This window comes from Quercus robur, chromosome 5 (genome assembly GCF_932294415.1).
Source record: "Quercus robur chromosome 5, dhQueRobu3.1, whole genome shotgun sequence".
NCBI lineage: Eukaryota > Viridiplantae > Streptophyta > Magnoliopsida > Fagales > Fagaceae > Quercus > Quercus robur.
The window spans coordinates 52,949,112-53,093,290 of record NC_065538.1 but is presented as its reverse complement, the minus strand read 5'-3'; the positions used below and the strand labels follow the sequence as shown (position 1 = coordinate 53,093,290).

General features: G+C 36.3%; 1 protein-coding gene and 2 long non-coding RNA genes across 7 annotated transcripts; 1 reads left to right on the top strand and 2 right to left on the bottom strand.

The window, feature by feature from the left end:
* Positions 1–35,816: 35,816 nt before the first annotated feature.
* On the bottom strand, positions 35,817–43,310 carry LOC126726325 (uncharacterized). The gene is made up of 2 exons (XR_007655798.1): positions 41,793–43,310; positions 35,817–41,597 (listed from the first exon to the last, which is right to left on the bottom strand). It is a non-coding gene; the product is annotated as an uncharacterized LOC126726325 (long non-coding RNA).
* Positions 43,311–48,788: 5,478 nt separating this feature from the next.
* Positions 48,789–120,430, bottom strand: LOC126726322 (uncharacterized). 5 transcript variants are annotated; one of them, XR_007655796.1, is made up of 6 exons: positions 53,209–53,382; positions 52,938–53,030; positions 52,806–52,842; positions 52,616–52,709; positions 51,301–51,465; positions 48,789–49,166 (listed from the first exon to the last, which is right to left on the bottom strand). XR_007655796.1 is itself a non-coding variant. In XM_050431558.1 (6 exons), coding segments are annotated over exons 1-6 (363 nt in total). In that variant the 5' UTR covers positions 119,977–120,417; the 3' UTR covers positions 52,191–52,445. The 5 variants fall into 5 exon arrangements, 4 of the variants coding, with proteins under 4 accessions (XP_050287516.1, XP_050287513.1, XP_050287515.1 ...); XM_050431558.1 differs by lacking the exons at positions 48,789–49,166; positions 51,301–51,465; positions 52,616–52,709; ... (1 more) ...; positions 52,938–53,030; positions 53,209–53,382 and adding exons at positions 52,191–52,446; positions 119,121–119,181; positions 119,306–119,399; ... (1 more) ...; positions 119,629–119,721; positions 119,900–120,417; XM_050431559.1 differs by lacking the exon at positions 51,301–51,465 and having other exon boundaries at positions 48,790–49,191.
* LOC126726324 (uncharacterized) lies at positions 75,589–76,416 on the top strand. Its single transcript, XR_007655797.1, has 2 exons — positions 75,589–75,683; positions 76,095–76,416. It is a non-coding gene; the product is annotated as an uncharacterized LOC126726324 (long non-coding RNA).
* Positions 120,431–144,179: the final 23,749 nt, after the last annotated feature.

Sequence of the window (144,179 nt, the reverse complement as noted above, 5' to 3'; positions counted from 1 at the left end):
GAAATAGAGAAATCCAAATCTCAACGTTTTTCTGACCAAAAATGCGATTCAAGTTATTGCTGATGATAATGACGTTTTTTGAGCATTTTTTCTTTTCTTTTTTTGAATTTTTCATGGATCATATCTCCGGAATTTTTTTCAAAAGAGCAGATAAGATGCCATAAAGAAAAACATTTTTTTATTATTTTCTTTAAAAAAATGAAATAAAATGAAATCCAATCAAAAATCACACTTGATTAATTTTAAATTAATTCTTGTGAGAACTAATCAAAATTAAGTGTTTAGAATAGGACGCGATCAGGCCCATCGTGTAGGCAAGCCATGATCATTGAAAATTGTTTGTATGATAACTTTTGATCAGGTGGTCCGATCAAAACCCATGACATACCATTATGATCATTAGAACATCAAGATTTGTTTTGTATCACAAATCTGAAGATCTACCGGTTGGTTAAATACAAGTTGTAAAATGGGGTGTCTACAGTTGTACATACAGTTGGAGCCGCGTGCAGAAGTTAGTATCGAGGAAATCCAAAAAACAACCACAGGTTTACAGGTTACAGTTCCGGATGCTCAATATGAGTATTCTACACATGTAGAGCATGATGATGTTCATGCCGATGATGATGATGATAAGGATGATGATGACGATGACAATGACGATGATGACGACGACTATGTTGATGAGACTACTGCCATTAACGGTGAAGATTTTGTCAATAGAGATGAGTTTGAAGACAAGATTGAACAAGGGGACTTTGGGGATTTTGAGAGGGACTTTGGGGACTTTGAGAGGGACATTGATGACGATGAGACATTGGACGGTAGTGAACCTAATGTAGACAATGTTATTAGTGTTCAAAACATTACGGACACAATCCCTGCCTACGCACCTCCTGCCTTGTCATTTTCTGCAAATACTTGGGAAAATATCGTTTGTGTCTACTTGGAGAGAGTGGATGAATTTGTGCAAAGGGTTGACTTTTGCCAATAAAGTGGAGGTGCAACGCGTATTAACAATTTATGCTCTCAAGGAAAACAAACATTTTATGATCAATAGGTCGACGAAGAAAAAACTTTGTGCAAAATGCTTGGATGAGTCATGCAAGTGGTATGTCTACGTAGTCAAGAAGCCCAATCTCCACGGACTATGGATGGTCACCGTGTATGTAGGTCCTCACACGTGTATACCAATTGGGGTGCAAAATAATGGTAGAATGATGACTTGTAATTTTATTGCATCAGACATCCTTAAGAAGTTATGTAAGGATCAAACTACCCCAATTAAGCATCTCATATCTATGATAGAGTCGAAATATTAGGGCCATAAGTCTTCTTACTACAAGGTATGGGATGCGAAACAAAAGGCGATTGGGAAGATGTTTGGGAATTGGGAAGAGTCTTACCAAAGGTTGTAAAAGTTGCTAATGGCATATATTGATTAGGATTCGACTACCCAGGTGTTCTATCGTACCACACCCACCGGTGAAGATGACACCATATTTTTGCATTATGTGTTTTGGTCTTTCGGTCCAAGCATTGATGGATTCAAATATTGCAAGCTGGTTATCAGTATTGATGGGACCCATCTGTATGGTAAATATCAGGGAAGTTGTTGGTCGCAATGGCAACCGATGCTAACAACAAGGTATTCCCTCTCGCCTTTGCTATTGTGGATTGTGAGTCAGGGTCCAGTTGGAGGTGGTTTTTACAATGTCTCATAGATACGATTGGCCACATGATACCTGACGAAGGTATTTACATAATTTCTTACTGACATCTCGGTATCAAAAGCGTCATTGCAAACTGGCCTAGAAGGGATGATGGAAGAACACGGGTATTTCATAGCTATTGCCTTCGACATGTTACTAGCAACTTTAACACACATTTTCAAAATTCAACTCTAAAGTCAATGGCGTTAAATGCGGGATATGCTACTCAGGTAGTTAAATTTGATACCATAATGGAGTCCAACTAAGAACTTATTAATCTACTGAAATACTCAACTAAGAACTAAAAGTTTTATTAGAATACTATATGTAATAGAATAACATTTTTAATTGGATGTCAGTCAGATCAAACCAAATTTGCTAAAAAAATAAATCAATTGATTCTATGTTCGTACATGTACTGAAGAAAAAACAAAGCAAGCAATAAAATCTAATTAGAACACATTACCGTTCTATGTAATTTAGCGCTGTTGTGGTCGACATACTTTTGAGTGACCGGATGGTACCAGCTGTAATAGGCATGATCACAGGGCATCTCATCAATCTGAGGAGGTGCATGGCAAAGTCGTTGTTGTCTCATATCCCATGTAAGGATATACGGTCCATGCCCTCCCTCTAATTTTTTTCCACCTTCCCATGCAAGTCTATTCTATGCAGTCTATCATTGTACACAACATGGTCAGGCCGCTCCTGCGCCAACCCAAACTGTCGAAGGACACGGTCTGGGTGGTGTGTCTCTACTATGCAAAAACACACGAGTGGCACCTTTGCCATCCACGTATCCCTCCTTGCAACACAAAAGGTAGGAAGGCGGCCTAAGTCTACCTCATATGGCTGCCACATAATCTACAATAGAAACAAAAAACAATTATCATAACATCTTAAAATGTGAAACAAGGGAGAATACATAGATAAAGGGAAAAACAAAAATTAAAACAGAAGATATGTTAAAGCAATGATTTTAACATATTCTTAAGGAAAATTATACATACTGATCCAATCTTTAGGCAAGAAAAAAACAAAGAAATGAAACATCAGTGAAGTCAATCAAATAAATATGATGAAACAAAGAATAACAATCTTTATTCAACATAACCAAACAGAATTTTTGTATATTATTACCTGGCCCGGCTGCATTCTAACTAATTGCTTGCGATAGTAGATCAACGCCATGCCGGATGGCCTACTCTTCGGGCTTGGCACCCGCACCCACCTACAATTACGAGCGAAAAACAAAAGATAAGATAATACCACTTAGTTACTAAGAAGAGTACATTGCATAACACACTAAATATCATGAAAATACTTACTTAAATGCAAGTGGAGCTTTTGGCCATGGGCCATAATCAGATCCAGGTGGGGGCTCTATCCTCGGGCATAAGAATGGCAACCTCGCCCATGCCCAATACTGGACCAATTGCAATGCCCCACCAATCTGTGATGCATCTTTATGGCTTGCCCGGCACAACTCTCTGTACAACCATGCCAGGCAACCACTACCCCAACTATACTATCGCAGATCACAAAGGTTCCTCAGGAACTCCAAAAACATTAGATGCACCCTATCTCCCAACTTGTCCATGAAAATTTTATCCCCTAGTAGCGCTAAAATATAGCACCAGGCATACTAATATATCTGAATCTCTATTGCATTATGAGGCAGTGGCTCTGCAATGCACTCAACGAGGCGGCTAATGAGAATTCTTTGCCCCACCAAAGTTTTGTTGTCATTCGTCGGAACTTCAAAACCAAGCAACTCCATGCATAGTTGCCTCCAATCCCCATCCTCCACAGCAATCGACCCAACCAAGACTTCATCGTCTATAGGAAGTCCCAAAATGACCTCCACATCTTCTAGGGTGATCGACATCTCACCATGTGGAAGATGGAATGTATGAGTCTCCGGCCGCCATCGCTCAACTAGGGCCGATATTAGGCAATGATCTATCTCTTTGGAAGAGGCCCTAAACAATCCTTCTAGCCCCACCAACTTGATAATGTCAATCACCTAATTATCTTGCATCATTATGTTTGCCATCTCCTTAGAGTGACCACAGCACGTAAGTGGGCCTGGGTCCCGCAAAATCGATAAAAAATATAGCGGTTGTTAGAACGTAAAAATTATAGATATACACCTTTGAAAGAACTTGCTAAAAGTCAAAGAGAACATAAAAATTAAAGCAGTTGTTACAACTAGATATTTCACCTTGCCATTCCAAATAATTTCTGATCGATGATTTGTTTGTTGCGTCAACAATGAAGTAATTTTTGGACCAAGGCGCACGATCTCTGGCTCCTCATCGATCTGAGGCTCCATACTGCAAAGAGTGCTACTGTGAGATCATACATAGTGGCAGACATACATTATTTGGTGTGAAAGTCATCACAAATCAAGCATTACCACAACACACAATGATTTCACATGAAGATACAAAAAATAGTTCACTGCATAAAAGATTTCAAATATTATAGCTGAACCACCTCTGATGCTCTAAATGAAATGATTTGATATTTGCATAAAAATTAAGAAATGTCTCCTCTCCTCAAAGTATAAAATGCAGTATTATAAAAAATGTGTGACATCAATGGCAAGAACTACAATACTTTCAAATCAAGCAAATCCCAAAGAGTTAAACAGAATCTTCCATGTGAGATAGTAAGAATAAATCTATATGCTAAAGCTGAGTACAGAACAAGGAAAACCCATGAAAGTAATGTCACTTTGAACCCAAGAAATTGTTGCAAACAACTTCAACTGTAAAAAAATCACAATTTTTTTTTTCTTTAAAATTTCCATAGAACAAAATAAGGTATCAACACTCAAAAGCCTCAATTTTTTTTAAAATTTTCTGTAATTATAACCCAAGAACAAAAGTAAGAGCACAAACAAAAGCACAAATTTCTCTAATTTTGAGCCCAATGAAGAAATTTGCATCATTTCTACGCAACCTATAAGTAAAGACATATTACACTGCCCCAAAGAGTTCTGCAACATTTGCAACCACCCCATAACAAAGATTTTACTAACATAAATCCCAGCAAGTAAACACATATCAAGCATTATTACCCAAAAACCAACAAAAAACAAAGACAAAAATAGAACATACCAACAACCCAAATCATACAACAAGTAACAAACCAAATCCGTCTAACTTAAACTTTACACTAACAAGAAAAACTAAAGCACTAACAAGGGAAATTATCAAACACAAACATTTGGGCTAAACCCAGATGGAATAATTATTTAAAAAGTTCAAATTTTTATAAGAAAAGCATACCTTCAAACTTGAAAAAATCTGAACTTCCATTGGTAGGGACAACAGGGATTTTGAAGGTATGGGTGAGGGGATCGTCTGAAGCGTTGAGGGTGAGGGTGATTTTTGTTGCACGTTGAGGGGTTGAGGGTGATTGATTTGGGTGTTTGAGTGAGAGTGTTTGAACTTTGAGAGACTGAGAGTGTTTAAGAGACTGAGAGACTAAGAGTGTTTGAGTGAGGCATATTAAGTGGCTGAGAGAGTATAGTGTGCAAATTCAAGTCTTATAAACTCGATTTCTACGTGGCTAAATTTTCTCCACGTGGAAAAATTGTCCACGTAAGGGTATTGACAAACATCACAAATTGAGTTTTAAAAGCTCGAGTTCTAATTGAATCTCGAGTTTTAAAAACTCGAGATGTTAGTTTCAAAAATTCTTTTTAGACCTGACAACTAACGAAAATGTAAGATATTTAATGCTAAATGAATGAAAAAAAAAAAAAAAAAAAAAATCAAGAAGGTAAGCAATAGATGGAAAGATCGGAGGATCCGTGGCTAGACCTGATCTTGAAGGATATAAACAAATACATTAATTGAAGCCAGGTGGAAACTAATTACTTAATTAATGCCATTATAAAACGCCGGTTGTCAGTAAAAGTACACAAAGTAATCACATCCCACTAACTCTTCATTTCATGCCTTTTTTAAGTTGGCTCCTATTTGCTTCTAATTGATGCTGATCAACAATTGTTTTAAAAAATAAAAATTCTATTTAATACTTTCTCCCTTCACGTGATTTCCAATTCCTCTTTTCTGATTAAAAAAATAAAATAAAATAACTCTTTTTTAACTTTCTTTTTCTATTACTCCTTTTCGTATTATTCCATAACTAAAATTTTTATGCTATAATTTTTGCTTCAATTATAATGAGTCAGTCGCTTTGAATGAACTCGTCATAATTTTGACTGTTTAAGTGCCTGTTTGGGTTGAGCTTATAAGTTCAACTTTTTCCTTTTATTCAAATCACGTGTGTAAAAATTGTTGTCTATTTTAATATAAGAACCTTTTTTTTTCTTCTTTTTTTAGCATTTTCCCTTACACAAACCACTTTTCCTAAGCACCGACCTCAGATTATGTATTCTAAACTATATTTTATTAAAATATCATGTGTTTATTACAATATATTTTAATGTCTTTTTTTTTTCTCTCTCTCTCCCATATTCTCCCTTCCCCTCCACCAAATAACATCAGCAAATTAAATAACGTCAACAAATAAATCCAACTAGAACAACCAAATCAACAATGTGCATTTGATAAGCAGGCCCAACCATGTCCAATTCTTTACAATCTCCAATATTAACCCCATTTGTTTAGCTAACAAAACAATAATCAATCAAAAGTGGGGTTACTGAAATTAAAAATTAGACTTAGAGTTGTACAAATCTATCAATGCTGCCTAGTAGGGATACAAAGTTGAGGAGAACAACACCTTGAGAAGAAGATCAGTGCCACCCAATAGATACACAAACCCAAAAGCAAAAACCAAACTGCTCATCAAAGATCTAGCCTAGTTGGCACTGCCAAAAAAAAATCAAACTAAGTTCCTAATCGAAGGACAATCTAACTGCTGTAATGGAGAAGATTAACCAACAAAGGAAGCTGAAGGAGACAAAGAAATGATGAGTAGCGAGAGAGAATGAGAAGTAAAAGGGAGAGAGAGAGTATCGATGTGAGGGAGAAAAAAAATGAGAAGTGAAAATTGGAGGGTCTCGTTTTTCAGCCCAATACCACATGGTGGGTGGGATCTTGGACCAACGAGCCCAATACAATGAATTTGTAGAGAGTGGGCTAAAAGGCTAGGCCTTGGTAAAGGGACAGTCGTTAGTCATGGTATTCATGATGATTGCACAGAGGTGAACTGAGCTTATCCAAGAAGACTTTCTCCTCGGCACGGCCTGGGTGGCTCCGGTTCTTGGACTTGGTCCCAGTCTCCTTTCTGGACTGCTTCCTCCTCCTTTTATACTAGCTTTTTCCCTCCTTCGAACGTCCACGCGTAGGTTCAGCTTTATAGGGCTGATACTTGTCCCATCAGCCCATACCCAAAGTGGTTGGGGGTGGTTGTAAAAGTTGAAAAGCATGGCTCTGTCAGGTGCAGAGTATTTAATTGCAGTAATAGCAGTCTTTCCCTTGTTCTTTATCGTTTTAGTACTTTTCCCGTTCGGCGAAATGACCCGGAATTCCATCACTAGGACCGAGTTGCTCCCTTTGCCCTCGGCTACATTTATGGCCAAGGAGGGTTCTTCCCATGGCTGAGGAGGATCCTTCCCATGGCCTAGGGGTGGGCCTTCCTTGGATCGGGCCTTGGGCCCAGCGCAGACATTGACATGGGCTTCCCGGTTTTATACCCCCCCACAAAAATAATATAGAAAATATGAAAATTAATTAAGAAAATAATATGATACAAAGCTACACTAGTTGTGTAAGAGCATTCACAGTAAGTGTACACAAAATTCGTAAATGATAAATCAAACGATCACGAAATAGTATAACAAATTATCAATTTATATTAATTTCTATATATGTGAGTACAATCATCTGTATGACTCTTTATAATGAAAAAATACAGTAAAACTCCTCTGATTTGATCTCTAAGAAATTTTACGATCTGAAGGGCTATGAAGCTTGATATTGAATAGTACTTTGATGTCTCCAAGTTGGATGTGTGATTGAATGTATTTGAGTTTTGATTTGAAGTTAAGGGCCGTTGGCTTGATCTCGAACTAAATTGAAGAAAAATCCCTATTTTGATTTGAAGAAGTAGAAATGAGCCTTGATTTTGAGGGAGCAAGGTTGCTCTTTTGGACTTAGAGATGACTCTCTATTTTGGCAAAGTGTCAGTAGGGTTATTCTCTCCAAGTTTCCATCTCCCTTTTCTCATATGACAAGCATCTATTTATAGGCAACTCAATAGCATTTGATTTAGAATTTTCTCTCAGCATTTATTGAGAGTTAATTATGAATTTAATTTGGTCTTTCATTTAATAAGAACTTTCTATATGAGTCTTTTCTTTTGACGTTGCCACATGGATTTCTTCATTTGATGTTGTCACGTAGCTTGATTTCATTTGCTAATCATCCACATCATCAACTAGAGATTAATTTGATCACAAATATTTGATCATGAACAATCGGACGGTTATGAATACATCATAAAATTTTGATGTCTACAAATACCCCCACTTCAAGATTCGGCTTCATGTATGATTGTGATGCATGAGACGAGGATTGAAGTCCAACATCTTCTTGATTGATTTTTCTTTTTTTTACTTTTTTATTTATTTATAAGTGAGCTTTGATTTGTTAATTTGCAAGATAGGTTTGTCCTAAATGGCAATACAGCTTACGTTGTTCCTTTCTTTCAAATTTAGACCATCAAGCTTTGGGCCTGCGTGTGTGGGACTTTCTCTTTTTTTTTTCCTTTTTTTTTTTTCATACATAGCCGTGGCTTGCTCATCTCATCTGCTTCCTTGGCGTGCATGACTTTTAGCACTCTTTATGCAAAAAAGGTAGCCTAGCACATCACATTGGGGTACAACATCAATGATCAAAATTAACCCTCCTGCTTGGCTTGACCACGCAAAGTTGACCTCAGATACTACTGAGATAAATTTGATTCTCAAAACCTTGATGAGCAATCCAATGCTTACTTCCCTTTGGTATAAGACTCTGAAAATTTATTTTCCTATTAACCGGTGATTTGTTTCCTTAGCTGATCCAGTGATTTAATTTCTCACCCTCCTAACCTTTCCTTTTACACCCTGATTGATTGTAATCAAATTTTGCTTTCCTTTACTTGCTACCTACCTTATAGGTATTGACTGATATTTCCCGCACTCCCCCCTTTCACTCTAGTCTAGGGTTTCTTATCTTCAGCCGCTAGTTGTTCTCTAATACAGGTTTTCTTTTTCTTTTTACAGGGATAGAGAAGTTCCCGCAGCGGTGCAAGCTCTAATGGATCTTCTCATCTTAGCATGGATTGCTTCTCTCCCATACATCAGCACTAAAGTCCAGAACGGGTCATGGTGTTCAGCTCTTCGTCTTAGTATCCAACAGATTCAAGCATCGGTGGTCCTCTTGCCATCTCTGAACTACAAGTGCGTAGCTTTGTTCCCTCATCCATCGTCTCCACCTCGTAGCTGTTGGTGCTGGAGCATATAGATAGCTGCAGCTCGGACTCAAAACACCAATTGTCATTTCTTGTTGACGCTAACGTAGTGACATCTCCGCTTCAGCGCTAGGATCCCAAGCAAGTCGCGGTGTCCAGCTCTTCTTTTTTAGCGTCCAACCAATTTGAGCATGCGATACTCTCTGAACTATAGGAAGCTTCGTCCTTGTGCCCATCTCACTACTTTCGTCTTGCAACTACCGGCATGTAAGCCTCGGCAACGTAGATATCTCACTGCTTTCGTCTTGTGACTATCTGCGTAGACAGCCTCTTTGCTTTTGTCTTGACTATCAGCGTAGCCACGCACATCATCTTGCAACAACCCCCCAGCGTGTAAGCTTCGTCGTTGTACTATTCTCATCTCAGCTTCTTGTGGGCTAGAAAATCAAGATTACTCTGCTGTCTCATCTTATCTAAAGAATTCTATCTACTCCCGGCAACATGCGACATTTGGTGTTGCCATTGTTAGAGATATATTAGCCCATTAGTATAGGCCCAAGCCTAATTCTACTTTGTGTGCAAGCCAAGTCTCCTACTTGTACTAGAAGTCTATTAGTCTAGGGTTTAGTCTACTATATATACACATGTTATGATTCATTGTAACACAGGATTTGTACTACACTCTAATATATTATTGATATAGCCCTTTAGGGTTTCCTCCGTGGATGTAGGCCGTTAGGCTGAACCACGTAATCCTCGTGTGTTATTGTGTTTTATACTTTATGCTTTCGCTTCCGCATCCATACTAGCATATTCAACATGATGTATCAATGCTAATATTTAACAGCCATATCTACTCCACCGGTGCTTTGAGATCCCACCAAATTTTGAACCATGAATGGTCTTCTCATGGCGGTGGCATAATTGAAGTCGCTTTAATTCTCCATTGCGTCAATGTCCAGAACGAGTCTTTGTGTTACAATCATCTCGTCTTAGCGTCCAAAGGATTCGAGCATCGGCGGTCCTTTCACTGTCTCTAAACAACGGGTGCATAAGCTTCATTTGTGTATCCTTCTCACTTCCTTTGTTTTGGGGCTATCAGTGTGTGAGTCTCGTCCTTGTATTCATCTCACTACCTTCATCTTGCGACTATCTGGTGTGTAAGCCCCGTCTGCGTAGTCATCTTCGCCTCGCAACTGTGGGTAATCCTCTCCAAGCTCTAACGTACTGAAGTCGCATGTTTCCATGTTGATTCTTTGTATTTGCAAAGTTAAAGGAGGAGTTGTGCTGTCCTGGAAGCTCCAAAAGCAGTCGGCTTGTGTTGATCTGCATGCACCCAAGGTGGACACTCTACAAACAAGCACCGGATTTCTTGTTCATTTGCTTCTACATTGTTCCACTGCTGTGGCCTTTATCCATGGGCGGCGCCATGTATAGTTCATGGGGTTCAAATGAACCCTGAGCTAACAATCTTTTATATATATATATATATATATGTTATTTTTTTATTTGCCCTCCCAAATAAAAATTTGAACACTCTGACTCTAAATTTTTTTAAAACCCACTTGAAATAAGTTTAATTATGATCATCTTAACAATATTTTGATTTTTTAAATACAAAAAATCACCTAACAACAATCCAATTTTATATAAAATCTAAGAGAAATAGTAGCCCCAACAATAAAGTAAATTTTTTTTTCATCTAAAATTGTTTTAAAAAGCCCATTTAGAATTAATAAATTTGAAATAAACTAATGGAAAATTCATAGTTTACATTGTAAACTCATTGTAATATTTCCATTGTTTCTAAACAAATGTGTACAATATTGTATAGTTTTTGCAAATGTGTATAGTATAATTATCATTATCTATAATATAAATCTTACATTGATAGTACAATGTAAATATATAATCGTCATAAACTAATAAATAAAAGTATTTTAAGCAGTAATAATTAAAATTCACTTAACAACAACAATTAACATGTTCATTATATTAAAAAAATATATATATGTCAAATAAACTTATAGTTTATTTTTTATTCTATTACTAGTATGTACTATAAACAAATTTGTAATAAGAAATCCATTTAGACCATAAAATTCATATTTTACCTATAATGTATCTTCTTACTAACCCTCTTAGAAAAAAAATCCTGGAACCATCACTGCCTTTATCACCAATGAATCACCAATGATGCATGTGATAACCTAGGAGCATTGAACACATAGCCCAAAGCCTTCCACACGGACACATGGCTTCCAAATTTACTAATCCAAAGCCACATCTAATAACTAGAAGTTAAGAATGCATGGCTTTTACATTTAGATGGTGGGCACGTGTATAGTTAGATGTGAAAAGTCATTTGGAACTAGTCAACATGCTTGACTGTGAACGCTCGCCTTGACTTGGATCGCAACCTCTACAAGCTTGATTATTTTCAAGTGGTTGCGATCAAGTACATTCCAACATGGCTATCTTTTTCAACTCATCAAAAGACTCTTAAGAAGCAAATCCCTCGCTCTCTTGAGTTCTATGGACCAACCTGCGGAGAAGAGAGTCGTTCGGCTAGCTTGCTCCTTCAACATCACTGGCATGGCCAATGGCTGATCTGAAACTAGACTTTGGCTGTGCACTTGCCCTTGGTATACTCATGTAGTGATTTGATTTGAATTTTTTAAATGTATTTGTGATTGAACTTGATAAAGAATACTAAGTTGCCTACGAACCCGAAAAGGGATCAAGTCATTACGTAGTTCAAAGTTTTTTTTTTTTTTTTGTCTTTTAACTTTTGCTTAAATTGCCTTTTATTTTTTTCAAGGTTTTCATCTTAGCCGACTTCATTTTTTTTTTTCTTCTAAATTTCACGAACACCTTTAAGGGCAATGGAAAGACGTCAAGTACTTTTCAAATGTCGAGGTGGGCAGTCTAGTCTCTTACCAAGGAGCACTTCATGTTTTCAAATTTAGTGACACTTTGCCTTTACGGGACTAACCATTTACCCATTTTTGTCAACTATTTGGTAGGTACCATTGTTGTAAACTTCTTGGACAACATATGGACCACCCCATTTCGATGTAGACTTCTTGGACAACATATTGAATGGTCGTCGTGTTGCAAGTGCCAAATCTCCTACTTGAGAAGGATATGGACGAGCTCTTTTGTTGAATGCTTTCGAAATTTGATCTCGGGGCTTTTCGTCGCATGCTTTCAACTCTTCAATTCTCAAGCCATCAGTCATCACCTTGAAGTAACTTTTGGGGAAAAAGTCATGAAAGGTGATTGGAGAGTTGCTCATTTGTTGCAACAATTTGTTGTCATGAACTTCTTTGCTTGGATTCCTTATCACCTTTTCATGAGGCCCTCTAGAATTGCTCTTTCAATATTGCTTTTCTACATGGATTATTTATGACTTTGAGTTGCATTTCTTCCTAGATTTCTTTCGAGTTACAAGAGCCCAACTCTCGTCTTCATTCATCGGCTTGCCTTTTATTTTAACTTCACTCAATGTGCCTGAGCATGGGATATGAAATGGTTCAATTGTTCCACATTGAATATGCTTGTTAGATGCCCCCAATGTTGAAGCTAAAGGTGACCATGTCTTTGGTGGAGTTTGTGACTTTATTAGAGCTAGGGATGTAGTGGTGAACACAGTATAGTTCGACTCAACCATTTCATCCAAGTCTAAGAGGATTTTACCCTCCTTTGCAAGCCTTATGATGATATCTTTTAGAACAAAACATTTCTCCACTGGGTGACCTACAACTTGATGGTATTTGCAGTACTTTGGATCATTGGTATGGTGCGTCCCATTTCCTCAGGTTGTTTGCATTCGGTAGCTTAATTATCTTCTTTTCAAGGAGGTCATTAAGCATTCCTAAAACATCAAACTCTGGAAAAGGATATGTCTTTTCTTCCATCTCTTATAGGGTGGGTCAACGCCTTTCCTTTTCTTGTGGTAGACTTGTGTTCTTCTTGTAATGAATAGGCTCTGTGGTGATGGCGAGAGACTCCTCAATAGTAGACTTGGAGGACTTGACTCCTCTCTTTGTATCTTTATCAACAGGTAGGCCTTTTTCTCCATGTCTAGACAAGCTAAGCTCCATGTCATGTGCCCGAGTAGCAAGTTCTTCAAAGGTGCGAGGCTTGATCCCCTAGAGGATGTAAAGTAGTCCCCAATGCATACCTTCGATGCACATTGCCACCCCAGATGCTTCTGAAAGATGATCTTTCCAATCAAGGCTTAAGAAACACCAACGATTAATGTAGTCGACGACAAGTTCATCCTTCTATTGCCTCAAATTTGTTAGTTCCATCGTACTCACTATGTGACAAGTACTATGATAGCGATTCAAAAACTCTCTTTCCATTTGCTCCCAACTGTCAATGGACTCGGGCTCAAGATCAGTGTACCAATCGAAGGCATTCCCTCGAAGGGAGTGGACAAACTATTTCACAAGGAAATCTCCTTTTGTGCCAGCATTGTTACAAGTTTCGACGAAATGGGCAATGTGTTGTTTGGAATTTCCCTTCCAGTCAAACTATTGAAACTTAGAAGGTTGATAACCTACAAGCATTCGTAAGTTGTCAACCCTCTTTGTGTATGGCTTTGAGTACATAAGAGAACTTTGAGGTGCACCACTATATTGAGCTCGAATAGTATTGCTATCATGTTTTGCAATTGCTAGACTATTAAAGAAGCGATGAAGGTGGAGCTCCCTTGTTTGTTGTCTCCATTCCTTGGAGAAGATGTATGAGCCCCTTGCGACATATGATAATGAGTTTGAGATTGGCCATTACTAGACTCCCCTCGATTCTGAACCTCAATCTTGTTCATAAGGGTGGCGATTTGAAGGTCTTTCTCCTCCATGGTCTTGGTAAGTTTAGCGATGGCACATCCCAATTCAGCAATCTTTTCATCAATGGTAGCAGTCTCCGTCATTATGGCCAACATGAATATCGTATTAGATGAGCTTCCCGAGAAGATTGAAGAGGTAACCTTTTAAAGGGATGCTAGGGAAGGATCTGACTGCGAAGCAGTGCTTGACTTAGTTTTTAATGCAGAGTAGGAAGATTTGCCCCCTATCACTAAGTCCTCTAGAATGAATGTTGAATTTTCCCTCTCAAAGATGGTGTGCTTTCCTACCCCTAAAATGCTCCAGGAGATGAATGTCTTTGGTTGAGTTGAGGCACTGACGAGCTTGGTCATAGGAGCTTTCCCATCGGCTTCTTGTGAGGTGAAGAGTTCCATTGCCTTAGCGACCTGTAGAAGTATTGCTACTTATTGACCCTCCAACGCTCTTGGTAGCATTCTTGGGCATCTAAGACTTCTTCGAGGCCATTGATCTTGGCAAATTGGAGACTTGAAGATTTATAAGATGGAGAAAGAGATGAGAGGTAGAGAGGTCCCACCAAGCGTACCAGAAATTTGTACACAAAATTCGTAAATGATAAATCACATGGTCATGAAATAGTATAACAAATTATCAATTTATATTAATTTCTATATATGTGAGTACAATCCTCTGTATGACTCTTTACAATGAAAAAATACAATAAAACTCCTCCGATTCGATCTCCAAGAAACTTTACAATCTGAAGAGCTATGAAGCTTGATCTTGAATTGTACTTTGATGTCTCCAAGTTGGATGTGTGATTGGATGTATTTGAGTTTTGATTTGAAGTTGAGGGCCGTTGGCTTGATCTTGAACTAAATTGAAGGAAAATCCCTACTTTGATTTGAAGAAGTAGCAATAAGCCTTGATTTTGAGGGAGCAAGGGTGCTCTTTCGGACTTAGAGATGACTCTCTATTTTGGCAGAATGTTAGTAGGGTTTTTCTCTCTATGTTTTTGTCTCCCTTTTCTCATATGACAAGCCTCTATTATAGGCAACTCAATAGCATTTGATTTAGAATTTTCTCTCAACATTTATTGAGAGTTAATTATGAATTTAATTTGGTCTTCCATTTAATACGAACTTTCTATATGAGTATTTTCTTCTGACATTGCCACATGGATTTCTTCATTTGATGTTGTCACGTGGCTTAATTTCATTTGCTGATCATCCACATCATCAATTAATGATTATTTTGATTACAAATATTTGATCATGAACAATTAGACGGTTGTGAATACATCATAAAATTTTGATGTCTACAGTAAGGTTGCTAAAAAATATAGTTTTTAGCAAGTCAAAACACTACTTTATCTATTTTAACACCACACTTTATAATACACCCAACATCAAAGGTTTTATTTTTCTTACCACTTCATTAAAATTTAAATTTATTTATTATTTTTTAATTCTTTTTTATTCTTATGCGTCTCTTCCTCTCTCTTTCTATGTATCTCTCTTCTCCCAAACAAAAACAACCCACTGCAAAACTGCCAGCCACCACCAACCATCAGAAACCCTAATCCACCACCCGCCATTAGAAAACCCAAGCCACCACCACCATCAGAAAACCCAAGCCACCACCACTACTATTAGAAAACCCAATTCACCACCTAAGCCACCACCCACCATTAGAAAACCAAAGCCACCACCACTAGCGACTCTACATGCAAGCCAGGGTGGTGATCACAAGACCACCCTGACTTGCACCTAACTTGCAAAAAATTATATATATACACTTGCTAAAAAAATATTATATGCTAAACTTGTTAGGATTAGTGCCCTTAAATCCTATTGTACGATGCTATATATGATATTATGTATGACATTATGTATGACATCATGTATGACTTAATATTATGATTAATAAAGTTGTTTTATTATTATTTAAAATAATGATAACATGAATATTCGAATATTATCATATAGTTCATGAGATACATAGTATGTGATTTATGTGAAAAGTCACAGAAGATATAAGTCACAAGTTCTTTGTAAACTCAGAATTTTAATTCGTAGTCAGTGATAAAATTGGGTATTTCATCTGCGAAGACTATAACATATCAACTAAGATGATTTGTCTTGATCATGAAAGTGGGGACTTCTAATTGATATGTTGATATGTTTTAATAGTTAAGACATATTGAACTGGACCGCTGTGAGATTTATTATTCTCCTAACTACTGTCAAATGAATAATAAATCTCACAACTTCTATTTACATGAACTCTTAATCCTGAGAGAATAATGGACTTGATCATGAAGTGTAGGTTGTTTTGATATATCAAGAGTGAGATCTAAAGTCACGGTCAAAACCTCAGTATGTTGGACAGCCACATTTAGTGTTGATGGAACATATATTTTCAAGATGGAATTCATAGTCTCTTAACGGAGATATAAAATATTCTCTTGAGATAAATTTAATGAGTTTGGTTATTCAGAATATTAGGTCTAACTACTTTAGTAAAGAGTTATTAAAGTATATATTTATGAAATTGGATTTCATAAATATATAAGAAATAACTTGAATGATTAAACTGGGTACTCAAGGATTAAGATGTAGTAATCTACAAAGTGGCAACCTATATTCATGACTTTGTATTACTACGAATATTTTATGAAGGAGTTACATGTACAATAAAATCTTGAGATATAATTTATTAATAAGGCCTAGAGTGCAATTATATTTATATAATGGTATTAAATATAATTAATAGTAACTTTGGACTTGTCAAGAGTTAACAGAAAAGCTCAAGGCCCATTGGAGCTAGTGTCTTATTTGTTCCCTTTTGGTCCCACTCCAAGCCACATACTAAAGCGTAATTGGAAAGGCCCAAAAGGCTAGCCCAATTAGATAATCAGTTATAAGGAGAGAAACATACAGAATTTTGAGAGAGAATGAAATGGTTTATATGTGAGTGTTGGACACTCTCTAATTCTCTCTTGAATACATTAATATAAACTGATTGAGAGACCACACTTCTTGGGCATTAGTGAAATTGCAGTGAAGATTAAAAGTGTTCTCAAGTACTTCTAATCTTTGTTTTGAAATTCACCACACCAAGGTACACTCTTGTTCTTATATTCTGAAATTTACATAGTACATGTTATCGATTGTGAATGAAGTAAATCCATTAATTTTCCGCTGCATATGTATGCGATACAAACATGTATTATTCCATCAAATAGTATCAGAGCGATCTTCAATTTCGAATCTATATAACATATTTTGTGAGTTTTGGAATTAGAGATAATAGTTTCATGGTGTTAGAAGATTAAACATTTAATTTGCTGCATGGTCATTGAAATTATTGTTTGATAAAAACTGATATTGATGTTATGATGTTGTTTAAATTTGTTTTTAAGTATCTTAAATTGAACTTTATGGCTATAGCATCAATGGAATTCAGTTTTAATATCAATTTCTATCTATCATGTTCATATGATGATTGTTTGTTCATGAAAAACTATTGAAAACTGTCTTAGAAAAATTCTAGAAAATTCAAGTTTCACGAGATTCGATCGATCGAAAATTGCTTTCAATCGATCAAGTGAAACAATGATCAATCTGTCTTGGTTTGATTGACATTCGATTGCTAGTCGATCAATCGAATTTTCTTTTTCGATCGATCGAAAAGCGATCGAGTACCGATCAAGCCAGGCAGATTGTCAAGTTTGATTCGATTGCTAGTCGATTGATCGAATTTTCTTTTTCAATCGATTGAGAAGCGATCGAGAATCAATCAAACCAGGTAGATTGTTTTGTGACAATTTTTTAATTTTTCGGCCAATCGAGATACACATTCGATCGATCGAAAATTGGGAATTTAGAATTTTTCCTTAGTGTTTTCACATGTATAAAGAGCAAGGCTATGTGTAATTAGATTACGCATGTTTTATAATTAAAAACCTTTCTTTTAAAACATCTATTGGGAGAGAGATACAAGAATTGGATCTCACGGCCTCCATTGTCGATTCATAGTAGTATGGAATATATACTTTGTCTTTGCTTCGAGCTTAGCATACCATGTGGAGAGTATTTATTTCATGGTCCTACAAGATTGAATTTCCTGGTTTATAGTGGTTTGATCAAACACCTTGTCTTGACTTCGAGCTTTGCATTCCATGCAGAGGGTGTTTTGTATCATGGTACTACAAGATAAACCTGTTAAAGGGATGAAACACATGATTCTAGATAATGGTATACATTAGACTAAATATTATAGTATCCTCTATGCTAAGTTCTTACTATTATTATTTAGAGGCCAAATTTATAACGGAATATTATTAGTGTTTGATAAGAGTTATCATGATAACACTAATAATGAGAATAGTTCTTAATCAATCATAGTATTTAATGTTCACTCTATGCTAAGGAATATTAAATATGGGATTGAGTTGTCATTGCATATATTATATTATAGTTTTATTAAGGTTTTATACTATATGTTTATATGCTAAATTGATAATGTCCAGTTTACTTATAATATTCATGTTTATTGTTTTCAAATTTGATCATGCCATCATTTAGCCCACTTGTTACTATTCTTAATCAAAATACACTGACTGGGTCTAATTATGTTGACTGGAAAAGAAATTTGGACATTGTTCTTACAGCTAAAGAGCACAAATATGTGCTTACTCAACCATGTCCTAGCTTTCCATCATTAGATGCTCCTCTTGAGGAAAACAACGATATGATCGTTGGCAGAAATCTAATGAGATGGTCAAGTGCTATAGCCTAACATCTATCTCGAATGTTCTACAACATCAAACGCAAGATGTAGAACTAGTTTCGAACATTATGCTAAGTCTGAAGGAGATGTTTGGGGAACAAGGCCGTTTTGCAAGGCAAGAAACTATGAGGAAAATTTATAAAACCAAAATTACTAATGGCACTTCAATTAGGAAGCATTGTCTTAAGATGATCTCTAATCTGAATACACTAGAAGTTTTAGGTGCCGATATTAATGGGGAATCCCAAATGGATATGATACTCCAGTCACTACCAAAATCATTGAAGGAATTTAGACTTAATTATAATATGAACAAAAAGATTTATTCATTGTCTAAATTAGTGAATGAATTGGTAGCGGCAGTGAATGAATTGGTAGTGGCGGAAGGCATTCTTAGTACATCCAGTGTTGATGTTAATATGGCTGAAGCTTCTACTTCTCAACCTAAGTCGAAAGGCAAGGGTAAGAAGAAGAAGAAGGACTTCACCAAGCAAGGTGGTAAACAAATTGCCTTAGGGGTTGCCAACAAAGAAAAGAAAATCAAAGGAAAGTGTTTCCATTGTGGTAAGAAAGGACATTGGAAGAGGAATTGTCCAAAATTCAGAGCTACCAATTATAAGGATATGAAAAGTTAATTCCACGTACAAAATCCCACGGATTCCTGGTGTGTGAATTCAGGTTGTACTAATCATATCTGCAATTCTTTGCAGGGGTTCCAGGAGACCAAAAAACTGAATGAAAGGGAATTGTTTCTTACTTTGGCTGATGGGAGCAGGATTCCAGTTGTAGTTATTGGAATGTTTAATTTATGCTTTGAGTTTAGGGTTTTAATATTGGAAGATTGTTTGTATGTACCTAATGTTCGTAGGAATTTAATTTCTGCAACTTATTTAGGTAAACATGGATATTGTGTTATCCTTAAAGACAATGTTGTAATAAAGAAGGGTAAAATGTTTATCTGTTCTAACAATTTTGTAAATGATCTTTATATTTTAACTTCCAATAAGCATGAATTATATAATTCTGAATTAGATAATAATTCGCATGTGAAATCATTAAAAAGAGAGTTTCCTTCTACTAGTAATGCATATCTTTGGCATTTACGTTTAGGTCATATTAATTCAAACAGGATTCAAAGACTGATCAAAGATGGTCTCTTAGAACCATTGGACTTTGAGGGATTTCCAGTTTGTGAATCTTGTTTGGAGGGTAAAATGACCAAACGACATTTTAATGCAAAAGGTAGAAAAGCCCAAGATTTGCTAGAACTAGTACATTCAAATGTATGTGGTCCGATGTCAACCCAAGCAAGAGGTGGCTATAAGTATTTCATTACTTTCACTAATGATTACTCTAGATTTGGTTATGTGTACCTAATGAAACGGAAGTCCGAAGCCTTTAAAAAGTTCAAAGAGTTTAGGACTGAAGTTGAGAATCAATTAGGTAAACACATAAAAGCCATTCGATCTGATCATGGTAGCGAATACCTTCTTGGGGATTTTAAGGATTACTTAACTGAAAATGGGATTATATCCCAATTGACTGCACCTAGAACTCCAAAACAAAATGGTGTAGCAGAAAGAAGGAATAGCACTCTTTTAGATATGGTTAGGTCCATGTTGAGTTATTCGACTCTACCAATTTATTTTTGGAGATATGCCTTAAATACTACAACGTATCTTCTGAATTTAATACCTTCAAAGTCTATTCCTAAAACACTTGTAAAGTTGTGGAATGGGTGTAAGTCTAGTATGAGACATCTCTATATTTGGAGTTGTCCAACACGTGTTAAAAGGAAAGTCTGACAATTTACAATCTAAAACAGAAGTTGTTTTCTTTGTAGGGTATCCAAAAGGAACTGTTAGAGGTTTATTCTATAGTCATAAAAATAATAAAGTATTTGTTAGTACAAATGTTAAATTCTTGGAAAATGACTATATGAATGATTATACTCTTAGAAGTAGAGTTGTTTTGGCTGAAATGAATAAACCTGTAAATGAACAACCTATAGATAAAACTAGGGATGATGTGGTTGTATCGAATACACCACAAGATATTACTCATGAGATAACTAGTACACCGGAGCCTCGTCGTAGTGGGAGGATTGTTAGGCCACCTATAAGATTTATAGGTCTGGGAGAAACTTATGAAACTATCTCAGAAGAGGCTGAAACTGATCCTTACACTTATGAAGAGACAATGAATGATATAGATGCACATCATTGGGTCAAAGCTATGAAATTTGAATTAGATTCAATATATTCCAATCAAGTTTGGGATCTTGTAAAGGCACCTAATGGCATTAAACATGTTGGTTGCAAATGGGTTTACAAGAAGAAGAAAGGGATAGATGGAAAGGTTGAAACCTTTAAAGTAAGGCTAGTGGCGAAAGGGTATACACAAAAATAAGATATTGATTATAAAGAAACTTTTTCACCAGTAGCAATGCTTAAATCTATCAGAATTCTCTTATCCATTGCTGCTCATTATGATTATGAGATTTAGCAAATGGATGTCAAGATCTTGAAAAAGAAATCTATATGATGCAACCAGAAGATTTCATAGCAAAGAATCAAGAGCATATATGGTATGCAAGTTAAAAAGGTCCATTTATGGACTTAAGCAAGCATCTAGGTCATGGAACATCAGATTTGATCAAGCAATCAAGTCATTTGATTTTGAACAAAATCTTGATGAACCATGTGTGTACAAAAGACATCGAGATAAAGTAGTAATATTCCTAGTGCTTTATGTTGACTGTACGGCACCGAGATTCCAAAGCCCATACTGGCCTTGGGCCCAGACCCATCTAGGCCCCGGGCCCAAGCCCATACCGGCTTTGGGCGTAGGCCCAGCAGAAAGGTCCAGTTATCTTATGCCCCTCTTGAAACTGCCTTAGAGTAAAAACAAGTTTTGGGTATTGAGTTCCCAGAGTTGACCGGTTAAGCTTTCCCGGTCGAGCGTATGAGTCATGTCCGAGAAAATCATGAGATGCACGGAAAATTGAGTTGCCGAACATAATCGGTCAAAATGGAACCAAGTTCCAAGATCATAAATGCTGCACCGCCCTTTCACCTAAACACCCACTTTAACCAAATAATACTGGACCTTCAGTAGCACTAACGGTGACTGTAATCATGATCTCCCCACTAACCTTGGCTATAAATAGAAGAAAGTTGGGAGAAGAAGGGGTTCAGAAAATTTGAGAGAAAACAGTCAAGGAGAGGGTATCAACTGAGGCTTGCTTTGAGTCTCTCTGCCGAGAACGACCCGTTGTAGGAAATCCTCAAGCCCACTACAAATAAATTGTGAGCCCAAGTGATCTAAGGCCCAAAAGTCTTGCACCTGGTTCTTACAATTGGCGCCCACCGTGGGGCCCTCCTACGAAGCTGTGGTTCGAGTGAGACTCAAGCAAGGGAGATGTCAGAGGAGCGTTCAGGAGGGCATGTTCCGAGCAATTCCATAGGATCTTCTCGGGGATCGACGTGGAGGGAGAGAAGGCAGAAACGGCGGGAAGATAGGGAGCATCCAAGAGGAGAGGAAAGGTCCGGATTGGGAGAAGGATCGGCCCAGACACACCGGACGATTTCGGGCGTCTCAGCACATCGGCAATATGATGATAGAGACCGAGAGCTGGAGCGGTTACGCAGACTGGTAATAGACTTGGAGCTGGAGGCAAGGGGTCGGCGCCACGAAAGGAACCGCAACCCCCAACCAAGGAGAAACCGGTGCGAGGAGGGCTCCAGCCGATCTGTTACGCAACAATACCGAGACCGATCACGGTCTCAAGAGTCACATCGACACTCCCGGGAGACGCGTCGTAGACGGGACCATTCCCGGTCGCATGGAGATGATGACCAAGGGTCAGAGTCGCCAGAGGAGCGACGGCACCACAACGCCGCAATGGACGCCATGAGCAGAGCCTTGCGGATGGCAGCCCGGTCTCCATTCTCCGAAGAGATTGAACGGGCACCCATGCCGAGCAGATTCACGCGACCACCGTTCAATTCCTATGAGGGGAGGACAGACCCCGTGGAGCATGTCAGTCATTACATCCACATGATGTCTTTGCATGCGCACAACGATGCATTGATGTGTAAAGTATTCCCCTCTAGTCTCAGCTCTACCGCACTGAGATGGTTCAATGGATTGCGGAAAGGTTCTATACACAGCTTCGCCGAGCTGATTCAGGAATTCGGCAGCAGGTTTGTAACATGCAGCCGAGTGCAACAGCCGGTCGACGCATTGCTTTCCATGAAAATGAGGGTCGGGGAAACCCTTCGGAGTTATGCCAGCCGATACTGGGAACTCTACAACGAGATTGGTGGGGGAAACGAGAAAATTGCGGCAAGCACCTTCAGGATGGGGCTCCCCGAAGATTCTGAATTGCGGGAGTCGCTGACGAGAAGACCCCCGGAAGACATGAGGCAACTGATGAGACGCATAGAGGAGTACAAACGCCTGGAGGATGACCGGCTGCAAAGTAGGGGGAAAGCACCTTTTGCGGGGAGATCTCAGTAAAGCATTTTGCCGCCAAAGCCGAAAAGAGACTTCAGAATGCAGGAACCAGAGGTGCAAATCGAAGGGGTTAATGTGGTGTTTAAAGAGCCCGTGCACAAAATCTTGGAACGGATCAGGAACGAGCCATTCTTCAGATGGCCGAACAGAATGGGGGGCGACCCATCTCGGAGGAACCAAAACCTATACTGCACCTATCACAGAGACAAGGGGCACACCACCGAGCAGTGTAGGGTATTAAAAGACCATCTCGGACAGCTAGTGAGGGCAGGGCACCTGAAAGAGTTTGTAGCAGATTCCATTGACCGAGAGCCCTAGCAGGGCACCCAACCGAAAAGGAACCCCCTTCCACCACCCCTGGGGGTAATCAACGTCACCCATGCCGCACCAAGAAGAGCAGCAGCGGCAAAAAGGATAATGGCAGTGGCTTGCGCGGAGGAAGAATCATCCAAGAAGAAAAAGAAAGGTGGACGGCTGGCCATCTCGTTCGGGGAAGATGATTTGGAAGGGACAATCCAACCTCACGACGATGCTTTGGTGGTGACAGCCCGGATAGGCGGGGCTGACGTCATGTACCCAGACCTCTTCGAAGGGCTCGGGTTAAAGACCCAAGATTTGGCAAAGTATGACACGCCGTTGGTCTCATTTGACGGGAGAGTTGTGATTCCCGAGGGGCAAATCTCTCTCCCAGTGGACATGGAAGACAAGGGAGTTATAGTTACATTCATAGTAGTCCGATCATTCGCACCTTACACCGCAATCCTGGGGAGGCCATGGATTCACGCCATGGGGGCTGTTCCGTCCACCCTTCACGTGAAAGTAAAATTTCCTACCGAGTATGGAGTTGCAGAGGTAAGGGGGAATCAGCAGGTGGCGAAGCAATACCTTGTAGCCGCGGTCAGGTGGGAAAAGGAACAACTCGGTCAAGCTGAGCACGCCGAGAAAGAGACTGCATAGCAATTACAGAAACCCCGCGAAACTGGGGCAGACGTTGCCGAGGAGGTGCTGAAGGTAAGAATTCTTCCAGATGGTGACAGATATTTCCAGATAGGTACAAGCATGAATGACCGGGAAAGGGTAGAGATGTTGTTGTTCCTGTTGCAGAACATAGATGTCTTCGCATGGAACCCGTATGAAGTGCCCGACGTAGACCCCGAGTTCATTGTTCACAAACTCAACGTGGACCCATCATTTCCCCCGAAGAAGTAGAAACCGAGAAGAGCATCAAAGGAACACGTCGATGCAGTAAACCTGGAGGTCCAGCGACTGAAGGAAGCTGGGGTCATAAAAGAAATATTCTTCCCGAGATGGCTAGCAAACACTGTCGTGGTGAAGAAGAAGAGCGGTAAATGGAGAGTTTGTGTAGACTTCACAGATTTGAACAGAGCGTGCCCCAAGGACCCATTCCCGATGCCCAAGATTGATCAGCTAGTAGATGTCACGTACGGGCACCCGAGGATGAGCTTCCTTGACGCCTTCCAAGGCTACCACCAGATTGCCTTGGCGCCCGAGGACCGAGAAAAGACAGCATTTATATCCCCGAACGCAAACTATCACTACGAGGTCATGCCGTTTGGATTGAAGAATGCCGGGGCCACCTACCAACGTATGATGACAAGGATGTTCCGAGAAAAAATCGGATGCACGGTTGAAGTTTATATCGACGACATGGTGGTAAAAAGAAGAAGAGAGTCACGGCATACTGAAGACCTTCAGGGAGTATTCGAGATACTACGCCGGCACAAATTGTGCCTGAATGCCGAAAAGTGCACTTTCGAAGTGGGGGCTGGCAAGTTCCTGGGTTATCTGATCTCCACTCGGGGAATAGAGGCTAACCCCGACCAAATAGAAGCCGTCAATCGCCTCAAACCACCGAGCAATCCTAAGGAGGTGCAAGTGCTCACTGGGATGTTAGCCGCCCTGAACTGATTCATTTCCAAGTTTGCCGATCGCTGCCGACCGTTCTATCAACTTCTGAAGAAGTGGAAGGGGTTTCGTTGGGACGAAGGATGCGACGAGGCTTTCCGAGAGCTGAAGGAATACTTGGCAAAGGCGCCGAGGTTGACAGCACCCGAGCCCGGGGAGGATTTGTTTATGTACCTCTCGGTTACCGAACATGCCGTAAGTGTTGTATTGCTAAGGGACCAAGGGGTACAAATGCCAGTGTATTATGTAAGCAAAACCTTGGTAGACGCTGAAATAAGGTACTTGCCTCTGGAGAAGTTAGTTTTGGCCCTGGTGCACGCCACGAGGAAGTTGCCACACTACTTCCAGGCTCACACGGTGTTCGTTCTCACCGAGTATCCTTTACAGTCACTCTTAAAGAGATCGGACTTCACGGGCCGAATTGCCAAATGGGGGACTCGGTTGGGATCGTTTGACATCAGATACCGACCTAGGAGCTCGGTGAAGGGACAAGTCCTCGCAGATTTCATCGCAGAATTCACACCTAAGAACGATGGCAAAGTAATCTGTAGTGCGGAGATTTGCCCGTGGAGGGTATTTGTGGACGGCGCATCAAATGCTATGGGGGCCGGGGCTGGTATTGTCATAATCACCCCTAAGGGTATACGACTGGAACACTCCTTCAGATTGGGGTTCAAAGCCTCGAACAACGAAGCCGAATATGAAGCCCTACTGGCCGGGTTGAGGGCAGTATTGCATCTGGGCGCAAAGGACGTGGAGATCTACTCGGACTCTCGGCTGGTTGTTTATCAGATAACGGGGGACTTCGAGACTCGGGACCCCCGAATGAAAGCTTATCTAAATACGGCAAAGCAGATTATCGGTCAGTTTGGAACGGTAAAGATATCCCAGGTAGCCCGGTCACAAAACAAGCACGCTGACTCTCTTGCCACGTTAGCCTCATCGGCTACCGAGGACACGCCAAGGCTTATCACGATAGAACTTATAAGGGAGCCAAGCATCTGTGTGAAGAGTGTTCTCGACCAGGCCGGAGTAGAGGTTGCGCAGGTGGCGGTGGCCGGTCCATGTTGGATGAACCCGATCATAGACTTCCTTTCCGAAGATAAAGTTCCAGAAGATGAGGCCGAGGCCAACAAGATTCGACGAATGGCTCCCAGGTACTGGCTATCTTCGGACCGAAAGTTGTACCGGAGGTCCTTCGCGGGCCCTTACCTCTTGTGCCTGCATCTCGAAAGAGTCAAGGAGCTTCTGACCGAGCTGCATGAGGGAGTGTGCGGCGGGCATGCTGGGGGACAATCTTTAGCACACAGAGCAATGACACAGGGGTTTTGGTGGCCACAGATGCAGAAGGATGCCGCCGAATACGTTCGGAGTTGCGAACAATGTCAAAAGCACGCCCCAATGATCCATCAGCTGGCAGGACGTCTAAATCCTATCAACAGCCCGTGGCCATTTGCACAATGGGGGCTTGACATCCTCGGGCCATTCCCCCGAGCAACGGGGAACCGTTGTTTTGTATTGGTGGCTGTAGATTACTTCACAAAGTGGGCTGAAGCTGAAGCCTTGGCTAATATCCGGGATACTGACGTAAAAAAATTTGTATGGAAAAACATAGTTACAAGGTTTGGGGTGCCGAATTCGCTAGTGACAGACAATGGGTTACAGTTCGACAGCAACGCTTTTCGGACCTTTTGCAGCGAGCTCGGCATCAAGAACAAGTATTCAACCCCAGCATACCCACAAAGCAACGGCCAAGCTGAAGCAGTAAACAAGACTATTTTGAACGGGCTCAAGAGAAGGTTGGATGGAGCGAAAGGAAGATGGGCAGAAGAGCCACCCAGTGTTTTATGGGCCTACCGCACGACCCCCAGGAGATCCACGGGGGAAACCCCGTTTTCTCTGACATACGGAGCAGAAGTAGTGATACCGACCGAGGTGAGCTTATGCAGTGCACGGGTCGCCGGGTTTGACCCCGTACAGAACGCCGACCTGATGATGGAGCATTTGGATTGGCTAAAAGAATGCAGGGAGGCCGCGACCGTACGGCTTGCCGAGTATCAGCAGAAGCTGGCCCAAAGGTACAACCGAAATGTAAAGGCCAGGGAATTCCGTGCCGGGGAACTAGTGTTAAGAAGGGTAGTAGGGAACATGCGGGACATGGCCGCAGGGAAGCTTGCTCAGAGTTGGGAGGGACCATACAGAGTCACAGCCATCGCGGGTGCAGGGGCCTACTACTTGGAAGACCTTGACGAGAGGCCGCTCCCCCGACCATGGAACGCCAACAACTTGAAGAAATTCTACGCATAATCATCGGTGTAAGCCAGAACTTGTATTCCATTTAAATTAAGAGCACGATGAACTTTTTGTATATGCTGTTTTTGACTCCGTAACCGCACACCAAGAGAGTCGCCAATAAATCTCTAAGGACAGAAACCTGACCCTCGGCTCGATCAATATCGCCGAGCAGGTGGAAACCTTACGAATAAGTCTCTAAGGACAGAAACCTGACCCTCGGCTCGATCAATATCGCCGAGCAGGTGGAAACCTTACGAAGAAATCCTAAGGACAGAAACCTGACCCTCGGCTCGATCAAAATCGCCGAGCAGGTGGAAACCTTACAAACAAATCTCTAAGGACAGAAACCTGACTCTCGGCTCGATCAAAATCGCCGAGCAGGTGGAAACCTTACAAACAAATCTCTAAGGACAGAAACCTGACCCTCGGCTCGACCAAAATCGCCGAGCAGGTGGAAACCTTACAAACAAATCTATAAGGACAGAAACTTGATTCTCGGTTAAACTCAAATCTCCGAACAAGTGGAAACCTTACAAACAAATCTATAAGGACAGAAACTTGATTCTCGGTTAAACTCAAATCTCCGAATAAGTGGAAACCTTACAAACAAATCTATAAGGACAGAAACTTGATTCTCGGTTAAACTCAAATCTCCGAACAAGTGGAAACCTTACAAACGAATACTCTAAGGACGAAAACACGATTCTCGGTTAAACCAAAGCCTGATGAAAACCTAACCCTTTTACAAAAACTAAGTCCAATAGCGCTCTCAAATTACCCACAGCACCGCACAACAGGTTTTCGGGGGTACCATTCTATTAAGCGGCCATAGCACTGGCATGATTCAAGCAAAACACATAAATAGATATAAATTCATTCAACAAATTGAAACGGAAAAAGAAAGCGGACTACTAATTAAACAAATAAAGACAATTGTTTAGTCACCACACCCCGGTGACGTGGGCAAATAAAACCAATAAATTAAGGCAATTGTTCAGTCACCACATCCCGGTGACATAGGCAAATAAAACCAATAAAATAAAAATAAGCTAGTAAATAAAAGTAAAATCAGCTGGGGGGTTGGGTCGGTGGTGTCACTTCCTGCTGGAGGGTCAGGGGAAAAGGCGGGCCCTCACCGAGAAGCTCCTGCACAGTCGGGATACTGGTGGTTTCCATTTCCTCGGGCTCGGCGTGAGCATCGATTTGTTCAACCAGCTCCCTCATACTGGCCGTCTCCTCCTCGTCAATAGCAACCGGGGCATCTTGGGCGGCAGGCGCAGGGCTCGGGAATGGAATTTGGCCGGGGTCTCTCAGAGGCGAATCCTCGGGAACTCCCATTGCTTGGAGAGCGGCAAACCACCCGGCCTCAAAACCCATATTCCGAGCCCGAGCCACTACCGGCTCTGCGGAATTTTCGGCATCGGCAAAACCGACATCGTACCATTTCTGCTCCGCGGCCGCCAAGCCAACCCTGAGATCGGCAATCTCCTCGGCGTTGGAGGTATTAAGGCTGATGGCTTGGGCTAGCTTGACCTCCGTCTCACTCTGCTGAGTCAGGAGCTCCGCGTATCTCTTCTCGACCAATGCCCGGTTCTTCTCAGCAGCAGCAGCCTTTTTCTTAGCAGACTCAGCAGCCTTCAGCTTTTCCTTAGCCGTTTTCACCGCTGACTCCTGCACCTCCTTCGCGTTCTCGTTTTCCTTGGCAAGCTCCTGGGCCCTGGCAGCCACAATGTGAGCCATTTGAACGGCCTAGCAAGCGCAAAGGTTAGAAAGGAAGCAAAAGGAAATCTACATGAAGGAGTATATAGACAAAAGAATTACCGCAATGACGTGCCACTCTAACCGGCGCCCCACGGACTCCTCGGATCCCTCCTCAAAAGCGTGCACATCCTCGGGAAGTTGGAGAGCTTCAGCCAAAGTTTGGGCAATACGGCCGCCCTCGCCCTTATCCCACATCCGAACACAGGCGGTTGAGGGCAATGGCTTGCCGTCCAGAAGAAACTTTGGTTCCCACGCTGGAGCCACTTGGGAGGAGGACGCGCCCCCCGTGCCAGCTTCGGTTGGCGGCTCGCGGATAACAATTCCACCTGTTGGTCGGGGAGGAGTCCGGACAGCGGCATCTCCCGGTCCCGTGGAAGGTTGATCAGTAACTTTTTGTTTCTTTCGGGCGCGTCCGGCCTGCGAGGAGGGTGGGGGCTGAGACGCTTGACCTCGGCCCTGGGAAGGCGGGGGCTGATTGGGTTGCCGGGCACCGGGCACGAACCGTTCTATTGACATCACCTTCCTCGATACCATCCTTCCGCTAGGTCGGATAGCTTCAGCTAGCAGGGCAGCCGCTTCTATCACTTGTTGTTGAGGCACAGCGGCTGGATTCTCGGGAATGGACTGCTCTTGCGCTTGGTCTTCTTGCTGTATGGCTTCGTGGGCTATTTCCCTGAGGCGCCGGGATGCTTGTTCTGCGGATTCGTCTCGCAAAGGGGCTAGCTCGTCCGCGCAAGTAAACCGCGGACCAAATTCCCTCGCTTCCCCGGTTGTAAGCTTCGGCGGCAAAAAGTTTACGTACCGGACGTCTATATATGATAGTAGAGGGCTGTCTACTATCAGTGCCTGCTTGAAAGGCTGCCAAGTAGAATAAACCGGCTCCACTCCGAGGATCAAGTGTGAGGCCCGGAGTTGTCCGTCCCAATGCACGTATATCTCGGAGCGGAGGACGAAGTTTAAATCCTTGGCGTGGACGGCTCTGAGGTCCTGAACAAACACTTTGCCGTCTGTAAAAGAACAGGTGACGCATTAGCCTTTAACAATAAAAATTTTTTTTACTCCAATAAGAAGAAAAGAAGGGGCGGAGGAAAGCAATTATATGAAGGGGATGGTACGAACCCACTTCACGCCGTGTAAGGGGGCAAGGGATCTCCCCGGCAAACCAATTGCCGCACACCCTGACGAACTCCCCGGTGGAGTTCCTGTTCGAATCGGGTAGGCATGATATCAGCCGTACCCGAGCATCCCTTGTCTTTAGGTAATAATTGGTGGATTTGCTCCCACAGAGGCTTTACATTTGGTTAATATCATGGTGGTCTAACTGTAAGTTAAAGGTATGGTTCAACTTACTGACACAACTAACTACCCGGTAAAAATTGGGAGGAAGCTGGTCGGGGCACAGCCCATAGTAAGTGAGTGTGTTTATCAATAGGGGATCTACAGGGAACCTGACCCCACCTTCTAAAATGGACATCAAAGGAAAGAAGGCTGTACCCTGCCCTCGGTGGAGTTCCATATCACTCTCATGGCAGTAAGCCACGTCCACGTCATCGAGAATATTAAATTTACTCCTAAAGGTGGCCAAAGCAGCCGGGGATTCTAAAAGGTAAGAGTAACCCATCTCTAACGCCTAAAACCACAAAAGTGAACTCAAAGAAATAAAGCTGAAGGAACAGGAAGGGGAAGAAAAACTTACTTTGGGTTCTAAGGAGGAAAAGAACACTGGGCAAGCAAGCGCACAGAAATGTGGTCGGCAGAGAGTAAGCACTAAAGATCAGGGGCGAAGGGAAAATGGAATGGTGTTCAAAGGGGGATTATTTATAGAGCCAAAAAGAAATGGGGGAAGAAAAAACGCTTAATCAAGCAATAAATGGGCACAGTTTACGAGCGACCCAGTGAATGCCAAGCGTAACCGATTCGCGCGCCGCTTCGGTTCACGAACCGTCAGGCAATAATGACGACTGCGCCTGGCGCCGCGAAACGGCGCGTCTTTTGAGATGAATATTAATAAGAAGTGACAGTCAGAAGTCCCAGGCTAGAAGATTCCCGAGGTCAAAAGGCCCAGGCAGCTCCTTGATTTTTCTCGGCAACCGAGTATGAATCAAGGGGGGGCTATTGTACGGCACCGAGATTCCAAAGCCCATACTGGCCTTAGGCCTAGACCCATCTAGGCCCCGGGCCCAAGCCCATACCGGCTTTGGGCGCAGGCCCAACAGAAAGGTCCAGTTATCTTATGCCCCTCTTGAAACTGTCTTAGAGTAAAAACAAGTTTTGGGTATTGAGTTCCCAGAGTTGACCGGTTAAGCTTTCCCGGTCGAGCGTATGAGTCATGTCCGAGGAAATCATGAGATGCACGGGAAATTGAGTTGCCGAACATAATCGGTCAAAATGGAACCAAGTTCCAAGATCATAAATGTTGCACCGCCCTTTCACCTAAACACCCACTTTAACCAGATAATACTGGACCTTTAGTAGCACTAACGGTGACTGTAATCATGATCTCCCCACTAACCTTGGCTATAAATAGAAGAAAGTTGGGAGAAGAAGGAGTTTAGAAAATTTGAGAGAAAAAGTCAAGGAGAAGGTATCAACTGAGGCTTGCTTTGAGTCTCTCTGCCGAGAACGACCCGTTGTAAGAAATCCTCAAGCCCACTACAAATAAATTGTGAGCCCAAGTGATCTAAGGCCCAAAAGTCTTGCACCTGGTTCTTACATTGACGATATTCTACTTATTGGAAATGATGTAGGGATAATCAGTAAAGGTTTGGTTGTCAAGCCAATTTGATATGAAGTACTTAGGTGAGGCTAACTTTATTCTAGGGATCAAGCTTTGGCAAGATTGCAAGAATAAGATGTTAAGCTTGTCACAAGTTGGATATATAGACAAGGTTTTAGAACGGTTTAGCATGCAAAAATCCAAGAAATGATTGCTTCCTTTCAGACATGGATTCTTCTTTTTTATGACCAAAGGCCTAAGACTCTTGAGGAAGAAAATATGATGAGACAAGTTCCTTATACTTCTGCAGTGAGAAGTCTCATGTATGTCATGCTTTGTACTAGACCAGATATCTGTTATTTAGTTAGCATGGTCAACCGATATCAATCAAATCCAAAACCAAAATATTGGCAAGCTATAAAGCATATTCTCAAGTATCTACGAAGAACGAAAGATTATATGCTTGTTTACTGGTGTGAGGATTTGATTCTCATTAGTTTTATAGATTCAGATTTTCAATTAGATCTTGATTTCAGAAAGTGCACTTCAGGTTGTGTGTTTACCTTGGGAGGTGGAGCCATAAGTTGGAGGAGTGTTAAGCAATCTTATATTGCCAACTTCACCATGGAAGCTGAATATGTTGCTGCTTATGAAGCGGCAAAGGAAGCTGTTTTTGGCTCAAGAAATTCCTTTCTGATCTTGGTGTTGTGAGAATGGAGCAAGTTCCTATCACATTATTTAGTGACAATAGTGGAGCGGTTGCACAATCCAAAGATCCAAGGAATCACAAGAAAGGAAAGCACATTGAGAGAAAATACCACATCATTCAAGACAGTGTTGCTCGTGGAGATGTAATAGTAGCAAAGATTGAAAGTGTATATAATCTAGCAAATCCCTTTACCAAAGCCTTGCCTCAAAGGACTTTCGAGTAACATTTGGAAGGAATGGGAGTTAGATTAGTGCACAATAGTCTTTAGGACAAATGGGAGAATGTTAGGATTAGTGCCCTTAAATCCTATTGTATGATGCTATGTATGATATTATGTATAACATTATGTATGACTTAATATTGTTTTATTATTGTGTGATTAATATTATGTTGTTTTATTATTATTTAAAATAAAGATAACATGAATATTCGAACATTATCATATAGTTCATGAGATGCATAATATGTGATTTATGTGAAAAGTCACAGCAGATATAAGTCATAGGTTCTTTGTAAACTCAAAATTTTAATTCGTAGTCAGTGATGACCTTAGGCATTTCTTCTATGAAGACTATAACATATCAACTAATATGATTTGTCTTGATCATGGAAGTAGAGACTTCTAGTTAATATGTTGATATATTTTAAGAGTTAAGACATATTGAACTAGACCGCTGTAAGATTTATTATTCTCCTGACGACTGTCAAATGAATAATAAATCTCACGACTTCTAGTTTCATGAACTCTTAATCCTGAGAAAACAATGTACCTAATCATAAATTGTAAGTTGCTTTGATATATCAGAAGTGAGATCTAAAGTCATGGTCAAAACCTCAGTATGTTGGGCATCAACACTAAAATGGAACATATATTTTTAAAATGGAATTCATAGTCTCTTAACGAAGATATAAAATATTCCCTTGAGATAAGTTTAATGGGTTTGATTATTCAAAATGTTAAATCTAACTACTTAGTAAATAGTTACTAAAGTATATATATATATATTTATGAAATTGGATTTCATAAATATATAATGAATAACTTGAAGAATTAAACCGAGTACTCAAGAATTAAGATGTAGTAATCTACAAAATGGCAATCTACATTCATAATTTTGTATTAATACGAATATTTTATGAAGGGGTTGCATGTATAATAAAATCTTGGGATATAATTTATTAATAAGGCCTAGAGTGCAATTATATTTATATAGTGGTATTAAATATAATTAATGGTAACTTTGGACTTGTCAAAAGTTGATAGAAAAACCCAAGGCCCATTGAAGCTAGTGTCTTATTTGTTCCCTTTTGGTCTCACTTCAAGCCACATACTTAGCCCAATTGAAAATGTCTAAAAGGCTAGCCTAATTAGATAATCAGTTATAAGGAGAGAAACATACAAAATTTTAAGAGAGAATGAAATGGTTTGTATGTGAGTGTTGGACACTCTCTAATTCTCTCTTAAATACATTCATATAAACTGATTGAGAGACCACACTTCTTGGGCATTAGTGAAATTGCAGTGAAGATTAAAATTATTCTCAAGTACTTCTAATCTTTGTTTTGAAATTCACCACACCAAAGTACACTCTTGTTCTTGTATTCTGAAATTTACATTGTACATGTTATCGATTACGAATAAAATAGATCTGTTAATTTTCCGCTGCATATGTATGTGATACAAACATGTATTATTCCATCAAAACTAACCTATTGTGACCACTCTAATAAAAATGTTGAACACCCTGACTTAAGAATTACAAAAATTGGGTTCAACAAAAATAAGAGTAATATTACATTCACAACATTTTTACAATAATTTCACAACAAATTCAATATAATAAGCTGTTACTAATTCTAATTTGACCCAAATACCAATATTATTTTTTTACTCAGAAATAACAGTTTTTTGCATAAGATTTATTGTAAAAATGTTGTAGACATAACTTTATTCCAAAATTATCCCCCCCCCCCCCATCATAATCCTTAATCCCTTTTATAAATTTTTTTTTTTTAAAAACCTTAAATAAAAATAATAAATATTAGCCCAAATAACAACAAATATAAACCAAACAAAAATAAGACAAGACCAAACAATAACAAGTGAGCAAATTGTTCAACAAAAAACCTATTATAAAATAAAAAGATAAAAATCACTAATCATTTAAATTTGTAGATCGTTCAATTTATTTAATAAAATAATATATAATTTCATTTTTCCTTAAAAAATGGTACTGCGAAAAATACTGTGGTTGTGGGTTCTTTTTTATAATAATGACAATTATACTCTTTTTGACTTTGCAATCGCAACAATTTTGCTCTCTTTAGAGACTTGACTCGCAATTATAGCAAATATTCAAGTTATTACTTTATTAGATTTTGTATGATTGAAATTTCTTAGTGATCACCATAAAAGAAATTCCTAGAACCGCCACTGGCCACCACCCACTGTCAACCAATAACCAAACACACAATAAGAAGAGAGATTTTTGGCCATAGAAAAAGAATTTTTTAAAAAATAAAAATAAAAAAGAAGAAGAAGAAAGGGAAGAGAGAAACCGCTGCCCATAACCAATCTAGACCACTGAATCACCATCGACACTGTTGCCGATTTCAACCACCACCACTAGCTCATGCTGCATCGATCTCATCTATCCTAATCTCGCATTTCGCTAAGAGTTTTTGAGAGGGAGAGAAAAAAAGTTTTTTTAAAGAAAATAGGAGAGAGAAAGAACCTTTTTTTTTTTTTAAGTTTATAGCTACAATAACTTGCCATCTTTGGCAACTTACTGTAGCTCAATTGCTATTTTTTTTTAAGTATAGCATCTTTATTGTAGACTATATTTTAGTGTTTTAGTTGCTAAAATGGCATTATATCAATTATACCTCTCTTGTTGTCAATGCTCTAAATATAAACGGTTAATGTAATTAATTTGTACATTTACACAATTTGATTTTGACGTGAGTCAATTCTAGGTAAAGTTATGTAAATTTACATATTTTTCTATTATATACATGATGTGAGTGCTCATAGTTTTTATGTACAACTTTTTAAAATTTCAATTTTTTCTCAATTTTTAAAAGTAAAAGCATACTTTTACACACTTCCAGCCAAAAAAAAAATGAATAAATTGTTCTTAAACAAACACTTCGTACTTACAATCAATCACAAAATAATTGTTGGTAAAAATTGTAGAAATCACAGGAGTGCCGCCACTTTCATTGCTTTCATATATATTTTTTTTTTACTTTAAAAAAAAAAATTAAGATCAGTTCTATGATTTACTTCATCAACTTGTTTTTCTTCTGACATGCATCAGAGAATGCAACAGATCTTTTCAAAGCAAAAGTCCACAATATATTCAAACTTGAAATGGATTCAAAGGTTGAGGAATGGATGTCAATTCAAATAGAAACCATATCATAGTCTCATGGGGGCTCATTAGCATCAATCTCGACTTTTAGTCTCATATATTTCCTATTTGTACCAACATAACTCTTCTTAGCTGGTAATTCCCCAATTATAAACACATTTTCTTTACTCAACCATTTAAGGGGTAGATTGTGAACCTGCACCCAAAAAATACCTGTCGAGAAATCTATCTATGGACTATGGAACCATCTTGTTGGGATTGCAGGGCTTCAGAAGTAGAAGATGGCAATCGCGGCTCAGGTGATTCAAATTTGAACCATATCCAGTCACATCCATTACCGCCAGTATTTTTGTTGTCTTCTGAGCTATAGACAATCAGTTTTATTTTGTTCTTTTATCACTTTTTATTTATTACAGTTTGGTAGGCACTGCAAGGCACGTGGGGACTGCCCCTTGAATGAGAAAATTAGATAAAATTTTTATTAAATATGAAACTATGTACAAAAATAAATGTATGTTATACAATGCTAATCTCACTCATATAAGAATTTTAATTACACAACTTTAGAGTAGTTATTCAAATATGAATCTCTATTATATTATGATAGTTTTTAAAAACTTATTTGTTAAAGGCAATATCTACATGATAGTTTTTAAGAACTTATTTGTTAAAGGCAATATCTACTCAATAAAAACTTCTAAGAATGATTACATATATCATTTTCCAACAAGAAGCAATTGAGTTTTTTTTTTTTTTTTAATTTATATAAGCAATTGAGTTTTGCTAAGACATTATCACAATATTTTATGTTTTTGCTATGAATGTTGTCATATGCTATATTTGAAGCTCTTCATCAAATACTTGCAACCATCCATATCATCTTATATTTTATATGTCTAGCTACGATATTTAGCTTACTTAGTTTTAGTGAACACCCTTTTAAGCAAGAAAATAAATAAAAAAGAATAGAATATTAAAGGAATATTTGTCTTCAAAGTTTCCATTAGATAAGATTATAGATCTAGAACATTAAAACCTAGTAAATCAATGTTAGGTAACAAATAAAACACACCCTATATAATTATTCCAACTTCCCAAGCAAGGCTACCAAAATAAAACTCAAAATAAAAATAAAAATTGAAACAAAAAGCAAACACCCAATTTAGATATGTTGAAATAACACATATGAATTGGAATGATTAATGGCTTTAATGGTGATAAGGCCCCGGGTCTGGATGGTTTTTCCATGGCTTTCTTTTAGTCTTGATGGAGTTTTTTGAAGAATGAGATTATGGATGTGTTTTAGAATTTTCATAATCAAGCTATGTTTGAGAAGAGTCTTAATACTTCATTTCTTGCCCTTATTCCTAAAAAGGTTGATGTTATGGAGGTTAAGGATTTCCGGCCGATTAGTTTAGTTTGTGGGATTTATAAGATTATTTCAAAAGTGTTGTCTTATAGGTTTCAAAGGGTGGCACATGAACTTATTTTAGAATCACATAATGCATTTGTGAAAGGAAGACAGATTTTGGATTCCGTCTTAATTGTTGCTAAATGTATTGATAGTAGACTGAAGACAAAAATTCTAGGGGTGCTGTGTAAGTTGTGGAGAAGGCATATGATCATGTGAATTGGGGTTTTCTAATGTATATGCTCCAGTGCTGTGAGTTTTCAGAGAAGTGGAGGAAATGGATTATGAACTGCATTTCTACTGTTAAGTTTTCCATTCCGTTCTGTTTAATGGTATTCCTATGGATTTCTTTGGAAGCTCTAGGGGGATCCGGCAAAGGGATCCTCTTTATCTCTGTTGCTATTTGATGTTGTTATGAAGGCATTGAGCCATATGTTGGAGGAAGTTGGAGGTGGCTGCAATTGCTAGTCAGATTTCGAGATTCTGTGTACGCAGTACAACTGGTACTTCAATGATGGTGTTTCATCTGTTATTTGCAGATAACACCCTTATTTTTTATGCTGCTGATCCTAATCAATTAATTACTTTGAGGGAGATTCTGACTAGATTTAAGAAGGTTTCAGATTTAAGAATTAATAGTTGGAGACGTGCACAATCTAGATGATCTAATGGGGTTGTTGGGTTGTAGGCATTCTTTCCTTTGAAATATTTGGGTCTTTCTTTAGGTGCTAAATTCAAGGAGCTCTCAATATGAAATCTTATTTTAGAGAAGATGGAGCGGAGACTAGCAGGTTGGAGGAGGCTTTATTTGTCTAAAAGGGTAAGGTAACTTTTATTAAAAGTACTCTATCCTCCATACCTACTTATTTTCTTTCCATTCTTCCTATTCCTGGGAAGGTGGCTAATCGCATGAAGAAATTACAGAGAGATTTTCTTTGGAGTGTTATTAGTGGTGATTCTAAATTACACCTAGTGAAATTGGCTAAGGTTTGTAGGCTTGTGCAGATTGGGGGGCTAGGTATAAGACGGTTGAGAAGTTTTAACTCTACCTTGTTAGGCAAGTGGTTGAACATAAAAACAAATGCTTTATGGAGAAAGGTTATAGAGGCAAAATATGGAAATGTTTGCGATGGTTGGTGCACAAAAAAAGTGACAAGTGTGTGTGGTGTTAGCCTCTGGAGGTTTATTAGAAGTGGCTGGTTGAACTTTTCTAAACTTCTATGGTATGAGGTGGATGATGGTACTAGAGTGAAGTTTTGGAAGCATGTATGGTGTGGAGATTGTACCCTCAAAGAGGCTTTTCTAGAACTTTACTGTCTTAGTAGGGCAAGGGATGCTTTAGTGGCGGAGGTTATGGGGTGGTCTGGTAGAAAGATTCATTGGGATGTTTGATTTTTTCGTCCACCTCAAGATTGGGAGCAAGAATCTTTTGATCGTTTTATGGGCATTGTCTACTCTTCAACTATGAGGGGAGTTGGCCCTGACAAGGTTCTTTGGAAACCAGCTAGGAGTAGAAGCTTTGAGGTTAAAGGATTTTATCTTTCTTTCTACCCTCCTACTCTTACTTCTTTCCCTGGGAGAATGGTGTGGCATTTAAAGGTTTCTCCAAGGTTAGCTTTTTTCTCTTGGTCTGCTTCCTTAGAGAAGATTCTTACAATTGATAACCTTCACAAAAAGCGTATTATTGTTCTTGATTGGTGCTATATGTGTAAGAGGTGTGGGGAGTTAGTGAATCACCTTCTTCTTCATTGCCCCATAGCATTTGAGTTGTGGTCTTTGGTGTTTTGTTTGTTTGGAATTTACTGGGTTATACCACATAAGGTAATTGAGTTGTTTGAGTCTTGGCAAGGTAAGTTTGGACATCATCGCAATATCGGCGTTTAAAGACTCAAGCATTTGGAGACTCGTGCCACATTGCTTGATGTGGTGTATTTGAAGTGAGAGGAATGCTAGATGTTTTAAGGGATGTGAACAGTCCTTGCTAGAAATTAAGTCTTTTTTGTGCCATACTCTCCTTGTTTGGAGTGTGGTTTTATCGCAATTTACTTGTTTTTCCATTATTGTTTTACTTGATCATTGTATCATTGGTTCTTGATTTTTGCCCCCACAGTACATCCCCAATGTACTCGGGTTGGCTTTCTTTTTTTAATAAAATTTTTCGTTACCTATCCAAAAAAAGAAGAAATAACACAATGAAACTGAATTAACTAACACAATCACATAGTACTGAAGCTAAAATAACAATTGCAATAATCTGATATTTTTTAATTGAAAAAACCTATAAAATTATATCCAATCAAGCAAAAGAAGTAAAATCCATAACTTGGAGTGCAGGGTGCATGAAGATTTAGAGGAAAAAGTGTGAAGTTGTACATATTTACTTTTGTGAAAATCAAATCTGAGAGATTCTATATATACCATCATTGAAGCAACCAAAGTCCAAAATAGCTTCCATATATACAAAGGACCAAATTAGAATAATTTCATTCTATATGTTTGAGAAAGATTAGATATCCAAGAACTTCAAAATTCAGATCCTTAATCCTTTTTTTCTCATCTTTTTCTTAGTTCCTTTAAGAATAAAGGATAAGGAGTATAGGCATTTTAATTAGCTAGCAAATACAAATGGAAACAAAGAATTGAAATTACTCTGGTTGCTTTTATGTTGTCTGTTGTACACATTAGTCCATATTCTCAGAACTAATACCAGCTTTGAATTTTCCTTAAAATTACATCAGAACATCGATAAAGTGATAAAGAAAACATAAAAAGGGAACATTTTGTCATAGTAGTGACAATGAATATGGATTAAATGAGATATTGAGAAAATATATATCTTTGTCATTTAACAATCCATCAAATGCCAATTCATATAACAAGTCTTTCTAAAAGACAAGCAAGCAAAAAAACTTTAACTAATGATTCTTCATAACAACTAGGAGGCACAACAACTCTACAAGTTGTATTATTATGTATTATATTCGCTGAAGTGTAAATTAGTTGTATCTTGTTTTAACCATTGTGCATGAGTAACTCTAAATTTTCCTCATGGACAACTCTAGGAGTTCTGACCACGCAAAATCTTGCAAGTTCAAGGCAAATAAGGGTTTGTTGCTCTTTTCCACTCCATTTCATTGCATTTCTTTTTATTAATTAATGCTTGGGCCCTTATGTTCTGTTGGATTTGTCATTGAAACTCTGATAGTTTCTTTTGGTTGATAAGCTTTATGTTTCTAGTCTGGTAAAGCAGCATAGAGTTAGTTTGTTCTTTATTGTAAATGCAGTATGTTTAGAAGTGTACTAATTCCGTTTTCAAATTAATAAATTTAGGTATCTATCATTTATGAAAAACAAAAAAACAAAAAACAAAAAATGATAAGACTTGGCAATTGAATATGTTAAAAAATATTTGTGACTTCTAGCAGCCAAGATGTTGTACAGCACGGATGGAGACACGATCTCTAACAAAGGGAGCTTAAGCAAGAAGGCTAAAGTACTTAAAGAATTATTGGACAAAGAACCCATCAACACATTGTGGACAAGCTGTCATGAACTCAATGACAGCTGGCCAAACATGGCAAACCATAGCTAATGCCATGACAAGAAGCTAACCGAATCCAAACACATCAAAAACATTACCATGACCTAAATAATTAAGGAAATGAAAAATTATGCACAGAGAACAAAAATATAAAATAAATATACAAAAGCCCATTTTGGAATTTTCAAAAACATGTATATGCATAAGCACTTTTATAAATATTTTTTTTTTTATATAAAAAAACAAAACTTTAAATGCAAAAAATTCTTCCATCCCAAAACTATTTACTAACTCAATCACAATTCATTATTTTCACACATCATAAAATCCAAGAAAATCAAAAAAGAAAGAGAGGAAAAGAACCTTATGGACATTTGCTTTCATGTCCTCGAACCTCAAAAATCTGACCTCATTAGGATGTTGTTCTATTAAAAAGACAGGACAGGAAATTGGAAAAAGTTTATCGAGAGAACAGAATCAAATAGAAGGAATGAATGAATCAAAGTGGGAAAAAAAGTTACGAAGAGATTTACCTGCTGACTGCTGCTGTATGTGTGATCGATAGTAGCTGAATAGCAAAAATTAAAAGGTAATAACATGTACATGTCAAATATCAATTATATGGCATAATTTTTCTACTACTAATTGAATTGAAAAAAACCAAAGAATTTTTTTCCCCAAACAGATACATGACCTAAAAATAATTAAAGAACCCACATATAGAAAGGAAAAGAAGTTTTGAGGAAAGGTGGGGAATACCAACCTGAGCATTAATCGATGGTTAGAGTCGGAAATTTCTTCTCCTGGGCATGGATTTGTTTTCTTGAAGAACGATTTTTTTGCCATGAAAATCACTGCTTGATCTCAGTTCTTGTAATTTCTCCCCACTCAACTTCCACACGCAACAATGAATGAACAAAACAAAGTGTTTTGCTTCCCTCTCTGTCTTCCAAGGTTTTCTTTTCGGATAGAAATTTGTTTTGAGGAAGCAGATAGAGAGAAAAGAGAGAGAAGAGATACCGAGAGAGAAGAGATATAAAGTGTTTTGCTTCCCCCACTCTCTCTTCCCTTTCACCTCTCTCTCTTCATATAATTATTATCCTAAATCAAATGCACCATTCCTGTAGAAAACTTAACCAAACAAAATTACAGTAAAAAGAGCTCCCTCGCTCTTTTTATATAGTTACCTTTAGCTATCCAACACAAATTTGGTGCCTTGTTGGCTAGTCCAGCTTCAGGTGATAATTTACTGGGCCCATTGCTGAGGAGAAATCCATTAGCCTATAGTTAAATGCTTAATGCTATTTTATGATTCTACTCCCATTTTCATTTATAATCTATCAATTAAGTAAATTGCAGTACTTAATTCTCAGCAAGCAATTCACATGCGAGGCTGTCATTTTCCATATATACTCGTATACGAGCAACAGCCATACAGATTCCCAAGATTTGGGTTACAAACATGAAATCATGCCTATCTCATTCTGAAGCTCACAATTTCCCTGACTTGATTTAGATGAGAGCTGCTTCATGGAAAGAAGATTAGAAAGTTCTTCTTCCAATCTCTCTTGCCTTTATACATGTCACTAATCAAATGAAACTGCACTAATACTAATTGTTTACCAACAAACAACAACAAAAATATTTTCACAACAGTTCATAAATCACAATGCCGAAGCCCTCAAAGAGTGAATCATATTCAAATTTTTTAATATGTTCAAGGAAAACAACTTGATGTCAATCAATATAAAAATTGTTGAAAAATGCCTCCCAATGAAAAAGTTCAAATCTGTATATGAACCAAAATTAAGCTTTTTCTCTTCTTATGAAATCTTGAAAAATAATCAAAGTATACAAATCATCAAAGCTAAAATCCATACGACTATATGAGCCAAGAGAAATAACATACTCCACATTCAATAGTGGTCCATAAGCTTTACTTTAGCCATCTGAAGAATTCACTGATTTCCTATAAAACTAAAGAATTTTTAAGGAAAATAAGAACACAATGAAAGATGACTGATTCCAGAAGTTGCTAATGACATAGGAAAATCAGTTAATATTTAAGAACTGGGTATGTTATTCAAGAGTAATCCATCATAGTAAGACTGCAAAAGCACACTTACATTGGGGACATTTGAAATCTTTCACAAACAGAGGATCTGCCCTTCTTAATAGAAAACATTAGAACTATATGGGCATTATTCAAGGTCAATAGTCAATACTATCAATTCAAAAGAAGATCTTCGTGATAAAAAATAAAACTAGTGTCAGGTGATCAAGCCAAAGAAGCAAAGAAACTTATACAGGCTTCACATGCAGAACACACAAGATCATTGCTTTTTTGGCTTAAGTGTCAATCACCTCTACAATCCACTCCCCCCTCCCCCCCCCCCCCCCCCCCCAAATTAAAAAAAGGAAAACAATGTTGGGCTCTAAAGAAAAAAACATAATACAAAAAGCAGAGAAGAAGCTAGGACAATGAATCAGTACCATATATTAAACTTTTTGATGAGTTCAAACCTATCTTTCTTTGGAATAGAAGATAGCAGACTTACAAGCCATTTTCCTCCGGATAACTTTGAAACAAGTTGAAGTTAGGACCTCTAGTGAGATCAAAATTTCAAAAATAAAAATAAATTAGTATTAATACTTCATTTCACCTTATAGTAGTATAATAAATTGAAAGTAAACAGATAATTATATTAGCAAACAACAAATTATTTCACTATATTTACATGGTCTGACGAGTAGGTTGCTTGGCACTTTGCCATTGTAAAGCTATTTCTAAGGCAATTTGATGCAGGAGGCAGTGAGAAGACAGATTTCCTATATCTTATTTGATTTTATGTATCAAAGGCAATTTTGTAATTTCCTAATATTCTAGAATGGGCTGTGCTTATAGTCTATCACTCTATTGGGTCTTACTTTAGTTTTATTTTAAGCTTGGTTATTTAGTTTGGGTTTAGTAGTAAAGCCCAAGGAGTCCAAGTCCAAGTCTTATTAAGGTTTTAAGAAATCCTAGTTCAACTAGGATTAGGTATTTGTCTTCTATTTAAAGAGTTGTAGTACTTTTTATTGAGTTGATTATTAATGAATGTTTTCAAAATTTAAGAGCTATGCTCTCTTTTATAGTTTGTGTGATGCAACCGTCTCTGAGGTGTGATTTCTAGAATTTATCTTTTTTTCTTTAAATTTATTATTCACGGTTACTATTCACAGCACTGTTCACAGAAACCCAAATCTTGATTTTCACTTTTGTTTTCATTCCGAAACCCTATTAATCATTGTCCCCTTTGAAAACCCTATAATCCCTATTATTTTCTAGCCTATTCCCCACCAAAACCTAACCCTAATTCTTCAAAACCCAAGCTATACCAGATCTGCCCCTGGTATTCTAAATCAGATTTTTGTCGTTGTACCCCCTTGTCCTATGTCACAATTCTTAATTAAATTCTGGAAATTTTCTGGTTTTGGATAATTTGGTTTCCAGTGCCTCATATCTACTAGGTTTCTATGAGATGTATCTTTAAAGTACATTTGTTATTGAGTCCACTCAGAGTGTCCAACAGAGCAAGGTACAGAAGTATATATCTATCAAAGACTAATCAGATGAAAGGCTCAATTAGGACATAGGTCAATCAGTTATGTGGATCTTCTTTTTTATCCAGTTTCTATTCTCTTCAATTTTCCTGCTAACATAGTTTTATTATTGCATCAATTATATGCAAATTTCCTGATTTGGGATAATGCATTTCATCTTGATGATTGATATTGTGTTTTAATTTGGTGTTTGATACTTCAGATCAAAACTTGCGCTGACTTTTTCCTAAAAAATAATTAAAACAACTGTGTCTAGTTCTTTTACAATTATATTGCAATAACATTTTCTTTCTCTTGTGGGTTATGGTCCACTAGTCATCATTAGATACAGATGCGGATATGCTACTATAGCTCTTGTGTAAGCATATTAAACATAGCTTCAGATAAGACTAGAGTGTATCCTGATGATCCTCTGTGTGTCTCTTTTTGAATTAGTTATGGATTAGTCTCAAGTTTAATCATTTATGGAGTTGTCTTAGGATTTTTATGATACCATGTTTATGTTGTTGAAATTTGAAGGAAGCTGAGTTTGATTTAATATGCCTTCATTTATATATTTCTTGGATGTTCTTGATGGTTGTGGGTCTGGAGAGAGGGATGAAAAAGAACATTATCAAACTGCTGGGATTTCATAATGGTTTTTATTTACTAGCAAAGAAAATTATGAGATTTTAAATGTTTTGTCTACAAGATATTTAAAGATAAACAAAAAAGAAAAAGAATCGCAAATTGAGCGGGTTATAGGCTAGTTAAAAAGGACATCTGATTTAATTAATACTTCTACTGTCTCACTGTATACCAAAGAGAAAATATGGCATTAATGAGCTTAATTGTGTAAAAATGCATATTTCAAAATTTGAAGAGACATACAAACTCCACGCTTATAATGCTCAATGAAATTGGCCCTCAAACTACTCCCTGCATTCTGTTGCTAATATATAATAAGAAAACTCATTTATACCACAAGGAGATCACACCAAGCAAAAGACAGAATGCGAACATATCAAAAAGATGAAACTAAATTAAAGCATCCATGACGAGACATAAATATTACTTCCTTCAAGATTGAGTCTAGTACATTTCCACCTAGCAGGTTGCCAGTTAAAAAAGCAAACAAAAGCAACATCAAAAGTTTAGTATGACTTATCAATACTAGAATGCAAAAGCAATTGAACAAAACCAATCAGAAAACCTAAGCTTGCATTTGGCTGAACACTGAGATATAGTACAGTACCAGAAAGCAAGGCTAATTTTAAAAAATTGTGAACTGCGTGCATGCTTCTGCATAAGCATCTGCTTTCACTTTTCAGGCGTTCACGTCTATATAAATCAAGTCCTCCATGCTTTGAAAATTATATCACACTATGCTTGCTATGAAAGTTTTAATATGTAAGCAAATGCTGCCCATATTTTGATATACTTACAGGAATCTCAGGTGCTCAAGCTTATAATAGGCGGAGGTTCCCCAACCAATTTGTTAAAACTGACATCCCTATCATTATAACAAATCAACAACATAATCATTATCCATCCTTGGGAAATTTACTATCTGGTAAGTTAAAAAGTACTTTTTGTAATTTGAAAAGGTAAAATAATAAATTATAACTTATAAGGCATTAGGCATCATCCAGCTAGCATCAGTAGTAGTTCTTTTCTCAAAAGTAAGCATTGATATTTTCTTCTTTCAATATGCTATGCATCTATTACTCTGTTGCCATCCAGAAAATAGAAGCAAACTAGACAGCAATACTTATTTTTTATTTCATAAGTAACGAAAAATTTTATTAGGAAAAAAAAAAACAAACAAACAAACAAACTTGGTACAACAACGGTGTACCAGGAGAGAAGTACACTCAATTCAAAATACAATGATCAAACAAGTGTGAGAGAGAAAAACAAGGGGGGGGGGGGGGGGGGGGGGGAGAGAAAAACAACACTCCAATCCAACAAAGTACAAAGGAAGAAGGCTTTAATTTCTAGGATATTCCGTTCACATCCCTCATAACTTCTAGTATTCCTTTCTTGCCAAAGACACCAAAGAATGCAATTTGGCACAGCCTTCCAAAAAGCAATATTTCTATGCTTGCTGAAAGATCCCTGCCAAGCTGCAAACATATCAAGTGTCATTGGCATACCCAGTGGAGGCCAAATAAACAGAACACCATAGTCCACAGCTGCAAAGCTATAGGTCAATGAATGAGCAAGTGAATCATGGTCTCCCCACATTTTTTGCACTTGTAGCACCAATCCAAGATCACCATACCCCTCTTCCAAAGATTATCAATAGATAAGATCTTCCCTAGAGCAGCAGTCCAAGAGAAAAAGGCTACCAAATATCTACAGGAATGTACACAAGTGCACGTCCATATGTTATGAAATCATGACAATTATTTTTGATAAGTAAATCATGACAATTATGTCCATATGTTATGCAATTATGATAAGTATGTGTACGAGTGTCTACATATAAAAATGATGTTCCCAAAGAAAATCTTCAATTTCTGTAACACAGTTTCTTAAGGAGTGTGCAGCATATGTCTACATAGTGTATGAGTTGGAAGGCCTGATTGTTTCTTTGAAAAAATAGTTGCATTTAGTAAAACTGGGACAGAAGCTGGTGAGTTTTGATATGTGAGGCACCAATGACATCAATTTGGATGAAGTTTAATCAAATTTGTATAAATACCATCCAATGTGCCACAAATTTAAAAAATAAAAATGAAAAACTCTAAAGAGTAAAGATTAACCTATGGAGATGAAAACTGATCCCTTTAATTAAGGAACCACCTGCCACTTTGCCAGACCTCCTCTGCCCAAAAATTAGAGGTTTCCATAGCAAAGAGTGGTCTCTTGATCCTAATCGAGCATAGTGCAATGGGTGGTTTGAGATTCTTTTCATGTAATTTAAATCATTTGAAATTATTTTAGAATTCAAATTTATGAGTGAGAGGAAGATTTTCTATGATATTTATTCTTAGGAATGAGAGAACAGAATGGCTGCTAGCAAGCTTGGTGGACTAGGTAACAGCCTAAGCAGTTTGTGAGGACAATTAGGAAAAGCCAAAACAGTGTTTGTCACTCAAAAACATACAGGCAATTTCTTAAGAGTGTCAGAATACCGTGGACATGGTTGGAGAGGCTTTAGGATCAAATTGAGGAAGTTCCTTATGCTGAGCAGTATGCAACTAGAGGTTATCAATCTGTTAATGCCAACCAGAGCAACATCCAGCAAGCTTAATGATGTATGCCAAAATTCTGAAACGTGAGAGGCAAAGCTCCAGCCCTAGAAATGCAGAAGGAAAAATGGTGATAAAGGAACAAAAAAAAAAAAAAAAAAAAATCAAGGGAGAAGTAAATTCTCAGCCAAGATTCAGTCACGCCCATATGGGGTGCTAGATTTGAATTTGAATAGAAGACTATTCATCAATTTCCTTCTTAAACCCTCTTCTTTCATTTTGAAATGAGTGGATTAGAATTTACCACCAAAAAAAAAAAAAAAAACAACAACAACAACGACGACTAACACCAGTTTGACTTCTACTTAAATTATTCATGACATGGAAAAATCCAATCCAGTCATTTGAAAATGAATGGATAAGGTTTTAGAGTTACTCTAAGAACTTTAGAGGATCTTAATCCCTTCATTACCATCTATGAGAATGGAAGAGGCGAGTGTCGTGGGAGAAAAATAAAGGGACAAAATCCATTTTCATATTTATATGACAACCTTCAGAAATGTAGAGAAAGACAATGGATTAGCCCAATCCAAATCAAGGAACAAAATCCTCTTCATTTCATAGTGAAGATTTTATTTCGTTGGATCTTACAATGCATGAAGTGGCATGTCATATAAAATTTTAAATGACATAGCACTAGATATACCTTAAGATTTGTAATATTTAATTTGAACCATGAAACATTTCAAATAAAGAGGATCCCATTAATTCAAAAACCAAAAAATAAAATGATGTAGAATACTGTACACTATCAGATCTTGTAAATAATCTTAACTATGAAATGGACTCTCTCCATTTCACTGATTCTATTCTCACAGCCAAAAAGTATGAAATCCATAGTATCCCAAACCATCAAGTGAGGCAAGGTACTGCGGCTCCACATTGATTCCCCCCCCCCCCCTTTTTGAGCCTCTCTCTCTCTCTCTCTCTCTCTCTCTCTCTCTCTAAGAACATTATTACAACCCACCACAACCAATCCATGAACACTTGAGGCGAGAAGAGTGTTAAAGATACAACCACCCATAACTCAACAAGAAATCCAAAAGGAAAATTGGCATATTTGACGAATTTGAAAGAGTTGAATAACAACATAAACTTCCCTGATTTTCATGGCCAACCTGCAGCCACCTTGTGAGTTGTGCAAACAAATCCCATGACCATCACATGCAAGGCCGACAACACTACCCAATGCGTCATGTGCAACTCCGACATCCACTCAATGCACTGCCAAGAGCGTGTCCCTGTCACAGTGTTGTTAAAAGCGCTGAGCGCACTTAAGCGCAAAAGCCTCCTAGAGCCTAGGAGAAAAGCACAAGCGCACGCCTGATCAATGTGAAGTGCACATTTAAAAAATAATTTAATAAATTTGAAAAAAAAAATATTAATAGTCAATACAACAATCAAGTGTCAATTAATCATCTAAATTACAATAAAAATTTTTATATAATTTATATAACATTTATATAATTCTCTTGTGCTTTACAAAATATATGCAACCATGATATCCATGATTACAAAACATGGTTGAATCAAAAGAGAAGTATAGAACAAAAAAGGCAAAGGCTAAAAAGTACTAGAATGTTAAGTAATGTTATCTTTGCCTAACAAAATCAATGCAAATATGCAATGGAATCCTAATCTACATAACCATCATCCCCATTAAGCAAGGGACCATCATCATTGTCATCACAAGATTTATAGCCCTCATCATCTTCATCTCCATCATTAGGAGCATGTTGTGAACTAGAACTTGAACCTATTGCTTGACTTGTGTTTGTTTGTGTGGTTGTGGTCCAAAAGGTCTAAAATATCTAAAGAGGTAGGCTTAGGTGTACGGTAGCACACCACACTATTAGTTTTTATATATTAAATCAATGGCTTATATCAAACATATTTAGATCTAATGGCTAAAAATCAAATCAGGATTTTTTTTTTAAATATTTACAAAAAGCTTTAAAAAGCGCGCTTTGCACTTAATTAAAAAGCTCTAAAAAGTGCGCTTCAAGCAAGCTTTTAAAAGGGCACCTCACTTTAGAGGGAAAAAGCCCCAAGGCCTGTGCACTTAAGCGCGCTTTTAAAAATACCCCTGTCAAGCCCTACTTTGGCTCTGCCAAGTCCGTTAACAAATCCTCTATGTCCTCATCATTCTCGCTCACCAATTCTTGGTGGTCCCCACTGAACACAACTTGCACCTTCACAATAAATCTACTGATGCAACTTTGTGGCTTATCCTCCAACCAACGGTGACACAAGAGAGGGTGAAAGATGAGGAAGAGAAACGGGGAAGAGTAGGGGTTGAAAGAGTAATATTATTAAAACAATAAAAGAATAAGTAAAGGAATAAAATTTAATAGGATGGAGAAAAAAAAAATAGTTTGATGTAGATATATGTGAAAAATGTTATAGACAAAATAGAAAATATGGACTTTCAGCTCATATTTAGCTAAAACTATAAAGAGGCTAGGGTGAAGGCTTTTACAATTTTTATTTAATTTATTCATGTTTTCAGTTGTAGCAGAGGAAGATAAAGCAATTTTAACTTCTATAAAATGATGTAACGATGTACCAGAAGCCAAGAAAGCATGAATATCTATAAAGTCCGTCTTTACTATGTAACTGAAGAATTCAATAGTCAAAAAGAGTATACACATGCTTTCTCCCATACAATGTATTGACATAAATTTAATTATTATGCAGATAGAGATGGAACAAATAGTCATACAGATGCTATGCATAAAACAACATGCTTTAAAATTAAATCAGAAGAGCACAAGCAAATCTTAGACATATATTCTTTGAATTGATTATTTTATGTCCCCCTAAAGAGTAAATTTCTTTTAAATGCCAAATTTAGGCTCAAACACGATCTAAAAATAAACAATAAATGGAAAAAAGGGAACAAAAAAGTTTATTAAAAAAATACTGTATAACATGCCTTCTAAGAAATTGAAGCCACCATAGACAACAGTATACTAAACTCCAATGACTGGTGCTGGTCACAACAAGAAAACCCCTATCAAGACTTTGAGCTCATGCACTCAGGATTAATACAATGCTAATCCAGCTGACTCTCCCAATAGTAGATTAACAATTTCCACTTCTTCCAAGTAGTGCAATTGCAATTGCACCTTACCTATCACCTATGTACCCAAAAATAGTCTAAATTCCTTGCTTGAGGGATAACTATTAATTCAATAGCTTCATAACTGTTTCCAAAGCACCACCCAGAGAAAGGGAAAGAAATAAAGAAGGAAGGAAAACTTACAAAGGTCAAAATGTGTAAGTAAAACAAAGATTCACTTAACTCATATTTTACTTTCTACTAAGTTAATTAGAAGGACCAAATCTACCCTCAGTCAAACCTCTACAATACTAATCCTACACCTTACATGATTAAAATCGTAAGGGATGATAAATACAATAAATTCCAACCTTTCTATGTAGGAAGCCTCATGGTGCTAGAATTATATGGAATAAAACATTTTGAGACTTCTTGGGGAGAACCATCCATGGTCCAACTTGTAGGTCAGCCATCAAACTCCATTAACAACTTTTAGTAACAATCCTTGAAGGAACTTTTCTCTATGTACATAAACCCTGGCAAAATCACATCCTCTGAATTATCTTGTTAGCCTATATATTCATAATTGTGCAAAGAGTTTACCAACTGGAGAAAACTAAGGCTAGTTAATATCAATTCTTCTTTAGGGAAACACAAAAATAAAATGCGACCATAACTAAGCACCTATTGACTCAAATTACATAGCAAATGGGACTCTTGGCAGATTTTACATAACAAATGAAATAATGGAAATCATTACAATGTTGCGACTTAGATAATGGAAATCACTAATATGAAATGGAAGTAGAACTTCAAGCATGTAAAACTCTGAAGCAAGCAAAGAGAGGGTTTAGCAACTCCATAAGACAACATATAGTTCAACTCTATTGATAAACTATCACTTGTCCCAAAAGTTTACATTGCCCCTCATGTCTAGGCCCATACTTCGCCCAACAAGTGAGGCCGAATATGTAACTTAACTTCCAGAAATAGGGTGGATACAAGGTTCTAACTCAAGACCACTTGCAAGAAAATATGAAAATAAAATGCAACCATAACTAATTTACTCAAATTACATAGCATAGGTGCATGTTTATCACTAACTAGACAATGAAATAATAGAGAGCTTGTTTTACTAGGGTTGTTTTACTAGGGTAAGATTACAAGGTACCAAATTAAGATTTTGAGTCAAATAGCATCCAACTATAGTCAAAATAATTAAGTAAGATGGGTGAAAACCTTCAAAACCCAAAACTCACTCTTTGAAATACCTTGAATTCACAAGGTACAGATCTTTTATTGATGTTAAAACCAACACAAAGGCTCCAAAAGACAATTGAAATTATAAAAAATTCAAAGTAAAATCTTTCAGTAAAAAAAGGGCAACTTGAGTCTTTCTAAAGACCAAAATACCCTACAAATCCAAGTTCTTTTGTTTGTTTTTCAAAATTTATCTTTGAAAAAAGAGACGGCTTTGATTTTGCTTCATCTTCAATCTTCACTATGGAGCTGAAGCCAATTTTTCCAATCCTCTTTTCTTCAAATCTCGACGTTCTGCAGAATTACAAAGTGCAGAAATACAAATGGGGAGAAAAATAAAATGTATTATATACATATGGTTAAGCTTATACACATTTGGGATACTAGGGTCATAACAATATATAAATCAAGACTAAATCCACTAACCTTGATGAAGATTAGAGTTCTTAATTACCAACTTAAATAGTTCGTCTTGAAGCTTCACCGCTTCATCCCAACTCTGAAAGTATTTTTCCTTCCACTGCATTAAATTTTATTTTTAAAGGTGTTTCCAGAAATATATAGTAATACTACTTCAAAATTTTTATATTAAATAAAAATAAAATAAAAAACATACCTCCCCTATTTCTCTCTTCACTTCTTGGATTTTGCTCCTTCAAGAAACAAAAAAAATTAATATTTAAAAATATACGAAACTGAAAGTAGAAAAAAAAAATTAAAGATTTTTTTTTTATTATTATTTAGCAACCTATCGAGTTGGTCGACTTCCTTTTGAAGGTTGATGACTTCTTTCTGTAGCGCAGATAGTTGCTCTTCTGTAGGCACATCAACAAGTTCGGATCTTTGGGAAAAAAATTTTCAATAATATATTGTCAGCGAACAGAAAAACAAACAAACAGACAAAATAAATAAACACATAGCTTTCTAAAATTCATCTATAAAACAAACAATAAAGTTTTACGCTTTTTCTGAAATTTTTAAACATGTAATAAAAATTTGGTTCCAGAAAAGAAAATCACCTGGAATTCCCACCATGAATCTCTTCCGTCATAACCAAAAACATGAGCAACATGAGGTAAGACATGAATCTCGCCATGAAAGGAACGCAAAAAATTTTCTATGTTTTTGCTTTTACAAAAACCCAATACTGTGTGTGGAGCAGCAGGGTTATAAAGTGTATACAACTATATATAGGAAGTTGGAACACCGCAACAAGGCTCCGCAAATTTTTTTTTTTTTTTTGGGTAAGGTTGGAGCACCGCCACCAAGCTCCGCAATTTTTTTTGGGGTATAGTACACACTTTATTTTTATTTTTTTGCTGATTTTTTTTTTTTGGTTAAAAAAATAGGGCCTTTATTGCTATATTACAATTCCGAACAGGGTGCCGGTCTGATATAGGCTCAAGCCGTTCTTACCAGACCGTGTAGGGGTCGACCATACGAGAGATGCCCACCAACGGACTCCTATGAGTAACGAGACTCAAACCTAGGTGTATTGCACGAAGCGTCCGAGCTTTAGCCACTCAACCAAGCCCCCATTGACTTTCTTTTGCTGATTCCAATCATGACTAAGTTTTTATTTTTTTTAACTGACCCTAATCACTGATCACTATGATGATCACTGGACACCTTACTCACAAGTATAAGAATTTGTAGGGTGCAAAAGGGTCAGGATTCAACTCTCCAAAAGAAAGTTTCACACATATACACTTAAACTAGACTAGAATAAAATTTCAATCTTAGATAAAAAAAAATAATAGTAATAATCACAGATAAATTGAGTCCAAATAAGAGAGAAACCTGTACATGTATTTTCCCATTCATTTTTATTTTTTATTTTTTATGAAATAAAAAAATTGGGTTCCAATCTCTATTATTGGGGTTGTCCAAGACAACCATGAAACTGACCCACTCGAAGGACCTACCCTGATCCAAACACCACCACCAAGCACCGAATTGGTTTGGGCAGAACACTTTTTGTTTTTGGGGGTAAAGTACAGTTCTTGCTCTTTTTTCTTTTTTTTTTTTGGCTAATGCCAGTTAAGTTTAAATTTTTTTACAAAATTGACCAATTTGGACCCTAATCAGTAATCACTATGATGGAGAAAAATGAGTCCAAATTAGATTTAAAGATCAAGTTGGGTAATTTTGAAAAATCTTAAACCATTCAAAGTCCTTTTATATCTTTTTTACATAATGTAAATTTTGAAGATTGCATGTTTTTATTATATCCTCAATACTTGCAAACTTTTAAGAAAATCGAAAATCAATAATTATGTTATCAATAAAATTTTTAAATTTCAATATTTTAGGGTCTAAAATTATGCAAAAAAAATAAGTTTATTAATTGAATAATAAATAATATTCGATTTGAACGAAGTTTGACATGAGTGTCAAAGATATAAAGAACATGCAATTCAACTGTTAGATTTTCAAAATTCACATTTAATAAAAAGAATAAAAAGTATTTGAAGGGTTTCTCTCCAAATTATAAACCTTGTCCATGTATTTTCCCTTTCATTTTTTTTTTTTTTTTTTTTATGATAGATGGTAGGCAAAACTCAAAGCACTAATCTCTATTGTTGGGGCTGTCCAAGATAACCATGAAACTAGCCCATGTATTTTCCCTTTCATTCTTTATTTTTTTTATGATAAACTGTAGGCAAAATTCAAAGCATCTAATCTCTAATATTGGGGTTGTCCAAGATAACTATGAAACTGACCCACACCAGGCACCAAATTGGTTTGGACTTTGGACATAACGCAATTTTAAAGTACAATTCTCACTCTTTATTTTTTTTATTTTTTACTAATGTCAGTCAATTCAAAAAAAAAAAAAAAAAAATCAAAATGGGCCAATTTAGTCCAAATCAATAATCACTATGATAGGGAAAAATGAGTCCAAATTAGATTTAGAGATCAAGTTTATCTTAAACCTTAAAAGTGTTAGATGTATTTTGGAACCAGGCAGTTGGTAAGATTTCTAATACTTGTAACCGCTTAATTGTTATTTAGTAGATTCTTAGAGGTGGTGACCTTAAAATCATCAGGTGGGGTTTTTGTCTTGCAAGGTTTTCCCCATTTGTTAGCAAATCACTGTGTCTAATTTATTTTTCACTGCATTTAGTTTTTTGGTGATTTGTTGGTGCCTTCACATTTTGCATGCAAATTGAACTTAATTAATCAACTTAGGTAATTGAATAATTAACCGGAGTCAAGCTATCTTAACCCAATAGAAGGGATTGAGATCTCAAGCAATACCTAGGGTATATTGCACGGTGTGCAATTACTCAAATTTCATCCAAACTTTTGAATGTTGCTTGTGTTAGCTTTTTTTAATTGGCAACTTGCTAAGCGGAAATGTGCGAGATTCAATCTTGAAGGAAGGAAGTAATATGTATGTTTCTTATCTAGGATGCTTTTTGATGAAGCACGAAAATCAGTAGGCTGAAATACTTTGGGCTATGGTAATGGTTGTGAGTCCTGAAAAGAAAGAAAGAACTGTCAAAGGTGACCGGTGTGACCCGGCCAAGGAGCCTTCGACGGTTAAGTCAATTTTCTCTCTAGAACACAAGGAAAGAAAATAGTTAATGGTCTGAACTTACCTTGGATGAATGGAATTTACTCCTTTTATAGAGAGTTAGATGAGGGTCTATTTGTTTGGATCCATCACCATCATGGGTAATGCTAGCGGTTGATAAATAAATAAAAAATAAAAAAATTGGGTTACATGGGGTGTCGTATGTGGAGTTTCTTCCACCTATCATGCAACGTGTCGCATTTTGTTCATGTGAGTCTAATGGAGGATTTTTAACAAAACTCACCAAGTATGATTCACTTGTCCATGTACATGTCGTCTATAGATACACTTGTCTATGGAGAGTAGCCTACTAAAAAGTGCTTGGTCTTAGTGTAATATTGATATAGTAGCCTCTCTCTTAATTTGTATGACTTGTTGGTTTTATATGGGAAATATTAGGTTAAGTTGTTTGGCCTTCAAAATCATTGTACAATTTGCCACAATTTTCCTCAAGCGAGATTCAAGTGTAATCTTAAGGGCAGCACATCTATGTCAAGTTCAAACGGCCTTATCTCACTTATTTCAAGTGCAAATTAGGTCATATTTGTGTCCATTTTGAAGTCCCGAACGTCCAATGAAACAAGTTCCACTCTTAAACTTATTATGGTGCAAAAGAGATAGGTGAAGGAGCATCAACTCATCTTCTTTGAGCATATCAAAACTTTATTGTATAGCAGTTTCTTATCCAGAATCAACCCTAGCACAATTCTATTAATACAGCCAAATTTGATATGTTTTCGCAGTTGGATTTGCCAATGCTCTCAACAATATAAAACCTTACTGCATTTTTTTATATTACTACGCTCATAATGCTCTATCGTCTCCTTGGTATATCATGAGACATTAAGGAGTATCACTTAAATCATGTGTCTTTTTCTTCTTCTTTTTTAAACTTAGTTGCAAAAGAATTTCTCAAAAAATTTTTAGAGTTAATATATAATAATATTATTATTATTATTTTTTTTTTGCTTGTTGACTAGAGAGTCACTACATGCACTAGACTAATTCTTCCATCTTAGACTCACAAATTTAATATTAAGGCAGTTCATCAGGGCCTTAAGTGCCCATCCTGCCTCACAGTCAACAATGTCGGGGCTTTTCAGCATTTACTCAAAATTCTCTAAGTTCATATCTTTGTTAATATTTAGTTCATTTTAAATTTCAAAGGGGAAATCTAGATTTCATAATCAGAACTTTGCTTTCAGGAAAATCTCACTTCAAATTTCTCATATGATGTCAATTTTTTTTTAATAAGTAAATAATTCATTAATCTAGAAAAGTGCTACCCAAGTACATAGGCTGAATAAAGAGAGTAAAACACACGACAGAAGGAAAAATTTTAGGAAGGCAAAAAATCAAAATAGCAAAATACCAGACTAGCGAAAGCTCAAAAAATCCAAAAATTCTAAGAACCTCGTTATTGAGATTAAGGGAAACGGCAAGGACCAATAATATAAGGACTTCAAAATCGAGTACTTTAGCTTCTTCCTACTCAATTCTTGAGCCTCAAAACACCGGTCATTATGTTCTCTTCAAAGATGCCACATTTGGCACAATGGAGCAGCTTACCTACTCTCCCTTGTTCCCCTGACCAACCCCCCACCCCCCTCCTCTCCAACACACCAACATTTCTTGAACTAAATTCAGCATCACCCAATAGACTCCAAATATACAGAAAGTCATAGACCACTATACCTTATACACTTCACAATGTAGAAACAAGTTATTAGTGCTCCCCATACTTACTTTTGCACATGAAGAACCACTCCATAACAATGCCCCTCCTTAAGTTATTGGCAGTCCAAATCTTACTCAAAGCCACACACCTTGAAAAGAAAGCTGCCCTTGGTGGGACCCTGACTTTCCCTATACTTCTTTGAGGAAATCTAAGCCACCCCTCCTCATAACTCTATAATAACTCTTCACTTGGAAACCTTGGTTTTGCAAAGGAATCCACTCCAACTTATATAACTCCCCATGCCTAATATTAGCTCGGGAAAGATTCTCCAAAATCTGTGACACATGTTCAATTTCCCAATCCTGAACTACATGAATGAATACTGGCATCCAAGAGAGCTGTCCAGACCTGATTTCTGCATAATCCACCTCTGTAGGAATTGTTTTTCCCTTTGGGCTGTTTTTACTAACAATTTTATTATGTGGTTGAAAAGCAAATTTTTTTTATGTGGTTGAAAAGCAAATTTTTTAGTTAAGTAAAAACAGCCCAAAGGGCAAAAGAAAAATCCCTTTTGTAGCCTCACTATCTCTTGCTATTAAGCACAATTAGGGATACCTCTCCTTGAGCAGAGCCTCCCCCCACCATAAATCATGCAAAACCAAACTTTTGTCACCGCTAATATCATATGTAAAGAATGTGAAGTTGTCCCAACTACCTATTTATAATGTAGGAAACATTTCTAAAGAAGAGCCTTTTGAACTTGCCTTTAACCTGTAAAACTTACAAGCAACTAACCTTGCCCACTAGAACCAATTGCCGGGTAATCTAGGGACATTCACCTTTGACAAGCTAAGTAGTTTATGCTCATGCCCAGGAGCAACCAACTACCTTAAATATACTTCCACAATCCCACACTCCATACTACCCCCTCACTTCAGCTGAACACCGAGGCCTTGAAGGGATGGGAATTCTTACATATATGATACCATCTTACATGAATTAAGAAAAATCAAATTTACATTTTGAATTAGTGAATGCAGAGTCTTGGTGTTCTGGGCATGTGCAATAAGAAGATACAATACACATATAGTGCTCAATAGTTTGCAAGTAATATCAACTGTCTCTGGCAGAAAAGGTTTTAGTGTGCGTTTGTTTCAGCTTTTAGGAGTTGAAACGCACATATTTATAAAAGATGAAGGATTTTATGCGTTTGGCTCAGCCCAAAACGCAACTTTTTGAAAAAAGTTGCGTTTTGGGCCAAGGCAAAAAATGCGTTCAGAACGCGCAAATATTATGGACCGCAAGAGGTCCATAAACGAAAACGCGCATGCACGTTTGAACTATACCGTTGGGCTAGATGGTCAATTACGAAAATACCCTGATAAAAATTCATCAGTTCTCACGCTTGAAGCTGACTCTCACGCCTCTCATCTCATCTCTCTGCTCTCCCTTTGCACGAAGCTCACTCTCACACCTCCCATCTCAAGCATAATCAAAATACAAACTCAAAAACATAATCTTAAAATTAATCAAACCACAACAATAAAAGCAAAAAAATTCTTGCTCTCATAAAACTGATATAATTTAAACAACAAATCTAAAATCAAAACAACAACAACAGCAGATCAAGAACAGAAAAAAAAAAAAAAATTAGAACAACAATAAATGATCAAGAAAAAAAAAAAAAAAAAGAAGCCGAAATAACCCCTGGTTGCATGCACTCCGCAGTGAGGAGGAGGAGCAGCGGTGGCGGTGTGGTGGAGCAAAGACGATTTCTCCTCTCTCCATGTGTGTCTGTGTGCATTTGAACTTTGAAGATAATGACACCAAAAGACAAGCAAGATTATGGAATCAAGTATCACAGAGAGAGCTAGAGAATTTATGGAATCAAGTAGAAAAAGAAAAAAAAAAAAAAAAAAAAAAAAAAAAAAAAAAAAGAGAGAGAGAGAGAAGAAAATGAGAGAGCCAGAGAGCTTCTGGAATCAAGTGGAAGTAAAGAAAAAAGAAAAGAAAAAAAGAACGAGGGAGCTTCTGGAATCAAGTGGAAGTAAAGAAAAAGAAAAAGAAGAGGATGTCTAATGGTATACGTGTGTGGTGGACAAAATGCAAGAGAAAAAGAAAAAGGAAACATATGGATGAAAGAAAGGCAAAGAATTAGAAATCACAATTTAAAAATACTATCACAATATTTTTACAATATTTTCACAATAAATTTTAAGTAATTAGCTAATATTGGTGAGTAAAAATATAATTTCAGTGGTGAGTTTAAATTAGAACTAGTAACAACTTTCCATATAAGATTTTATTATGATTTTTGTGAAAGTATTGCAAAAAATATTGTGGATGTAACACTTTTTGTTGAAAAATATAATTGTTGAGAATGAATAGAAGAAGAATAAATAAATATTAAAAAAGAATAAATTTGATTAAAAAATAAAGATTAAAAAAGTGGGTAGGCAAAATATAAATGTCACTGTTGATTGTCCAAACAGTACAAAAATTTGTCTAACCTGCTGGAGATACTTTTATATATACATTGTTCTTTTTGGTAATTTATCCCTCAAACTGCCACTTTTATAAGTGCTAGCCAAACACTCAACTTTTTCAAAAAGCACTTTTTAACAATTTTTACCAAGCACTCAGTTTTTTGAAAATGCACTTTTTTATTATGTACTTTTTGAAAACTCCACTTTTTCATTACGTACTTTTACAAAAAGTTGAACCAAACTCACCCTTAGCATCAGACACCAAATACCAAATAGAATTGATGTTATATCTTGATAAGACATGCCTTTAGGGTTCAAATACCAAATACTTTTAGTTCGATTCATATAATCCTTTTGTTTTTGTTTCTGGTTTTTAATCAAGGAATTGATCTGAATTTTTTCAATGCATTGCTGCAGTGATCTTTCATAAAATAACTTCACATGGCAAGGCCCTGAGCAACTAGCTTGTCACGAAAGCATGTCAGACTACTTGTATAACAATTATCTACATATATTTTTTGGTTCTATATGGTTTATTCCTGATAGATCTTTCACCTTATATTTTTTGTTAGGAATTTAAAACTTGACTTGTTTCGAAGCTCTTTAATTGAAGATGACGTGTAAGATGCCCTTTGCCCTCCTTTTTCATTGATTTTTTTTTTTTTTTTTGGTTTCTTTAGTTCCTTTATAAGTTTTCAAGTTTACCCATGAGAAAGAAGGTTAATGTAAGGTGTATATTTTCATATACTGAATGGTGTCCATTTCCCTACTAATTTAATCTTTTGTACTCATTTAGTAGCAGAAGGCAAGATCCTCATTGTTTGAAGAGTTTCAACTGTCCGCGATATAAGGACAGGTTTCTGGAGTTCCATCATCATTGAATACTATGAAAATGATGTCAATTTGTTCAAATCTATTTTTGAATTTCATCCTAGGAGAATATATGTATCAAATATTTCAGCCACTTAAAAGGAAAATAGCTTTAAAAATTCCACATACAGTGAAGACTTTCATTCATAGCAAAGAGAAATTGAACTTTTACAGTTTTACTTCTTCAATTTTAAATATCAATAAGAGAACATAATGAATCTTTAAAGCGCTCATTACTATGAACTCCACAAGATCTTCTAGATTAGTAAAGTTCCTAATTGGGGGGTCATGACACATTAGTCAGCTTTTGGCGAGTCCTGAACCGTAGGGAGGACAATAAATCATTTGTCATTTGTCTTATATTGTCATGGTATCCTTGTCTATGCTCTTTTTCTATTTTGGTTTATTGGGTAGTGCCTGCATTAGCAATTAAGATTATGGTAGCTTAATTTGAGATTAGGATTTAGAAATAGGACTGTAGGAGTCAAATGGCTTTGGCAGCTTTGAGATTAGGATTTAGAAATAGGACTGTATGAGTCAAATGGCATGGTGAGTGGTTACTCTTTGTTTGTTGTGGTGAATTTGTAATAAGAGGAACAACATGGTATTCAAGGCAGTGACTCCAAAAGTACAGTCTATCTTTGCTAATTATGGCTCTTTCCTTGGATATAATTGAAGCATTGAACTAGTAGTTAATTTTTATAATTTTTTCCTATCACTCTTTGCTTTGTGGTGTTTTTCATGTATAACATTTTGAGTTATAGGGCTACACCCTTTGTATTCAGCACTTCTCTTAATTCAGATTTGTGATGCCTACAATAGTGAAATTGTAAAACTGGACAATATGACTAGAATATTGTGATTCATTTTTTAAGTAGAAGCCAAAACCAAAATTAAACAACAATTCATACATTCTCCTCTTCCACTACATTTGGCCAAGATTTTATGAAATAAATCCAAAATTTTATTCCTGTTTAGAGTGATGAGCATTCCTATTAATTCCTCATTGAGCATAGTGTTTATTTTTTAACTCTATCTTGACTCCATGTGGCAATTACTAAAGCTTCAACTATACAAATGGATATGATTTGGTTAGTGGCAGCTCTAGGATTTTTTTTCTAGGGGGGGTCGACAATGTTGTAATTTGTGTGCTAAAAATGGTATAATTTTTTGTTAATGAAGAAGAAAAGTGTAGGGAAAAACAATTTCATTTTGTGGCCAATGGCAAAGTAAACCAGAGTCCAGAGAGAGTCCGAAGAGAAGGTTTATTTATTTTTAAAAACAAAGCAGCAATTTTAAGAGTAAAGCCATTGCACAACACTTTCACAATAAAATCTAGGTGGCAAGTTGTTGGAGATATGTAAAAAAAGTGATGTTAGTTGTGGGTCTAGATAAAAACCAATTAAAACTTGCCACTTAACCTTTATTGTAAAATTATTGTGAAAATAATATTGCAAAAGTAGCACTAAGATGATCATATTCAAGTTTATTTCAGCTAAGATTAAACAAAATTTAAGTTTAGGGTGTTCAAAATTTTATTTTAGGGGGCAAAACAAAAAAATAAATTATATATAATTTTTATTTTTGGCCAGGTCAGGGGGTTTGAACCCCCTGGACTGGCTGTAGAGCAGCCCTAGATTAGGTATGATAAATTATCCAAGAAAAGACTAAAGTGGGGAGCTGGGGATGCTCTAATATGACGTAATTATTTTTGAATGTTTTTTTAACTTAGAGAGGGAATACATGGGAATTTTATTTATTAATTCTTTCGTGCGTGTGTTTTTCTTCGTCTTTTTTTGGTAAAAATTGCAAAAATTGAGTAATTCAACATTACATTTTTTACTGCAAACACCAATGAATATTTCAAAGGGTCTTCTTTTTTCAATCGTGGTACATCCTTAGATTACTGCGATAAGTGAGCAAAAATCAAATGCCATTAATTCTAAATGGGTAGAAAGTTGGTATGAAATTGTCCAATACAACTGATTTGAGAATGGGTTTCCGAGGTTAGCTTGTATGCGCTTTAATGGTCTAATTTCATGTCTGATATAAAAAGTAAAAACAATATGTATTCTGTAAGAAAGAAGAAGATTTCAGTGTTCAATTCTTCCTCGGGTCAATCCGAGGATCTTTAGTTCATATAATGCTCAAGTCTGGATTACAGAGTATTGATACACACAGTATATTTCTCTTCTAATGTTTGTCGTCCCCCCATTCTAGAGGAATTCCCCTTCCTTATATATCTATTTGAGGTGCATCTCAACCCTCCACTTGTACAGCCAATGATCTTCCTTTATATTCTCATCCCATCAAAGTTTTGTTGGAGGTGGTAGAATGTGCTGCAAGTTGTGAGAGCACTGTTCAGGAGTCATTCTGCCATTAATATAGCCAGCAGAGTTGATGCGATGTATTGAATGCAGAGGTGATGGGTACTTTATCTGGATATCTCCCTTCCTCTTTACTTGCACGTCTCTACCTTCTTCCTTGGCATTTTGTCCTTCTAGGTGGCTCGAATAAAGCCTTCCAAGGGATGTTCGCTCCTCGGACTCCTCAGGTGGTCGGCTTCCTCGGTTTCAATATTTGGGCTCTTACGAACACACTGGGCCAGAACTGATGGGAGGATGAAACTTCAGCCTCCTCGGGACGGGCCCACTTGGCTCTATTTTATGTTCGAATCCTACCCATCCCACAACTGCAAACACCAATGAATGTTTGTCAAATTTGTCTCAAAGTCGAATTGTTGAATTTGAGTGGGTATAGTAATTGTTTCAATTAAGAGAACTTCTATAAAATAAATTATTCAAACACAAGTTGCTACAATAAAAACTACTTTAAATGAAAAAGAACAAACAAAAATTGAATCGATATAATTGCATTAATTCAAGTATTGTTACAACTGAAACCTTTAACTATTTGTTGACCTTCTTATATGTGCCACCTAAGCTCAAAAAAAGCCTTACAATTTTATACATCAACTCATTTTTGTTATTTTAAAATGCTTATTTTCTTTTCATTACTTTTAGATTAATTACGTAACCTTTATTTTGAACAAAATTACATATTTTCTTTCATTTTCAAGTCCTATTACCTTTAATTAAACTAAATATATTTAATATGAGAAATGCTACGTTCACAATATTTTCACAAATAAATCTTAAGTTGCAAGTTGATATTAGAAGACAAAAAGTAAAAGTAATTTCAATGTAATTTAAGTAATAAGCGTTGTTTAGAACCAATTAAAAATTGCCACATAAGATTTATTATGAAGTTGTTACGAAAATGTTGTAGACATAACATCGCTCTTTTAATGTTTATTTAACTATTTCATGCATTGCATGGGTTAAGGACTAGTTGGATTAATATAACAACTTCATACTTAAATGATCTATATATATAGAGTAAAATTAGAAAGTATAAATTTTCATTTTTGCCAAAAATTTACATATGAACCTCCTTTCTTAAAAAAAATAAAAAATAAAAAATAAAAAATCAGGAACAAAAAACTAAAAGCTAATTCATTTCTAAAAAACTAAAAAGGCAAATTACAATTTACCCACCTATGATTTGGCTGAAATTTAAGTTGTCTACTTATGGTTTAAAATTTGGCACTTAGCTCACCCGAGATTTACTCCGTTAGACTTTCGTAACCCACCTTTGTACTTTCACCGTTATAAACATAAAAAACATAACAAAAACATAACATTCTTCATCTTCATAAGAACATTTTGAAACCTATCAAGTATCAATCCAAATCATCTCCACGAAACCTAAACTATCTAATCCAAGATCATTCTTAAAATTGGCATTTGGTGTGACCTGCCAAACCAAAAAGAACCATAATTACAAATACCAGAAAAATAAACACAAGTGATAAAAAAAAAACAAAACTAAAAACAAACAAATAAACAGAGACTAATGATCGGTATGTCTCCACCCAACCTATTGTCCCTAGTAGGATGATGAATAGTAGAGCCAATAGTTTCTCCATTTTTTTTTTTTTTTTGTATAAAGTTCCTCACAATATATAATTTAATGCTTCTATTGGTTAATACTTTAAACCAAGAGGAAAAAGGAGAACGATTTGGCAAGGATGACTATAAAACTGCCTCAAACACAAGACTCTACTCAATAAAGAATTGTTTCCCGTCCCCACTAATTGATTTCAACATCATTGTATTGGAGGTCGAGATATTGGAGGTCGAGATAGATATTATCTAAAAATATAAGTTATAGACTAGAAAAGGTCTCCACTCAATATCAAATAAACTGGAACTTAGAAGTTTGATTAGATATGAAGACGACTAGATTCAGCAAAAGAAAAAAAAAAAAAAGATATGAAGACGACTAGATTCCATAAGAAGAAAATTAGCAGTGTAAAACCTTGTTATGAAAGTAAGTTCATAGAAGTTTGATCAAATCAAACACATACAAATTTCTTTCTCAATCTTTTATATCCCCTTGACAGTTTTGTTTGGATTAATAGACATGAGAACAAAGTTGTCAAAATCAGGATCTTACATAGGATTGTGGGAGGTAGGTAGGATCGTAGATCGTAGGATCGTAGATCGTAGGATCGGATTGTGAATCGTAAAATCCTACCTATTTTCAAATTTTAAGCCAAAAAACCTATTGATAGTGACTTTGTATATTATATAATCACTTAAAATATGAATTAAAAAAAATTACATCATAAAATGTAATTTGCACGCACTACATCGTTCTTATGTCATTCTAACGAAACAAAATATATTTAACTTTTGACATAATGTATCTAAAAAGTTCAATACATGTTTAATTAGCAACTAAGTACCAAAATATTATCTACACATATGAAAAATGTTTTCCAAATTCTAAGTTGCAAATCCAAAATAAGTTAGGCTAGTTAGCATATAAAAACTAGCTAACTACAAATTTACAATATGTAATCCAAAAGAAAATTCTCAATCTAAGGTAAACTAGCCAATTACAAATATGAAATCCAAAAGAGAATTCTCATTCTAAGGTTCTTCTAATCTAATCACTGTCATTGTCATATCCCATTTCATCATCTAAATATTTTAGGTTTTGTTTTTGAAAACGTTAAACTTAATCACTATAGGTTTTTTTTAGATTTTATGTTGACATAGGAGTAAATTTGGGACTTCAATTCATTATTGGGCTTCTAATAACCCATTGGGCTTGTGGGTTTAGTTGGATTATCTTACCCGAATGAATCCCACTTAAAAAAAAAAAAAAAAATCAAGCCAAAGGTAGGATCGGTAGGATCCCATAAGATCCTACAATCCTATACGATTCTACATGATCCTACCATTTTTGCGATCCTACTACGATTTTAAACTTTTTGGTGAAGTGGGATCGTAAAATCGTGTGATTTTACAGTCTGGATCGCGATTTTGACAATCATGCATGAGAATGTTCTTATGAAGATGAAGAATGTCCTTAAGTCAAAGCTTCACAATTTTAAGAAATATGCTTTCAGATCTTGATTTTTATTTTTTGTTATGTTTTTTGTGTTTTTAACGATGAAAGTACAGAGGTGGGTTACGGAAACTTAATTGAGTGAACTTCAGATAGGTAAAGTGTCAACTTTTAAATCACAAATAGGCAACTTTAATTTCGACCAAACCACATGTGGGTAAATTGTAATTTGCTTAAACTAAAAATTTGATTATTTATACACACCAAAAAAAAGAAAAAAAACTTGGACAAAAATGAAAAAAAAAAACAAAAATTTTAAAGTAAAACCGGCACACGTGTTGCCACTTATATTGGACAATTAACTAAGTGACCACCAATATCTTTAGGTCCTTGACCATGGAGGAAGCCACCAGGGTATGAAATTTGAAATTTCAACCAAAATTTTGAAAAATTGATATTAGTTTATTAGAGTGTGGTTCTAAATTGCATCCATAAATATAGGATAATCATTGAAAGGAAAATTGTTCTAGAATTTAATATAAAATCAATTATAGATGATTCACGATTGTAAAGAACAATTAATGAACTCCATTTTGATAGATAATTTAGTTGAAATGTATTAAAAAATAATTATTTTATTGAATAGATATTAATTTTATTTCTTATTTATTAATTAACTAAATCTAAGGGTATGTTTGGTAATTGTTTTTCCCCTTATTTTCTGTTTTTAAAAAACAATTCTCTATTTTTGAAACTAAAAAACTTGTTTGGCAACTCAAAATGGACAAAAAACAAAAATTGTTTTCAAAACTCAATTTGTGGAGAAAACTGAAAAAATGCAAAAGGCAGTTTTCAGTTTCTAGTTTTCAAAAATCAAAGAAAACACGTATTTGATTTAATAAATCTATCTCACTTAATGAGTTAGCATTAGAGTTCAAATCCTAATAACAACATATTTTAGTATTTTTTATTCAAAAAAACTATTTTTTTAATTTCAACTAACCAAACATATTTTTTATTTCAAAAATACAAGAAAATTGTTTTTTCTTTATATTCCCAAAAACAAGTTTTTAAAAATAGAAAACAAAAACTATTACCAAGTGGGTTGTAATCTTTATTACCGGGAATAAAATGAGTTGTAATGGAATAACTAAACCTATCCATTAGTTTGATTGTGAGTTGTAACATTAGAATAAAACTTATAATCTATTTTAGGAAGAGAGTTGCTACGTCCACAACATTTTTACAACAAATCACAGATGATTAATTGTTATTAGTTCAAATTTGAAACTAACAGTAAGATTACTTTTTTGCCCCAATAATAACAACTAGTAATAACCTGCCACTTAGAATTTATTGTAAAAATGTTGTGAACATATCATTTCTCTTTTAGGAAATATCTAATTCATACAATTATATTTCCTAAAAAATAATATATTTTAAATTTTAGAGAGATGAGTTATTTTTTGATAATTTTTTATTTCCATAATTGTTAGGTGGATATGGAAAGTTTATTTATTTGGAAATATATTAATGTTAGAGATTATTACATCTACTAAGGAATAACTATTACAACCCTTTTAGAGAGGAATAGTTATTCCTCATTTTAGAGAATTGCTATTCATAAGGAATGACTATTCCCTGTAATAAAAACATAACCAAACTATTGAATAGTTAAATTATAAGAATAACTATTATATTATAGTGCCTATTACAGTCTACCAAACATGCACTCAGTATTTTACTTATTTTTAATTGATAATTATTTTTAGGACAAAGTTTGGCTACAAACTTGATTGTAGTTTAAGGTTACAATTTCACTCAATATCTTTTTATTATATGAATTTTGACAAATACAAAATGATTACAATTTACTACAAAATGATTACAATTTACACATTTGCTATATTAATTGTGTTTATTCACACGGTTATTGTAACTATATATAATATTAGTTTATTATTTTTTTCTCTCTCACCATTGCTCTTGCTAGATTCTCTCTCTCTTCCCTAACATCCACAGCAACCTAGCAAAAGAAAAAGAAGAAGAAGAGAACCACCCAACCACCACCACCACATTTCAATACTTGATAATCCAAACACAAAATTGACTCAAAAACAACGGAAAATCAACCTAAACTATCGAAAAATCCAACTTAAAATCAAGAAAAACCAAAATCAACCCAAACTCATCAAAAAACCCAACTAAAAATCAACCCAAACTTATCAAAAAAGTCATCCCAAACCAAAAATAGATTAAAATCAAACCCAACAAAAAACTCACATGAAAAACCCAATGAAAAAACCGCCATATTTGCTACCATGTGTGAGTGTCTGGGTTTGGGATGTGAGAGAGGAAGAGAGTTGAGGGAGGATCGAAGGAGAGACATGGAATTATGTGTGTGTGTGTGTGTGAGAGAGAGAGAGAGAGAGAGAGAGAGAGAGAGAGAGAGAGAGAGAGAGAGAGAGAGAGAGAGCATTGTGATGAGAGAGATATTGAAAAAAAAAATAATAAATAATATCATTTGAATAAAATAAAGTGTATAATAGACAATCTAATATGGGTGTTTTTGAAAAGTGATTGTGTAAAAGAAGCAAAAAATGTAGGTTATCATACTAAAATAGCCACAAAATTTTAAATGGACTAATGCAAATGCTCTTAGTTAGCCACATTACATGCATGAGGTAGACTGGATGTCTATGTTGGAGATCTAAAGTGTGAACTGGAGGTTCACATTGGAGTAGATCCATATCAAAGAAGTTTAAGGTTTCAGAGCTAGGTTTGATACTTATAATTAAGTTTACGATGAATTAAATATTCTTGACTGTAAACTTCTATTTGATATAATGGATTGTTCTTCTTGGGATAGTTCCTCCATATTTTTTTTACCTTGAAACTGGTTTGTTTCATTGGTTTTCCTGAATCATCATATCTGTATCTTATTTACTTTTCTGTTGCATGATATGATTGTGAAAGATTGAAATTGTGTGAATACACAAGAGCTTGTTTAGACCCCTAATTAAACTTTACGGCTCGGCTACTTTTACTCTAACTTAAACTAAGTGCGGAATAAGAGTAAATACAAGCGAACAAACGATAAAACTATTTTAAGCCATATTCATCAAATATCAACAGTAAAATGAAAGCTAAAAGAGTAGGGAAGAATGATGCAAACACAAGAAAACACCAAGACGTGTTATCAAAGAGGAAGCCGAAGAACTCGGCGAAAAACCTCTCCGCCACCCTCCAAGCGGTAAATCGATCCACTAGAGAATAAATTTGGAGTACACAAATAACAAAAGACCCTCCAAACTTAGTCTATCCAATGTACTTGAGTCCTCCAAGCTCCTGCTACCAATGGACTTCTCAAAGTCATGTCTTCTCTAACTTCAGGATTTCGTAATACACCCTATAGCATCCACCAAACGATTGGCTTCTTTTGGCAAATCCCCAAAATTTCTAAAGCTCCAAAACACTCTCTACACTCTGAAAATGTGTGGGTTGTGTTTGGGTACAAATTTCCACTCAAGGTATGATAATAGGAAAGGGAATGAGAAAAGGCTAGAATGATTTCTCACTAAGGATGAGTAGCTCTCTCTCTAAAAGATGGGTGTTTGTGTTGTAGAAAACCTATCTAGGGTTTTTCTCTCCGAATGACCTCTCATACTTTTGTGGGTAATGAGGGTATATATAGTATGGGTGAAGTGTAAGAAAGTCACACTTAAAAATCCTCCAAACAGAGAGTTTCAAGGGTATCTTACGGGAAAACCTTGCCCGCGGGACATTCGCGAAATCGACAGCCTGACATGATTCTTCAGCTTCCAGCATATGCTTCTCATGTGACTCTTTCGCGGGTTAGCTTCTCGTGAAATCCACTTGTTCTTTAATTCATGCTCGATTCTTCACCAACTTAATACTAAACCCAATACAATAAAATCCCACAAAATACAAGGAACAAAATTAAAGCAATTACAACACTTTTTATCATAGAATAAAGCCAACATAAAATATAGTTATAAATCACAACTTTACAGATTGATTTATGTTTAACCTAATATCTTCATAATTGACTTAAGTAACAACTTGGAAATAAAATTTGGTTGAACTTTGTGTGTTTAGGGGTCTAAAATCTAACAAATTGAACCTGGAACCTCATTGTCTGTCACCCAACCATCATCCCCCACTAACTTTCTTGGTCTAGCGCCTTCAGTGGCCAGCAAGTCTCCGATCGTGATCTTTTTTATCTAAAATTTCTTTTTTATATTATATATGTGTTTGAGGATGAAAAAATGTGAGAAAGTAGTAAAAAAAATGGTTTCCTTAGCATTTTTAGGAACGCAACCAAACACTTAAAAAATTTATTCTCTAATATATATTTTGGGTCGAATTAAACACTACTTAAAATATCATTAATTTTTTAATTATTTTTGTAATTTTGGTTTAAAGAAATTCAAATTTTGTGCACAAATCTACTAAAAATACTATTTGCTCAATAGTATACAGATGTACCATACTCTTATAACTCATATTATGAGTCCAAAGTACTGGTTTCTTAAAAAAAAAAAAAAACCTTGAGGAATATGCTTATGTTTTGTTTTTCTCTTTGCAATTGTGTGGATGACAAATAGCATGACAATTCTCTGTTTTCTTTCACATGCTTGGATGAACACTTCTAAGTTATTATTTACCTTTTATAACATGATTGGATGAACATATCTAATTTTCTGATCTATTAAACATGCTTGGATGAACATGTCGAATTTAGGAATTCTCTATTTTACATTAACTTTTTGGATGAACATGCCATTACTTTCATGCTTTCTTTACATTTATATTGTTATCTAACAAATTCACTTTTTGTTTCTCTTTACATTAAATTCTCCAACACATGTTTGTTTATAATTCTTGCAAATTAACATGTTTATGTGATATATTATTTGCATTTGTTTGACATGATATGATATTGGCTATCTTAACCTAGGAGACTGGTTTCACCGGGCAAGATGGGTGCTTAATACTTTCCCATCTCGTAAATTAGCTTCTAAACATAGATCAAGGGCTCTAGATTAGGCTCTTGTATATGCAATTTTACATTTTTTAAAATGTAACTAGGAAACAAGGAAATGTAATTTACTTTCTAGATTGTATCTAGGACCAAAAAAACATTGTAAATTTTGTTACAAAATTGATGTAAATTGTCATATATATTAATACAATAAAAGCATTTTTTATAGAGAAGGCTTTCTTATTTTTCCATTTAAATTAAATAAGTGGTGACTTCATGTAAAACCCTCGAAGGGAGGAGTACATTTTACAGTGAATTCAACATTTTGAGCATCACGATCCCACCTGTTCATGTGGGTTAGGCCTAGTTGGAGAAAAAATTGGCGGGCTGGGGCCGCAGTTGCTCACACTTGGCAATAAAAGAACAAAATTTTTCTTTAAACTAGTTTGGAGAGAAATATTTCAAACTCTTCATAATTTTGAAAATCTTATCGTTGGATTGCACGTTCGTATAATATCATTAATGTTTGCAAAATTTCAAGAAAAATCAAAGGTCAATCGCTATGTCATCAAGCAAATGTTAAAATTTCAAATTTTTGTGATCTAAAATTATATGTAAAAAATAAGTTTATTGATCGAATAGTAAATAACATCTGATTTGAATGAAATTTGATATACGTGTTAAGCACATAAGAAACATGAAATTCAACAGTTAGATTTTCAAAATTCACACCCAAAAGGGAAATTTATAAGAAGTTTAAAAAGTTTTTCTCTAAACTAGTTTAGAGAAAAACATTGTTCACAATAAAATTAGGTTAAACTTCGTGTGTTTAGGGGTCTAAAATCTAACAAATTGAACCTCTAACCCCCATTGTTTGTCACCCAACCACCATCCCCCACAAACTTTCTTGGTCTCCAATGCCCAACTACTGCCTTTAGTGGCCAGCAAGTCTTAGATCATGATCTTTTTTATCTAAAATTTCTTTTTTATATTATGAGTCTGTTTGGAATCCGCTTATTTTATTGAAATTAAGAACTTTTTTCTAAAAGTATAGTCTTTAAAGGTAAAAGTTAGCTGAAATAGTACAATGAGATCCATAAATAATACTAAAAAAGCTAGCTTATTTTATTATTCAGTTTATTTTTGCTACTATTTATAAGCCCCACTGCATTTTTTGGTATTGTTTATGGGTCTCATTGTACTATTTTAGCTAACTTTTACCTTTATCTACAATATTAATTTTCAGCATAAAGTTTTGAGTATCAGCTAAATAAATTGTTCTCAAACGGACCCTATACATACATGTTTGGGACGGAAAAAAATGTGAGAAAATAGTAAAAAACACTTAAAAAATTTATTCTCTAAAATATATTTTAGGTTGAATTAAACACTACTTAAAATATCATTAATTTTTTAATTATTTTTGTAATTTTGGTTTAAAAATTTATTCTCAATAGTATAGGGATGTACTGATGGTTTTGAAACCTAGACCGTTAATTGAACCGTAAAAAAGAGAGGTTCAAGGTTTTTGAGGTCGAACCGAGGTTGAACCGGAATCGAATCGTGATGACATCATAATTAATTATTAATTATTTTAAATATATTAAATTAATATAAATACAAAATTTGACTAAAATAATCCCTAAATATGTTTTTTTTATATCATAACTTTCATAAGATAAATAAAAAAAATTAAATTCAAAGCAAACATAATAAATAAACAAATATATCATTAAATGCATAACAATGTCAAGGTTGATTTGTTGATTATAAAAAACGTAGTTGATATACTTAAATCACTAACCAAACCAAATAGTAAACCATTGTTATCAATGTTAAATCTAATATAAAATATTATTAAAATATTAAAGAGGACAGTTGATGAAGCTTAAGCCATTGTGGTAATAATGCTATACTGCTATATCAATCTCATCAAAAAGTTTTTACCAAAAAAAAAAAATCTCATAAAAAAGAAATGAATAAATAAATATATCAATACTTATGTGATTTGACGTTCGTGATACACGATGTGCGAGAAAGTAAAGGCGTGTTTTACTTTTGAACTTAATATTAAGGTTTTTTTTTTGTTTTAATAATAATAATCAGTAACAACTTATCACTTAAAATTTGTTATAAAAAGTTATGAAAATACTATAGATATCTCATTTCTCTTTTAAATTCCTTATATTTTTCAAAGAAAAATGATATATTTATAATATTTTTATAACAAATCCTAAGTAGTAGATTGTTACTGGTTATTATTGTTGAGTTAAAAAAATAATCTTATTGTTAAATTTAAATTTGAATTAATAACAACTAACTACTTGATTTGTTGTGAAAATATTATAAAAATATAGTAGATCACTTTTTAAATTGCAAGTACATCCCGTTTTTCCTTCTTCTGTTTCTTTTATTTTTTTCTTCCTTTTTTTTTCTCCACCGTTTAATTGGTCGATTATCTTAAATTTTTCTCATCCACCCGTTTAAAAATTTTAACTTCCCAATGACCCTTTTACTTTCCCAATGCCTAGTTGCCTACACGTTTGTTCAGGGAACTCTTGAGGTAATGTGCAAAATAGTAGTGCAAAAGGATTGTATATAGTTAGTTAGACAACATTTGAAACAATAAAGGAAAATAGCATCTCGAGTTTTAGAAACTCGAGATCCTATTAGAACTCGAGTTCAAAAGACTCGCAACGCGAGTGTGAAAATGCCACGAAGATCTTGAGTCTTTAAAACTCGAGTTTCATGCAAAAAAAATTTCACCTATAGTGGCGTTTTTAAGTCTTACAGTGATGTTTTAAAGCCCTATAGCGGCGTTTTTTGCAAAATTTTTTTTGTAAGTATAGGTTTAGGGGGTCCTATAGTGGCGTTTTTAAGCCCTATAGTGACGTTTTATAGACCTATAGCGGCGTTTTTATTCAATTTGTGGAAATCGAGTCTTTAAAACTCGATTTTCAGCTTGATTTTTTGCGTAATCCACATACAAATCGAGATTTAAAAACTCGATTTTTATCTTGGAACTCGAGTTTTAGACACTCGAGTTTTAGTTTTCAACATTGTTTTGAAACTTGACAATTAACTAAATTTTTTAATATTTATTGTTATTTAGAAAAAAAATTCGGGAACTCTTTCTCTTTTTTTTATGAATTTACAAATCTCCTCAGTAATCCCAAAACTCTTCCTCTGCTCCTTCTCAGTCTCACTCACGGAACAATCATGTTTTTTTTTTTGGGTGTCAAAAAAAATTTCGCAGAAGCACTCATTGCCAAAAAGAAATTTTCGCCTGAAACTATCGAGAACGTTGATGTGAGTTCAACGTTTGACAGAATGTTATGGTTGAAGCTTCAACAATGGTGATTTGGTGCTGTGAGTCTGTAATGCTTTTATTTGAACGGTTCTCTGTTATAATAAGTGTCTATATTATAGAACAACGACACTAATCTCGTCATGAAGGAACGCAGCAATTCTTAAGTTTTTCTTTTTTTTTTTTATACACTCATATTATAATAAGTGTGTATATATAATATGAGTGTATAAAAAAAAAAAAAAAAAAAAAACCTTGAAGAATTGCTGCATTCCTTCGTGACGAGATTCGTGTCGTTGTTCTGGACCTTCTGGTTGCTTACGCTGTATATGGTTGTGAGAGAAGATATTCATTGTGGGATTTACAGGTGATTTTCTTTTTTATGTTGTTTTATTTTTCTGGAACCAAATTTTTATAACGTGTTTAAGAATTTCAGAAAAAGGGTAAAATTTAATTCTTTGTTTTATGGATGAATATCAAAAAGCCTTTAATTTTATTTTGGGTGCTAGCTATATGTTAATTTCGATTTTTTATTTTTGTTTTTCTGGTTGCCGAAAACAATTATAGAATTATTGAAATTTGTTGCAACAGATCGAAACTTGTTGATGTGCCGGCAGACTACCTTAAACTGGTATGGATTTCTTTTCTGTTTTTATTTCAAAATTTTGAAATAGTTTTATTATTTGATAAAACAAATTAATGCTGTTTTAATGGTGTTGTGCTCAGAGCAAAGCGAAAGTCTTGCCCTTGGAAATACAGTCGCTACAGTTCAAAGCTGACTTCCTTCGTGGGGAGCTCGATAGGTTACTACATAAAAATAACATCTTTAATTTCTCTTTTCTTTACTTTTTTTCTTTAATAAAGATTGTTAATTATTGAATTTTGTTTCCTTAACAGTTTGGAAATACTGACGACAGATCTCAAGATGGTACGGTTCTCTTTAACAATAAACGTCTCTGTTTTTTTATTTTTTTATTTTTTAATTTTTGAAGTGTTTTCTTATTTATGTATAGAAACACCCTTAATTTTGACAAATAAAATGTAATGGTTTTTCAGTGGAAGAAAAGTTACTTTTGGATTGAGGATGACAGAATTAGGACTGAGCACAAAATTTATAAGTACCAAGCCGAGAATTACAATCTTGAGAAAGGTTAGTGGGTTGAATCTTGATTTATATGCTATTTTGGGATTAATAAGTGTTAAAGTTCAATTTTTGGGTGGCTTCATTTGTTAGATTATAAATTTGATCTGCTTACACCAGGTAGCTTTTGATTATAATGTGTATTTTCTTTATTTAGTCATGTACTTGAATTTTTTGTTTGTTTGAGAATTTCAAAGCCAGAGGCATGTAAGTTGATGATATATAGTATTAAGTTTCTAGTATCCTAATTATTCACATAAAAAATGATGACAAGATAAACTGTCAAGGATTTGTGAACTTTTTTGAAAAGCACCCATGAATTATGCCAATATATTATCACATCTTGGCCGGTATGTTGTAAAATTTTTGGATTAGTACATTTCACTATTCTCCCCATTTGTGAATTTTGTACTTCTGCAGCAAATAAGGAACTTTTTCAGCAAATAGAGGTATTTGTTGGAGCTATGAAATCTGTAAAAGCCTTAACAAGAAATGCTGATGAAGAAAAGAGGATTGCCAAAATTGAAGGAGAGAAGACTGAGCAATCTAGGCTTCTACCTTATAGTAAAGATTGAAACTGAAGCAAAATCAAAGCCTGCCTGCAAAGACAAAGTTTGAATGAACAAAGAGAGAACTTGGATTTGTTGGGTATTTTGGTCTTTAGAAAGAGGACACCGTGCTCAAGTTGGACCTACATGTTATTCGAACATATTTATTTATGAATTTTTATAATTTTCGGAAATTTCTAATTTATGGTATTATTTCCTTGATTTGGAGGGTCTCTAGAAGTATTTATTCAAACCTGAGTCTCTATATGGTAGGATATTGATTAGGATTTGCCTAGTATTATTATTATTATTTTTTTTTTCTGGAAAATTATGTCTTTTGGAGTCTTTGAATTGGTTGTTAATTAAAATTGAGAAATCTTTCATCAATAACAAATCTGTCTTTTATTCTCCATTTGTTTCTAGTGTATTCCATATCTCTACCTTGTGGGATTCAAGGTGTTCACTCTACCTCCCATTTAAAAAGTAAAAAATCTCACATGTTGGGCCTCACTTATCATGGGAGAGTTTCCCCTACACGTTAAGGGCATTTTATGCTTTTGGGACAAGAGGTAATTATCAATGGAGTTAAACCGTTTGTTGTCTTATGGATCTTCTGAACCTTCTCATTGCTTGCATCAGAATTTTAAAACTTGAAAATTATGCATTCAAATTGCTTTAAAATGGCAGCAGCATACCTCACACATCTTCAATCTTGTCTTTTGTGTAGCATCAACTAATCCCCACAACAAAAATCTCTGTGCTATGATGAATGATGGAACTGTTATTACCATTTAGAAGCCATGTTATTTATCTGAGCTTAAAACTATTCATGCTTAGGATTAATATGAGTTCATTAGAGCTGGTGTCCTTTGAAAGTGAACTTATATAGCTACAGAACCACTTATGCAAGCTATATACCTGGGATTTTATTAGAGGCCTGGCTACCTTGGATTAGTCACCAAAAAGAGGCCTAGCTACCTCAAATTAGTCAGATTTCTAGTTCTTCTCATCGTACTACGGTTAGTTTTTTTTTCTTCTTCTTTTTTGCAATGGGAGGTTCCATGTTTTGCTTTGTTGAATCCAAAACTTTTGAGTTTTTGGTGGAGGAAGGGGGTACATTTTACTTATTACATATTTTCAAAAGAGGCCAATACTTCCTACGTTCTGTAGCTATGGGGAAGGAGAGTGCAAAGAGATTGTTGTTCAGTTTGCAAGATCATTTCAAGAGGTAGACAAAAGGTCGATCTTCAATGTTGTTCAATTGGCTTCTAATTCCTAAGGTTCATTCTTTATAATCTCTGAACTCGTTAATGACGCTGCAAAGGATCCATAGTGATTCCGGAAGTTAGGTTGGGCTGTGGTTGGAGAGGTTTTGGTTTGTGTGCATATAAGAAAAGACTACAGAACCAGAGAGCTCAAATTGGGGCTAAGATTTCGTCAATTATAAATGGAATAGAAAGTAATGGAATCAAGGGGCAGCTGAGTTTGGACATATTTATGTGTGCAGAACGTGGGTTGAATGGAGAGTGGTGTGTGCTGAGTCAGAAGTAGTAAAGGGACGGAGGGAGGGTACTAAAGCTTTGATCCTATGGGAAGATGAAGGTGATCGGAGGAGTACAGTCAGATGGTGATGATTCCATGTGGCTAGAACCATTAGCTGTATCCATTCCAGTGGAGGTTGCAAGTGAACCTCTTGGGTGAAGAGGAAAACCAAAGGCTTTGGCCGATTTGTGCGCAGGTCTTATGAGGGCCTTGAAGATCAGGTTACAGCATTATTCCAAGCTATTGAAGAGAAGAATCGACGGGAGAGTGGTGTCCAGAGGAATTTATCGAAACAAGTATCAAAGGGTAGTAGGGAGCTGAAGAATTTGGTGAGTTCTTTGAATTTTGAGACCAGCTCAGGTAAGACTAAAAGTGCTAACAGGGAGAGGGCTGTCGTGTTGTCTTAATGAATCCCAATATTATTTCTTGAAATGTGAGAGGGCTAAATGATCGAGATAAGAGGCTCAGAATTAAAAACTTGATTAGGGATTGGAAGGCTGATATTGTATATTTACAGGAAACTAAATTGGAGTTATGTTGACTGGTTATACTTAGGGTTGCTTGGTGCTTTAGGGGGTATTCTTTTGATGTGGGATAAAAGGGTAGTGGAAAAGATGGAGGAAGCTGTGGGTCAATTTTCAATATCTTGTGGATTCAAAAATGTGAAGAATCAATTAGAATGGGCATTCACAAGGGTTTATGGGCCTAATACAAATAGGGATGGGAGGTTGCTTTAGGAGAAAATGTTTGGTTTAATTAGTTGGTGGAATGTACCATGGTGTGTTGGAGGTGATTTCAATGTGATTCGCTTTCCTACTACTGGGAACTAAGAATTATTCTCAAGCTATGCTTGATTTTTCTAATTTCATCTCAGCTCATGGTCTGATTGATTTACCTTTGGATGGTGGCTATTTTACTTGGTCTAATACTCATCAGCAGGTCTTGAGATCTAGAATTGACTGCATCTTGTTCTTAATGGATTGGGAGGTTCAGTTCACAAATGTTTATCAATGAAGGCTGCCCTGCCTTATGTTTGATCACTTTCCAATTATCTTGGATTATGGTAGTTTCCAAAGAAGTTGCCGTCCTTTCAGATTTGAAAACATGTGGCTCAAGGCTGAAGGTTTTATGAAGTAAAATTGTGGTGGGATTCCTACCAGATTCAAGGGCATCCAAGTTATAGAGTCGCAAATGCCTTAAAGTCAGATTTTAAAAAATGGAATGAGGAAAATTTTGGGAATGTGGAAATTAAGAGAAAGCAGTTATGTAATGCTCTTATTGAACTGGATAATACTGAGGAGAGCCGAGATTTTAATGATGATGAGAAATTGGAAAAAGATTGTATTTGCATAGAGCTTGAAAAAACCATTCTTTGGAGGACATTAGTGTGAGACAAAAGTCTAGAGTTCTTTGGTTAAGGGAGGGGACAAAAATGAGAAATTTTTCCATGGAGTGGAAAATTCTCAATTGGCAGCATAATGCTATAACCAATCTTCTAGTGGATGGAGAATTGATTACGGATCCAGCAACTATTTCTAAATGCATTATGCAGTTTTATTGTTGTTTGTATATTGAGGACGATTTTCACCGCCCTTTTTTGGATGTTATGGATTTTAATATCATCCTTGTGGAAAAAGCTGAGTGGTTGGAAGGACAGATTGGAGAAGAGGAAGTGTTTGGGGTGATTTAGAATTTAATTGGTGATAAGGCTTCGGGCCCTGATGGATATTCTTTGGCCTTCTTCCAATCTTGTTGGAGCATAATCAAGGTTATTATTATGGAGATCTTTCAGAATTTTTATGCGTTCGCTAAATTTTTATGCTACCTTTATTTCCCTCATTCCTATAAAATAGAGGCTGTCAAAGATTTAGGCCTATTAATTGAATAGGCAGGGTTATAACATTATTGCCAAAGTTTTAGCCAACAAACTGAGGGCAGTTCTTCAGGATATTTTTTCTGCCCTCCAAAATGCAAAGATAGGCAAATTTTAGACTCAGTTCTCATCACCAATGAATGTTTGGATAGTCATATGAAATCAGGAGTTCCGGGGGTGTTATGTCATTTAGATGTGGAGAAGGCCTACGACCATGTCAATTGGGATTTTTTAATCTATATGCTCCAGAGATATGGGTTTTCAGAGAATTGGAGGAGGTGGATTAAGTATTGTATTTCTATAGTGTGTTTCTCTATTTTGATTAATGGTAGCCCAAATGGCCTTTTTGAGAGTTCTAGGGGATTACATCAGGGAGATCCTCTTTCTCCAATGCTTTTTGTTGCTGTGATGGAAGTTTGGGGCCATATGATAAAGGCTGCTATGCGAGATGTCTCCAGAAAATAATGGGATAATGGTGTCTCATCTTTTCTTTGCACACGACAATCTTATTTTTTGTGATGCTGACGTGCATCAGATTGCCCATTTAAGGACTATTCTTGCTTGGTTTGTTGCTGTATCTGGATTGAAGATTAATTTGAGCAAGCTAGAATTGCTTCTTGTGAGAACGTAACTAACTTGGAGGAGTTGGTGGCCATTCTGGATTGCAAACTTGTGACACTAAGTATTTGGGTCTTCCTCTGGGTGCTAAATGCAAAGATGAGACAATATGGAATCATATTTTTGAGAGGATGGAAAAGAGATTGGCAGGATGGAAGCATTTGTATTTATCTAAGGGAGGTAAAGTTATGTTGATTAGAGTATTTTTTCAAGCCTGCCTACTTACTTTATGTCTTTATTTCCTATTCCTATTAATGTGGCTAACTGTATTGAATGGTTACAAGGAAATTTATTATGAAGTGGGTTAGGTGAAGGCTCCAAAATCCACCTAGTGATGTGGTACAGAGAGAGATATGTTTTGGCGAAGGGTGATTGAGGCGAAGTATGGTAGTGATTGGGGGGGCTGGTGTTCCAGAATGGTTTCAGGTCCTTATGGAGTTGGCTTGTGGAAAAATATAAGAGGGAGACTTTCTCCAAGCATCTTTAGTATTAGGTAGGGGATGGTTCTAGAGTGAAACTTTGGCATGATTTGTGGTGTGGAGATACGATTCTTAAGAAGTCCTATCCAGAATTGTTTGGAATTAGCTGTAATAAGGATTCTTCTATAGCTGATGTGCAATTCCACAATGGTATCACGGGGTTTGCAATTTTTGAGACGTGTGCAATATTGGGAGTTAGAATCTTTGTCAAATTTTATGGATTTAATTCATTCCTGACCGGTTGGAGAAATGGGGAAGATGAGCTTTGCTGGAAGCTGGATAAAAGTAGGGGTTTTGAAATGGGAGGTTTGCAATTTTTGAGACGTGTGCAATATTGGGAGTTAGAATCTTTGTCAAATTTTATGGATTTAATTCATTCTTGACCGGTTAGAGAAATGGGGAAGATGAGCTTTGCTGGAAGCTGGATAAAAGTAGGGGTTTTGAAATGGGATGTTATTATATTTCTTTGGTGTCTACTACAGCCGTATCTTTTCCATGGAAAATTATTTGGAAATCGAAAGTGCCGCCTAGAGTTGCTTTCTTTTCTTGAACTGCTGCTTTGGGTAGGATTCTCACCGTGGATAATTTACAGAAAAGAAAAATTATTGTAACAGGGTGGTGCTATATGTGTAAGAACTCTAGGAAGTCATCACCTTATGCTTCACAGCCCTATAGCTACGGAATTATGGTGTATGGTTTTCAGCATGTTTGGGGTTCAGTGGATTATGCCTCTAGAGTTTTGGATATGTTCTCTTCTTGGTGAGGTTTTTTGGGCATCATCGAAACATTATATGGGAAGCGGTCCCTCATTGCATTATGTGGTGCCTAAGGCGTGAAAGAAATGCTAGAAGCTTTGAGGATCAAGGAAGAACTATTCTAGAACTAAAAATGTTTTTTCTTATTTTTTAGCTTGTCTACCTTCTTTGGGTTTTTAATCTTTTTCCCTCTTCTAGATTTCATTGATAATTGTACTCTACAATCTACACCATGATTGATGGTGTCTCTAGTATACATCCTGTATACATTTTTTTTTTCCTTTCAATAAATTAAGTTATTTATATTATATATATATAAAAAAAAAAAACACTTGAAATTCTACTTCCATTTGATATAAAATGATTTTCCATTATCTTAGTCACAACATTGGAATGATTTCTGTTATAGCTCATAACTAATGAGCGGTCTGGGTTGCATGCAGCATTAGCTCCAAGAGGCTAAGAAATCTGCTAAGTCATTATGTTGATGGTAAACTTACATTTATAAGCAAGTAGTAAAACAAGCTCTATATTATTTCTTTATGTAGTTAGTGATAAACATGCAACTTTGTTATATAATTCGAGTATGTAGGTCCTAAGTTATGCTCACTTTTTAATTTCGTATTTGCCTGCAGAAGAAGTGATGTTACCTAGTTTGTCCCAGGAAGCAAACTTTTTCAACAATTATATCTAGGCTGGCAAGATAAATTATTATTGATGTGGTTTCAGGTTCTGTAGTTTATGTTTATATATATATATATATATGATATGGGTATTTTTTTTGAAGCCTCTCTCTCTCTCTCTCACTCTCAATAGTGTGTTTTATATGTTTCCTTCAATAGTGTTAAATTAGAGAATTTGATTTTGACGGGGATTATATACATAGAGAAAAGCTCCTTCAGAGATTGTTACTGAATTTTGTTAATGCTGATTGATGGAACTAATATGCATGACCTACAAACTGAACCATGTATAGATCTCGAGTCTATAAAACTTGAGTTTCATGCGAAAAAAATTTCATCTATAGTGGCGTTTTTAAACCTTTCAGTGACGTTTTAAAGTCCTATAGCGGCGTTTTCCTGGAAATTTTTTTTTCATAAGTACAGATTCATGGAGTCCTATAGTAGCGTTTTTAAGCCTTATAGTGACGTTTTATAGACCTATAGCGGCGTTTTTATTCAATTATGGAAATCAAGTCTTTAAAACTCGATTTTTAGCTTAATTTTTTCCCGCTTTAGACTAATCCGCTTACAAATCGAGACTTAAAAACTTGATTTTTATCTTGGAACTCGAGTTTTAGACACTCGAGATGCTAGTTTTCAACATTGTTTTGAAACGTGACAATTAACTAAATTTTTTAATATTTATTGTTATTTAAAAAAAAAATTCCTACAAGAAGCCTCAAAAAGGTGGGATGCCATATGATCCTAGTACCTACCATGAGGCTTTTACCTCAGAAAGCTTTGAGTTGAATGTATTCATCTTTCCTTACCATTTTGGTCATATGAGGTGTAGGGTTAATGTTGTAGAAATTTGACTCTGGATAGAAATTTGGTCCTACTATTTAACATAGTAGAAAGTAGATTTACTGTGAGACTTTGTTTTACTTGCACATCTATTGGTAAGGTGATAAACTGATAAAGCAATTGCACTACTTGAAAGACGTGGAAATTGTTAATCTACTATTGGAAGAGCCAGCCAGATTAGCATTGTATTAGTGCTGAATGCATGAAGTCAAAAGTCGTGGAAATTGTTAATCTACTACGGTTTTATTTTATTTTTCCCTTTTCCCTTTATTTTTTATTTGTATATCATGTTTGAGTCTGAATTTGGCAGACAAAAGTCATTTTCCCTTTAGGGGGACAGAATAATCTTTTCAGCGCAGGTATGTCTAAGCTAAGCTTGTGTTCTTCGGATTTAATTTTGAAGCGTGTGTTTCTAGCATATCTGTTTGACTGTTAATGGTTCCGTCCTTGTCTGCATAACAGTTCACTTTTGACATTATATTTAATTAGAAGAAATTACACTACACAATTCGAATGTCGCTAAGTAACCACTACCAGAGTGGTTTGTGTGTGGAATGCCAGGTATGAGAACTGACTTTATTTCTACAACCGCCCTTTCAAATTTTGCCTGCAGAGTTGGAGAAATCAAATTATTAAGTTTACTGGAAAGATTACTGAAATGATCCTCCCAACCAATAAAATAGTGCCACCTATGCAAGTATGTGAGTTAGCTTCTTAATTAGCAAAAAAACAAAAAACAAAAAACAAAAGTAGGCTATGTCATACTTGTATAAGTGTCATTGTTTTATTGATTGGGAGAACTGTTTCGATTAGGGCTGTAAATGAACCAAGCTGTTTATGAATAGCTCGAACTTGGCTTGAGAATGAACTTGTTTATGTTCGTTTGTTTAAAAAACAAGTCAAGCTCAAGCTTTAGGCTCGATTATAAAACGAGCCAAGCTCAAGTAAAATAATGTGTTCGTGAACAAGCTCGTGAATATGAGGACTCAATTTAACTATATATAATATTATGTTTTTATATGTATATTTGTCTAAAAATATATTTATATAGACTTCAAATTGTATTGTATAAATTTTTCAATAGGCTCATATGATATTAAATTATTATTTATAGCTTATTAATGATATAAATAGTCTATTCATAATCAAAATTCATAAAATTATGAAAATGTAAAACATTTTAGTCATGGTTTCACACTATATAAGAAAAGAATAAGTTCTTCAAGTAGCTCGTGAACAATCTCAAGCTTGCTCGACAAGAAAATGAGCCAAGCTTGAACATAAAATTTTGTTTGATAATAAGTTCGAGCTCGGCTTGTGTTCAAAAAAAAAAAAAAAAAAAAAGAACAAGCTTGAATATTTAATACTTGGCTCAACTTGGCTTATTTACAGTCCTAATTTCAATAGTTTTTCTAGTAGACCTAATAATTTCTCATTGAGTTGGCTAACACTCCATATTCTTCAGAACAAATGTCATCCTCTAATGTCAACAATCAGAAGCAAGGAGTTCATTCCCAGGAATTCTACAAGTTACAATAAAGGTTCCACAAGCCCCCCAACAGTTCCATATTGTCATTTGGTTGAAGAGTCAAGTCCTTTGTTGGTAGGATGTCCTAGTTGGCACTTGTCAGTATGCTCATGTGGCTAGTAGTGGCTATTTTCTATTTAGTCTGTGCTTTTGTGGTTATATATATAGTCTGTATATTGTGGCCAACTTTGCAAAAAGATGGCACCAAGAAGTAATAATTGTTTTTTGGCTAGAAGATTTGCAAGTTTGTTTTTCTGTTGAGACTCATGATTATGTATCAGTTTGATTGGAAAAACTTCTTTCAGCTTTTGGTGCTGCCTTAGCAGCTATTGTAACTGTTTGAATTCTATTTTAGTAAAACTTTCTAACATTCTCTCAAAAAAGGGGAAAAAAAATATCATTTTTAGCAATGGGCAGAACTCTTTAGTAAAGGGCTGGACTGAGCCTACTATTTAAGCACTCTTTTTTTAGGTTTAGTTTGACCCATTATATTTCTTAAATTAAAAAATCTACAGTGGAATTACCTTAAGAATTCTAGAATATCTTAATCCTTTCATTACCATATTTGACAAAGGGGAGAGTGTCATGGGAGAAAAATAGGGGAACGAAATCCATATTTATATTTATATGGCAACCATGTGGAAATATATTGTATAATGTAGTAATGTTAATGCAGATAGATGTGAAAATTTTTATTAGATAGAATAGAAGAAGTGGACTTTTAGCTCAGATTTAGCTAAAACCATAAAGAGACTGGTGTCAGGGTGTGAAGCCTTTTCAATTTGGAGTTGATGTTATTGATGTTTTCAGTAGTAGCAGAAGAAGAGAAAATAATATTAAATTCTTATAAATTGATGCAACCGTCTACCTCACAAGAAAGCCTGAATATTTACCAAATTTGTTCTTTATTATATATCGAAGAATCCAATTGTCAAAAAGAGCATAGACATTCTTTTCCCCTACAATGAATTGACTTGAATTAAATTACCAATTCAAAGTGAATTATTATTCAAAAAGAAACGGAATAATTAACATTCAAAAAGATGATATGCTAAAAAAATGCATCAAAATTAAATTGGAAGAGTAGAAGTTAGACCTATCTGCTTTGAAAAGATTATTCTAGATCCCCTAAAGGGAGAATGCCTTTTAACTGCCAAATTCAAGTTTAAACATGATCTAAAAACAAATAATAAAGGGAAAAGGGACACAATGAAAAATAGTAAATCTCCCTCTTCAGAAATTGAAAGCCAATAAGATAACCATATGTTAGAGGCTATAGACTAGTGTTGGTCTGTAGCTTATAATTGTTATTATTTTTAATTATATCCGTGCATATGCATGAGGTTACTTACTAGTATAGAATAAAGAAATGTTTTTTTTTTGGGGGATAAAAGGCTTTTTAATTTCACTTTATATTATCTGAAAGGGATCTAGAATACAAAATTTTCCACATAAAATAATGCTAGACAAATCTTAATTAATCAATATCCTACGGTATAAAGAATCGGGCTTCAATAAAATACTCCTAAAAACCCTCAAAATTAGACTATAAATTGGAAAATTATAAATATTCAAAATAAAAATATTCCAGTAACATATCACATATGGGACAACTTGACTCTGGTGTCCTTTTTCTAAAGACCAAAATACCCTACAATTCTCTTTTTATAAAAAAAAAAATATACCCTACAAATCAAAGTTCTTTGTTTGTTTGTTGTCTTAGCAGAAAACTTTGATTTTGCTTCAGCTTCAATCTTCAACATGGAATTGAAGCCTATATTGCTCAGTCTTCATAAGCAGAAACTATCACATTTCATCTACAGATTTGATAGCTCCGGTAGTAACACTTAGTTTGTGCTGCAAAAGTACAAAGTTTACAAATAATGAGAAAAAGGAAATGTACAGGTCCAATACATTTCGTAACACACATACAGAGAGACGATAATATATTGGCCTAATTCATGGGTGCCTTTCAAAAATATTCACTCATCCTTAACACTATATATGGCCCGTCAATGTCTTTGATTTGATGTGAATAATTGGGATAACGTTATAGAAAAATTATTATCATATATGATATATCATCTATTGACATGATATATCATCTATTGACATGCCCTAACCTCTTAAAAGAAAAGAAAACATGTACATAACTAAATGAAAAGTCGATAGTTATAATGGGAGGAATTGAACATTGGATATCATGAACATACTAAGGGGGCATTTGGTTTGCTGTGATGTACTTTTGATGTGATGCATATTACGATGATGTGATATTAAAATTTTTGGTTTATTTTATTTTTTCTAACATATATTACCGTAATCTAAAATTACAAAATATATCACATCACTTTAATCTCATTTCCTTCTTAAACAATGTAATGTTGTATTCTTGTATTGAGATTACATTAATGTAAGATTATAATAATGTAATATTACGGTAGAATCACAGCAAACCAAATGGCCCCAAAGGAGAATCAACCAAATTGAAGTATAAGACACTTAACAATAATTAATAGAATTGTAAGTAGATCAATTTTTTCTAATCTAACAATGAAGCCACCCAAAAAATGAACTTTAACTTATTAAATCCCTAAATAACAAGAAATCAAGAGAGTCCACCAACCTTTCTCAAGATTGTAACTCCAAGCTTGCAACTTATCAATAGGATTGTAATCTTGCCACTTATCAATAAGCTTGTAATACTAAGCTTTCCAGTTATTAATAAGATTGGAATTTTGAGGTTTCCACTTATCAATTCTGTGTTCAATCTTGTTCCTTGGGTCTTGAGTCCAAAAGTATTTTTAAATTTTATTTGTTAGAATTAAAAGTGTTTCCAAACATAAATAATAAAACTAACATATAGATTAAGGCTGTCCAGACCCGACCGGAGCCCGACAACCCAGCCAAACTGCCTGACGCCGACCCGATTCCGGCTCGAACCAAAGGTCCAGTCGGTCGGCGGCGGGTTTCCGTTCTCAAGAACCGACACCGGCAGGTCGAGTGGCGGGTTTGCTTCTCCAAAACCCAAGCAACCCGAACCCGACCGGAGTTGTATAAAAAATCCGGCCAAATCCTGCAAAATCAAGCCAGATCCAGCGAGATCTCGACCAAATCTGGCGAGATCTCGACCAGATCTGGCTAGATCTAGTGGGATTTAGCCAGATCCGGCCAATTCTAGCAATTTTTAGTGAAAAATTTCAGATTCCAGCGAGAAAAAATGAAGATACCCGAGATTTTCCAGATTTCGGCGACCTTTTTTTCCAGATTCCAATGATTTTTTTTACTCCAGCAATCGACCGAACCGACTGACGCTCACCCCCACCCAAAATCAACTCGACCGATTTTTCCGATGGTCGGTTTCGGGTTCCTCTGCCCCTCCACCTGACGCCGGCAGGTCGAGTCCGGGTTGGGCCCAAAACCGACCTGGCCCGACCCGTGGACAGCCCTAATATAAATATAGAAATCCATACCAGGTCAAGGTATTTAGTTGGCATGAGCTCTTTTGCCACATCTACAAGACTGGATCTTCAGAAAACAAATTTCAATAAAATTAATAATAATATATTTTCAACAACAAAAAAGAATTTAACATATATTATAGCATCCATCCGAAAGCCTTTCTGAAATTCATCCATAAAACAAAGAATTAAGTTTTATTATTATTATTATTATTATTTTAAATTCATAAACATGTACTAAAAATTTGGTTAAGGAAATAAATAAGAACAACATGGAAAAGAAATTACCTAAAAGTTTCATGATGACTGTGTACTGCTAGCACATGATTAGTCGACATGGCCCCTCCAGCAAGTTGAGATCTTTTCAAGAATTTTAGTAATATATTTTTAACAACCAGGAAAGAAGAAATTTATCCATAAGATATGGACAAAAAAATCACTCACTTGATATTCCTGAAATTCGTGATAAACTAAAACATGAGCAACGAGAAAGCAACAACAAGCCTCAAAAACACTTTATTTAAATTTATTGACGTCTTGGTGTTGGTGTTTTCGGAAAATTTAGACCACAAAGCATTCACAAGAATCATCGTGTAATTACATACTACATGAGACAACATTGCTACGAGTGCAAAATTAGCACATCTATATATTACTAAAAGCTAAAGCGTAGCATTTAATATTGCTACTCTCACGTTGAGCCATATCAACAATCATGTCATTTTTATCATTTTTTCTAAAATTTGTCCTACAGTTTTAAAATAAAGATAATTATAAAATAATTTTCATCTCTATCTTCACCATAAAGCCCACTTCTTATAAATTTAATAAATAATAAATATGGTGTTGAAGACTAAAAGTTACTGAACAATATATTATGGCTGGGACTGTAAGGTTGAATTTAATCAACCATCTCGTTGGCTTTATTCCGTGCCAAATTTGCTTGTATTTCAGCAATTAGTAACCCCGTATTTAGGTGGGATTGTTGTAATGGTAGTGAGTGAGATAGTGTGATGAAATGCTCAAGAGTGTGCAAGAAAACAGAGACTCACAACTGGATCTCGCGAGTGACTTGCAGCTACAAGCCGCTAGAAGATGCACATGTGCCAGGCATGCCAAAAGTTGAAGCGTCATGCTAGTTGGAGCATTACAGGACAAAATAGGACAACTGACCATTCTGTTATCTCGCAGCTGGATCTCGCAACTTAGTCAAGCCACGAGCCAACCTTGTTTTGAAAAACCTGACTCTTCACATTCCATTCTCACCCTAGTATAAATACCCCTTATACCCACGAAAGAAAGAGAGCTTCTAGAGAGAATTTTGAGAGAGAAACCCTAGAGTAAAACAAGATTGATTCATCCACAATTTTCACATAAGAGATCGACTCTTTAAATTCCTCAACTTTCTTCCTCTCCATTGTTAAATCCTTGAGAGGTCTTTTACCAAAACCTTTTCTCACCATATCCATTACTGTGAGAGAGTTGTTTGGTGTACTAAGAAGCAGTTAGGAAGGAACCAATTTACATTGGTTGATGCTATGGTCAAGTAGAGGAATCTGGGAAGCTAGAAAAGAAATAGGTTCGGCACAACCTCGTTGGAGCAAGAAGTTTGGAGGGCATAGGTACACTGGGTAGATTAGGCTTGGAGAGTCTATTGCTGTTCATGTATCCCAATTACATTTTCTAGTGGATTACTTACCGCTTGGAGGGCGGCGGAGAGGTTTTACACCGATGACTTCAGTTTCCTCTTTGATAACACATTGTGTGTTGTCCTTGTGTTTGTATCTTCCTTTCCTTTATCTTTGCCTTTTATTTTCTGCTATGGATGTGATTTTAATTGGCTTAGATTGTTTACTAATTCTGTTTATAGCTTGTGTTCATTTTCCGCACACTAGTTGTTTGTCATAAAGTTTGAATTGGGTATTTTGTAATTAGGGGTCTAAACGTTTAAGGGTGTTTTATACACTATTTGAACTTTCAGGGACTATGAAAACGCTAGGATTAAAGTTGCCCAACAATATAACATAAAATGTGGTCATATTATGGGGCCTAAATAGCCCAACTACATAAATAGAGATTCAGCCTTACCTAAGTTTAGCTATTGGGCTTCAATATATAGGTATTCAAGAGTGCTCTAGGCTTGATATACTATTAAGCCCAAAATCGATGCTTAGCTTGAACTTAAAGGGCCTACCACGCATTTCTCAGCCCTTCAAAAAGTTAGTCTATAAATGTCACATTATTCCCCTTTTTTATAACTTTTTAGAATTTAATCAATATTGCTTTATACTTTTGATTTTAGTTATGTTGTTTTCTTGGTCTAAAAATGAAGGCTCTACCACTTGAGCAAGAGCAAGATCTCCATTTCTGCTAAAAATGCAATCCTTTAATTATGCTTTGGATGTGATTTCTTAACATATATGTTATACTATTTATAATCAATTTTCATATTTCATAAAATCATACAATATACATCTTCCGTTCAATCTTACAATTTGATCTTTGAAAATCTTCTTTCAATCTTTCCGATCCATAGTAAATCCAAGCGTTAAGAACCTTGAGCTAAATGATGGGAAACAGAGCCGTGGCAAAATGGATAAAATCACTGTTAAATAAATAAATAAACATTTATTTAAGTCAAAATTTGTGCCAAAAAAGAGAGGTTATGGAAAAAAAAGGTGATCAAAGAAGTTGACCAAAAAAACTTGTGATGAACTATTTTGCCAAAGTAATGTAAATTTAGGAGATCAAACTTTATTTTAGCTTAATTTAATATTTTCATGGCTCATGTAATACAATGTTATTTCTTTATATGTGTCATAAAATTATTAGTTAATTAAGAAATTGGTATTACTTTACTTGAAAACAAATAATATATTAATTAATAATTATTTAATCCCATGAATTTTTACATATTATCACTCACATTTTTGAAAGCTATATATTAATTCATAGCAGTTTTTAGCTTTCAATGGTACGTAGATCGTAGCAAATCTCCCTCCATTGCATGGATATGACGATAGTTTAGGTTTCCATGCATCGTAAAACAAATGATATCACCACATTAATCGGATAGCGTTACTTATGGGTTATGGCCAACCTTAGATAAAAAAAATAGGAAAAAAATTCATAAGCTTTTATTTATTTATTTATTTTCCTTTTCCTTACTCATTGAATCGAGGAGAAAATCTGATTACACCAAACCTGCACTGGCAGTCCCTTTTTTTATAGATTTATTTTTCTACTCCTTTTTTTTAATATTTTTGTTTTATTTATGATTCCCTTTAGAGTCTTGTTCTTACTATTTAGACCTCAAGTAATTTCTAATTTCGGTTTTGTAGTTTTCTTATCATAGACTAGGATCTGAGCCCACATGATTTCTCTTCTTACAAGTGCCACTTCACTTTCAATAGCATTAATTTCAAACCTTAACATAAAATCCAAATTAATTAGTAACCATAATCATCAACAAAGAATAACATAGGATAGGAGTCTCAATGAAAAATTCAGGATCTCAATATGTATATGCTTAAGAAAGACGGAAGATTCAAGGATTTGAATAATAAATGTAAATAATTTCTGGCTAAAAATATATGCAAAAATTCCACATAATATTGCAACCTTCAGTTTTTGCATTACTTATTTCCAATAGTGGTACTGCTACTACTCTATGTATTTATGTACTTTTACCTCCCCTTCCATTTCCCAAACCACTAGTACTTACTACAATAATTTTTAATTCTCCTTCATCTCTCTTTTATCTCTTGATACCACTATTAGTTTTTAGAGATGAAAGGTGCAATCCTCACTATGTTTCTTATTTTCATGATGACTTCACCTTGTTTATCGGCAAGTCATGGCAAATATTTTTATGTTGTTGCTTATGGTGCTGCTGGTGATGGCAAACATGATGATACACAAGTATGAATATACTCTCTCTCTCTCTCTCTCTCTCTCTCTCTCAACATTTTTCATTTTTTTTTTCTTAATAATTCGATAGCTATAACTTATAACAATAAGAGTGAAAGATTTAATTTCTAATTCTCCTAGCAAATGAGAACATACTATACTACTGAACTAAAAGGCTCTTGGTCTTTGTATTTCTAATAGTTTCTTATTTCATTATTCTATACCTCTTGTCTTGTCATTTTGAAGAGAGAAAAAAAAAAAAAATTCTCTATCAAATTAATATGTTTAGATTTTCTTTTATTAGTATTGAAAGAAATACTTTCTATAAAAATGTACAAATTACTAAATTAATTTGTGGTTCATGATAGGCATTTGCAAAAGCTTGGAAGGATGTATGCAATTATAAAGCTTCAGAAGTCATCGCAGTGTTCATTACTTCATTATACCAAAGGTAAAAATATTTTTGTTGAATGCTGTGCGGTTCAACAGCCCTTGCAACTCCAACAGAGTTCTTGTAGAGGTAGTATAAATTGTGCATTAGTTTAATTATGATAACCTCTAAAGTCTAAAGGCCTTATATGTTCTATATATATATACTTTATTAATTAGTATTCAATCATTCGTGAGAAAATTCCAGTTTTATAGTATATACCAAAAACTCTATATTATTAATATATATGTCCACAAAAATGCATTATTTGATTAGTATTCAGTCTTATTTGTTTGTGATTCCAAACTTTTAGTCTCATGTCAAATATGAAATCTAGGTTTCAAATCCTACTTACAAAAAAAATCAATTGTGTTTTAGTCCCTTCTTTTCGCTGCTTGTACAACCTTAGATTGGCCGGGCGGATGCATTTTAAAATAGACAGCACAAATTTGGCTACTTTTGTGAGAAATGTTTTGGAACCCTTATACGTTTTCATAAGACTTTTTCTTCTTGGCTAAGAAGTGATAATTATTATTTAATTTTTTTTAATAAGATCTCAAAATCTCTACGTATACCTTCTTCTTTTCTTTTTTTCTTTTCCCCTTTTAAAAATGATTTAATGGGGGTGGACTTATATATAGTAAATGGATAGCGTCTTATATATAGTAAATGGGGGTGGATAAATTGATGGCCAGGGAAGTGTCCATTATAGTTAGTTCATAATAAGCATTTATAAACTTTCCTTCCTTAGTCTCAGTTTTTGGTGTAAGCAGCATCAGAAACTTTACAAGTTAAGCTAATTGCAACCCATACTCCCCATTGTTTAAAGAATAATGTTAGAGATATAAATTATTTTACAAAAAAAAAAAAATTACAAACTGCTGATGTAGTGAGTGATTATTGGTAAATGAAAAAATGATCAATGGTGAGCTTAAATAAAAACCAATGAGAGGTTGATCAAATCAACATTTTGCAAAAATGTTGTAAAATAATTTGGAGCTGTATCATTATTGTTGTTTAAATTTGCATAAAATGTAGGGCTAAATATCAATCAAATATTTATTACCTTACCAAAAACATAATTTTGGGTAATAAAGAGGTGAGGTCAAATTGTATTTTTTTGAGGGCGCCTTATAACTTATAATTATATTGCTGTTACTTACCCTCACACACAAGGTTTCCTACTCATAGGATTCGACCTCAGAACATGTTTCTAGCTTATATCCATTCTCAAGCAGCCATCAATTTTATTTTATGTTACTAGAATATATTCCGTAAATTCAAGTTCGACCTCATTGTAGCCCTATTATTCCGTAAAAATTGTTTACCGTGCTAGCTTCTAAAACCTAATAGCTTCTTTATTTAGTCATGTACATGAATTCTTTTTTGTTTGAGAATTTCAAAGTCAAAGGCATGTAAATTGATGATATATAGTAATAATTCTTTTTCGTTTGTAATTTTGCAGCAAATAAGGAACTTCAGCAAACAAAGGAATTTGTTGGGGCTATGAAATCTGTAAAAGTCTTAACGAGTAAGGCTGATGAAGAAAAGAGGATTGCCAAAATTGAAAGAGAGAAGACTGAGCAATCTAGGCTTCAGCCCTATAGTGAAGATTGAAATTGAAGCAAAATCCAAGCTGCCTGTAAAGACAAAGTTTGAATTAACAAACAAAGAACTTGGATTTGTTGGGTATTTTGTTCTTTAGAAAGACAAACTCAAGTTGACCTACATGTCATTCAAACATTTTTATTTCTGAATTTTTATAATTTTCAGAAATTTCTAATTTATGTTCTTATTTCCTTGATTTGGAGAGTCTCTAGAAGTATTTTATTCAAACCTGAGTCCTTATATGGATATTGATAAGGATATGTCTAGTATTATTTTTTTCTGGAAGATTATGTCTTTTGAAGCTTTTGAATTGGTTGTTAATTACAATTGAGAAATCTTTTATCAATAACAAATTTGTCTTCTTCTTCTTCTTTTTTGAAATCTGTCTTTTATTATCTATTTTTTCCTGGTGTATTCCATATCTCTACCTCATGGGATTCAAGGTATTTCAATTTTCAAGGAGTGAGTTGACTCAGAGTTTTTTTTTTTTAATTTATTTTTAAATTGGGTCCAAACTCTTGAATAGTTCTTGCTATAATATGCTTCACCATTATATGATTGGACATGACTTACTTATAGTGTTCCAGTTCATTGATGCTGACACGATGTAGACACGTCTTATTTTTGCCATGTGTTCAAATAGTGTCTCTCTAGTGCTCTGCATTATTAAAATAAATTTTATTATTATGCCAAGAGTCTTGTAACTCAATAACATAACATACTTTTCTTTATCTATAATCCGTAATCTATAATATACATAAAACCAAATAAATTTAAGTTTTGGTTGACCTGATAATACTGTGGCACATAAGCTTTTTAGGTGTCACAATTGTACACATCATTTTGAATATATATATAAATTGAATTTGATGTCTATTTTATCTTTAAAACCTCCATTAAAATTCCATATACAAATAATAACTACCACAATTATCAATTTTTAATAGTAAACAAAAAGAAAAAAAAAATTATGTGAAACTTTCTCGTGAATTGCTTTGAATACTAATTAGTTAGAAGAATTAAAGTTCAAATCCACTCCCCACCCACTATGATCCAAAATAATAATAAAAAGTAAATAATTGCACTATTTGTAGTTGAAATTCTATAGTTCATAGTTATAAATTTACAAAAGAATGCCAAAGAAAATGGAGAAAAAAAAACTATTTGACACGTGCTTTTACTCATAAAATGGATAAATAAAACAGATAATAACTTCTAATAAGAATTAAAAGGATAAAAAAAAAATTAAACAAATAGGGTAAGAAACTATTACTATAATAAAGCCACAAAAAGGCCTAAAACTTCTAGTTTTGTCTAAATATTCAGTAAAAAAAAAAAAAAAAAAAAAGGTTCTGATACCCAAATCAAATTTAGATTTTTCCGTTTCTCAAAAAAAAAAAAAAAAAAAAAAGATTTTTCCTGCTAGCATAGGGTAAGAAACAAATAGGGTAAGGATTAAAATTTAGAACCATGGAATAATTTTTGTCTATGCTAGGCCGAATGCCCATGGGCTTCAATATTTTTTTAAAAAACGAATTGGGCTTTAATAAGTTTTTACCGGCTTTTCTAAAATAAAAAATAACATAACCGGCCTTCCTTTGCCTGTACGGCTGTACTGTAACTGTAACCCTAAAAATAATAACGTGCGTATGAGTCTCACAACTGAAATTAAGGAAAAAAAAAAACAAGCAGCGATGGATGGAGGACTAGTAGGTCTAAGAGGCAACAATTTTGATTGTATCCCACGTGAGATAATCCTCCACTTATTCTCACTGGCACTGCTTTCGCTTCCACGTACTTCCATAACAACAATTTTGATATTGGTCATGCATGGACCTCATGGTATGTTTTTCCTTCGCATAAATTCCTTACAAGAAATAGGAGGTAGCTAGCTAGGTATAAGAGTGATGATGCCGTAATATCACCAGTGAGTAGCACAATCCACGCTCGCTCCAGCTAACAACCTGCAAGAAGAAAGAAGTGATCTCGCCGTGGGTACCGGTGTGGTGTCGACCAAATACCCTCCGACGGTCAAGTTAGAATTGTTCTCAACTCTAGAGTGCTAGAGAGGGTAAATTATGCGTACCTTGATTCGCGAGAGTATTGTAGCTTTTATAGTAGAAGAAAGTCGGTTTCTCTTTCTTGGACTAGAAGTCTTTTCCTTATGGGAATCCTCTTGAGTAATTCCAAACGTGATGGACAAGACATTTCCTTGTAGAGGGGATTAACGCGCGTATCTTCCGGAATGCCCCTTGCGCTAGGTTTCTAGTTTCCTTGGAGACCACACGTGCGCGCCAAGAGTATGGGACTGCTCTAGGCCACTGGGCTCTACCGTTGCCGGCTCATGGGCTCGGATCCGTCAGGCCCAATGTTGTGAAAGTCCACTGCGCTAAATTTTGCCCCTTCAGCTGCCCCCTTCACCCTATGGGTCCGTCACCTATTATATGGACGGACCCTTAGGGTGACGGTTCGATATTATTTGGATTTCACGGTCAAAGAAAATTTATGACGGTGTCATATGAATACTAAAGTTGACGGTTCTTTAGGAGAAGACGGATTGCGACTATTTCATGGCAGATAGTCAAGCATTTATGAGCATGCCACGTGTCGCATTTTGATTGGTTTTTCTATCAGATCGAAGCGTCGCTTCGTCTTCCGTGCACTCCAGGTATATATATAACACCTCTCAATCCTCATTTCTTCATTTCACAGCCAAAACACATTGTCAGAGCGCAACCGTCATCTTTGTCAGAACAGTCTGTCGCCCATACAAACCTGTCGATCATACAACCGTCAACTTCCAGTTACTTCAAAGAACGGTGAGTATTGCTATTCTTACGTGCAAGTTTTCGTATTTGGCAGTTATATTTAGGTAGATCTATACAACCGTCAATACTCTTAGATCCGTCAGTCTTAGGTTTTGCCGTCATTGTAGGAAATGTCTAGTGCGTCAAGTAACCAGTCAATGGTTCGTGACGAGACGGAATACGAGGAAGTATACCCGTCCGGTCATAAAGACCAAGAGAGTCCTGACGAAGAGAGAAGTCCGCCTGCCTCTTCCTCCTCAATAAATGAGGATATGGAGATGGTCGAAGTAGAAGAATCGTCTGATGACGGCGAGGATCTACTGTCGGAACCCGTCGTCTGTGCTGATGGACTTAGGAAGTTCATCATGCTACCAGAGTGGACAGTGCACAAATTTACTTCCGTCATTAAGGAGAAACACTTCAACACATTTAGGGTCAACTTTCAAATTCCTAACTACATTCCAATCCGTCTGCCCTACGTATCAGAAAAATGCTATTACGACGGGGTGGAAGGTGTCGGAGTGTACGAACAGATGCTGAAGGTGGGGCTTAGATTTCCTCTAAGTAGACTGCATAGAGAGCTTTTAAAGTATCTGGGTCTGTCCGTTAACCAGATATCCCCAAATGCCTGGAGGGTCTTCATTGCCATGGAGATACTCTATGGTGCAATGACTGATGGTGCACGGAGGCTGACGGTGCGTGAATTCCTTCATTGCTATCGTCCAGACGAGATTGACAGGTCAAGGGGAATTTATATTTTTGCCAGTAGGAGCCCGTTGCTGAAGGTTATTTTTGAAACACCAAACTCAAATAGAGACTGGAAGAGTCGCTATTTCTTCATAGAGGGTGACGGATGGATGAGCCATCCGAGGGAGACGGAATTTATGCCCGTCAACACAACTTGGGGGGTTTTACATTCATCTCGTATGAACCCGTCACATTTTGCTTGATATATTACATTCGTCAGCTTTGGCTGTTTTCTCTAACCGTCTACTTCATCTGCAGGTAGACGGCGCCCTCAAGTCAGCACTGAAGAGTTTGGCTTCCTAGAAAGAATTTTCCAGAAGACGAAGCCGGAAGAACGGACTTGGGCAAAGTTGGTGAATCCGAAAACAATCCATTGGTATTGTGACGGTCCCGAACCTACCCGTGAAGCCATTAGATACGACGAAAGAGTCCACAGACGTAAGTCCGTCAACTTTTACTTTTCGTAAGTAGCTTTTAATTTATGTAGATAGCTTCATCCGTCCTGTATTACAGAAATGGACGACGCAAAGAGGAGGGCACTGATAAAATCACAGGCCGTCAAACAAAAGGAGACGGGCAAGGTTGTGGTTCCCAAGGGGACGGTGTCGTTGGTGAAGAGGAAGCAGCCGTCCAAGTTTGACCGTCCACATAAGCAGCAGAAGGTTCCTCTGGAACCCGTTGTAGGCTTGATGGCTGAGGGAGCGAAGATCGTCACCCCAGCAAAACATGGGTCCGGTAAGGGCTTAATGAAGGCCCCGTCCACTAGCCAGGAGAAACCTCCTCCTCTTCTCCGTGATGACTCAAAATTTGCCTTGGAGAAACTTTCGTCAATAATTTCCACGGAGGATTACGAGGACCTGGGCAATCATTCGACGGAGGCAATGGGGGAGACGGGTCTGTTTGCTGTTACACAGGTAACTTTTATCCGTCGATTTGTGTCCGTCAACTTTTCTTAGCCTTCTGTTTAACACTCTTTTAACTTGTTTATTTCAGTCCTTGGTTATGATGAAGGGCCTAATGGACCGGTGCCTAAACCGTGAGGCGGCTCTGGAACGTGTACGGGCAAAAGCAGAGCAAACGGAGGACGAACTCGGTCAACTTCATAAGTGAAAGTCTACAATGGAGAAGAAGTTCGACCTGCCAGAGAAGACGAGAAAAGAGCTTGAGCAGAGGACGGAGGAAGCTGGGAAGGCCTTGGAAGCCAAAGACGAGGAAATAAAGGACTTAAAGGAAAAGCTCCGTCAAGCCAAGGAGGATGCTGTCCGTGAATACCGAGACTCCGAGGCTTTGTTGAGAGAGCTGGGGGGATCGTTCCTTCAAGGCTTCGACGATGCACTCCGTCAGCTTAAAAAAGCCTACCCTGACTTGGATGTATCAATGATAAATGTCAATGATCAAGATCAGACGTCTGCTCTGCCCGTTGCTTCAGAGAATACGGACGACCTATTTGGTGATGATGTGGTTCAGGGTGACGGAGAATCAGTCCCGTCGAAGGATGCCCAAGTTGCCGACCCAAAAAAGTAGACTGATATTACTTGTCTTTTTTTTGTAATTTATTTTGAGAACAATCCGTCCTTTTTTTGTATTAAATAGTTGCCCCCTGGGCTTTTTATCTGTTTATTAATGCTATACTTTATTTTTATACTTTCTATTACTGTTTGGAACTTTCTTAAAAATCCGTCCTCCTCATGAAGGAGAGATTAAGAAAATACTCGTCTATCCGAGTGTATTTCTAGCCAACGTTCAATCCGTCCACAGTGTGGAGTTCTATTATTTTTTAGTGTTGATTGATCCGTCCATTTGGATGATCTGTCTTCCTTGAGGACAGGTATGACATCCTCTGGGTGGTCCGTCAACTTTCCACAATCTTGGTAATCCATCCACTTTGTATGAGATAATTACATACTTCGTACGATCTGTCCACTTTTGGACTTGTAATTTAGTTCACCGTTTTGGTGATCCGTCCACTTTGTGGACAGTTTTTTCGTCACCTTAGTGATCCGTCCACTTTGTGGACATGTAAATTAGTTCACCGTTTTGGTGATCCGTCCACTTTGTGGACTTTGTTGCCTGTATCATATATACATTCGTAATAAACATCCATGTGAAAAATCAAAGTTGTGTCTGAATATTCTTCTTTAAAGAAAATGCGTTTGTAGAAAAAGTACTTGCCCCCTTGGGCTTAAAAAGGCACAAAAAGATTGTAGCAGAAGTGAAAAGGAAAGACTAGTAAATTGTAGCTAAAAGATTAGAATAAAATAAACTTGGAAATCGCCGGTTCCCCATATTTTCCTCTACTGGTAGTATTTCCGAAGATGCTCCGTGTTCCAAGGGTGCTGCAGCTTTTGTCCGTCCATCGTCTCGAGGTGGTAGGTTCCCTTCCTTTGCCATGATGCGATCCTGTAGGGTCCTTCCCAGTTGGGGCCGAGTTTTCCTTGTGAAGGATCTCTAGCGGCACCCATTACTTTTCATAGTACGAGGTCCCCGACCTGGAAGTCCCTGTGCCTCACTTTGTTGTTGTAGTGTTTTGCCATGAGATCCTGATAGCGTGCCAACCTCTGTTCTGCTATCGCCCTGACTTCGTCCAGTAGATCAAGCTGGAGGCACATACCTTCTTTGTTCATATTCTCGTCGTAGCTTTCCACCCGGTAACTCGTGAGCCCCACTTCTACGGGAATGACAGCTTCGGTTCCATATGCGAGTCGGAATGGTGTTTCTCTAGTAGGTGTTCTTGCTGTGGTCCGGTATGCCCATAGGACGCTAGGTAGTTCGTCTGGCCAGATACCCTTTGCCCCCTCAAGACGGGTCTTGATTATTTTGAGCAGGGACCTGTTCGTGACCTCAACTTGCCCGTTTGCCTGTGGGTGTGCGGGTGACGAGTAGTGATTCTTGATCCCTAGCTCCGTGCAGAAGTCTCTGAACATGCTGTTGTCGAATTGCTTACCATTGTCAGAGACCAGTACCCTGGGTATCCCGTACCTGCATATGATATTTCTCCAGATAAAACTTCGGATGTTTTTCTCCATGATGGTGGCTAAAGCTTCTGCCTCGACCCATTTAGTGAAGTAGTCTATGCCAACAACCAAGATTTTCAGCTACCGGATAGCCGTCGGAAATGGGCCCATAATATCAAGTCCCCATTGTGCGAACGGCCAGGGTGCCATCATAGGTGTCAGCTCTTCGAATGGCTGCCTGATGAAATTACTGAACCTCTGGCATTTGTCGCAAGATTGGACATAAGCTTGTGCATCCTTCATCATTGTAGGCCAGTAGTATCCTGCTCCGATCAATTTGTGTACCAGTGATCGTGCGCCTGAGTGGTTTCCGCAGATACCCTCGTGTACTTCTCTCATCACATAGTCTGCTTCTCCTTGGCACAAACACCTTAGGTACGGTCGAGAGAAGCCCCTTTTATATAGGACATCCTTCATCAGCACGAACCGTGACGCCTGTACTTTCAACTTCCTTGCGGCGCCCTTTTCCTCTGGTAACACCCCGTCCCTTAGGTAAGAGATCAATGGCGTGGTCTAGTTATGTTCAGAGTTCACCACCTGCATATTTGTCCCGTCATCGATAAGTGAAGATATTTGGACGAATGATAATACCTGTTCGGGAACCAGCATGAATTCGGCTGATGCAGCTTTTGCTAGTTGGTCAGCCCATTCGTTCTCTTCTTTTGGGACCTGAATGAATTCGACTTTGAGGCTGTTGATTCGGTACCTCACTTCTTCCAGATATCTCTTCATTCTATCGTTCTTGCACTCGTATTCGCCATTGATCTGACTTGTTACCACTTGTGAATCGCAGTGGACAATTATGTTTTTTGCTCCCGCGGCCCTTGCAAGGTCTAGCCCCGCGATCAGGGCTTCATACTCTGCCTCGTTGTTGGTTGTTGGGAAATCCAGTCGGATCATGCACTGTATCGTGTCCCCCTGCGGAGTTTTAATCACTACTCCGGCTCGTTTGTTTGAGGATCCGTCTGTGTGGATACTCCACTGTTCCTTCTCTTCTACCAAGTGCTTCCCCCCGAGTGTGAACTCGGTGATGATGTCAGCTACTGCCTGTCCTTTTATGGCTGTCTGCGGGTGGTACTGGATGTTGAATTCGCTTAGCTCTATTGCCCACAAGGCCATCCTTCCTGCTGCTTTTGGGCTATTCATGGCTTTTCTCAGCGGCTTGTCCGTTAAGACAATGATTGTATGCGCCTGGAAGTATGGCTTAAGCCTCCGCGCAGCGATTACTAACGCGAAAGCCAACTTCTCCATCTGAGGGTACCTCTCTTCTGCTTCACGGAGCGCACGGCTGGTAAAGTAGACGGGTTTCTGTATCCCGTTCTCCTCCCTTACCAAGGCTGCGCTTACTGCGGCACTCGAGACTGCCAAATAAAGGTAGAGTTCCTCTCCGTGTATGAACGGACTGAGCAGTGGTGGAGACGAGAGATACGTCTTTAAGTCGTTGAAAGCCATTTGGCATTCATCCGTCCACTCAAATGACTTTCTCAGAGTGCGGAAGAATGGCAAACACCTATTCGTCGCCCTTGAGACGAACCTGTTTAGTGCTGCGATCTTTCCATTTAGACTTTGGACCTCCTTGACCGTCCTTGGTGGTTCCAACTCCATTATCGCCCATACCTTCTCCGGGTTGACCTCTATTCCTCTTTGGGATACCATGTAACCCAAGAATTTTCCCGCCGTTACTTCGAACGCACACTTGTTCGGATTCAGCTTCATGTTGAACGATCGAAGCGTATCGAATGTTTCTCTGAGGTCGTCTAGGTGATCTTCTTCGTGCATGCTTTTAACCAACATGTTGTCAACATAAACCTGAACGTTCCTGCTAATCTGATGTGCAAACATCTTGTTCATTAGCCTTTGGTATGTTGCTCCAACATTTTTGAGTCCAAAAGGCATCACCTTGTAGCAGAATAATCCCTAGCTTGTGACGAAAGAGGTCTTCTCCTGATCAGATTCGTCCATCCTGATCTGGTTGTAGCCAGAGAAAGCGTCCATGAAGCTGAGGAGCTGGTGTCTTGCAGTCGAATCCACAAGGGTGTCTATCCGTGGGAGCGGGTAGCTGTCTTTGGGACAAGCCTTGTTGAGGTCTGTGAAGTCTACGCACATCCTCCAGCTTCCGTTGGCTTTTTTAACCATAACGACATTCGCCAGCCAGTCGGGATAATATACTTCCCGGATGAAACCTGCCTCCAGTAACTTCCGAACTTCCTTGGCTATGGCCTTATCCCGCTCCTGGGCGAAGACTCGTTTCTTTTGCCGGACTGGAGGGAAGGAGGGCGACACATTCAACTTGTGGACCATGACCGATGGGTCAATTCTCGGCATGTCTTCATGATTCCAGCCGAAAACGTCTTGGTTATTTCTTAGGAAAGTTGTGATCGTCTGGCGTACGGGCCAACTGGCTAGTGTGCTAATCTTAGTCATTCGTTCAGGCCGTGTGTCGTCAAGTCTTACTTCTTCTAGCTCTTCAACTGGCTCTGCTAATGCTCGCTGCTTCCCGATGCACATTGTCTGCTGCTGATCCTCCATCTCTAACATGGCGACATAGCATTCTCGCGCTGCTACTTGATTCCCCCGCAGTTCTCCTACCCCATATTCCGTCGGGAATTTGATCATTAGGTGGTATGTTGAGGTTATCGCCTTCCAGGAATTGAGAGTGGGTCGCCCGAGGATGGCGTTGTAAGCGGACGAGCAGTCGACTACGAGAAACGTTATCTCCTTAGTGATCTGCTGAGGATAGTCACCCGCCGTCACAGCTAGCGTTATTGCGCCCAAAGGGAAGACCTTCGTACCCCCAAATCCTACGAGTGGGGCGTTCGTTGGGGACAATTGTTCCTTGTCAATCCTCATCTACTGGAATGCTGGATAGTACAGGATGTCTGCTGAGCTACCGTTGTCGACGAGGACCCGGTGCATATTATAATCCCCAATCTGCAGGCTGACTACTAGCGCGTCGTCATGAGGATGGTGAAGTCTTCGAGCGTCATCCTCTGAAAAGTTTATGACGGGATTATCTATTCGCGGCATCTTTGGTACGGATCCTGTGAGTTGGACGCTATGGACCATCCTGAGGTAGGTTTTGCGGGCTTTCTTGGAAGATCCGGCTGCAGCTGTGCCCCCTACGATCATTCGTATGTCTCCTATGGGTGGTATAGGGTGGTCGTTCTCCCTTTGTGGAGCCTGTTCTTCCGGTGTATCAGTTCTTTCCCTGCTAACGAACCTCTGTAGTTTCCCCTACCTGATTAGGGCCTCAATCTGCTGCTTCAAGTCATAGCAGTTAGCTGTGTCGTGCCTGTGGTCCTGGTGAAAGCGACAATACTTGTCTCTCGGTCTTTTGTTGGGGTCTCCCTTCAACTTTCTAGGGAAGGTCAATGCTCCTTCATCTTTGATTTGCATCAATACTTGGTTGATTGGGGAGGTTAACAGTGTGAAATTGGTGAACCTTCCAGTGGGGGGTCTGGAGCGCTTTTCATCACGTTGATCCCCGGTTTTAGCTACCTTTTGCCCCCTGTCTTGTCTCGTGTCTTCCTGCCTTTCCCTCTTCTTAGGCCTTTCCTTACGGGCCAGCAGCGCATCTTCTGCATTCATGTACTTGGTAGCCCTGTAGAGAATGTCCATCATGGTTTTTGGGTCATTCTTGTATAAGGAAAACAAGAACCTACCCTTCCGTAGCCCGTTAGTGAACGTGGCTACGAGTATTTTATCGTCAGCTTCGTCAATCGAAAGGGCTTCTTTGTTGAAACGAGTTATGTACGCTCGCAACGTCTCGTCTTCTCGCTGCTTGATGTTCATTAAGCAAGCGGTGGACTTTTTGTATCGATGTCCGCCTATGAAGTGTGAGGTGAACAGGGCGCTCAACTCCTTGAAAGTATTGATGGAGTTTGGCGTCAACCTACTGAACCAGACCCTCGTAGGCCCCTTCAGCGTGGTCGGGAACGCCCTGCACATGATCTCGTCTGGTACGCCTTGAAGGTGCATCAGGGTCTTGAAGGTCTCTAGATGATCGAGTGGATCCTTGACCCCGTCGTAACTTTCGATCTGCGGCATCTGGAACTTTTGTGGTAGGGGGAATGAGTTGACGGACGCGGTGAATGGTGAGTCGGTTCTGTTCACTAAATCGTTGAGATCAGAAGATACTCACCCCTTGAGGGCGTTCATCATGACCTCCATATGCTCCTTCATCGCCTGCATCTCGGTGATGATAGGCGGGGGGGCAAAATCCATGAGAGACGAAAGGCTCACGTTTTGCCGCTCTGGTCGGCTTGGGGCATTGCTGCCCTCAGGCTTCTCCTGCTCCCTTTGCTCGGCACTGTTACCTTCCTGGTTTTGCTCCTGAAGGTTGGGTCCTACATCCCTTTGTCGTAGCTGCTCCTCCAAATCGTGGTTCTGCTTTGTGAGTCGTTCTACTGCTGTCATGAGAGTCTGGACCTGCCTTTCTAATGCAGTAGATCTCGGTGGGTCGTCTTCTTGAGCGTTGTTGGTGGTAGCCATCGAGCGAGTGAGTACCATGCGACTCTTATGTCCGGGAGGCGATGATCTGGCTTAAACTTTTCGCGCTTCCCACAGACGGTGCCAACTGATGATGCCGTAATATCACCAGTGAGCAGCACAATCCACGCTCACTCCAACTAACAACCTGCAAGAAGAAAGAAGTGACCTCGCCGTGGGCACCAGTGTGGTGTCGACCAAATACCCTCTGACGGTCAAGTTAGAATTATTCTCAACTCTAGAGTGCTAGAGAGGGTAAATTATGCGTACCTTGATTCGCAAGAGTATTGTAGCTTTTATAGTAGAAGAAAGTCGGTTTCTCTTTCTTGGACTAGAAGTCTTTTCCTTATGGGAATCCTCTTGAGTAATCCCAAACGTGATGGACAAGACATTTCCTTGTAGAGGGGATTAACGCGCGTATCTTCCGGAATGCCCCTTGCGCTAGGTTTCTAGTTTCCTTGGAGACCACACGTGCGCACCAAGAGTATGGGACTGCTCTAGGCCACTGGGCTCTACCGTTGCCGGCTCATGGGCTCGGATCCGTCAGGCCCAATGTCGTGAAAGTCCACTGCGCTAAATTTTGCCCCTTCAAAGAGCATTCACATCTAGTTTTTACAAAAAATTCCATTTTACCATTTCAAAAGCTACTTTATTATTTATACCATGCTATTTTACCATATACCTAACATCCCAACTTTTATTTTACCATACTACACATTAAAATAATATAAAATAAAATAGAATAAAAATAATATAAAAATATTCTCACTTCTCTCTCTAATCTCAGTTTCTCTCTCTTTCTCTCTCAACCACCCACCACCATCGTCCAACTTCCCAGTCACACCACCCGCCTCCGCTGAGCAACATAGTCATACCATCCACCACCACGAATCATTTTAAATCAAACCAACAGAGTGAGCAAAGATGAACATAACAATAACAAACCCATAGTGACCCACGACGACCAAACACCACCCACCACAGTCACCACCACACCAACCCAAACCAACCAATCCGAATCCAAAATCCAAAGTCCAACCAAGTGAAATCCAAAATCCAACCAATGTCCAACTAATCGGAATTCACCGTATTAGAAATCCATAGCAAAAAATCAAAATCAAAACCCCATCAGAATCAGAATCCACCCCAAGCCCCATCAGAACTCACGCATAATCAAAACCCACTCACCTCTGCCATGACCCACTCGATCTCGCCACGCCATGACCACGCCCATCTCCACCACGCACAACCTTGCCATGACCCACACCGTGACCACGCCCATCTCCACCACACACAACCTCGCCATGACCCACGTCGATCTCTACCATTGCATGAACCACTCGATCAAAACCCACCTCGATCTCGACCCACTCGATCAACCACTGATTAACCCATCAACAACCCAAAACAATCCGAAACAAAAACCCATTAAAAGCAAATCAAAAGACAACCCACGCCGCCAAACCACCAGATAACGCCAGACCCACGACCACACCAAAAAAAATGAACCATTGTGAGAGAGATGTGAGACCGAGAAGCTATGTTCTGTCAAGAGAGAGAGAGAGAGAGAGAGAGAGAGAGAGAGAAGATGAGACAATGAAGAGATAGAAAGAGGCAGATATTTGTAGGTGAGAATAAAAAAAAAAATTATTCAGTTTTAGAACGTTATTACAGTACCGTCGTAAATTTACTATGATACTGTAGCACAATTACAAATTCTTTTAGAAGTAGAAGACTGGGTAATGGCGTTTTTTGTGTTTGGATGGTAAAATAAGGCATCATATGGCATATAGCATTCTGGGTATCAATGCTCTAAGACTTTGATGACAAAATCCATAAATAGCAGTACATACCACTTCATTAATTGGAAACAAGACTCTAATTGCTAGAATCCATAAACGGGAAAGTTTGATCGGTTTGAGGGATGCCAAAGACAATCTTCATGTGTGTAATCCCTTCATTGGACTCTCTCACGTTATCATCCTGGTCCTCTCCAACGTTGTCATCCTGGTCCTGTTGTTCACTTACGTAACTGAATTTGGATATTGTCCTGCACTGATAACTGTGGGATCTTCTAGTTGATGGTGGATATATTGTTGAAACTCCAATCAACAACGACAAATCTATTTGGACATGATAAACTATAATTTTGCCAAAAATTTTATTTATTTTTAAAAAAATAATGAATTTAATTTTTTAATCAATATTCTTTACATTGCAAAGGTAAGTTTCTTAATAAGAAAAGATAAGCAAACCATAAAAATAAAAATAGTAAAATACAAAAACCACCCATCGGGTTAATGCTAAGCACTACCAAGGCTTCTTAAAAATAAAATATCCAATTTGCTCCCTAAGCACAAATAACACTCAAAAGTATTTGGGCCCTTTTTCGTTGAAAAACTAAATTGTGATCAAGTTACTAGGTAATTGAGTTGCTCCTTGCATGACCTCCAGTTTCTCCAGCCGCTAGGATGGATAGGAAATTTGACATCACATATGTTTAAAGTTTGTCTCAATAATGGGTTAGAATTGAATCTCATAAAAGAATCCTTTTGCATAGGTCGAACAACTCTTGATTGCACATGTCTTATATATAGTAATTGCATTTTGACTATTATATATATGCACTAGGAAGTATCTGGGTATATAAAAAAAAAAAAAGATGCATAGCAACCAAAAATGGAGAAGGAAACAGATTACTTGGTGTAGCATGGAACTTCAAATTGTGTTAAGTGTCATTTGTGCTTAGGGAGTAAATTGAATATTTTTGAAAAGTCGCTGTGTTATATACTTAATCCAAACTAAGGTCACTTTTGTATTTTATCTGGAATAAAAATTAAGAAGAGAATGCTAAGTATTTGTACGAGTTAATATCATAATTAATTTTGCATATAACATAAAAAAAGTAGTATCTGATTTGTCATTGTCAGCTAGGTCTTTGTCAATGGACGTAGACATCAATCTTAATAGATGATAATTAAGTGTTACAATTATTGCCTCACAACTTCACAAAACCAAATCCTTATTCATTCTCTTTCTGTCAAAAGGAAAAGGCCCTCCCTTCATCCTCTTCATACTAATCTTCACACAAACCTCAAGCAACACCAAGTCTTTGAAGTAGAAGATGTCATGACAAGGCAAGGCAAGCTCAAAATTCAAGAATCGTCTTGGCACTCATTAAGCTCTTACTTCTGCTATGCATGGTAGTAACCGAAGTCAAAGCACAAGCAGGACGTCTTACTTACCTATTCCTCCTCCTGTTCAAATATCCCCTTCACCATCCACTTCAAATCCATCCCATTCCAATAATATTACCCAACCTCTAAGTACCAATGCTAGTAATTCTAGCTTAGATAGTAGTGTTGATGCCCATTTTTGCAAATCCATATCCAAAAGCCCATGAGGAAGAAAGCCCAATGAAAAGCAAGGCCCAAAGGCCCACCAAGAAGACCAAAGAGCAAGAGAGGTCCAAAGAAAGAAATGTAAGGGAAAGCAATCTATAGCAAAACGCAAATCTGCCACAGAATACAAATCTACCGCAGAATACAGATCTGCCGCATTATACAGTTCCTTAGTAGAATGGCTTCGGCAGACAAAGACAAATTGGGCCCAAGACCCTTTTGATCCAGTCAACTTTATTTGGCCCACAAAGGCCCAAATTCTTTTGTATAAAAGGATAGGCGTGAAAACTGATATGAAGAAGCACGATGAAAAGAAACAAGGAATGGCAGGAAGTGTCAGCAGAAAGAATCACGTGAAGGAAAGAAAAGCCAAACCAAAGGAAAATGACAAACGTAGCAGGAAACACGTGAAGAAATAAGACAAAATACGTAACAGACCAAAACAAAGCTAATTTGTTACAGCAGAAACGGCGTGGGAGGCAAACACAGAAGATAGTAGAGCAAGCACAGAAGGGCCGGGGCACCACCAACCTATACCCAGCCAATACAAGGGAGGTGGGCCCACGATCAAGGGGATTCAGAGGGCGTGGTTTGGTGGTGGGGGGAAAAGGGGGTCTATATTTGGTTTCTTGTCGTGACTTCTTTTGGGAATATATCTTGTTGGGATGGTATCTGACCCAAAAGAAGTAATAAATGGTTGGGACCATCTGATGCATGCCATAGAGCTAGGTAGTAAGGTAGTCCAATCCTTATTTAGTCACCTAGAGGTAGAGGTATACAGCAGGAACAAATAAAAGGGAATTTTGTCGTGAAATGAGTAGTGTTGCAGCAAACATGTACTAAGTAATGGCAGGGGCAACCAATGGATGAGTGGGTAATCTTGAAAGGATGCTCACAACAAACCAAAAATAGTTGGTGAAGCCCTAGGGGTAAAAGGGAGAAATCCCATTGAATCAGTTTGCTATAAAAGAAAGGTAACCACGGCAGAAAAAGGGGGACCGAGAGGAGGAGGAAAAAACTGGGGAAGAGAGAAAAACACTAAAAGAGGGAGACCTAATGGAGGGAAGCACTTAAGGGGGAAAACCCATGATAACAGAGTAATAAGCACCCAGAGAGAGGTACCTAGGAAAAGGAAAGACTAAAAAGGGGGAACAACCCACGGCAGGAGAGTAATAAGAAACTAAGAGTAAAGAAAGAACGGAGAGAAAGAAAGAAAGTGATAAAACAAAGAGAGAAAATACAGCAGGAATAGGGGCATGCATCAATAGACCATCTTTTCTCTCCCTCTTAGCAAACCCACTCTTTGATGTCCCCAAAAGTAATAGCTAGTAGCCATTTAGGTCTATTCTCCAAAATGCACAACTTTGATGGCAAAAGCCTATGACAAGGTTGTTCAAGTTGGGTTTGGGTTCTTTCTTGGTTTACTTATCTTATGGTAAGATTCAATACTTGATTTTGATTGCAAATATATTTGATTTCTCTCATTATAAATTATATTTGCTGTATTTAGTTATTCTACTGTAGCGCATTTTTTATCATGTCTTTTGTATCAATTGTCTTGCTGTGGTATTTTTATTTTTTGTACTAGTTATTCTGCTGTAGCACCTTTTCATTATATGTACCGTGTTAGCTATTATACTAGCTAAACCTTTTCTGCGGAAGCTTTCTTCTTTATTTGTTATTACGTGTTTCACTGTTGCCACAAACTAATCATTATCCTGCTATAAGTATATATATACATATATCTTGTTTCTCATGTTCTACAAAATATATTTTATATATGTATATGTGAATACGTATAAGTATATATTCTCATATATGTATGTATATATTTGAGAATATGTTAACCCATTTAAACTAACATTTGTTTGATGGGTATTTTCTTTGGGCTTTAGATTTGTTTACGTGCAGGAAGTAGAAAAATATTTCTATAGTAAAAACGAAGAGTAGTCATTCACATTGCAAAAGGTTTTACTGCATGGCAGAAGGTTTTAAAGCACATCAGACAGCTTTAAAGCATAGCAGATAGCTTTAATGCACAGCAGGAAGCTTTATTGCACAGCAGAAGGCTTTACGGCAGAAAGCTTTAATGCACAGCAGACAACTTCAATGCACAGCAGGAAGCTTTATTGCACAGCAGGAAGCTTTATTGTACAGCATAAAGTTTTGCTACATAGCAAAAAAGTCAGTCTTGCGGCAGAAACTGGAGAAAAGTTCATTTTGTGGCAGAAACTGGAGAAATGTTACTTCTGCGGCAAAAACAGAGGATAAGCACCACGTTCTGCCCGCCGTAAGCGTGCTCCTGGCAGACGAGACATAGTTTGCGCACAAGCTGGACCAAATTGAGTTGCAGTTGGACTGGTCTCAACTCCCTTACTCAGAATACTCGGGCCCAATACCGCAGGAGACAGCCCAGCCCACTTTAACCACAAAAAGGCCCACTACATTAAAATGGCGACTTCACTGGGGAGTTGGGATCAAGATGGGGAGAATGAGATATTTCTCCCTCGCAAACATGTTTTCAAGTCCTTACCAAAGCAAGACATGCAGATATTCTTGAACATTTCAAGTTATACTCTCAGGAAAGTATCCAAAATGTCATAGTAGTCCTATAGCAGAATTCTATGGCAGAATATTGCAACAACGTTATAACAGGACAGTGCCGTAGCAGAATTCTGTGGCAAAATGCAGCAACGTTATAGCAGGACAGTACCGTAGCAGAATTCTATGGCAGAATGTAGCAGCGTTACAGCAGGATAGTACCAAAGCAGAATTCTGTGGCAGAATGTAGTAGCGTTACGGCAGGATAGTACCATAGCAGAAATTTGTAGCAGAACACAACAACGTTAAAACAGAGCAGTATCATGAGCAAAATGCAATAGCAAAATATCACTGCAACACCATAGAGTTCTACAACAAAAATACCCTGAGAACTCTACAATAGATGGCCTTTACAATATTTGGTCATATCCTTTAGATGCCACTTGTTCTCCTTATCATGCATGTGAGACATGTGGCAAGCCACTTATTCAAACATGCAGCTCTCCTAAAAGCTTTCTAAGCCATTTATCACCTTTTTGCTCTCATTTCTTTTAAGGAAACACTAGAAGTTTTCTAAACTCTCTCCATCTCCACCTTTAGGTTTAGCATTTAGAGGAGAAAAATCCCTTCATTCCCTCACAAGGTTTCAATCATTTTTTTTCCATCCTAATGATTCTAGCTCTACTTCCCCTCAAGAACAAAAATCTAGAAACAAAAAATGAAGCTATAGTAGCCAAAGGAAAGCTTTCATCATTGCTATACTGTTGCGAATAATTATTTCCTCCGTGAAGTATCCTTCAGCAAACTTTTTTAGAAGTGCAAAATGTCCCTCCGCAGAAATTTCGTAGCAGAAAGTACAGATCCTTTGACAGACTATTCACAGCAAAATCTGCTGAATTTCGGAAGTGCAGAATGTTTGTCTGCAGAAATTTTGTTGCAGAAAGTACAAATCCTTCGGCAGACTGTTCACAGCAGAATCCACTGAATTTCAAAAGTGCAGAATGTTTGTCCGCAGAATATTTTATAGTAGAAAATTTCAGAAGCCAGAATGTAGATCTCTCTGTAGATTATTTATAGCAGAATCTACTGAATTCCAAAATGTTCAGTGGCAGAATATTTCACAGCAAAATCCCAAAAATGCAGAATGTTCATTGGCAGAATATTTCGTAGCAGAATCCCAAAAATGTAGATTGTTTATCGGCAAAATATCCCAATGATTGCTACAATTGTCACAATATGACTTGAAAACGGGAACGCCCAAAGCAGTAAAGAGCCAAACTATAGCAGACTTGCTGGCGCAATGCCCAGGAGAAGAAGAATTCTCGCTGGATGATGAAGTCCCAGGAGATGTGGCTATGGCAGAAGAAGTCAGAGAGCAATGGGTGATGAAGTTTGATGGGTCTTCTACTACCCAATCAGGAGGAGTGGGAGTAGTTTTGTATCATGAAGAAGACAAAGCCGTGGCACTATCATTCAAATTAGAATTTTCCTGTTCAAACAACACGGCAGAATATGAAGCCTATCTGACCGGGCTAGCCACGGCCAAATAGGGGTCAAGCATTTAAGAGTAATGGGTGATTCGAAGCTAGTACTGCTAGACCAAAGTGAGCTTTTCCTTAAAGGAACCCAGCTTAACCCCATATAGAGCAATGGCCCAGAAGATGGAGGAAAAGTTCTCAACCTTCGAAATAGAACATACTCCAAGGAATGAAAACTAGTTTGCGGATTAGGCTCACAAATAATTTTCGAAAGAGATAGCACCAGGATAGAAGTCAGCAAGAGGAAATAATCCATTATTAAGGTGTTAAAGGAAAGGTTTCGGGAGGAACAGTGTGAAGGGGATTGGCAGATCCCCATAAGGGAAGTCTTGATGAGAGGAGAAGGCGTTGCAGAATTAAAGATACTAAAAGACTACGCCCTGGTGAGAGAGGAGTTGTACCGCAGGATGCTAGGTGGGGTCTTGTCCAGATGTGTGGGGTAGGAGGAGGCCCAGAGAAAATTGAAAGAAGTACACGACAATACTTGCGGATCCTGCGGGGAGGTCAGCCTTTACCACAAACTTCAAAGGGTAGGCTTCTACTGGCCAAGTATGGGTAAAGATACAGATCAAGTCCAAACCCAGTGTGGGACTTGCCAGCTCGCGGTAGACAAAGAGGAAAGTTACGCTGTGTTCATCAGCAAAGCCTGGAGAAGTCCATTCATGCAGTACTTAACAGAAGGTATTCTGCCACAAAAGCACAGTGAAAGATACAAGCTTAGGAGGTTGGCAACACGTTACTTTTTGCATAACGGAGTCCTTTACAAGCTACTTGTGTCCAAATTAAATCCAGACCTTGGAATGAAGCCAATCATTCAATTATTACGTACTCTCCATAAAGAAGCCCAAATCTACAAGCTGCTTGCAAACTGTTCTTTGTCCATTATCAGGTCTAGCAAACCGATTCAACAACCTTGAAGAGTTGAGAAGTTTTCTTTGAAGCACCTTAGAGGATTTATGCCTAGAGTGGCATTAATGATCATGATATTTATAATATTTCTAAGAAAGAATGTATCAGATCACTTGTATTGCACAACTCCACAATCACTTTTCAAGTCATGAAGCTCATTGATACCCATGTCTCATCCTAGAAGAACTTTGCAACAGTGACAAACTCAAAGCTCCTTCTTTTAGGTTGTCTATAAGAGGGAAATAACAAGAACAATTGCTGACACATATTCTGCCGTGAATAGAGTTGCTTATCTTATTGCTACAGAAAACTATTACGTGGTTTTTTATTGAAGGTGTTCTGCTGCAAGGGCATTCTGCCACAGGAATAAAGAAGCATGCTATCCCATGAAGATGTTGGTACATTATGGGAAAATTGTATATTAGAAGCCGCTGACCTTTGGCTATTACTAGCCAACCATGACGCAAGAGACATAGCAAGCTCCATCTAAATATGCCCATACTCAAAGCAAGCGAAGAAGAAACCCATGAAATATGGGTCTTAGTAGCAAAAGCCAGCAAAAGGGTCGTGATTATGAATTCTTAGCTAGAAGCCAGCAAAGGAACCATGGTTGTAAGTTCTTGGCAAATGCCCATAATGGGGGCTACACTCAATCAAACCCGCAAAGGAGCCATGATCGCAAGTCTTTGGAAAGAATTTGCAGAAAAGTTATAGCCACAATCATATGTAGCAGAAGATACTTGGGAAGCAATTGTGCCTACGGTGGAACGAAGCCAAAGAAAATGCATGAACCACATGATGGAGCATTAACACCAAGAGAAAGTGACATCAAACCCATCTAATTATCTCACATGTTGGGGGGGGGGGGGGGGGCTAAGTCTCATTTTGCGGCAAATCTGGGAAGGCTCCCGCAGAAAGCTAAGGACTTATTTTCATATGCTGGGGGTTGTATTATTTTGCAGCAAATACAAAAAGCCTTATGCAGAAAGCTAAGGGCTCATTCTCACATACTGGGGGCTGTCTCATTCTACAAAAAATACGAAAAGCCTTCTTCAAAAAGCTAAAGACTCATCCAGTTATCTCATATGTTGGGGGGCTAAGGCCCATTCTGTAGCAGATTTAGAAAGCCTGCTGCAAAGTGCTTAGAGTGTCAATATGCAGCAACAACATTACCCACCATGAAATAAGTGTTAATTGTGGCGCTTTAGCAAGTATACATCCATCTGCCACTTGGTCTGCAGCAACTTCAAACTTAAATCCTCTTCTTTCATTTTGAAATGTGTGGATTAGAATTTACCACCAAAAAAGAAAAAAAAACAACAACAACAACAATGACTAACACCAGTTTGACATCTACTTAAATAATTCATGACATGGAAAAATCCAATCTAGTCATTTGAAAATGAATGGATAAGATTTTAGAGTTACTCTAAGAACTTTAGAGGATCCTCCCTTCATTACCATCTACGAGAATGGAAGAGGCGAGTGTCGTGGGAGAAAAATAAGGGGACAAAATCCATTTTCTTATTTATATGAAAACCTTCAGAAATGTAGAGAAAGACAATGGATTAACCCAATCCAAATGAAGGAAAGAATCCTCTTCATGTCATAGTTAAGATTTTATTTTGCTAGATCTTACAATGCATGAACCATGAAACATTTCAAATAAAGAGGATACCATTAATTCCAAAACCAAAAAAATAAAATGATGTAGAATACTATACACTATCAAATCTTGTAAATAAAATCTTAATTGTGAAATGGACTCTCCATTTCACTGATTCTATTCTCATAGCCAAAAATTATGAAATCTACAGTATCCCAAACCATTAGGTGAGGCAAGGTACTGCGGCTCCACATTGATTCCTTCTCTCTCTCTCTCTCTCTCTCTTTGTAGTTGTCTCTCTAAGAACATTATTACAACCCACCACAACCAATCATGAACACTGGAGGCGAGAAGAGTGTTAAAGATACAACCACCCATAACTCAACAAGAAATCCAAAAGGAAAATTGGCATATTTGACGGATTTGAAAGAGATTGAAGAACAACATAAACTTCCCTGATTTTCATGGCCAACCTGCAGCCACCATGTGAGTTGTGCAAACATATTCCATGACCATCACATGCAAGGCTAACACCACTACCCACTGCGTCATGTGCAACTCCAACATCCGCTCAGTGCACTGCCAAGAGCGTGTCCCTGTCACAGTGTTGTTAAAAGCGCTGAGCGCACTTAAGTGTAAAAGCCTCCTGGAGCTTAGGAGAAAAGCACAAGCACGCGCGCCTAATCAATGTGAAGTGCACATTGAAAAAATAATTTAATAAATTAAAAAAATATATTAATGGTCAATACAACAGTCAAGTGATCAATTAATCATATAAATTACAATAAAAAAATTTATGTAATTTATATAACATTTATATAATTCTCTTGTGCTTTACAAAATATATGCAACCATGATATTTGATGACCATGATTACAAAACATGGTTGAATCAAAAGAGAAGTATAGAACAAAAAAGGCAAAGGCTAAAAAGTACTAGAATGTTAAGTAATCTTATCTTTGCCTAAAAAAATATCTTTGCCTAACAAAATCAATGTAAATATGCAATGCAATCCTAATCTACATAATCATCATCCCCATTAAGCAAGGGACCATCATCATTGTCATCACAAGATTTGTAGCCCTCATCATCTTCATCTCCATCATGAGGAGCATGTTGTGTACTGGAACTTGAACCTGTTGCTGGACTTGTGTTTGTTTGTGTGGTTGTGGTCCGAAAGGTCTAAAATATCTAAAGAGGTAGGCTTAGGTGTATGGTAGCACACCACACAATTAGTTTTTATATATTAAATCAATGGCTTATATCAAACATATTTAGATCTAATGGCTAAAAATCAAATCAGAATTTTTTAAAAAAATATTTACAAAAAGCTCAAAAAAGCGCGCTTCAGGCGAGCTTTTAAGAGGGCACAAGAGGGCGCCTCACTTTAGAGGGAAAAAGTCCCAAGGCCTGTGCACTTAAGCGCGCTTTTAAAAACACTGCCCTGTTAAGCCCTACTTTGGCTCCGCCGAGTCTGTTAACAAATCCTCTCTGTCCTCATCATTCTCGCTCAACAATTCTTGGTGGTCCCCACTGAACACAACTTGCACCTTCACAATAAATCTACTGATGCAACTTTGTGGCTTATCCTCCAACCAACAGTGACACGAGAGAGGGTGAAAGATGAGGAAGAGAAACGGGGAAAAGTAGGGGTTGAAAGAGTAATATTATTAAAACAATAAAAGAATAAGTAAAGGAATAATATTTTAATAGGATGGAGGAAAAAAAAATAGTTTGATATAGATATATGTGAAAAATGTTACAGACAAAATAGAAAATATGGACTTTCAGCTCAAATTTAGCTAAAACTATAAAGAGGCTAGTGTGAAGGCTTTTACAATTTTTATTTAATTTATTCACGTTTTCAGTTGTAGCAGAGGAAGATAAAGCAATTTTAACTTCTATAAAACGATGTAACGATGACTTCTATAAAATGATGTAACGATGTACCAGAAGCCAAGAAAGCATGAATATCTACTAAGTTCATCTTTACTATGTAACTGAAGAATTCAATAGTCAAAAAGAGTATACACATGCTTTCTCCCATACAATGTACTGACATAAATTTAATTACCTATTAAAATTTAATTATTATGCAGATAGAGATGGAACAAATAGTCATACAGATGCTATGCAAAAAAAAAAAAAAAAATGCTTTTAAATTAAATCAGAAGAGCATAAGCAAATTTTAGACATATATGCTTTGAATTGATTATTTTATGTCCCCCTAAAGAGTAAACGTCTTTTAACTGCCAAATTCAGGCTCAAACACGATCTAAAAATAAACAATAAATGGAAAAAAGGGAACAAAAAAGTTTATTAAAAAAAAACTGTATAACATGCCTTCTAAGAAATTGAAGCCACCATAGACAACAGTATACTAAACTCCATTGACTAGTGCTGGTCACAACAAGAAAACCCCTATCAAGACTTTGAGCTCATGCACTCAAGACTAATACAATGCTAATCCGGCTGACTCTCCCAATAGTAGATTAACAATTTCCACTTCTTCCAAGTAGTGCAATTACAATTGCACCTTACCTATCACCTATGTACCCAAAAATAGTCTAAATTCCTTGCTGTAGTGATAACTATTAATTCAATAGCTTCATAACTGTTTCCAATAATCTAAAGCACCACCCAGAGAAAGGGAAAGAAATAAAGAAAGAAGGAAAACTTACAAAGGTCAAAACGTGTAAGTAAAACAAAGATTCACTAAACTCATATTATACTTTCTACTAAGTTAATTAGAAGGACCAAATCTACCCTCAGTCAAACCTCTACAAAACTAATCCTACACCTTACATGATCAAAATGGTAAGGGATGATAAATACAATAAATTCCAACCTTTCTATGTTGGAAGCCTCGTCATGCTAGAATTATATGGAATAAAACATTTTAAGACTTCTTGTGGAGAACTATCCATGGTCCAACTTGTAGGTCAACCATCAAACTCCATCAAACTCCATTAACAACTTTTAGTAACAATCCTTGAAGGAACTTTTCTCCCTGGCAAAATCACATCCTTTGAATTATCTTGTTAGCCTCTATATTCATAATTGTGCAAAGAGTTTACCAATTGGAGAAAACTAAGGCTAGTTAATATCAATTCTTCTTTAAGGAAATACAAAAATAAAATGCGACCATAACTAAGCACCTATTGACTCAAATTACATAACAAATGGGACTCTTGGCAGATTTTACATAACAAATGAAACAATAGAGAGCTTATTTTACTACTTCCTTGTAAATGTAAGCTTACCATCAACATAATGGGGCTCTTGGCAGATCACTTAGCCTCTGGAAGGTATGCTGCATGTAATCCAGACCTCATTAGATATATAAGCTATGACTGAAATCATTACAATGTTGTGACTTAGATAATGGAAATCACTAATATGAAATGGAAGTAGAACTTCAAGCATGTAAAACTCTGAAGCAAGCAAAGAGAGGGTTCAGCAACTCCATAAGATAACATATAGTTTGACTCTATTGATAAACTATCACTTGTCCCAAAAGTTTACATTGCCCCTCATTTCTAGGCCCATACTTCGCGTAATAAGTGAGGCCGAATATGTAACTTAACTTCTAGAAATAGGGTGGATACAAGGTTCTAACTCAAGACCACTTGCAAGAAAATATGAAAATAAAATGCAACCATAACTAATTGACTCAAATTGCATAGCATATGTGCATGTTTATCACTAACTAGACAATGAAATAATAGAGAGCTCGTTTTACTAGGGTAAGATTACAAGGTACCAAATTAAGATTTTGAGTCAAATAGCATCCAACTATAGTCAAAATAATTAAGGAAGATGGGTGAAAACCTTCAAAACCCAAAACACACTCTTTGAAATACCTTGAATCCACAAGGAACAGATCATTTATTGATGTTACAACCAACACAAAGGCTCCAAAAGACAATTGAAATTATAAAAAATTCAAAGTAAAAATCTTTCAGTAAAATAAAGGGCAACTTGAGTCTTTCTAAAGACCAAAATACCCAACAAATCCAAGTTCTTTTGTTTGTTTTTCAAAATTTATCTTTGACTTTTGAAAAAGGAGACAACTTTGATTTTACTTCATCTTCAATCTTCACTACGGAGTTGAAGCCTATATGCTCATAATGCTCTTCTCCAATTTTTCCAATCCTCCTTTCTTCAAATCTCGACGTTCTGCAAAATTACAAATGGGGAGAAAAATGAAATGTATCATATACATATGGTTAAACTTATACTTAAAAAACATGTGGGATACTAGGGTCATAACAATATATAAATCAAGACTAAATCCACTAACCTTGATGAAGATTAGAGTTCTTAATTACCAACTTAAATAGTTCGTCTTGAAGCTTCACCGCTTCATCCCAACTCTGAAAGTATTTTTCCTTCCACTGCATTAAATTTTATTTTTAAAGGTGTTTCTAGAAATAAATAGTAAAACTACTTCAAAATTTTTATATTAAATAAAAATAAAATAAAAAACATACCTCCCCTATTTCTCTCTTCACTTCTTGGATTTTGCTCCTTCAAGAAACAAAATAAATTAATATTTAAAAATATACGAAACTGAAAGTAGAAAAAAAAAATTAAAGATTTTTTTTTTTATTATTATTTAGCAACCTATCGAGTTGGTCGACTTCCTTTTGAAGGTTGATGACTTCTTTCTGTAGCGCAGATAGTTGCTCTTCTGTAGGCACATCAACAAGTTCGGATCTTTGGGAAAAAAATTTTCAATAATATATTGTCAGCGAACAGAAAAACAAACAAACAGACAAAATAAATAAACACATAGCTTTCTAAAATTCATCTATAAAACAAACAATAAAGTTTTACGCTTTTTCTGAAATTTTTAAACATGTAATAAAAATTTGGTTCCAGAAAAGAAAATCACCTGGAATTCCCACCATGAATCTCTTCCGTCATAACCAAAAACATGAGCAACATGAGGTAAGACATGAATCTCGCCATGAAAGGAACGCAAAAATTCTTCAATGTTTTTGCTTTTACAAAAACCCAATACTGTGTGTGGAGCAGCAGGGTTATAAAGTGTATATAACTATATATATAGGAAGTTGGAACACCGCCACAAGGCTCCGCAATTTTTTTTTTTTTTTTTGGGTAAGGTTGGAACACCGCCACCAAGCTCCGCAAATTTTTTTTTTTTGGGGTAAAGTACACACTTTAATTTTATTTGTTTTGCTGATTCCAATCATGAATAAGTTTTTATTTTATTTTATTTTTTATGAAATAAAAAAATTGGGTTCTAGTCTCTATTATTGGGGTTGTCCAAGACAACCATGAAACTGACCCACTCGACCTACCCTGATCCAAACACCACCACCAAGCACCGAATTGGTTTGGGCAGAACACTTTTTGTTTTTGGGGGTAAAGTACAGTTCTTGCTCTCTCTCTTCTTCTTCTTCTTTTTTTTTTTTTTTTTTTTTGGGCTAATGCCAGTTAAGTTTAAATTTTTTTACAAAATTTACCAATTTGGACCCTAATCAGTAATCACTATGATGGAGAAAAATGAGTCCAAATTAGATTTAAAGATCAAATTGGGTAGTTTTGAAAAATCTTAAAACCATTCAAAGTCCTTTTATATCTTTTTTACATAATGTAAATTTTGAAAATCTAACTATTGGATTGCATGTTTTTATTATATCATCGATACTTGCAAACTTTTAAGAAAATCGAAAATCAATAATTATGTTATTAATAAAATGTTTAAATTTCAATATTTTAGGGTTTAAAATTATGCATAAAAAAATAAGTTTATTAATCGAATAGTAAATAATATTCGATTTGAACGAAGTTTGACATGAGTGTCAAGGATATAAAGAATATGCAATTCAACTGTTAGATTTTCAAAATTCACATTTAATAAAAAGAATAAAAAGTGTTTGAAGGGTTTCTCTCCAAATTATAAACCTTGTTCAAGTATTTTCCATTTCATTTTTTATTTTTTATTTATTTTTTTATTTTTTTATGATAGACGGTAGGCAAAACTCAAAGCATCTAATCTCTATTATTGGGGCTGTCCAAGATAACCATGAAACTGGCCCATGTATTTTCCCTTTCATTCTTTATTTTTTTTTATGATAGACTGTAGGCAAAATTTAAAGCATCTAATCTCTAATATTGGGGCTGTCCAAGATAACCACGAAACTGACCCACTCAAAGGACTTACCTGGATCTGAACACCGCCACCAGGCACCAAATTGGTTTGGACTTTGGACATAACGCAATTTTAAAGTACAGTTCTCACTCTTTTTTATTATTTTTTTTATTTTTTACTAATGTCAGTCAATTCAAAAAAAAAAAAAAATTCAAAACCGGCCAATTTAGGGTCTGTTTGGATAGAACTTATTTTGCTGAAATTGAAAACTGAAAACACTGTAGCAAAATAATTTTTAAATGTATGAATAGTACCGTTGGACCCATTTTTAATGAAAAAATTGATAAAAAATGAAATTTGTGGGTCCGTAAACAGTGCACGGATGCACTGTTCACGTAAAACTGGTCAAATGTTGCGGTACTGTTCATGTACAGTACATGAACAGTAGCCGCTTGTGAGGGGAAAACGCGTGAAAAAAAAAAAAAAACGTAGAAACTGAAACACAACGCAGCAAATGCCAACCCAAACACACACTTAGTCCCAAATCAATAATCACTATGATGGGGGAAAAATGAGTCCAAATTAGATTTAGAGATCAAGTTTATCTTAAACCTTAAAAGTGTTAGATGTATTTTGGAATAGGGCAGTTGGAAGATTTCTTATACTTGTAACTGCTTAATTGTTGTTTAGTAGATTCTTGGGAGTGGTGATCTTAAAATCATTCTGTGGGGTTTTTGCCTTGCAAGGTTTTCCCCATTTATCAGCAAATCACTGTGTCTAATTTATTTTTCACTGTATTTAGTTTTTTGGTGATTTGTTGTTGCCTTCACATTTTGCATGCAAATTGAACTTAATTAATCAACTTGGGTAATTGAATAATTAACCGGGGTCAAGCTATCTTAACCCAACAGTAGGGATTGAGATCTCGTGCAATACCTAGGGTATATTGCACGGTGTGCAATTACTCAAATTTCATCCAAACTTTTGAATGTTGCTTGTGTTAGCTTTTTTTAATTGGCAACTTGCTAAGTGGAAATGTGCGAGATTCAATCTTGAAGGAAGGAAGTAATATGTATGTTTCTTATCTAGGATGCTTTTTGATGAAGCACGAAAATTAGTAGGCTAAAATACTTCGGGCTACGGTAATGGTTGTGAGTCCTGAAAAGAAAGAAAGAACTGTCAAAGGTGACTAGTGTGACCCGGCCAAGGACCCTTCGATGGTTAAGTCAGTTTTCTCTCTAGAACACAAGAAAAGAAAATAGTTAATGGTCTAAACTTACCTTGGATGAATGGAATTGACTCCTTTTATAGAGAGTTAGACGTGGGTCTATTTGTTTGGATCCATCACCATCATGGGTAATGCTAGCGGTTGATAAAAAAAAAAAAAAAAATTGGGTTACATGGGGCGTCGTATGTGGAGTTTCTTCCACGTATCATGCAACGTGTCGTATTTTGCTCATGTGAGTCTAATGGAGGATTTTTAACAAAACTCACCAAGTATGATTCACTCGTCCATTTACATGTCGTCTATAGATACACTTGTCTTTGGAGAGTTCCCTTCATTGCATGATTTGGTTGTCTATGGACGAGTGCTTTTATATATTCTAGTTCTTGGACGAGCTAATATAATTTCTTCTGTGTTATGGACGATGACACAAGGATGAATAACACTTGGTGCTTATCCTCATTACTTTTAATTTAAATTCATCTTTTTGATATATTTGCATTCTACCTTTTACTAGGTGTGATCCCCTTGTAGTGTAAAAAACTGTTCTCCTTATTAAATATTTTAATTGGAATACAAGGAGCTAACAATTTGAAGCCAATGCACTAACCATTCTGAGTGTGGAGTTTGTTAATCTCCTCAAAGTTTGATAAGCATTTGAAAATTTCTATCTAGACCTTGTGTGTTCTAAATACTCTGACACCACTTAAAAAATCTGTTTTAGACCCCAAACACTGGCTTGATTGAACAATTAATGATTTATTGATACAATAGCCTACTAAAAAGTGTAATATTGATAGAATGGCCTACTAAAAAGTGCTTGGTCTCAGTGTAATATTGATACAGTAGCCTCTCTCTTAATTTGTATGACTAGATGGTTTTATATGGGAAATATTAGGTTAAGTTGTTTGGCCTTCAAAATCATTGTACAGTTTGCCACAATTTTCCTCAAGCGAGATTCAAGTGTAATCTTGAGGGCAGCACAACTATGTCAAGTTCAAACGGCCTTATCTCACTTATTTCAAGTGCAAATTAGGTCATATTTGTGTCCATTTTGAAGTCCCGAACGTCCAATGAAACAAGTTCCACTCTGAAATTTATTATGGTGCAAAAGAGATAGGTGAAAGAGCATCAACTCATCATCTTTGAGCATATCAAAACTTTATTGTATAGCAATTTCTTATCCAGACTCAACCCTAGCACAATTCTATTAATACAGCCAAATTTGATATGTTTTCGCACTTGGATTTGCCAATGCTCTCAACAATATAAAACCTTACTGCATTTTTTTAAATTACTACGCTCATAATGCTCTATCGTCTCCTTGGTGTATCATGAGACATTAAGGGTGAGTTTGGTTTAGCTTTTTGTAAAAGTGTATAATGAAAAAGTGGATTTTTCAAAAAGTGCATAATGAAAAAGTGTCTTTTCAAAAAGCTAAGTGATTGGTAAAAGCTGTTAAAAAGTGCTTTTTGAAAAAACTGAGTGTTTGATTAACACTTATAAAAGTGGCAGTTTGAGGGGTAAATTACCAAAAAAGACAATATATATATAAGGGAGTTTATTTCAAACTTAAATAAATATTGTGAAAACCAATATTAGCTAATAATAACCTACCACTTAAGATTTATTAGTGGGTTCCAGTTAGCTCAACTGGTAAAGTCTCTGATGGTTGTATAAGAGATCTGGGGTTCAATCCCCGCCTACACCAAAAACTGATTGGTGTCTTGGTCTGATGATAAAGAGCTATCATCGGGAGCGGACGCCATAGGTTGAAACTCTCTAAAAAAAAAAAAAAGATTTATTATGAAAATATTGTGATAATTTATACTGATTTTAATTTGAATGTACTATTACAATTATTTTTTTCTCTTTCTAAACAATTTTTTTTTTCACCAATATTAACTAATAATAATCTACCACTTAAGATTTATTGTGAAAGTATTGTGAAAATATTGTGATAATTTATACTAATTTTAATTTGAATGTACTATTACAATTATTTTTTTCTCACCAATATTAACTAATAATAACCTACCACTTAAGATTTATTGTGAAAGTATTGTGAAAATATTGTTACAGTATTCCTCAATTTTAATTTCTTATTATTTATTTTATGTTTCCCTTATTTTATTATATTTTTTTTATCCATATTTCCTTTTTTTTCCCTCTTTTTTTCTCCTCCACACACGTACCCTCACTTTTTTTTTCCTTTATTTCCTTCTTTCCTCTTTTTCCCTTCCACTTCCTCCACACACATGCCCTTACTTTTTTTTTCTTTACTTCTTTCGTGTTTTTCCCTAGTTTCCACACTCTAGAATGTTCCAGTGTTCCATAAAGTCTCCGCCCTCTCATTCCTCAAAGTCTCTGCTTCTTTTTTTTTTTTTTCTTTTTTTTGGACAGTTTGAAAGCTACAAGGAAGAGAGAAGATGATGATGATGAAGAAAATGAAGATGATTGAGTTATAGGTTTGTATTTGATTTTGATTTTGGATATGGGTTATGGGTTTTCAGTTAATGGTTTAATTTTGAGTTGATTTTCTGTAGATTTTGAGTTGATTTTGTTTTTGGTTGATTTTGAGTTGGGTTTGGGATGAGTTTTCCAATGGGGTTTAAGTTGTTTTGTGTTGATTTTGAGTTATTTTTGGTTTGATTTTGTTGATTTTGTGTTTGGATTATCAAATGTTGAAATGGGTTTTGTTGATTGAGGTGGTAGACCGGTGATAATTGGGTGATGCTGTGTTTGTAGCAGCACGGAGAGGGCAGAGCAGAGAGATGAGATGAGAGGCGTGAGAGTGAGTTTCAGCGCAAAGGGAGAGCAGAGAGATGAGATGAGAGGAATGAGCTCGGACAGGTGTGAGAACTGAGGACTTTTTATCAATGGTAATTTGGTAATTGAAGGAAGAGCCCAACAGATAGTTCAAAACGTGCATGGACTTTTTGTTTTATGGACCTCCAGAGCTCCATAATGTTTTGCGCGTTCTCAGCCTTGGCCCAAAATGCAACTTTTTCCAAAAAATTGCATTTTGGGCTGAACCAAACGTATTTTGGGCTCCAACTTTCTTCAAAACATGCGTTTCAACTCCTAAAAGCTTAAACAAACAGGCACTAAGAAGTATCACTTAAATCATGTGTCTTTTTCTTCTTCTTTTTTAAACTTAGTTACAAAAGAATTTCTCAAAAATTCTTTAGAGTTAGTATATAATATATATATATATATATATATATATTGATTGTTGACTTGAGAGTCACTACATGCACTAGACTAATTCTTCCATCTTAGACTCAATTCATGACACAAATTTAATATTAAGGCAGTTCATCAGGGCCTTAAGTGCCCATCCTGCCTCACAGTCAACAATGTCGGGCTTTTTAGCATTTACTCAAAATTCTCTAAGTTCATATCTTTGTTAATATTTAGTTCATTTTAAATTTCAAAGGGGAAATCTAGATTTCATAATCAGAACTTTGCTTTCAGGAAAATCTCACTTCAAATTTCTCATATGATGTCAATTTTTTTATTAATAAGTAAATAATTCATTAATCTAGAAAAGTGCTACCCAAGTACATAGGCTGTATAAAGAGAGTAAAACACATGACAGAAGGAAAAATTTTAGGAAGGCAAAAAATCAAAATAGCAGAATACCAGACTAGCGAAAGCTCAAAAAATCCAAAAATTCTAAGAACCTCGTTATTGAGATTAAGGGAAACGGCAAGGACCAATAATATAAGGACTTCAAAATCGAGTACTTTAGCTTCTTCCTACTCAATTCTTGAGCCTCAAAACACCGGTCATTATGTTCTCTTCAAAGATGTCACATTTGGCACAATGGAGCAGCTTACCTACTCTCCCTTGTTCCCCTGACCAAACCCCCACCCCCCTCCTCTCCAACACACCAACATTTCTTGAACTGACACTACAAGAAAAAATGTTTATTGCAACGAAAAAAACCATTACAATAACATTAGAGTCATTGCAATAGTTGATACAAGATGTTGTAATAAAATTTGAGGTAATAAATTTATGCAATAAAAATTTTTGTTGCAATAAACTCCAAATATTTTAATAATAACTTTGATGCAATGATATATATAATATATATATATATATATATAAATTGTTGCAATAAAAAATTTACTATTTCGAATATCTTGTAAGTATAGGCTATTACTTCACGAAACTTGTTGTAATAGAACAAAATAAGTTGGATTAAATTACTGCAATGATATCTTCATTTTAATAGATAATTAATTCATTTTGTCACTGCGATTGACTATGAAATAATTGATACAAAGTTATTGCAACAATATATTCATTGCAGTTACGTGTTTGTCATTGCAATAGATTATAAAAGAATTAATATCAAATTATTACAATGGTAACTTCGATGCAATAGCTATTAATTCGAAATTTTCTTTGCAATAGATTGCAAAAACAATTGGTATCAATTTATTGCAACGATTTTTCAATTTTAAGTTATTGCAACAATTTTTCCTAATATATTAAAGTTTCTGTTGCAGCTGAAAATTATAAGTTATTGCAACTTATTATTATCGATGCAATAATTTAACACTTTTAAGTTATTATTGCAACCATTTTAACTTGTAGATGCGATATTTTGTCTAAAACTACTATATAAATATTTTGTTGTATTAATGCTTGATGTAATAGACATTTTTTGTTGTAGTGTGAATTCAGCATCACCCAATAGACTCCAAATATACAGAAAGTCATAGACCACTATACCTTATACACTTCACAATGTAGAAGCAAGTGATTAGTGCTCCCCATACTTACTTTTGCACATGAAGAACCACTCCATAACAATGCCCCTCCTTAAGTTATTGGCAGTCCGAATCTTACTCAAAGCCACACACCTTGAAAAGAAAGCTGCCTTTGGTGGGACCCTGACTTTCCCTATACTTCTTTGAGGAAATCTAAGCCACCCCTCCTCATAACTCTGTAATAGCTCTTCACTTGGAAACCTTGGTTTTGCAAAGGAATCCACTCCAACTTATATAACTCCCCATGCCTAATATTAGCTTGGGAAAGATTCTCCAAAATTTATGACACATGTTCAATTTCCTAATCCTGAACTACATGAATGAATACTGGCATCCGAGAGAGCTGTCCAGACCTGATTTCTGCATAATCCACCTCTGTAGGGATTGTTTTTCCCTTTGGGCTGTTTTTACTAACAATTTTGTTATGTGGTTGAAAAGCAATTTTTTTTAGTTAAGTAAAAACAACCCAAAGGGCAAAAAAAAATCCCTTCTGTAGCCTCACTATCTCTTGCTATTAAGCACAATTAGGGATACTTCTCCTTGAGTAGAGCCTCCCCCTACCATTAATCATGCAAAACCAAACTTTTGTGCCACCGCCAATATCATACGTAAAGAATGTGAAGTTGTCCCAACTGCCTATTTATAATGTAGGAAACATTTCTAAAGAAGAGCCTTTTGAACTCGCCTTTAGCCTGTAAAACTTACAAGCAACTAACCTTGCCCACTAGAACCAATTGCTCGGTAATCTAGGGACATTCACCTTTGACAAGCTAAGTAGTTTATGCTCATGCCTAGGAGCAACCAACTGCCTTAAATATACTTCCACAATCCCACACTCCATATTACCCCCTCACTTCAGCTGAACACCAAGGCCTTGAAGGGATGGGAATTCTTACGTATACGATACCATCTTACACGAATTAAGAAAAATCAAATTTACATTTTGAATTAGTGAATTCAAAGTCTTGGTGTTCTGTGTGTGTGCAATAAGAAGATACAATACACATAGTGCTCAATAGTTTGCAAGTAATATAAACTGTCTTTGGCAGAAAAGGTTTTAGTATCAGACACCAAATATCAAATAGTATTGATGTTATATCTTGATAAGAAATGCAGAGACGGAGCTATTCTTGGACCTGGGGGGCAGTGCCCCCCCCAGATTTTCAAAAAAAATTTTTTAATATATATATAATATATTATTTTTAGCAATTTGTTTCAATAAAATTTCACTTTGCCCCCTTAACAATATTATTGATATTATTAAATGCTATAAAAAAAATATTAACCCAAAAACAAAAATTAAGCCCAATCAACACCCCAAAACAAACACAAGCAAAAAAAAAAAAAAAAAAAAAAAAAAAAAAAAAAAAAAAAAACAAAGCCGGTTCTAATTAGACATCTACCTAGCCTAGGAGTAGGAAACACCCAACTTACCACACACATATAATAAAAGGGAAAAAAGAAGGGGATTTCTAAGCCATTCAAAAAAAAAAAAAAAAAAAAAGGAAAACCTAACTTACGGCTGAAACAGGGGAGAGGAATTCAACAGCCACAGCCACAGAGCAACTAAGCAACTAGTGCAAGGAGTCAGCCACAACCAATCAGGGATGCTGTCATGCTAGGGCCTAGGAGCTTGGGGCTGGGACGGAGAGACCTGAGAGGCTGAGACTCAAAGACTAGAGAAAGAGTTAAAAAAGAGGTAAAAATATGATCCAAGACCCATCTTTTTCTTTACTCTTTAGCCCATACTTTATAAGTTTAAATTCTTTTATAAATGAAAAAGTCGCATCTGATAAAGACAAACACAAAACCACACGCAACAGTCAACACTTATTGCCCATTGATGTTTTGTAATTTTCTTTTTTGTAGTTTTGTCTTTAGCAATAGTGAATAGCCTGTGATGTTTTATGATTTTTTTTTTTTTTTTTTTGTAGTTTTGTCTTTAGTGTTTTTGTCTATTAGTTAGTGTCTTTTAAAACATTAAAGTTGGATAAATAATTAAAGAGATTATTTGTAACTTTAAAATTTATTAGTTAGTTGTTGAATGTTTGTGTGCATAGTGTTTGTCTATTGTGTGTAATGATTGTAGATTATTGACCATATAATAACATAATAATTTTAAATTATATTTTATTTGTAGATTATGAAAAAATCAACTACCATATTTGATTTTTTTCAAAAGAAAAGTTTCAAATGATTTAGAAGCTAATACTAGTGGTGCAACATTGCCAACCACTAATGTTGAGGAAAATCCTGATGTCCCAATTGAGGAAAATCTCAACGTCCCAATTGAGGAAAATCTTGGTGAACCCGTTGAGGAAAATCTTGATGTCCTTATTGAGGAAAATTCTCAAACAAAATTTCAAAAGGTTGATATGAGTTCGTTGCAATTAGAACTTGATCTTGGATTGCGTAGACAAATATATACTTATCTTGTTGATCAACGAGATGAGATCCGGTGACGTTACATTAAGTTGGGTCCATACCAGCCTCGTTTTAAAAAAATTTAAAAATCTGAGAAGGGTCAAAGCTTTCAAGGTTCTTGGTATGAAGATGATCGCTTTAAGTCATGGCTTGAATATTCTCCTAAAAAAAATGCCACTTTTTGTCCACCATGCTTTATCTTTCATAAACCAATTGGGCATGATGGACAAAATGCATTCACAGTTAATGGATTTAAGAGTTGGAAGAAAGTTAGAAATGGTGAAAGTTGTTCTTTTAGTCTTCATATAGGGAAAGATATATCTTAACTCCACTCATAGAATTGCCCATAAAGTGTGTCTAGATTTGATGAACCAGTCTCAACACATAGACAGGGTAGTGAGCAATTTCACTTCAGAACAAATTACAAATAATCGAGTACGATTGAAGGCTTCAATTGATGTTGTTCGACATCTTGCCTTGCAAGCTATTGCTTTTAGAGGTCGAGATGAAAGCTCTACTTCAACCAATCGGGGAAACTTTCTTACAACATTGGATTTGATGGTGGGCTATAATAATAATATTGTTGAAATAATGGCAAAAGCTCCAAAAAATGCCACCTACACATCACCTCAGATTCAAAAATAAATTCTACATGTTATTTCAACCAAAGTGAAGAAGGCAATTAGGGAAGAAATTGGTGATGCAAAGTTTTGCATATTGGTTGATGAAGCTCGTGATGAGTCCATGAAAGAGCAAATGACTGTAGTTTTAAGATATGTTGATACAAATGGCTTTGTGCGAGAACGATTTTATGGGATTGTTCATGTTGTTGACACTGCAACAGTAACCGTTAAAAATGAGATATATTATTTGTTCTCTAATTATTGCTTAGATATCCAAAACATTCGGGGGTAAGGATATGATGGTGCAAGCAATATGCGGGGTGAGTGGAATGGATTACAAGCTTTGATTTTGAATTATTGTCCATATGCTTACTACATTCATTGTTTTGCACATCGCTTACAATTGGCATTAGTAGGAGCATCAAAAGCAGTTGTCCCTCTAAATAGATTTTTCAATAAATTTATTTTGGTTATCAATAATATTTGTGCTTCATGCAAATGTATTGAGCAATTAAATATTGCTAGAGCTTCTGACATTGCATATTTGATTGATATTGAAGAGCTTGAGACCGGGAAAGGACTTAATCAGATGGTCACTTTACAGCGACCTGGAGATACTCGTTGGGGTTCGCATTATAAATCTATTTCTAACTTGATAAAGTTGTTTAGTCCAACAAGTGAAGTTCTACTGAAAATTATGGGTGAAGGAAATCCTTCACAAAAAGTAGAAGCAAAGTCTGCTTATGAGGTATTAATTTCATTTGAATTTGTCTTCATCTTGCATTTTGTTAATGAAACTATGAGAATCACGGATAAACTTTGTCAAGCTTTGCAAAACCAATCACAAGACATTTTATATGCTATGCATTGAGTTTCATCAACTAAAAAACTTATTCAACAATTTAGAGATGAGAAATGGGATGACTTACTAGCTACTGTGATATCATTTTGTAAGGAACGTGGTTTAGATGTCCCTAATATGAATGCTCGTTATGTTGCAAGATTTGGTCGATCTCGTCATCAACAAAAGGACTTTAGAAATGAGCATTATTATAAAGTAGATATTTTTAATGCAGGAATAGATTCTCAATTACAGGAACTAAATCATCGGTTTAGTGATATTTGTTCATTGGTAGATAATTTTTATCCAATAGACTCACAAATGATGAAAAGTATGATTTGAAAAAGGAACTTGATTTTTATAAGTATGATGTAGTTCAACATTCAGGGTTCAAGAATTTGAAAAATATTTCTGAATTGTGCCAATTGATGGTGAGAACTAGAAAATCAGAATACTATCCGCTTATTTATAGAGTGGTCAAGCTTGTGCTTACTCTTCCCGTTTCTACTACAACTACAAAGCGAGCATTTTCAGCTATAAATGTTATCAAAACTGACCTTCGCAACAAAATGGAAGATGAGTTTTTGTCAGACGTTATGATGTTATTCATTGATAGGGACATTACTGCGACAATTAGTACGGATTCAATCATAGATGATTTCGAAGATTTAAAAAGACGACGAGTTCCATTTTCATAAATAACTGCATTGTAATATCTTAAAAAACAATAATTTTGTGTATTTTTCTTTGTTGATGGTTTATTAAATGAATGTTTATTTGGAGTTTCAAATTTTTTTTTTTTGGTTTATACTTCTACCCTCCTAACTCCAAGTCCTGGCTCCGTCCTTGAAGACATGCCTTTAGGGTTCAAATACCAAATACTATTAGTTCGATTCATATAATCCTTTTGTTTTTGTTTCTTTTTTTAATCAAGGAATTGATCTTATTTTTTTTCAGTGCATTGCTGCAGTGATCTTTCATAAAATAACTTCACATGGCAAGGCCCTGAGCAACTAGCTTGTCACGAAAACATGTCAGACTACTTAAATAACAATTATTTACATATATTTTTTGGTTCGATATGGTTTATTCCTAATAGATCTTTCACCTTATATTTTTTGTTAGAAATTTAAAACTTAACTTGTTTCGAAGCTCTTTAATTGAAGATGACGTGTAAGATGCCCTTTGCCCTCCTTTTTCATTGATTTTTTTTTTTTTTTTTGGTTTCTTTAGTTCCTTTATAAGTTTTCAAGTTTACCCATGAGAAAGAAGGTTAACGTAAGGTGTATATTTTCATATACTGAATGGTGTCCATTTCCCTACTAATTTATTCTTTTGTACTCATTTAGTAGCAGAAGGCAAGATCCTCATTGCTTGAAGAGTTTCAACTGTCCGCAATGTAAGGACAGGTTTTTGGAGTTCCATCATCATTGAATGCTATGAAAATGATGTTAATTTGTTCAAATCTATTTTTGAATTTCATCCTAGGAGAATATATGTATCAAATATTTCAGCCACTTAAAATGAAAATAGCTTTAAAAATTCCACATACAGTGAAGACTTTCATTCATAGCAAAGAGAAATTGAACTTTTACAGTTTTACTTCTTCAATTTTGAATATCAAAAAGAGAACATAATGAATCTTGAACGCGCTCATTACTATTAACTCCACAAGATCTTCTAGATTAGTAAAGTTCCGAACTGGGGGTCATGACTCATTAGTCAGCTTTTGGCGAGTTCTGAACCATGGGGAGGACAGTAAATCATTTGTCATTTGTCTTATATTGTCATGGTATCCTTGTCTATCCTCTTTTTCTATTTTGGTTTATTGGGCAGTTCCTGCATTAGCAATCAATATTATGGTAGCTTAATTTGAAATTAGGATTTAGAAATAGGACTGTAGGAGTCTAATGGCTTTGGCAGCTTTGAGATTAGGATTTAGAAATAGGACTGTGTGAGTCAAATGGCATGGCAAGTAGTTACTCTTTGTTTGCTGTGGTGAATTTGTATTAAGAGGAACAACATGGTATTCAAGGCAGTGACTCCAAAAGTACAATCTATCTTTGCTAATTATGGCTCTTTCCTTGGATATAATTGAAGCATTGAACTAGTAGTTAATTTTTATAATTTTTTCCTATCACTCTTTGCTTTGTGGTGTTTTTCATGTATAACATTTTGAGTTATAGGGCTACACCCTTTGTATTTAGCATTTCTCTTAATTCAGATTTGTGATGCCTACAATAGTGAAATTGTAAAACTGGACAATATGACTAGAATATTGTGACTCAATTTTATAAGCAGAAGCCAAAACCAAAATTAAACAACAATTCCTACATTCTCCTCTTCCACTACATTTGGCCAAGATTTTATGAAATAAATCCAAATTTTTATTCTTGTTTAGAGTGATGAGCATTCCTATTAATTCCTCATTGAGCATAGTGTTTATTTTTTAACTCTATCTTGACTCCTTGTGGCAATTACTAAAGCTTCAACTATACAAATGGATATGATTTGGTTAGTGGTGGCTCTAGGATTTTTTTTTCTAGGGGGGTCAATAGTGTTGTAATTTGTGTGCTAAAAATGGTATAATTTTTTGCTAATGAAGAAGAAAAGTGTAGGGAAAAACAATTTCATTTTGTGGCCAATGGCAAAGTAAACCAGAGTCCAGAGAGAGTCAGAAGAGAAGGTTTATTTATTTTTAAAAACAAAGCAGCAATTTTAAAAGTAAAGCCATTGCACAACACTTTCACAATAAAATGTAGGTGGCAAGTTGTTAAAGATATGTAAAAAAAAGTGATGTCATTTGTGGGTCTAGATAAAAACCAATTAAAACTTGCCACTTAACCTTTATTGTAAAATTATTGTGAAAATAATATTGCGAAAGTAGCACTAAGATGATCATATTCAAGCATATTTCAGCTAAGATTAAACAAAATTTAGGTTTAGGGTGTTTAAAATTTTATTTTAGGGGCCAAAACAAAAAAATAAATTATATATAATTTTTATTTTTGGCCAGGTCAGGGGATTTGAACCCCCTAGACTGGCTGTAGAGCAGCCCTAGATTATATGATAAATTATCCAAGAAAAGACTAAACTGGGGAGCTGGGGATGCTCTAATATGATGTAATTATTTTTGAATGTTTTCTTAACTTAGAGAGGGAATACATGGGAATTTTATTTATTAATTCTTTCATGTGTGTGTTTTTCTTCGTCTTTTTTTGGTAAAAATTGCAAAAATTGAGTAATTCAACATTACATTTTTTACTGCAAACACCAATGAATATTTCAAAGGGTCTTCTTTTTTCAATCGTGGTACATCCTTAGATTACTGCGATAAGTGAACAAAAATCAAATGCCAATTCTAGATGGGTAGAAAGTTGGTATGAAATTGCCCAATACAACTAATTTGTAGAGAATGGGTTTCCGAGGTTAGCTTGTATACGCTTTAATGGTCTAATTTCATGTCTAATATAAAAAGTAAAAACAACATGTATTCCATAAGAAAGAAAAAGATTTCAGTGTTCAATTCTTCCTCGGGTCAATCCGAGGGATCTTTAGTTCATATAATGCTCAAGTCTGGGTTATAGAGTATTGATACACAGAGTATATTTCTTTTCTAATATTTGTGCCCCTCCCCCCCCCCCCCCCCATTCTAGAGGAATTCCCCTCCTTTATATATCTATTTAAGGTGCATCTCAGCCCTCCACTTGTACAGCCAATGATCTTCCTTCATATTCTCATCCCATCAAAGTTTTGCTGGTGGTAGAATGTGCTGCAAGCTGTGAGAGCCTGTTCAGGAGTCATTTTGCCATTAATGCAGCCAGCAGAGTTGGTGCAGTGCATTAAATGCAGAGATGATGGGTACTTTATCTGAATATCTCCCTTCTTCTTTACTTGCACGTCTCTACCTTCTTCCTTGGCATTCTGTCCTTCTAGGTGGCTTGTATAAAGCCTTCCGAGGGATGTTCGCTCCTCGGACTCCTCATGTGGTTGGCTTCCTCGGTTTCAATATTTGGGCTCTTACCAATACACTGGGCCAGAACTAATAGGAGGATGAAACTTCAACCTCCTCGGGTCGGGCCCACTTGGCTCTATTTTATGTTCGAATCCTACCCATCCCACAACTGCAAACACCAAATGAATGTTTGTCAAATTTGTCTCAAAGTCGAATTGTTGAATTTGAGTGGGTATAGTAATTGTTTCAATTAAGAGAACTTCTATAAAATAAATTATTCAAACACAAGTTGCTACAATAAAAACTACTTTAAATGAAAAAGAACAAACAAAAATTGAATCGATATAATTGCATTAATTCAAGTGTTGTTACAATTGAAACCTTTAACTATTTGTTGACCTTCTTATATGTGCCACCTAAGCTCAAAAAAGCCTCACAATTTTATACATTAACTCATTTTTGTTATTTTAAAATGCTTATTTTCTTTTCATTACTTTTAATTATGTAACCTTTATTTTGAACAAAATTACATATTTTCTTTCATTTTCAAGTCCTATTACCTTTAATTAAACTAAATATATTTAATATGAGAAATGATACATCCACAATATTTTCACAAATAAATCTTAAGTTGCAAGTTGATATTAGAAGACAAAAAAAAAAAAAAAAAAAAAAAAAAGAAAGTAATTTCAATGTAATTTAAGTAATAAGCGTTGTTTAGAACCAATTAAAAATTGCCACATAAGATTTATTATGAAGTTGTTACGAAAATGTTGTAGACATAACATTGCTCTTTTAATGTTTATTTAACTATTTCATGCATTGCATGGGTTAAAGACTAGTTGGATTAATATAACAACTTCATACTTAAATGATCTATATATATATATATATATATATGTGGGGCCCAATAGTTTAGGGGCCCGGCTCGCTCGCTTAGGGGGAGTCCACAGGCCCCAAACTAAAGGAGGCCAGGGCCCAAGTCCAAGAATAGGAAGCCCAAAGTGGCCCGAAGATACAGCCGAGGACAGCTTAGTCCTCGGCAGACCCAAAGTCTCATGGATTAGAGTGGAATACAAGCTAACTTGAAAGATCAGAAAATATCTTGGGGAAGTTGTCCTTAATACCCTTCACTGATATGACACTGCACCTAACAGAGCCGGATTCTTAGGCTTTATTGATCATCTCCAACAATTTCGGGATTAGACTGATGGGACAGATATCTGTCCTGGAAAGGTCGACCCTACACGTGGACGAGGGACAACGAACGTAGGCTAGTATAAAAGAAAACGTTAGGTAACAAAGTGGGGGGGTCTCCCATCTTACTTCCTGAGAAAAACTTCAGGAAGGAGAATGCCCGGATAATATATGCGCATCATCTCGAAAAACCCCCCGTCGGGTAACCGGAGAAAGCATTAGTGCTCCTCGGACATGATCCGAGGAGCCAAATCCCTCAAAGTTACAAAGGTGTAAGGCCTGAATATCCAGATTAAAGCCTTTTCTTGTCTTGGTTCACCTAAAGTCCGGCCTGAACTAGCGCCCTGTGACCCAACGCTGGCCTTTCAAGCCCACTCTCTACAAATATTATTGTAAGGGATTTTCTGTAGGCGAGCCCAACATCGTTGTTGGGCCGCGAGAGATTCGTGTCCCTACAATATATATATATATATATATATATATATATATAGTAAAATTAGAAAGTATAAATTTTTATTTTTGCCAAAAATTTACATATGAACCTCTTTTCTAAAAAAAAATAAAAAAATCAGGGACAAAAAACTAAAAGCTAATTCATTTCTAAAAAACTGAAAGGACAAATTACAACTTACCCATCTATGATTTGACTGAAATTTAATTTGTCTACCTATGGTTTAAAATTTGGCACTTAGCTCACCTGAGATTCACTCCGTTAGGCTTCCGTAACCCACCTTTGTACTTTCACCTTTAAAAACATAATAAAAACATAACAAAAACATAACATTCTTCATCTTCATAAGAACATTCTCAAACCTATCAAGTATCAATCCAAATCATCTCCACGAAACCTAAACTATCTAATCCGAGATCATTCTTAAAATTAACATTTGGTGTGACCTGCCAAACCAAAAAGAACCATAATTACAATTACCAGAAAAATAAACACAAGTGATAAAAAAACAAAACTAAAAAACAAACAAATAAACTGAGACTAATGATCGGTATGTCTCCACGCAACCTATTGTCCCTAGTAGGATGATGAATAGTAGAGCCAATAGTTTCTCCATATATATATTTTTTAATATATATAAAGTTCCTCACTGATAAGGTAAAATTGTGAATGTGAATATTCATGAATATAGTATCATGAAGCGACGTTCAAAATAGACCCGTCGGCCTCACTTGTCATAAATGGCAGTCGAACAGCTTTAGGACGTCTACAGCTTTAGGAAGACGGGGTTAACTTGGCATAAATGCAAAGCTGACACTACTAAGCTGAAGGGAGTAGGCGAAGCTGACGACCCTAACGAGGCTGACGACCCCAACGAGGGAGTAGGCGAAGCTGACGACCCTGACGAGGTTGACGACCTTGACGAGGGAGTAGGCGAAGCTGACGACCCCAACGAGGGGGTAGGCGAAGCTGACAACCCTGACGAGGCTGACGACCTCGACAAGGGAGTAGGCGAAGCTGACGACCCTGACGAGGCTGACGACCCTAACGAGGGAGTAGGCGAAGCTGACGACCCTAACGAGGCTGACGACCCCGACGAGGGAGTAGGCGAAGCTGACAACCCCAACGAGGGGGTAGGCGAAGCTGACAACCCTGACGAGGCTGACGACCTCGACAAGGGTGTAGGTGAAGCTGACGACCCTGACGAGGCTGACGACCCTAACGAGGGAGTAGGCGAAGCTGACGACCCTGACGAGGCTGACGACCTTGACGAGGGAGTAGGCGAAGCTGACGACCCCAACGAGGGGGTAGGCGAAGCTGACAACCCTGACGAGGCTGACGACCTCGACAAGGGTGTAGGTGAAGCTGACGACCCTGACGAGGCTGACGACCCTAACGAGGGAGTAGGCGAAGCTGACGACCCTAACGAGGCTGACGACCCCGACGAGGGAGTAGGCGAAGCTGACGACCCCGACGAGGCTGACGACCTTGACGAGGGAGTAGGCGAAGCTGACGACCCCAACGAGGGGGTAGGCGAAGCTGACAACCCTGACGAGGCTGACGACCTCGACAAGGGTGTAGGTGAAGCTGACGACCCTGACGAGGCTGACGACCCTAACGAGGGAGTAGGCGAAGCTGACGACCCTAACGAGGCTGACGACCCCGACGAGGGAGTAGGCAAAGCTGACGACCCCGACGAGGGGTAGGCGAAGCTGACGACCCTGACGAGGCTGACGACCTTGACGAGGGAGTAGGCGAAGCTGACGACCCTGACGAGGCTGACGACCTTGACGAGGGAGTAGGCGAAGCTGACGACCCCGACGAGGGGGTAGGCGAAGCTGACGACCCTGACGAGGCTGACGACCCTAATAAGGGAGTAGGCGAAGCTGACGACCCTAACGAGGCTGACGACCCCGACGAGGGAGTAGGCGAAGTTGACGTCCCTGACGTGGCCTTGCTTGGTCTCCACGTTTGCATATATAAAGAAATATCTTGCGCCCCACGCTTGGTGTTAAATAAAAAGACTCCTACAAGGAAATGATCTCGCAAAATACGTCTAAAGAGACTCCTATAAGGAAAAGACTTCTAATCCAATAAGGAGAGGTCAACCCTCTACCACTATAAAAACCCCAATACCCTCACTAACTAAGGTACGCATAATTTACCCTCTCTAACACTTTAGAGTTGTGAGAAGTTCTAACTTGACCTTCGGAGGGTATTTAGCCGGCACCACACCGGTGCTCTCTGTGAGGTCTTATCTTTTTGTGTTGTGCAGGCGTTGTTTCGAGCACGTGAGTGCCGTGTAGCTCACTGACGATTTTTCGGTATCATCACTCACAATATATAATGTAATGCTTCTATTGGTTAATACTTTAAACCAAGAGGAAAAAGCAGAACGATTTGGCAAGGATGACCATAAAACTGGGTCAAACACAAGACTCTACTCAATAAAGAATTGTTTCCCGTCCCCACTAATTGAAATCAACATCATTGTATTGGAGGTCGAGATAGATATTATCTAAAAATATAAGTTATAGACTAGAAAAGGTCTCCACTCAATATCAAATAAACTGGAATTTAGAAGTTTGATTAGATATGAAGACGACTAGATTCCATAAGAAGAAAATTAGCAGTGTAAAACCTTGTTATGAAAGTAAGTTCATAGAAGTTTGATCAAATCAAACACATACAAATTTCTTTCTCAATCTTTTCTATCCCATTGACAGTTTTGTTTGGATTAATAGGCATGAGAATGTTCTTATGAAGAGGAAGAGTGTCCTTAAGTCAAAGCTTCACAATTTTAAGAAATATGCTTTCAGATCTTGATTTTTATTTTTTGTTATGTTTTTCGTGTTTTTAACGATGAAAGTACAGAGGTGGGTTACGAAAACTTAATTGAGTGAACCTCAGGTAGGTAAAGTGCCAACTTTTAAACCACAAATAGGCAACTTAAATTTTGGCCAAACTACATGTGGGTAAGTTGTAATTTCCTTAAACTAAAAATTTGATTATTTACACACAAAAAAAAATGAAAAAAAAAAAAAAAAAAAAAAAAAACTTGGACAAAAATGAAAAAAAAAAAAAAAAAAATCTTAAGTGAAACCCAACGCACACGTGTTGCCACTTATATTGGACAATTAACTAAGTGACCACCAATATCTTTAGGTCCTTGACCATGGAGGAAGCCACCAGGGTATGAAATTTGAAATTTTCAACCAAAATTTTGAAAAATTGATATTAGTTTATTAGAGTGTGGTTCTAAATTGCATCCATAAATATAGGATAATCATTGAAAGGAAAATTGTTCTAGAATTTAATATAAAATCAATTATAGATGATTCACGATTGTAAAGAACATTGAACTCCATTTTGATAGATAATTTAGTTGAAATGTATTAAAAAATATTTATTTTATTGAATAGATATTAATTTTATTCTTATTTATTAATTAACTAAATCTAAGGGTATGTTTGGTAATTGTTTTTTCTCCTTATTTTACATTTTAAAAAACAATTATCTATTTTTGAAACTAAAAAACTTGTTTGGCAACTCAAAATAGATAGAAAACAAAAACTGTTTTCAAAACTCAATTTGTAAAGAAAACTGAAAAAATACAAAAGGCTGTTTTCAGTTTATAGTTTTCAAAAGTCAAAGAAAACACGCATTTGATTTAATGACTCTGTCTCATTTAATAAATTAGCATTAGAGTTCAAATCCTAATAACAACATATTTTAGTATTTTTTATTTTTTTTTTCAAAAAAACTATTTTTTTTTTAATTTCAACTAATCAAACATATTTTTTATTCCAAAAATACAAGAAAATTATTATTTTTTTCTTTATATTCCCAAAAACAAGTTTTTAAAAATAGAAAACAAAAACGGCTACCAAATGTATTGTAATCTTTATTACCGGGAATAAAATGGATTGTAATGGAATAACTAAACCTATCCATTAGTTTGATTGTGAGTTGTAACATTAGAATAAAACTTATGATCTATTTTAGGAAATATCTCATTCATACAATTATATTTCCTTGAAAATAATATATTTTAAATTTTAGAGAGATGAGTTATTTTTTGATGATTTTTTATTTCCATAATTGTTAGGTGGATATGGAAAGTTTATTTATTTGGAAATATATTAATGTTAGAGATTATTATATCTGTTAAAGAATAGCTATTACAACCATTTTAGAGAGAAATAGTTATTCCTCATTTTAGATAATAGTTATTCATAAAAAATGACTATTCCCTATAATAAAAACATAACCAAACTATTGAATAGTTAAACTATAAGAATAGTTATTACATTACAGTGCCTTTTACAATGTACCAAATATGCCCTAAGTATTTTACTTATTTTTAATTGATAATTATTTTTAGGATAAAATTTGGGTACAAACTTGATTGTAGTTTAAGGTTACAATTTCACTCAATATCTTTTTATTATATGAATTTTGACAAATACAAAATGATTACAATTTACTACAAAATGATTACAATTTACACATTTGCTATATTAATTGTGTATATTTACATGGTTATTGTAACTATATATAATATTAGTTTATTCTTTTTTTCTCTCTCACCATTGCTCTTGCTAGATTCTCTCTGTCTTCCCCAACATCCACAATAACCTAGCAAAAGAAAAAGAAGAAGAAGAGAACCACCCAACCACCACCACCACATTTCAATACTTGAAAATCCAAACACAAAATTGACCCAAAAACAACGGAAAATCAAACCAAAATCAACCTAAACTATCGAAAAATCCAACTTAAAATCAAGAAAAACCAAAATCAACCCAAGCTCATCAAAAAATCCAACTCAAAATCAACCCAAACCTATCAAAAAAGCTATCCCAAACCCAAACCAAAAACAGATTAAAATCAAACCCAACAAAAAACTCACACAAAAAACCCAATAAAAAAAACCGCCATATTTGCTGCCATGTGTGAGTGTTTGGGTTTGGGATGTAAGAGAGGAAGTGAGTTGAGGGAGGATCGAAGGAGAGACATGGAATTATGAGAGAGAGAGAGAGAGAGAGAGAGAGAGAGAGAGAGAGAGATATTGATAAAAAAAAATAATAATAAATAATATTATTTGAATAAAATAGTGTATAATAGACAATCTAATGTGGGTGTTTTCGAAAAGTGATCGTGTAAAATAAGCAAAAAATTATAGGTTCTTATACTAAAATAGCCACAAAATTTTAAATGGACTAGTGCAAATGCTCTTGGTTAGCCACATTACATGCATGAGGTAGACTAGAGGTCTATTTTGGAGATTTAAAGTGTGAACTGGAGGTTCACATTGGAATAGATCCATATCAAAGAAGTTTAAGGTTTCAGAGCTAGGTTTGATACTCATAGTTAAGTTTACGTTGAATTAAATATTCTTGACTGTAAACTTCTATTTGATATAATGGATTGTTCTTCTTGGGATAGTTCCTCCAGATTTTTTTTTACCTTGAAACTAGTTTGTTTCATTTGTTTTCCTGGATCATCATATCTATATCTTATTTACTTCTCTGTTGCATGATATGATTGTGAAAGATCGAAATTGTGTGAATACACAAGAGCTTGTTTAGACCCCCAATTGAAATTTATGACTCGGTTGCTTTTACTCTAACTTAAACTAAGTGTAGAATAAGAGTAAATGCAAGTGAACAAATGATAAAACTACTCTAAGTCATATTCATCAAATATCAATAGTAAAATGAAAGCTAAAAGAGTAGGGAGGAAAGATGCAAACATAAGATAACACCAAAATGTGTTATCGAAGAGGAAGCTGAAGAACTTAGCGAAAAACCTCTTCGCCGCCATCCAAGCGGTAAATCGATCCACTAGAGAATAAAGTTGGAGTACACGAATAACAAAAGACCCTCCAAGCCTAGTCTACCCAATGTACTTGAGCCCTCTAAACTCCTGCTACTAATGGACTTCTCAGAGTCATGTCTTCTTTAACTTTCCGAATCTCGCAATACGCCCAATTGCATTCGCCAAATGATTGGCTTCTTTTGGCAAATCCCTAAAGCTTCTGAAGCTCCAAAACACTCTCTACACTCTGAAAAGGTGTAGGTTGTGTTTGGGTACAAATCTCCTTTCAAGGTATGATAATAGGAGAGGGAAGGAGAAGAGGCTAAAATGATTTTCACTAAGGATGAGTAGCTCTCTCTTTAAAAGATGGGTGTGTGTGTTGTAGAAAACCTATCTAGGGTTTTTCTCTCCGAATGACCTCTCATACTTTTGTGGGTAATGAGAGTATATATAGGGTCCGTTTGGATTGAACTTATTGTTACTAAAACTGAAAACTGAAAATACTGTAACAAAATAATTTTTAAATGTGTGAATAGTACCGTGGGACCCATTTTTAATATTTTTTAGTGCGTGAACAATGCTGTAAACAGTGATAAATAGTGCGTGAATAGTATTTTTGTCCCCTTCATAGTGATCCCATGTGATGTTATTGTTCATGCGCAGGGGAAAAAAAAATCTGAAAACGCAAACGCCCACTCCAAACGGCATCATAGTATGGGTGAAGGGTAAGAAAGTCACACTTAAAAATCCTCCAGGCAGAGAGAGTTTCACGAGTATCTTGCAAGAAAGCCTTACTCGCGAGACACTCGCGAAATCGACAGCCTGACATGATTCTTCAGTTTTCAGCATATGCTTCTAACGTGGCTCTTTCGAGGGTTAGCTTCTCGCGAGTTTCTTGCAAAATCCACTTGTTCTTCAATTCATGCTCGATTCTTCACCAACTTAATACTAAACCCAATATAATAAAATCCCACAAAATACAAGGAATAAAATTAAAGCAATTACAACACTTTTTGTCATGGAATAAAGCCGACATAAAACATAGTTGTAAATCACAACTTTACAGATTGATTTATGTTTAACCTAATATCTTTATAATTGACTTAAGTAACAACTTGGAAATGAAATTAGGTTAAACTTTGTGTGTTTAGGGGTCTAAAATCTAACAAATTGAACCTCCAAACCCCATTGTTTGTCACCCAACCACCATCCCCCACTAACTTTCTTGGTCTTCAATGGCCAACTACCGCCTTCGGTGGCCAGCAAGTCTCCGATCATGATCTTTTTTATCTAAAATTTCTTTTTTATATTATATATGTGTTTGAGGATGAAAAAAATGTGAAAAAGTAGTAAAAAATATGGTTTCCTTAGCATTTTCAGGAATGCAACCAAACACTTAAAAAATTTATTCTCTAATATATATTTTGGGTCGAATTAAACACTACTTAAAATACCATTAATTTTTTAATTATTTTTGTAATTTTGGTTTAAAGAAATTCAAATTTTGTGCACCAATCTACTTAAAATACTATCTGCTCAATAGTATACGGATGTACTATACTCTTATAACTCATATTATTATAACACTAAGTCCAAAGCACTAGTTTCTTCAAAAAAAAAAAAAAAACCTTGAGGAATATGCTTATGTTTTGTTTTTCTCTTTGCAATTATGTGGATGACAAATAGCATGACAATTTTCTGTTTTCTTTCACATGCTTGGATGAACACTTCTAAGT

What these genes read in the sequence shown, in the direction of transcription:
- LOC126726322 (XM_050431556.1), bottom strand. Translation starts at nt 119,976, where the DNA reads ATGGCGAGATTCATGTCTTACCTCATGTTGCTCATGTTTTTGGTTATG. An exon ending in ATTCATGGTGGGAATTCCAG is followed by an intron (nt 119,722 to 119,899) that starts GTGATTTTCTTT and finishes TTTTTCCCAAAG; the next exon opens with ATCCGAACTTGTTGATGTGC. An exon ending in TGAAGAGAGAAATAGGGGAG is followed by an intron (nt 52,710 to 119,495) that starts GTATGTTTTTTA and finishes AATTTAATGCAG; the next exon opens with TGGAAGGAAAAATACTTTCA.